At 44.1% G+C, this 121,896-nt stretch overlaps 5 protein-coding genes across 9 annotated transcripts; 2 read left to right on the top strand and 3 right to left on the bottom strand.

The window, feature by feature from the left end:
• Window positions 1-640: 640 nt before the first annotated feature.
• Window positions 641-14,365, bottom strand: ADPRH (ADP-ribosylarginine hydrolase). Of its 3 annotated transcripts, XM_081907894.1 has the most exons (5): window positions 14,158-14,287; window positions 10,496-10,686; window positions 9,828-10,143; window positions 3,881-4,241; window positions 641-1,286 (listed from the first exon to the last, which is right to left on the bottom strand). In XM_081907894.1, exons 2-5 carry the CDS (start codon window positions 10,529-10,531, stop codon window positions 887-889), a joined length of 1,113 nt encoding a protein of 370 aa, XP_081764020.1. In that variant the 5' UTR covers window positions 10,532-10,686; window positions 14,158-14,287; the 3' UTR covers window positions 641-886. The 3 variants fall into 3 exon arrangements, with proteins under 3 accessions (XP_081764020.1, XP_081764021.1, XP_081764019.1); XM_081907895.1 differs by lacking the exon at window positions 10,496-10,686 and having other exon boundaries at window positions 14,158-14,365; XM_081907893.1 differs by lacking the exons at window positions 10,496-10,686; window positions 14,158-14,287 and adding an exon at window positions 14,001-14,138.
• A 5,948-nt stretch (window positions 14,366-20,313) lies between these two features.
• CD80 (CD80 molecule) lies at window positions 20,314-55,511 on the top strand. Of its 2 annotated transcripts, XM_081907912.1 has the most exons (7): window positions 20,314-20,325; window positions 28,822-28,956; window positions 30,695-30,806; window positions 48,702-49,025; window positions 50,971-51,246; window positions 52,038-52,160; window positions 55,176-55,511. In XM_081907912.1, exons 3-7 carry the CDS (start codon window positions 30,710-30,712, stop codon window positions 55,262-55,264), a joined length of 909 nt encoding a protein of 302 aa, XP_081764038.1. In that variant the 5' UTR covers window positions 20,314-20,325; window positions 28,822-28,956; window positions 30,695-30,709; the 3' UTR covers window positions 55,265-55,511. The 2 variants fall into 2 exon arrangements, with proteins under 2 accessions (XP_081764038.1, XP_081764037.1); XM_081907911.1 differs by lacking the exon at window positions 20,314-20,325 and having other exon boundaries at window positions 28,626-28,956.
• Window positions 55,512-60,194: 4,683 nt separating this feature from the next.
• Window positions 60,195-68,573, bottom strand: TIMMDC1 (translocase of inner mitochondrial membrane domain containing 1). Its single transcript, XM_081908833.1, has 7 exons — window positions 68,356-68,573; window positions 67,891-68,056; window positions 66,471-66,559; window positions 65,321-65,388; window positions 63,433-63,511; window positions 62,413-62,523; window positions 60,195-60,623 (listed from the first exon to the last, which is right to left on the bottom strand). The coding sequence occupies exons 1-7, from the start codon at window positions 68,508-68,510 to the stop codon at window positions 60,542-60,544; spliced, it is 750 nt and encodes a 249-aa protein (XP_081764959.1). The 5' UTR covers window positions 68,511-68,573; the 3' UTR covers window positions 60,195-60,541.
• A 3,781-nt stretch (window positions 68,574-72,354) lies between these two features.
• POGLUT1 (protein O-glucosyltransferase 1) lies at window positions 72,355-87,117 on the bottom strand. 2 transcript variants are annotated; one of them, XM_081907900.1, is made up of 12 exons: window positions 86,924-87,068; window positions 85,372-85,484; window positions 84,506-84,596; window positions 83,351-83,494; window positions 80,084-80,219; window positions 79,844-79,965; window positions 79,003-79,062; window positions 77,822-77,921; window positions 75,814-75,872; window positions 74,083-74,250; window positions 73,864-73,920; window positions 72,355-72,654 (listed from the first exon to the last, which is right to left on the bottom strand). In XM_081907900.1, the coding sequence occupies exons 3-12, from the start codon at window positions 84,532-84,534 to the stop codon at window positions 72,498-72,500; spliced, it is 1,032 nt and encodes a 343-aa protein (XP_081764026.1). In that variant the 5' UTR covers window positions 84,535-84,596; window positions 85,372-85,484; window positions 86,924-87,068; the 3' UTR covers window positions 72,355-72,497. The 2 variants fall into 2 exon arrangements, with proteins under 2 accessions (XP_081764026.1, XP_081764025.1); XM_081907899.1 differs by lacking the exon at window positions 85,372-85,484 and having other exon boundaries at window positions 86,924-87,117.
• A 13,205-nt stretch (window positions 87,118-100,322) lies between these two features.
• On the top strand, window positions 100,323-101,264 carry LOC309368817 (olfactory receptor 5V1-like; the record flags this gene model as incomplete). Its single annotated transcript, XM_081909125.1, has 1 exon — window positions 100,323-101,264. The coding sequence occupies one exon, from the start codon at window positions 100,323-100,325 to the stop codon at window positions 101,262-101,264; it is 942 nt and encodes a 313-aa protein (XP_081765251.1).
• Window positions 101,265-121,896: the final 20,632 nt, after the last annotated feature.

Here is a 121,896-nt window from a genome sequence, read left to right as displayed (position 1 = left end):
TGGCAACTCTTCCCCCAGGTGGGATTGGACAACTGACTGAGGTAGGCGGAGACCTCCAGGTATCCCACCTGAGGGAAGGCAAAGCCTAGCCTATGCTGTTGGAGCCGCTCCAGATCTAGGGGCTGCACGCGTCCACGCAAAGGGCGCCCCCCGTTTTAAGCGGGGAGCGGTCATTCCCAATCTTGAAAATGTTCCACTCCCAATAAAGATCTAAGGAAAAATATTTGTAGCCTACAAAGTACAGTGATACCTCGGGTTAAGAACTTATTTCGTTCTGGAGATCCGTTCTTAACCTGAAACTGTTCTTAACCTGAGGTGCCACTTTAGCTAATGTGGCCTCCCACTGCTGCTGCACCACCGCCGCGCGATTTCTGTTCTCATCCTGAAGCAAAGTTCTTAACCCGAGGTACTATTTCTGGGTTAGCGGAGTCTGTAACCCAAGATACCACTGTATGGAACTTGACAGCAAAGTTGTCTCTGATACTAAACTCTCAAAGTCAAAGACCTGCGAAAACGCCACCAAAATATCTTTGTTCATGACAAATTTTAGAAATAATGGGCACAACTAGTTGCTGTGATATCCCCCACCCCCGCTACCTAAGTTTTGTGTTGTGCCACTCACATTTACACCACTGTCTCATAGGTTTCTCAAGTTTATTGGCCCACACTAATATTTCACTGATAATTTGTATCCAAGCAGACTTTACACTCGGTGTTAATGCTTCAAGTAAGAGCTCGTAAGAGTAGGCCTTTTATTTTGCTATATTAAAATCTCTTGACTTACTGCACTATATGTTTGGCAAGGATGAACAGCACCAGAGGCTACTGGTTAGCAACTTCCAGGTCTCTGCAGGGGACATCTTGCCTATAACATGCAAGTGTGACTTCACTGCCCTGCAGTCAAGCTCAGGTGATAGAGTTTCCTCGCTACTTTTTCCAGTCGGTCTCTATACTCAATTTCCTTATAGTTATTTGCATTGATGCCTTTGAAGCCGTGCATTGCCCCCCACCAGCATGCAGCCATGACCGCAGTGGAGTCACTGTCCCCACCATGGAAGAAACCCCTGTGAGCCAACTCAATCCAGTTCTCAGCACCAAGGATGGCGTCATACGCAATCATGGGAGCATCATGCCCACTTGCACCTCCCCAGCCAGAGTAGCTCAAGGACGTGTAGAATTCATCTCTCTCCTTCACACCATACACTTCGGGGAAGGATGGAGGAGATTTCCCATCTGAAATGCCTCTAGTTTCCAGGTACTTCTTCCATGTCCTTTCAAAGTAGTTCCTAAGAAACAGAAACCCATGGTATGTAAATATCTAGGATTTCATATTAAGACTGTACAGTGGTGCCCCGCTAGACGAATGCCTCGCAAGACGAAAAACCCGCAAGACGAAAGGGTTTTTCGGTTTTTGCGACGCTTCGCTAGACGATTTTCCCTATGGGCTTGCATCGCAAGACGAAAGCCCATAGGGAAATCTCGGGGACCTTTTTTTAAATGCTGGCGGTGGGGAGCAAAGCCTTCCCCCCCCTCCGGACTTCAGAAGAGGTCCAGGAAGGCCGGCGGGGGCGAAAGGCTTTGCTCCCCACCGCCAGCATTTTAAAAGCGGTCCGGGATAGCAGGGAAGCGCTTCCCGCTATCCCGGACGGCTTTTGAAGGCAGGCAGGGGGGGCAAAGACTTTTGCCCCCCCTGCCTGCCTAACCGGGGGCTTTTAAATCGCCCCGGGACTGTCCGGGGCGATTTAAAAGCCCCCGGACGGCTTTTGAAGCCTCCCCCCCCCGCCCGGCTTCGGGGCATCATCCCGATGCCGGGCGGTGGGGCAGGAACGCCTCCCCCAGCCGCCCGGCTTCGGGGCATCGTCCCGATGCCGGGCGGTGGGGCAGGAACGCCTCCCCCAGCCGCCCGGCATCGGAACGATGTCCCGAAGCCGGGCGGCCGGGCGGGAAAGCCTCCCCCCCCGCCCGGCTTCGGGGCATCGTCCCGATGCCGGGCGGTGGGGCAGGAAAGCCTCCCCCAGCCGCCCGGCATCGGGGCATCGTCCCGATGCCGGGCGGTGGGGCAGGAACGCCTCCCCCGGCCGCCCGGCATCGGGGCATCGTCCCGATGCCGGGCGGTGGGGCAGGAACGCCTCCCCCGGCCGCCCGGCATCGGGGCATCGTCCCGATGCCGGGCGGTGGGGCAGGAACGCCTCCCCCGGCCGCCCGGCTTCGGGACATCATCCCGATGCCGGGCGGTGGGGCAGGAACGCCTCCCCCGGCCGCCCGGCATCGGAACGATGTCCCGAAGCCGGGCGGCCGGGCGGGAAAGCCTCCCCCCCCGCCCGGCTTCGGGGCATCGTCCCGAAGCCGGGCGGCCGGGCGGGAAAGCCTCCCCCAGCCGCCCGGCATCGGGGCATCGTCCCGATGCCGGGCGGTGGGGCAGGAAAGCCTCCCCCAGCCGCCCGGCATCGGAACGATGTCCCGAAGCCGGGCGGCCGGGCGGGAAAGCCTCCCCCCCCGCCCGGCTTCGGGGCATCGTCCCGATGCCGGGCGGTGGGGCAGGAACGCCTCCCCCAGCCGCCCGGCTTCGGGGCATCGTCCCGATGCCGGGCGTTGGGGCAGGAAAGCCTCCCCCAGCCGCCCGGCATCGGAACGATGTCCCGAAGCCGGGCGGCCGGGCGGGAAAGCCTCCCCCCCCCGCCCGGCTTCGGGGCATCGTCCCGATGCCGGGCGGTGGGGCAGGAACGCCTCCCCCAGCCGCCCGGCATCGGGGCATCGTCCCGATGCCGGGCGGTGGGGCAGGAAAGCCTCCCCCAGCCGCCCGGCATCGGAACGATGTCCCGAAGCCGGGCGGCCGGGCGGGAAAGCCTTTGTCCCCCCTGCCTGCCTTCCCAGGGGCTTTTAAATCGCCCCGGACAGCGGAGAAGTCCTCCGCTGTCCCGGGCGATTTTAAAATGCCGCCCGCCAGAAGAGGTCGGGGGAAGGCTTTTTCCATAGGAACGCATTAATTGATTTTCAATGCATTCCTATGGAAAACCGTGCATCGCAAGACGAAAAACTCGCAAGACGAAGAGACTTGCGGAACGAATTAATTTCGTCTTGCGAGGCACCACTGTATTTGTATATGCCTTGTATGAATAAAAAAATAAACCCAGTATAAACTTAGAAAGTCTTAACATCCAGCACGTTTTGAGACCTCTGCAGATCAGGAAATGCTTTCTCTGTTGTAGTACATACGTACTTCAGGGTCAATGTTTCAATATTATACAGCAGGGCTTCAAAAACTTGGGTCTCCAGATGTTTTTGGACTACAATTGCCATCATCCCTGACCACTGGTCCTGCTAGCTAGGGATAAGGGGATTTGTAGTTTGAAAACAGCTGGAAACCCAGGTTTGGGGAATCCTGTTCCAGGGTAATAAGCAGCATCCATTTCCTTCCCCTCTATCTTGGTCACCAGCACAAGGAACATTACTATTATTTTTTGATTTTATATACCATTCTATACCCGGAGATCTCAGGGCGGTTCACAGAATAAAATCAAAATATAAAACCACAACATACATAATCAAAATAAAAACAAACCAACAGCTTCCCCCCAAAAAACTCCCCCCCCATTTTTTTTTTAAAGAGCATAGGATGCAAATTAGATCAACCAAAGACCTGGTTAAAAAGGAACTTTTTCACCTGGTGCCTAAAATATATAATGAAGGCGCCAGGAGAACTTCCCTGGGGAGAGCATTCCACAGACGGGGGGTCACTGCAGAGAAGGCCCGTTCTTGTGTTGCCACCCTTTTAGAAGAGGAGGTACACTTCATACTTTCTCAACATCATATCAGTAACTATTTCAATCTATCAGATGGCTTTTAGAACCTTCCGACTTCCAAAATATGTATTACTTACCAGCGCTGCAAGTTCTTCTCCACAAAGGAACCTGCCTTCTCGATATGGGCTTTTGCCATTGGCAGCACCTCCATGAGCCCTTTCCCCCACTCCTGGAGTGGCTTGCGATTTATGGCATAAGAAGTGAAGAGAGCAGAAGCCAGGGATCCAAGGTAGCCAGTAGGGTTGTGGTGAGTCATCCGACCGCTCTCTATGCTTACTGCGATCAAGTTTTCCAGCTCTTCTGGGTGACGAAACCTCAGTCCAATGCACATTGACCGCATGGCTGCACCACACCCTCCTCCTGTTTCAGAGAAGTCGGGTATCCAGCTCTCCGGCTTGTCTGGATCCAATCTCAAGGCGTATGCCATGCAGGTATCACCTAAGAAGGGTGGGAAAGGTGGGAAACTTGTACATCTGCCCTGATTGTTCATTTGCATCTCAGGCTGACCTGCAGTTAAGCATCCTCAACCTGGTCTACGCACAAGCACCAGGAAACAACTTTAATACTTTTGATCAATAAGCACTGATTTCCTGAGGTTTTAATAGGACTATCATGAATAACAAGATTTAATAACACTAATAACTATATGTATTAATAATGCTTTTTATCATTATTTCTTATTAATAATATTTATTACTAGTAATCTCTCATAAGGTTCCAGAGTGAGTTCTAAATGTGAACCCCAGCCCAGCCAGTAATCTGGTTGCTGCTTTTTTTGGACCAGTCGAAGTTTCTGAATCACTCGAGGGCAGCACCAGCACTGCAACAATCCACCGCATGAGAGTTACCAGAGCAGGGAGTCACCCTCCCTATGACACAGCCAATACTGCACCCTCCAGGTGTTGTTGGACTATAGGTCCCATTATTCCTGGCCACAGGTCATCCTGGCTGGGGATGATGGGAGTTGTGGTCTAACGTAATCAGGAGGGCGCCCTGTTGGCTCCCCCTGAAACAGATCTTGGGTTTGGCAGAAGGTGGTCCTTCCGTTTTGAGCTGAGCAGGAGCAGGGGGTGTTTTTTATTCCATAAATCTCTAGCGATCCCAATCAATGATGAATATTGGGAGGGGGGGTGGAAGGTTCCATCAAGGACCTCTGCCAAATTGCTATCAAGCAAAAAATAATGTCCCCTTTCTCCCCAGCCCATCTACAAGCAAACAAGTGCACTGTGGAAGTGGAAAAGAGGTGACTAGTGTACCCTTACCCCATACTAGGAAGGAATTGCACGGTGACAGCATGTTATAACTAGGAAACTCCCACAGCTCAGACATGTGAAACTGGCTGGGGTGTCTCCCAAGATCAGCTCATGTTCACAGAACAGACTCTTAAATCAAGCCTTCTGATCAGACAGGACTCTTCTTAGCATTCTTGAATTGCATCACCCAAGAGTTCATAGATACCAGATGCCCATCTTTAAAGCTGCCGCAGCTTTAAAGTTGGATTTTTTTTATGTATTGGCCTGCAGTTATTTAGGATATTCAATATGTACCATTAGGAAATTAGCATCATATCTAAACACACACAAGCTCTAAATGAAGTGAACTACATTCTTCCCAGCTACGTATAGACAATCTTTTCATCTGCTGTACAATCTTAAAAGCATTTCTTATGCTCCATTTGCATACCATGGTTCATAAGGAAAACAGATCCTTATATGTGTACCCAGAAACTGAGTCTTACAATACCCCATGGATGAGGCTTATTGTCATGTAAATATACATAGGATTGCAGCCTAAGACAGCTTGCTGACTTTTTCCTAGGTACATAAACATGTAAAGCTGTTGTCATGCTGCAGTTGCAGCACAACAACAGGTAGACAAGCAGCCAAGCAGTGTGGAGGGCAGGCAGCCCAGGCAAGCTGTTTTAAGGGGCAGAGGCGCTTCAGAAAGTAGTTTGGCCAATTGTTCTCTAAAGCGCTTATCCCTCTCTTTTAAAGGGGGTTGGGGAGGGAGTGGTGGTTTGGGTGAGCTGTGAAGGGATAGTTGAGGGGAAAAGGGAGGAGTGGGTAGGCAAGGGGAAGGCAGATAGGTTGGGTTGGCAAGTGGGGCAACAAACCCTGGTAATATAACTATTATTCAAATTCAGCTGTGACTGCTTGTACAACTATGCTCTCATTGTCCCCATTTGGTTGCTCCACCAACTTCAGTTGACACATTTTATTGCCCGTGTCCAGGAGAGAGACCGTAGATCAGTGGCAGAGCACATATTTGCCTGCAGAAGAGCCCAGGTCCAATCCCTTCCATCTCCAGGTAGGGCTGGGAACAACACCAATCCCTGGAGAACTGTCAGTCAGTGGAAATGGTGGATAGCCAGGGTGGGTGACCTGCAGCTGTTGTTAGACAACAGGTGTCCATGCTGACTGCAGCTGACGGGAGCAGCTAGAAAGCACCACTTTGGCTATTCCTGTTGTAGGCAGTACTAAGCAACATGGACCAATGGTCTTGACAGGCAGCCTTCGACATTGCAATTTTAGGTGCTTGCCAAAGGGATTTCAGGCTATCAGGAGTGCTATCACACAGCCCCCAGTCCCATAAGATATTTGTGGATTGTGCTAGCCTAGAGACTGGAGGATACACAAGGTCCCGCGCAGGTAGCAAGGTCTGAGTGACCGGCTGTTCTCAGCCTGGTACACAAACCTGAACCCATTGCTACCTTTCTGGTGGAGGACATGTGCTGCTTCTGCAGCACTAAGCTGTGCCACCAGCAGGGCAAAGACACTGATGTCTGGATTTTAGTTCCAAAATATGCAAATACAGTATGCATGCATACATACAAACATGATACACTGATGCTGCTACATAAGCAACATCACAGCTTCCACTTTCTGGAAGTCTAAATATGTAAGGAAAGTGCTATATAAATGTCAAGTCATCAACATGATTCCACACATCAGCTCGATAATGAAAGTACAGCTGAGTAATAACAGGAGTCTAGTAGTTTCGTCACCATATTCACACTAAGACCAAGTGAATTAATTACAGCACCAAAATTAGAACAGGGGATTTCCCAACTTATAGCCTGTGCCTGGCATTATACTCTACGTTGTCACAAATGTTCTCTTTGGTGACACTTTCATTCAAACTATTTTGTTTCTCTCATTCCCCCTTTCAAATGCATTTTCTCACTGTATATATTTAAGGGTTCATATGATGTATTTTCTATCCTTTGTGTGTGTGTGTGCTCCTTGTTACACCATGAAATTTCCAAGACAATAGTAATGTGGCTTAACAAGGGCAGTGTCACAGCTAAGCTTGCAGATAACACTGTGGGGCGTGTGGGTGTCCATGTCCAGAACTGCCTTGTTGCACTGAAGCACAAGTACATAAAACGTACTTTGTTGTTTTTTTAAAGTTCATTGGCGCAGTCCATGCTTCATTGGGCCTTCCAGTCAAATCAAGCCGCGGTGAGGTTGGCAAAGCAGCAGTGTCTTCCTGCTGAGAAAGCCTTTCCCAGGGACAGTGCAGGTAGGGGGATTCCCCCCCCCCAAGCCTTTTCGGGGTGGGGCAGTGGGGAATCCCCTGAATTTCACCAGTCTCTAACAGGTTTGAGTTTCACAATCCTCTTTCCCAGCTCAGTGTAGCAGGAAGCTCCACCCCTCTCAGTTTGGGGCTACAATGATCACACCAATGAACATTTTCCTGAAGTTATTTGCTATGGTACTTTTGCTTCGGTGCAATCAGGAAGTTTTCTGGGGAAGAACTACAGTTCAGCGGAGCAGCATATGCTTTGCATGCTGGGAAATACCTGTCTGGAACCATGGAGAGCCATCACCAGCTAGTCAAGTAGATAAGACTAAGCTAGATGGCAGCTTCCCAAGTGCAGGTAGGCAATTAATACATTTAAAGGCCTACCACAAGCTAGCAATGTAATAGCAGAAGAGACCTGGAAGGGAAGAAACGCAAGCCCAGAGGCCCAGAAGTGCTCTGAAACTCAGAAAAAGCACCCCAAATCAGACATTAAAAGAAAGCATAATGGGAAATGCTGGAATGCAACATTTCAGCAGCAACATCACCAGGATTTTCCGTGAAGTGAAGGAGTGGAAGTCGTCAGAAAACACCTAGTGCAGAAGCAACCCACTTTGCCCAGTGATTCCTTCTAACCTAGCTGGACTCAGGAAAAGTCCATTGCTTCTAAGAGAGACTTATCACCCAAATGCAGTCAAAAGGCAAACTCTGAATTGTGTTTCAGGCTCCTGTGATGGGTTCATAGCATCCTCGTGCATCATAATATTCCTTTTACAGAGCATATGGTACAACTTTGCATAGATAGATTCAGCCATCTTATTTTTTTATGAGCAGATGTCCTATGCAAATCCCGTTTTGAGCTGCTTATCATCTCTGGCACACTTGGCTCTTATGTTGTTGAAAAGCTCAGAATCCACAGACTGGAGTGCATACAATCAATACTTCCCAAATTCCCCATTCCAGCCACTGAAAATGTAACTCTGCCACACATGTAATCATCATCATAGGAGGGGAAAGTAACTGAAGAGAGATGGAAGAAAAAGGAAGCACACCTCTTCCTTAAAGTGGTTCCTCAATCTTGGAATGAAAAAAGCAAACAAATAAATGCCAACCTGCCATGCAGCCCTACTCTTGTTTCCTAGCTCTCTGGCAGGAGCTAAATACTTTGAAATGAAAGGCCCAGATGAGCTCATGCTTCTCACTGCAAAGAAACAAAGTGGTTCTTTCTGGAGATATATAGGCCTTTTGCCAACAACGGACAATATGTAGCAGCCAGCATGTTTACTGAATTAGGAGATACCCATTTCACAGAATGGGAGTGAACTAAAATATACTAGATTCTAAACAGAGTATATTTAGTGGGAAGGCTGGATGTTAACTCTTAAATCAGGGCTGGACGAATCTGTAACCTTAAAGATATTCTTGAACTACAATTCCCATCATCCCTGACAACTGGTCATACTGATCACGGCTGATAGAAGCTGCAGTCCAACATCTGGAGGATAACACACTCAATGTTTGTATTCTAAGTGGAAGAGCAAAGTGTCCTCCTGAAGATGGAAAGCTGAAGCAGAGGGAAAGTTGCTCATTGCACTGAGGTCCATTCCTATTGATATCAAAGTATGAGATGAGGTGAGCCAGAAATTGAGAGATTTGGCTACAGCCATGGGAATCACAGGTTCAAACCTCAGCACAGATTTGAAGCTCATTTGGAAATATAATAATAATAATAATAATAATAATAATAATAATAATAATAATAATAATAATATTTTATTTATACCCCGCTCATATTTTCATACAAAATATTAAAATGCCATCGTATCTCCACCTAGCCCACCTTGCACAGTGATGGTAGGGTATCACAGCCATTATTCTGGGCTATATGTCTCCTGTTTCATATCTGCATGCTGCTCTCCCTTTATAATGCAAGGGTGGGAAGCTTGCAGCCCTCTAGATTTCATACCAGCATGGCCAGTGGTCAGAGATGCTAACATCCTCTGGCAAGCCTGAAGGTCCCCACTCCCTGCTTTTATGAGATCTGACTAGAAAACACAGCTGAGCATTAAATTAATGAGAGCTGTAAAAGCTGACTGCGGCCACTGGACAGAGTTGTGAAAGGAACCCTTTCTAATAGTACAGTGGTACCTCGGGTTACATATGCTTCAGGTTACAGACGCTTCAGGTTACAGACTCCGCTAACCCAGAAATAGTACCTTGGGTTAAGAACTTTGCTTCAGGATGAGAACAGAAATCGTGCTCCAGTGGTGCGGCGGCAGCAGGAGGCCCCATTAGCTAAAGTGCTGCTTCAGGTTAAGAACAGTTTCAGGTTAAGAACAGACCTCCGGAACGAATTAAGTACTTAACCCGAGGTACCACTGTACTGCGGGACTCTAAGGCCTTTGGGAAACGATCATGTTCCAATCTGAACACATAGAACATGCATGATCCAGAAACTGCTGCCTTCTATTTTCATATGTTTAAAAGTTTAGGAAAGATTACCTGGAGCTCGTCCATCCATGTCATCCATGCAATCTCTGTAGTTTGTTGCAATGAGTTTATACAAGTGGGCTAAGTCTGGGTTTTCCCCAGCTGCTGCCAAGGCTTCAGCAGTAGCCAAGTGCATGACAGTGTCGTCGCTGACCCTCCAGCCTGCCACGTTGAGCTTGTTCAGGCCGCCCATTTTGGCCAACTCGCTGTGAATCTTCTCACCGCTGCGCACAAACTCCCATTTTTGATTGTAATAGCCCAAGGCGTCTCCAACGGCACTCAGGACCATGGCAGCCTCATAGTTCTCTTGCAGGCCCGAACACATGTTCTGTCCTCATGCAAAACAATAGTTTGCAATCAATAAAGCCTCTGATGAAAAACAGGTTAAAACTGCAATGTGGTCAAAATGTCTAAGAAAATCAATGTACAGTACACAAAGAGCAGGGATCCTGTTAAATATATTTGGTCCCTGCCTGTCTCTATAAATTCAGTCTCGTTCATGCTTGTGAGTGCTTGATATACATCCTTCAGAATCCTAGAAAGATCAAGCCTCAATCCTGCTCCCCCTACATATGTTTGATCCTATGAACAGTGCTCATGCACTGTCTGCATGATCAAACACCTGTACACAGAGTGCAGATGTGCAAACGAATGCGCATACGTCCAAGGGCAGGACTTACCATTGCGGTCCTGCTCCAGCTTAGGCCTGCTCCCATTATGTGTATACTTCCGGGTTTCGCCACACGCGCAGAAGCACTCTCTCGCGCTTCGCGCTTGTGCAGAAGCACTGCTCTAGCTGCGGACTTTTCAGGGTGCGAACGTTTTGATCATGTGAACAGTGCTGTAGATGTAACCTGCCACCTAAATCTGCCTGCAGGACATATACATTAAAAAGGTAACTTCTGAAAACAATTGGTATATATGCGCGCACACACTAGCTTTTAAACAGTATTTTAAATAAATCAATAAGCTTTCAAATGACCCAAGAAGTCACTCCTACAGATAAAGGAGAAGGGACTTTCTGATTCATTTTGGAGTCGTTTTTGAGACTTCCTTTGGGGGGGGGCGTTGTCACTCTATATTTTCTCTCAAGACTCCACTAATAAAGAAGGCCTGCCTACTTTATTTTGAAGCAACTTCCTGGTTCATTTTGAAGCTAGTTTCTTTTGATTTCCTGGTAGAAAAGCAATAGTCGCTCAGGTAAAATAACGGAGAAATCCAAGACTGTACTGCAGCAATGACTGGGCAAAAGTCACCCAAAATTAAAAGGTAGCAGCAATGATAGTGCATGTGCTTTCTAATACGGGTTTAAAGGTAAAAGGACCCCTGACCGTTAGGCCCAGTCGTGGCCGACTCTGGGGTTGCAGAGCTCATCTCGCTTTATTAGCCAAGGGAGCCGGCATACAGCTTCCGGGTCATGTGGCCAGCATGACTAAGCCGCTTCTGGCGAACCAGAGCAGCGCACGGAAACGCCGTTTACCTTCCCGTCGGAGTGGTACCTATTTACCGTATTTTTTGCTCTATAAGACTCACTTTTCCCCTCCTAAAAACTAAGGGGAAATGTGTGTGCATCTTATGGAGCGAATGCAGGCTGCGCAGCTATCCCAGAAGCCAGAACAGCAAAAGGGATCGCTGCTTTCGCTGCGCAGCGATCCCTCTTGCTGTTCTGGCTTCTGAGATTCAGAATATTTTTTTTCTTGTTTTCCTCCTCCAAAAACTAGCTGCGTCTTGTGGTCTGATGCATCTTATAGAGCAAAAAATACGGTATCTACTTGCACTTTGACGTGTTTTCGAACTGCTAGGTTGGCAGAAGCAGGGACCGAGCAGCGGGAGCTCATCCCGTTGCGGGGATTCAAACCGCTGAACTTCTGATTGGCAAGTCCTAGGCTCTGTGGTTTAACCCGCAGCGCCACCTGCGTCCCTAATGTGTTTAGTTTTATGCAATTTTTTTTTAATCTTAATTTTTTTTAATCTGCAGAAGCATTAAAAAATTCCCTGATAATACGAATGTGAATCCAGTGGAACCTTGGGGTACGTTATCCTCGGGTAACGTAAACTTCAGGTTGCGAAAGCGGCAAACCTGGAAGTGTTTCACAGCTCATGCAGGCGCAGAAGTGCTCTACACAGAACAGACACCTCTGGTTGCAAAATCCTCAGGATATGGCTGGACCTCCAGAACAGATCCTGTTCACAACCGGAGGTACGTTGTTCTACTAATGTTGTTCTGAGGAAGGGCACAGAACATTTGACAACTCTGCAGGGTAATCAAAGGCTGTTACCTAATCCCTTTCTGTTGGGTTGTTGTTGTTTAATGAAAATGCAGTTGTGGGGCAGTTAGATTGGTTTTAGTAGCAACATGGAGAGGAGGGGAGAGTGATTCATTGTTTTCCCAGCCATGGAGAAAAAATAGGGGGATTTCTGGCGGTGAGTTGCTGCTGGTGGTACAATCACTAAAATCAACACAATCATGTTAAAGGCTCACATTCCTTTTCTTGCTCCTAAAGGAAAGGGGAAAGGGCAGAATATCTACATCACTGTAGATATTGTGAGGTATGAATAATAAATACCTGCAATAAATGTTCTAAGCATGCTTCTGAACAATTCCATATTGGATTTTCCTAAACACGGTCACCTGCCTTTTGGTTACGGTAGATCGTAAGTCTCTTTTGACACAGACCACCCCCCACCCCCACTGCCATCTAAAATACCACACCCACTCTTGCACTGACTCTGGCAGCATTGCCACCGATTAAAGGTTTGTCTATCTGGTTTATATATCTCATGAAACTTGCATTCCTTGACCGTCTTAGGGTTGGCATTGCGGGACTCCAGGGCTCTTGCGCTTTTAACAGCAGTCAAAGGTTCAACAGGTTCAATAAACCTTTGCCAGTAGGGAAATGCAATTATGGGGAAAGTGTCACCTGTCGACATCCTGTGCCTCAGACATCATACAGTGTTATTTGCATGTAGCCCCCGATATATTTGGGGTGTGGAGGGAAACTCCGCTCGGCCCACAAGCGGTTACCAACGTGCATGTGATATAATGCTCCCGTTTTTTGGTTTTGTTTTTTGTTTTGTTGTTTTTTTTTGCAAGAGGGCCCAATTCACACAGTATGCGTGGGGCTTCTTCTTGGGAGAAAGGTGCCTAGGCTTGAAAAGCCTGGCTGCCATCCTAGGCGAGCTGCCTTGTTCTAGCTGGCCCTGTCACGTTTTCTTTCTGGCGGCTGTGGTGGTTAAATCCGGCTGCTCTGGGTAGAAATGAATAGCATTCCGCGACCATTTCCTGCCCTCTTCCGAGCAGGCAGCAGCTGCGCTTCCTCACGCCCCGTCGATTCCCAGCAGAAGGGAGTGCACCGCCCCTGAAAGATGACTCGCCCCTCCACCCCCAGCGCCCTGGGCTCGCCGCTTGACCCCTTCCTCATAATGCCCGGGTTTTAAAAAGGAGGGAAAAAATAAGGTTTTCCTTCCCACTCTACGCAAACTTCTGAGCTAAGGCAGCCGCCTCAGCCCACCGTCACCCATCCTTAACGACGGCTGCCAATGCAATGCAATGCAAACTTCGGAGTTAAGTCAACCCCCGTCAAAGAAGCGGGACCCGCCGAGGAGCAAAGTGCAAACTTCCCGGGTTTGGGAGATGCGCCACTTGGTTTGCCGTGACTCAGGCTGCACGGGCAATAAATAAAAACTAAAAGTAGAAATTGTGGAAAGATTTTGACAGATTTTTTTTCTGAGTACTTGGAATCAAAAGAAAGCAATTTTAAAGAACCGTTGTTGAACGAGTCCTTTCGAATCTGCTAGACAGAGCCAGGCAGAGGGCGATGACAAGTCGGTGTCCACCGCCCCCCCCCCCCCGATAAATCCATGGCTGCGATCCTAAGCACACAGCGCAATTGGCCTCTGCTCAGAAGCAAGACCTGTTCCGTTCAACGCCCCCCTCCACCCCCACTCCCTGGTGGGCGGGTTTGGGATTGCAGCCCGTTACTCGGCGGCTCCACGCTGTGGTGTGGAACTGGGGGTGGGGGCTTATCCACTGGGTTTAACTTACTCCGAGGCTACTACAACTCTGTGCCCTTGCAGCGGGCCCTGCTTGCGAGAAAGCGCTCCCTGGGGGTGGGGGGTTGCCGGGTTAAACCGGCCGTCTGATGCCTAGCCTGGATTGGGAGGGAAGAGCTTCGCGGGCCTTACTTCCGAGAAAGAACAGAATCGGGCGCTGCACGCTGCCGCCAGCACCAAGCGGCAGAAGCACAAGCCCAGGCGGGCGCCCCCTGAGTTGGGTCGGCTTTGCAAGCTCCCAAACATGGATTTGTTCGCCGCGCGAAAGATACTTGCAGTTGAGTTTTACCGTCGATGCAGGCAGAAGCCCGGGCAGGAAACCCCCTTAAAGGAAAGTGAAAGGGGAGGAGAGGCTGGACTTGCGCCCAAGCCGCGCAGAAACAGAAACAGCAGCCGCTGCAGCCAATCTCCGAGCGCCGGTCGTCCTCCTGACTAAATAGCTGGCTTGCGCTCCTTCGTCAGCAGCGAGTGAACTGGAGAGGAGCTACTTTAGGAGAGAGCGCGGGCGAAGAGGAGGGCCGATCCTAATCATGTGATCGCTTCTTCGGGGCTGGATTGCAAGCAGCGGGCGGCGGGGGGGGGGGAGATGCCTCTAATCTGTCGGTCAACAAACACGCGACTAGACGCCGTGTGGAAGCGAATTTAAGAGTGGAAATATGAGTAGGAAAGCGCCCCTCTTCGAGGCTGCACGATTTAAGACGCAGGGGGGTCTCTCTCACGCACACACACACAAATGTAAATTAAAATTAACGCTCAATACTTATTTATTAAATGTATATGCTGCCCGTCACCGGAGGATCACAGCGCGGATGAGAGTATAAAAACATAAAATAGGTACATCACATAATAACAAACAGAAACGGTGACTTCCCTTCCACTCCCGTCGCGTAGAATCTGATGGGATAGATTCAGGGGCGCCGACTTATAAAAAATATTGGGGGGGCCCATACCGGGGTCCTGCCCCAGGAAGTTTTCTAAGTTCCAATGTCAGCGGCGCCCAGCAGAGCAGCCCTCTCGGCCACGGCAGCCCGGCTCTCCCAGCCCCCGGGGGCCGCCCTCCTCCCTCGCGCACCCGCAGCGTTCCCGCCCGGGGAGGCGGCGCCCCCAAGGACTCAGGTTTGGTTGTACCTGAGAAGCCGAGCACCTTGGCTCCCAAACAAATCGGCTTCTGAACAATCGAAACCCGGAAGTGAGTGTTCTGGTTTTCAAATGATTTTTGGAGGGCGAACATCCGGTGCGGCTTCCGATTGGCTGCAGGGGGCTCCTCTGGCAGAAGCCGCACTCTGGTTTTCAAATGGTTCCGGAAGTCGAATGGACTCCCGGAACGCATTCTGTTCGAGAACCAAGGTACAGTGGACGCTCGGGTTGCGAACGTGATCCATGTGGGAGGCACGTTCGCAACCCGCAGTGTTCGCAACTCACATTGCTGCGTCTGCGCACACACAGTTTGTGATTTAGCGCTTCTGCGCATGCACAAGTGCCGAAACCTGGAAGTAACCCATTCCGGTACTTCTGGGTTTCAGTGCATCCATAACCTGAAAATGCTTAAGCTGAAGCATCTGTAACCCGAGGTATGACTGTATGTACCAGTCCTAAGGAACTGGCCAAGTAAGGCAATCAGCATCTGCAGGTCCCTTGACAGACAGGAGAGAAGCCACACTCTTGGATTTCTGTTGGTAGATGCCTCTTCCTGAGATGCTTGTATTATGCTAATCATAGAGACAGAAGGGACCCCAAGGTCATCTAGTCCAACCCCCTGCAATGCAGGAATCTTAGCTCAAGCATCCCTGACAGATGGCCACCTAGCCTCTCCCAGGGAGCAGAGACCGTCTGAACAGCTCTTATTGTCAGAAAGCTCTTCCTGATGTTGAGCCGGAAAAGTCTTTCAAAGCTGCTGCACACCTTTGTTTGGGGTCCTCCCCTCCTTGCAAATGTCAGTGGGAAGGAGGGCTCTGTTTCAACAGAAAAATAAAGATTCCCCCTTTCTTCCAGCTTCCACTCATTCGTCTCTGACTGATAATGGACTTGGGAGGCTTTGAGCCCCTTGGGGAGCTGAGCTGTAAAGGACAACCTCCAATGTTCATGCATCAGAAGGAGCCCAGGAGCCCCATCGGGGCTTACCCTGCGCAGGCTGGTTCCCCCCACACACAAACACACACACTGGGTTGCAATTTTGTGGGTCAGCTTTGGGTGGGAGAGGCAGCCCCCCCGTTAAGTCTCTGCCAGCCCAATAGCACAGCCCCCCCCCCGCCAAGTCCATGGCAAGAGACAGGCAGCAGCACCCAGACCCCAGAGGCTGCCCTTGGGACTGGCGTCCCCACACTGCCACCTCCGCAACAAAGGCCAGCGGCCAAGTCCCCCCCCCCCAGCCGCTTCCTTGGTCCCACAGGAAAGCCAGGCAGGGGCTGCACATCCTGCCCTCCGCCTCTTCCTGCTGCCCCCAACAGACAACCAGGCCTGCAAGCTTCCTCTTCTGACATCGCCCAGGCCCCCACGCAGCCCCCCACCAGCAAAACGCCCAGGAGTTTGAAGGGACCCAAGGGCCACGCAGCCAAGGGGTCTAACTCTGCAGGGAAAAGCTTCCTGTCTTTCCTCTGCCCCCTCCCCACCGGAAAGGGATGGTGGCTGCAGGCTCTGCCCCCCCCCCCTAACATCTGCAAAATGATTAAGGCTGATACATTGTGTTACAGGATTTTATCTAGGTAACTTCCCTGATCTGTCAAGTTGAAAGGGTACATTCAGGCATAATATTTGCAACATTTAACAACTTTAAAGATGTGCCCCCCCCCCCTGTAATTTCCATAACAGTTGGAAGGACAAAAATATAACCTCCTATGACAACTCCTGCAACCCATGAGCTTTCAGACAAAGATCATGCATGGACAAATGTAAAGATCTTTGGAAAGTATTGATCGAAACCACAGTAACAAACGAATCAATGTATCTTCAAGGGAAAGAATAAGTAGATCCATTTGCATATATAGCTCTGTAGGCTTAATGAGATTCCCACAAAACATTAGGAAGGCCTTTCTGGTGGTGAGAGCAGTCAGACAGGGGAAGGGGCTTTTAGGGAGAGGTCGGGGGGAGGGCATCTGCCAGGGATGCTTTAGCTGTGAGTCCTGAATTGCTGGGGGTTGGACTGGATGACCTTTGGGTCCCTTCCACCTCTATGATTCCATGACCTTTAAGGGAAGTCACCTCCATCTTCCTCTCAGAGCAGATGCCCACAAGCCCTGGGCGGGAAGAGCGAGAGAGAGAGAGAGAGAGAGAGAGAGAGAGAGCCCGAGAGAGAGAGAGAGAGAGAGAGAGAGAGAGAGAGAGAGAGAGAGAGCCCGAGAGAGAGAGAGAGAGAGAGAGAGAGAGAGAGAGCAGCCAAGCCCCCTTCACCGCCTGCCCCCCCCGCCAGCCCCCTCTCCCCTCCTCCCTAGGCGGCAGCTCCGCCATGACCACAAACGGCGGCGGCAGCAGCAGCCGCGCGCGGCCCGGGCTCCCCTCGCCGCCCGCGGGAGCCAAGGCGCGCGACAAGGGAGCCAAGGCGCGCAAAAAATTTTTTAATTATTGGGGGGACGGAGCCCCCCAATAAAATTTTTGAGGGGGCTTGGGCCCCCTCAGGCCCCATGGAGTCGGCGCCTATGGATAGATTCATAGCTGTCTACTTACAGATTTGAAAATAAGGGACCAGCAGCCTCTAAAATAAGGGATCAGCAGCCAAAATAAGAGATTTTGCTTAGCTTATGCAGAAATCCGGCACTCATGGAGCCATGCTGCTTTTGCTGCGACTGTGTTTTGCAGGGTATTAGACTAGATCATCCTAAGGGTCTACAACTCCCACCAAAGAAGAGGGGCAGACAAAACTGATGAAGGACGTCGAGATGGCAAAGCTTACAGGCAGAATTAGAAACCAGGAAGAGGACCTCTTTAATAAAGAATGGGGAAAGTTTATAATTTATTTGAAAAGCTAATGTAAAGAGTTACATACATTGGTAGGATTGACAGAAAACTTGTATTAAAAATTTGAACTATGGATGGACAAATGATTTATAAAAATAGAGTTATGAAAGGGATGCAGAGGGGGAAATCACTACATTAAGATGCTGCACTGGTTGGAAGGTATGCTAAGCAGCACATCGGGGCTGCCGTTGTCCTGGCGCGAGGAGTTCCATTGGCCCTTCCCTGCCCGAGAGGGAGGGAGGGAGAGAGACTCTCGCCCATGCCGCCCTCAAGGCAGTTGCGGCGCGGCAGTGGCCACTGAAGCGCCGCCCTTCTGCGTCCCTCCCCATCGCCTCCTCTTCCTCCTCCCTCAGGCCGCCTCCTCAGCCGCCACTGCTGCCGCCGCCTCCGGCTTCCCCTGGCAGCACGGCTGAAGTCTCGCAAGAGAGGGGCTGCCTGCCCGCCCGCCACCACCCGTCTCCTCACGACGCGCCCCTGAGGGGGGAAAGGGAGAGATGGAAACGTGGCAGCTCGTGCGCGCGCTCTCTCGTGCGGTGGAGGACCCCGAGCCGCTGCTTGCCTCCCGAGCCGGGCGAGCATGAAACCCGGGAAATTTAAGGGACATCATCAATCCAGGACAACAGCAGGAAACGGTGCTGGGATAAGGGAGTTTCCCACCAAATAAGGGACGGTTGACAGCTATGGATAGATTGTAGTCAACAAAAACTTCTGCCTCGGCTCAGCAGACCATGTTAAACTTTAAAGTGCCAGGACACGTGTGGTGGTTGCTTTTTGTGTAGCGGAGTCATAGGGCTACCCCACTGAAAACTGAATTTGGTGGGGCTAACTTCTGAGCCTAGAACTGCATGGTAGGTAAGGTTGGGCATGGTAGGTGCCATTGAACTCACTGGGGCCAATGTTTGAGTAAATGTGGGTGGTGGGGTTGCGTGAGCCGACTCTGAGAGCTGTCTTGTTTATGCAGCTGGATGTTACCTGTGCTGTGCATGGGAAAATGTCATCCGGATTCCTAGACAAGCACTGCTACTACAGATGAGGTTCCTTGTAATGCCAGACAACACTTGAGCAAGCACTTGTGTGCTTCCTGGGATACATCATGTCTACCGAAACCCATTGAACTTTCGGCAAGCAGAATGTACATGTGAAACTGCTCTGAGCCAGTCTGAACCTAGTCAAGAAAAATGTGGCTTGAATCTCCTGTGTTTTGCAAAATTACAAAGTGGAGCTACAAAGGATCCAGGTCTTTGAAATTTTAACATTAATATTAAGTGCAGCTTCGCAAGCCCCACTACCACACCATATCATAGGGCTTTGTTGGTCCAACATAAAATACTGAAAAATCCCACTGGCAATTTTAAGTCTTCCTCTCTGTCTGTCTCTTTCCACTATCACTGACGTTTTGAACATAATATATGCGCTGTGCACTGTGCATTTTCCACGTGCCCCCCCCCCTTGAACAGCATCCTGGAAATGGATGTTTGTGTACCTAGAAAAACACCATTCCCCCCCCATCCCAACATACCAAGGGAATGCATTGGTTTTGTGCTTGCATAAGGGACACTTTATTATTTTCTCTGGTAACATTTCCTGGGAGGCTGCCATATCTTCATTTTTTGCCTACTTGCTCCATACTGTATTTTGCAGTTAGGAGAATCAGGAAGTACTGGTGAATGTCACAAGAGGAACAGATACAGGTGGGTCATTTTACTCAGTACAGTGGTACCTCGGGTTAAGAACTTAATTCGTTCCAGAGGTCCATTCTTAACCTGAAACTGTTCTTAACCTTAGGTACCACTTTAGCTAATGGGGACTCCCGCTGCCGCCGCGCCACCAGAACACAATTTCTGTTGTCATCCTGAAGCAAAGTTCTTAACCCGAGGTACTATTTCTGGGTTAGCAGAGTCTGTAACCTGAAGCATCTGTAACCTGAAGCGTATGTAACCCGAGGTACCACTGTAGTTTTAGAAAGCCTTCATAGCAGTGGAGGCTGTTCCACTGCCTACTGGGGCACAGTCCTCCCAAGGAGAAGGTTAAGCAATTTGTTTTGTTTGGGTTTTTCCCCTCCTAGGATCTTAAAGCCACACACTCTTTCCTGTTCCACACACATGTTATGCTTCTATTAGAACGCTCTACAAACATGTCTGTCAATCAAGTCTCTGCAGCATTCAGCAAACCCTAATCCAAAAGTACAGCTATAGCCAAGAGGATACCCCACCCCTTAGGTTTCTGAGCAGAAAAGCTATGTGAAAGTTTTAGTATCAGTAAGATTGCCACAGTTTCAGCCCCAGTTGTGCAGGTTTCACCTGCCTCTTGTTATAAGAAAACTCCAGCAACTCTGCAAGATAAGGGAGGGCTGTTTTATGATCCGTCCTGAGTATACACAGAATTGTTTCCTTATAGGCCACGCCTCCAAATAGCTCACAGCTAGCAAAGAGAAAGGTGTGGTTGCAAGTTTAAGTAACTTATTTTTTCATTCATGTTTCTTAAGAGAGATCGATGGACGGAGAGTGTGAGTATATTTTTGTAATACTGATTTTTATTTAATCATTTGCAATTATTTTTGTGACCGGGAAGGAGGATTGGGAGGGAAAGTGGTGGGAAACTTCTGTGTGTGTTAACTGGAGCTGTAGGGTTTGTGTGTCTCTATCATGTCTTTATTTCATAAAATGTATACACTGCTTGATTGTAAAAACAAAAACAAAAAAACAACAACCTTCAAAGCGGTTTACATAATATAAAACAGTTAAAATACTGAAACAGATTTAATCTACCTCAACTACCTTAGCATCTGGGTAGATTTGTTTAAACAGGAATGTTTTTAGCAGGGACTTAAAAGAGTACAGTGAAGGAACCTGCTTGATTTCAATAGGCAGGGAGTTCCAAAGTGCAGGTGCTGCCACATTGAACAAGTTCTTACAAATTCAGAATGAGTATTATGTGGCACCTGTAATAGTGCCAGTACCGTTAATTGAAGCCATTGACTGGGCACATGTGGGGTACGGCAATCTTGTAGGTAAACTGGTCTCAAGTTTGTTACGGGCTTTATATGTCAATAGTAACACCTTGAATATGGCCCAGTAGCAAATTGGCAACCAATGCAGATCTCTGAGCACGGGTGTTACATGCTGACAAGACCTCACTCCTGCCAGCAATCGTGCACTAACTGTGCCCAGGGCAGCTGTCTACCAGCTCCATCTGGTATGCAGGCTGAGACCCTACCTGCCCACAGACTGTCTCACCAGAGTGGTGCATGCTCTATGTATCTTCCGCTTGGACTACTGCAATGCACTCTATGTGGGGCTACCTTTGAAGGTGACCCAGAAACTACAACTAATCCAGAATGCGGCAGCTAGAATGGTTACAGGAAGTGGCCATCAAGACCATATAACACCAGTCCTGAAAGACCTACATTGGCTCCCTGTACATTTCCAAGCACAATTCAAAGTGTTGGTACTGACCTTTAAAGCCCTAAACAACCTCGGCCCAGTATACCTGAAGGAGTGTCTCCATCCCTATCGTTCAGCTTGGACACTGAGGTTCAGCTCCGAGGGCCTTCTGGTGGTTCCCTCACTGCGAGAAGTGAAGTTACAGGGAACCAGACAGAGGGCCTACTCGGTAGTGGCACCCACCCTGTGGAACATCCTCCCATCAGGTGTCAAGGAAATAAACAACTATCTGACTTCTAGATGACATCTGAAGGCAGCCCTGTTTGGGGAAGTTTTTAATGTTTGAGGTTTTATCGTGTTTTTAATATTCTGTTGGGAGCTGCCCAGAGTGGCTGGAGAAACCCAGCCTGATGGGTGGGGTATAAATAATAAATTATTATTATTATTATTACAGTCATACCTCTTCATGTTGCGGATTTTCGGGTTGCGAACACGGCAAACCCGGATGTGTATACTTCTAGGTTTCGCCAAACACGCAGAAGCACTCTCTCGCGCTTCGCGCTTGCGCAGAAGCACTGCTCTAGTTGTGGACTTTTTGGGGTGCAAGCAGCACCCTGGAACAGATCGTGTCCGCAACTAGAGGTAAAGGTAAAGGGACCCCTGACCATTAGGTCCAGTTGTGGCCGACTCTGGGGTTGCGGTGCTCATCTCGCTTTATTGGCCAAGGGAGCCGGCGTACAGCTTCTGGGTCATGTGGCCAGCATGACTAAGCCGCTTCTGGCAAACGAGAGCAGTGCACCAGAGCAGCACACGGAAACCTATTTATCTACTTGCACTTTGACGTGCTTTCGAACTGCTAGGTGGGCAGGAGCTGGGACCGAACAACGGGAGCTCACCCTGTCGCGGGGATTCGAACTGCCGACCTTCTGATCAGCAAGTCCTAGGCTGTGTGGTTTAACCCACAGCGCCACCCGCATCTATATGTACCACTGTATTATTAACTGCAGCTTTGGAATCAGGCACATAGAGTGCATTGCAGTAATCAAGACTTGAAGTAACTAGCACATGAGCTACTGTGGCAATGCTTTCCTGGTCTAGCAGTGGCCGTAGCTGTTGAACCAGCTACAGTTGGTAAAAGGCACTTTTAGTCACTGAGCTTCCAGTGACAGAGCTGGATCCAGAAGCACACCCAAATTGAGAACCTTCTCCTTCAGAGGAAGTGCAACCCAATGCAGGAAAGGCAACTGACCAATTTCTCACATATGGGAACTTCTGATTCGCAGTGCTTCCATCTTCATGAGATTCAAGCTCAGCGTTCTTTTCCTCATCCATTTCATCACTGTCTCCAGGCCTCCTGATGCAAAAGTTATGAAGAATTACATCCGAGTACCATCAGCATACTGATGGCACCTCACCCCAAAACTCCTAGTGATATTTCCCAACGGCTTACTGTAGATATTAAATAGCACTGAAGTTAAGATACAGTGAAGGAAAAAAGTATTTGCCTCAGCCACCAAAATACCTTGGGTCAGCCCTGTTCTAAGTAGACATGCATAGATTTATGCTGTAAGTAAAATGGAAAACAGATAATAGCAGTAATAAAATGAAACTCAGTGATTATGGTACTTACTATATTATAGGTGGACTTGTGGGACAGTTAAAATAAAACAGCCTGAGGGACAGATCAAGGGCTATTGACGGTCAGGGTGTCTAAATTACAGTGAGGGGGGAAAGTATTTGATCCCCTGCCAAATTTGCCCGTTTGCCCTCTGTCAAAGAAATGACCGGTCCATAATTTTAATGGTAGGTTTATTGTAGCTATGAGAGACAGAATAACAACAGGAAAACAAAAAAAAACACCAAAAACCCAGAAGACAAAAGTCAGAGATTGATGATCGTTATAATGAGTGAAATAAGTATATCAACCAGCCAGATGTCAGACTACCTGGTATCTTCACTGTATGTAACAAGCTGAGATTAGAAGTACCGGCTGTAAGGGAGAGGTCTTACCTGTAATCCCAGCTTGTTACAGTACCTGTACAAAAGACACCTGTCGACAGAAGCAATCAATCCAGCAGATTCCAAAGTAGTCATTTCTTCATCAGAGGGCAAATGGCCAGTTTAGCAGGGGATCAAATACTTTCCCCCCTCACTGAAGGGTCAATGCGCAACAAGATGCGTTTACCACATTCTGAAGCAAATGAAGTAAGACGCTGAATTTAAAGAGGGATGCCCCTTAAGACCGTTAAATTCACAGCCTAAAATTATTTAACTGAACCACTTGGTGCAGGCTGGGCCATTAGAGCAAACTTTGTGTGGGACTTTGAATTTTTTTGCAGAGCCAACCTGCCCATGAGGTGGTCTGAGGCAGCTGCCTCAGGTGGCAGAATCGTAAGGGATTCTGGTTTATTTTTCTGCTGCAACTTCTTTTGTTGTTTGTATCAATTTATTGATTGTTGCTTGAATTAGGATTTATTTTTAATCCCGTGAGCTGCTTTCAGTTTAACAGATAAAGACGATGTTATCATTTTTATTTCATTTTATTTTAGTAACAAGGGCAACCTGATAAAATAAGGATCTACTATCAGTTTGAGTAACTGTCCTGCTGCCAACATTTCTGAGAGATCCCACAAGTACTGCTAAGAAGGCTCAATTTCCAAGAACGATATATAATTTTCCAAATGGCTTCTATTTTCCATTGTTTGTTTGATTTAAAGAGAGAAGATGAAAACTTTCTCAGGCATGCCGGATGGTTTAAGCATCTTCCTCTTTTGCTAAACCAGTGTTCTTCCTCTTTTTAGCCTGTGACATGTTAGCTCCTTAGGAAATAAAGTCTTAACCTTTAGATTTCCAACCAGTTCCTCTGAATTTTAAAAGAAATCATTCCAGTAGTTTTAATGGCCTTTAGTGCCTTTTCAGCATCCTTCAAGGTTTATAAAATAAAAGCATAGAATTTTAGAGTCGGAAGGGACCCGAGGGTCATCTAGTCCAACCCCCTGCAATGCAGGCATCTCAACTGGATCGTACATGACAGATGGCCATCCAACCTCTGCTTAAAAAGCTCCAAGGAACAAGTGTCTACCACCTCTCATGGAAGTCTGTTGCGCTGTTGAACAACTTTTACTGTCAGAAAGGTATTTCTGATGTTGAGTTGGAATCTCCCTTCTTGGAACTTGAAGCCATTGGTTGAGCTCCTGGCCTTTGGAGCAGGAGAAAGCAAGCTTGATCCATCCATCAACATGTGCTCCAAATGTTTGAAGTTAGTAAGGGTAATCCCTAGTATTTACTGGTCTTTGTCCTTTGTAAAGCACTATCGCTATTTTGTTATTCTTTTTTACTTTTTAGACAAAGGCTAGGGGTGCATTTGAAAATGATGCTGCCAATAGAGGCTTTCCTTCTGAAGCAAATAGCATAGGGGATATTTTCATCCCGATTAAGGCAAAGAGTTAAATTGTAAAACTTTATCTCTCCATCCTTCACAGCTCCAATATTGTTTGGGCTCTCATTGCTGCATTTTTTTTTAAAGTTTGTTAATTGCATTCATGCAATCAGTGTCATGTTGTGTTTGGCCCTATGTACCTGTGCACTAGAGCATTCAAATTTCAGTCCCATCCTAAGAGTAGGAAGTGTGCACTGAGGTCAACTGCACACAAAAATAGCACACCTGTGGACTATTTCCCCTCCTGCTCATAACCACCTATACTGATAGTAAATGTCCCTATGTATGTTCAGATTGTAGCTGTTCTGTAATAAATTCACCCAGCTCTGATGGAAAACATCCTGTTAAACATTCTTAAAGTAAAAAATAAGTGGAACTGTCAGTTTAACATACAACAACAAGAAGAACATTTAGGTGCAAATTATCAAAGGCACAAATATAGGGTGGGGGAGACAGGGTGGCAGAAGTAAATGTGAAATGGATTTTAGTTTATCATCACAAACAGATTATGATGTTGGTTTTCTCTCTCCTCTTCCCCCACCCACCCTGATAGATGGAGCCTACATATATACTGATCTAGTAGAATTAAAATGGGCTCCCTTTAATTTGTATTGTTTTAAACAGGGTCCCCAAAAACCACTGTCATATCATACCTTGCAGTGGTAGATTGCCAAGTAAACTCAGCACCACAAAACTTTTATCCAAGGCATGGACCCTCCTCTTGGAACTTAGTGACTTTTAGATAGGGTGGCAATAAAGCCACAGATCAAGAGCTGAAATTATCTGTTTTACCAGTCCCAACACAATTCTGCATGCCCCCACCCAATTTCTGTGGCACCTCACATTCCTCCCCTCCAATCTCTTCCCAGGTCACTTTACCACCCCACCCCCAGTTTCCCAGATTGGGGTCCTCTTTCATCCCTTCTCCCCTCTCAGTAGCTCCACTTTCTGTTCAGCTTCCCAAGGTGCCAATCAGAGCCTTGAAAAGCAGATAGACTTGAAAGAGAAAATGAGAAACAGAATTCTTCCTCCAACTTCTTCCTTCAACTCTATGTACTTTTGAGAACAGTGAGTGGGAGGAGGTAACCACATTTGCCACTGTAGGGGAGAATGATCTGGGGGGAAGGGTAGGCTCCAAGGCTTTGTAGATGCCAGGAAAGTCCTCATGGTGCCATGTTGGATACCCCAGTGAGCCAATCAGAAGCAGTGTTACACCAGAATGGGCAACATTTCTTATTCACCATGTATGACTACCGGTAAGTGATTCAGGCCTTTGGTCTCTACTAGACCCCAGGAATAGGGAACATCATCTAAAGAACATTTGTCATTTGTGTATAATTAGTACAGTGGTACCTCCGGTTAAGAACTTAATTCATTCTGGAGGTCCGTTCTTAACCTGAAACTGTTCTTAACCTGAGGTACCACTTTAGCTAATGGGGCCTGCCGCTGCTGCCGCCGTGTGAATTCTGTTCTCATCCTGAAGCAAAGTTCTTAACCCGAGGTACTATTTCTGGGTTGGCGAAGTCTGTAACCTGAAGTGTCTGTAACCCGAGGTACCGCTGTATATAGGATGTGGGTGGCACTGTGGTCTAAACCACTGGGCCTCTTGGGCTTGCTGATCAGAAGGTCAGCGGTTCGAATCCCCACGACGGGATGAGCTTCCACTGCTCTATCCCAACTCCTGCCAACCCAACAGTTCATAAGCATGCCAGTGCAAGTAGATAAATAGGTACCACTGCTGTGGGAAGGTAAACAGCGTTTCTGTGCACTCTGGCTTTCGTCACGGTGTTCCGTTACACCAGAAGCGGTTTAGTCATGATGGCCACAAGGGCTGGAAAGCTGTCTGTGGACAAACACCAGCTCCCTCGTCCTGAAAGTAAGATGAGCTCCGCACCCCATAGTCTCCTTTGACTGGACTTAACTGTCCAGGGGTCCTTTACCTTTACCTTTTACTTTACACACTGCCACATCTTGCTAGAAATAGAAAGGCAAACAGAAATGTAAAACCTTTAAAAGTTTTAAAGGGAAGTAAAGAAGCTGAAGAACAATAATCCATTTTCCAGTTTTTCAAAACATAAAAGGGACCAGATGGGGAAAGGCCTACATTGCAAGTTCTCCTCACCAGTCTTGAAGAAATGGGTGTACCCCTCCTTCCCAGATTGGAAAGGCAATGGATGAAGAGAAACTGCTTTGTCAGAGTTGCTGTAACAGGAGAGGAAAATAAACAGTACTCTGTTCAAATAATACCACTTGGCCAAGCTAGGTAATGAAAAGGCACCACCCAGCTACAGTATCACTTGGGGATTCCCATTTAAAGAAAAAAGTCAAGTGAACATTACTGGGTCTGGCCAAATGTTTCAATGGCAACGGGAGGTGGGGAGTGGAATAGAGAAAGACAAAGCTAATGTTCATGTCCATAAAAGCAAACGCTGAAAAAATATATCCCTGTATCAAAATCTGCAGGAATAAACACAACATAATTAAACCACAGAACATCAGCCCAAAATATTTTGCTGCTTCTAGTGAAGGGGGAGGGGGAGCACAAGATGTATAGAAGCTGAATGGACCAGCCTTTGAGCCTTACCTCAACCCTGGTGATAAGAGCAGCAAGCCTCAAACGTGCCTTGTGGCAACAGAAGAAAATGGCTGGGCAGATCAGGATGAGCCCCACTAATGGGCTGATACGCTATTTAGGTAGTTTATAACCTGCTCATTATTGAAATCAGTCCCAGAACAAGTGCACAATACACAATAAAGCAAAACAATATGAGAATTCAAAGCACCACAACAAATCACATTTATATCAACACCCTGCAAGAGTGACTAAACATCTATCCAAATGCCCAAGTAAAAAAAGTAAATTGGTTGCACTAACAGAACCCAGAACCAGTGAGGAGGAAGGGGGTGGAGGATGCGGGCTGCCCTGGGTGTCATCACTGAGGGGGGGTGACAAAATGAGTTTAAAATAAAAATGGGGCTCACAAAACTTTTTAGGAGTGATGTGGTAGCTTAGGCACCTGCAGGTTCCACGCTGCCATTTTAGGCAGCGTGGGACTTGCGCCTGCCTACTGCCTCTCCCTCAGCCGCCCAACAGCTGAGGGGGAGGCGGCGGAGAGGCTCCAAGCGTTGGAGAGACTTGCCCTGCCCCCAGCTGCAGGACACACACACCCCACACCAGGCACCTGAGCGGATAGCTACGCTACTGCCCAGAACAATGAGTCCCACTAGTGCAATGGCTCTTCCACCTCCCCACCCCAATGCTTACCCAAATCTGGATGTGTGTACAGGGGAGGGGAGTTGGAAGAAATCCCAGAACTCCACACCGTGGGGATTAAATGAGCGGGAGAACTGGGAGAACCTTGAGCTCCTTGAGGGTGGAAAAGGTGGCCCATAAACAAATTGTTGCAAGGTGATAGTTTATGAATAGGGAAGCTCTTCTTAATGTGCAATAAGCCTATCTGATGATGACATAATTTTGAAATAAAGAAGTAAAGGCCAGAATATGGCGAGTGAGTTGTGTTGCATGCCACCCCAATCTCGGAGCAGCATGAGATTCCAGAGGTTCTGGGTGTTTACTCAGGTTCACGTTTCCTTTGGACAGCAGGGACTGAGGTGTCTTTATTTACACTTCTGTATACCACCTGAGCCTACAGTGGAGGGGTTCACAGCATTAGCACCCCTTGACTCTCTGCCCCCCACCTCTCTGCCTTTCTAGCCTGCAGCTTTTGCATCCAGCTTCTAGCTCACATTATTCAACTCTCGACTCTGCCCTTTTTCTTTCTAACAAACAGTTGAAGGAGGAAGGTCCAGCCCTTTGTCTTCTGGCACAGAGCCACTCCTTTTGTCCCGTTATCGGCCCATGCTTTGTGGGCCATTGCCAGGCTGACCTAGAAATGAAAGTGGGATGGGATTCCATTTAATAACACCACTCCTACATTTAATCCATTAATATTTGTTTCTTAGCACATTTTAGAAACTTAGGGATCCTGCTGAATGCCAGTGTGCTACCACAGATTATCAATCTAGCCTGCTCCTCTGTTACTCTAATGATATGGAAAGTGCTGGACAAGGATTGAAAGTTTTTGATTTTTTTTTCCGACGGCAAAAAGGGGAAGTTGTGGGGGTGGTGACATTTGGTTTGTCTTAAAGTCATGTAGCTCATCTTTCTATGCAATCACAGGTTAAGAACGAACTACTTAGAGGAGCTTTCTGTTGCGTGGGACATAGCCAAATTAAGATTAGTATTTATACCAATCACTGAAGGAAGAGGCATATATCTGGAAGGCAAATCATCATTCTCTGGTTCCTGCTTACTGTAAGTTGACGGCGAAGGACCCTCTTCCTTCCTTTTTCTTAATTTGCTAAGTTACAGTGCAGACTGATTAGATAGATTGTTTCTTATGAGACTGGCATAAGCGTTCATTTAGTTTTAGTTTTCTTGACGCTTTCGCCCCACATCTTTTTGCCTTAAGAGAAGGCTGGTATGGTGAGAAATGACAGGAAAACCGGAGGGGTTTGGGCAAACAGTCAGATGGGGTACTGAAAGAGGAATTTTGCATAGCTGAATACAAACAATGCAATTGAAGCACATTTAAAGCACTTTTTCTTCAAAGAATCCTGGGAGCTATAGTTTGTTAAGGGTGCTTGGGATTTTTGCTGCGTAAGGAGTAAACTACATTCCCAGGATTCTGGGGGGGGGGTGTGCTTTAAATGTATGGTATGCATGCCTGTGTTTCATTTCATTTTTCATTTGATAGCGGTATTAAGGACATTTTAAAGTCTCAGGGAGCTTTGAACTTGGCTACAGATCTGCTGGTCAGGCCACTTACCGTGAGGTAGGAACTCTTTAGAAACTCCAGCAGAGGCAATTCTACAGCATCTTCTGTTACCTTGTTTCATTTGTGAATTTAGAAATCTGAAGTCTCTCACAGCAGTGCTATTTTTCTAGAAAAAGAGGTGCCAGAACACCTCCCTCTTTCTCTTAGAATGGCAATGGTACCCACTTGAGAAAGGGCCGGGACTGAGTTCTGATGAGTTCCAGCTAAAAAACCCCCTCTGTCCAACAGCATATTAATCAGATCTACACCAATACAGTATGTTATTCTCACTGGACGCAGTAAACAATAGTTCTTCCTTTTCTTTCTGAGACGGTAGTAAACATCTTTGGGAACTCCTGTCATTTCAGCTTTTCCTCATATGACTTTCATTTTAGATCATTCATCATTCCTGCATCCATGGGCATAGCCGGGGTGGGGTGGGGGAGCAGTTGCCCCCCCATCAAGTAAATAAAAATGCTTAGCTAACTAACCAATTGCATCACAAATAACTCAGTTTTGTTCTCCCCCAACATAAAGCCTCCCCCCCCACCCCAATAAATTCTGGCCATGTTCATGCCTGCATCAAATTCTAGTCATTCTGTCCCTGAAAGCCTCTTGATAATCTCGCCTAGAAATCAGCATCTGAAAACAGTTTTCCACCTATAGTTGTTTTCCTGTTTATGTATGACTGCTTCTAGAGTCTGGGCTTAGTTGTGGTACAGCATAACTTGTGTCACAGCATCATTAAAAAAAAAATGCATCAGCAAGGTATATGCTCTGACTTTAGCCTTCTGTTGTGTCAACCTAATATGTACTTGCCAGCACATAAAGTGTGAACCAGTGTTCTTCATTTGTTTTATCTTCGCAAGCAATTGATTAAGATGGTAAAAATCTGATGCACATTACACAGGACTGGCTCTGGAACTGCTTTCAACTAATTATATGTTGATTGATTATTTAATTATTGCTCCAAGCACAATTGTGTGTTCACTACTGTTTGATAACGAATTCTTATGCAATTGCTGATGCCCTGAGTATCATATGCCACCGTGGAAGCTGTGTGCTAAATTGTTTGATAGATAGATTGATAGATTAATGTGGGTTGCAGAGTGGGTAGGGGAACAGAACTGTCAAGACAAAGCAATACTACCTATAAATTAAACTAAATCACCTGAACTGCACAAACATCCTCCATTTCTCTCTGTAACTTCTTGCTGTTTCACTGCTTCAGTCAAGGTGGTCTTGGAAAATATGATGTACACACAGAAGAGAAAACTGATGTTCTCCACACCCGTTCTAACGTGGTTCCTCTGGCTTGGCCTCTTTGTGCTTCCTTTTGGTTGTTCAGGTAAGCCCAACAATTCACTGTGTTTGTCCTCATAAGAGCATTACTTGACATTCCTTGCTTATTCCCAAGAGGAACTGGTGTGTGTGTGGGTGTGTTTAAAAAGTGGTGGATGCTTCATTCTTTGCACTGAACTCAATGCGACTTACTTCTGTATAAGCGTACACAGGACTGTGGTTTACAACTTAGGAGTTTCTGTGTGAATTTCAGCTTTGCCATGAAATCAGCAGCATTAGGCAAGCCTCAGCTCAGCCTTCCATTTGCTATATGGTGATGGAATGTTCTGGACAGCATCTGCCCAGGTGTTCTTCAATAACTCAAAATTCGCAGTAGTTTATCTTGTAACAGGATGCTGGTTGTGCTGTGGTCTAAACCACTGAGCCTAGGACTTGTCGATCAGAAGGGCGGTGGTTTGAATCCCCACGACGGGGTGAGCTCCCATTGCTCGGTCCCAGCTCCTGTCCACCTAGCAGTTTGAAAGCACGTCAAAGTGCAAGTAGATAAATAGCGGGAAGGTAAATGGCGTTTCCATGCGCTGCTCTGGTTTTGGTGTTCCATTGTGCCAGAAGCGGCATAGTCATGCTGGCCACATGACCCGGAAAAACTGTCTGCAGACAAATGCCAGCTCCCTCAGCCTATAGAGCGAGATGAGTGCACAACCCCAGAGTCATCCGTGACTGGACGTAATGGTCAAGGGTACCTTTACCTTTATCTTGTAACAAAAACAGTCAACGTGTCAATAGAATCAGCCTCCAAACTGAGGAATTGAAAAGAAGCCAATGTAAATGCTGCTCTTTAAAATAGAATCCAGGACATTACTGGCCAGCAGAGATGGAGGAGAAATTCAGTTCTCATTTTAAGCCAAACCTATCATATTAGCACTTTTGAAAACGATAAGAGAACCAAAGCATGAATCTTTCAAGATTCTCACGTTCCTGATTTTTCGCAATACATTTCTCCAGCCACCAGCGTTTACACAAATGCATATGTTAGGGGAAAGTGTGCATTGAATATATACATAAAAAGAGCATTGCAAAAATGTGCTGTTTTAGGAGAAATTGCTGGCAAAAGTGTGTGTATACACAAGTCAAAATGCATACAAATACGTATTTATGAGGAGAAAGTTGCATAATAGTGAAGAATTTTCATGCGGGGTTTTTTTTTTTCCTTTAAAAAATTACAAACTGCTGCAGAAATGTGGAAAACTGAATTTAAGACTGGAAAATTGAGAAACTGAGAGAACTAAAATTGGCAGATCCTTACATCCCCACTGGCTAGTTAGCTTATCCGCTTCGGAGAAACTGATGGGAAATGCCATAACATAAGATTGCCAAGCATTAGAACATCGCGTTTTGATGAGAATGGATCAGTATGGTTTCTCCTAAGGGAAGTCCTGCCTCACCAACGTTTTGGAAATTTTTGAAGATGTAAACAAACTTGTGGGTGGGGAACAGTCCAGTCGAGTAGGGTAATCCACAGAGAAGCATGTGGCACCTTCATTATACAGCTTTCTTAGAATGCTGAGAACACAGCTCTTCACCCTGGTCTTTGACACCTTATATATGTGTATTTTAGGGCACATCCTATTCCTATGACTGTTATTTGTTTTAACTATTTTAACTATTTAATATTCAACATTGTAACCAACCCTGGGACCTGCTGGGTATAAAATAATAATAACAACCATTATTATTATTATTAGGTGAAAATAATAATAATGGATATTATCTACAGAGATTTTCAATACACTTTTGATAAATCCTTTAGCAAAGGCTCTTATTTAGACTTAGCAGCTGAGGAATAGGAAGGTTGGTATTCTTAGGTTGGTACCTTGGGTTACATACGCTTCAGGTTACAGACTGCTCTAACCTAGAAATAGTACCTCGGGTTAAGAACTTTGCTTCAGGTTGAGAACAGAAATCGTGCGGCGGCAGCACAGCAGCAACAGGAGGCCCCATTAGCTAAAGTGGTGCTTCAGGTTAAGAACAGTTTCAGGTTAAGAACGGACCTCCAAAATTAATTAAGTACGTAACCAGAGGTACCACTATATTAAGTAAAGGTAGAAATACCTCTGATAGTTAAGTCCAGTCACGGACAACTCTGGGGTTGTGCGCTCATCTCGCTCTATAGGCCGAGGGAGCCGACGTTTGTCCGCAGACAGCTTCTAGGTCATGTGGCCAGCATGACTAAGCCGCTTTTGGCGAACCAGAGCAGCACATGGAAACGTTGTTTACCTTCCCACCAAAGCGGTACCTATTTATCTACCTGCACTTTGACATGCTTTCGAACTGCTAGGTTGGTTGGAGCTGGGACCGAGCAACGGGAGCTCACCCTGTTGCAGGGATTCAAACCGCCAACCTTCTGCTAGGCTTTGTGGTTTAGACCACAGCGCCACCCGCGTACCTCATTCTTATGTATTAGAACGTGTCCAGAGGAGGGCAACCAAAATGGTCAAAGGCCTGGAAACGATGCCTTATGAGGAACGGCTAAAGGAGCTGGGCATGTTTAGCCTGGAGAAGAGGAGGTTAAGGGGTGATATGATAGCCATGTTCAAATATATAAAAGGATGTCACATAGAGGAGGGAGAAAGGTTGTTTTCTGCTGCTCCAGAGAAGCGGACATGGAGCAATGGATCCAAACTACAAGAAAGAAGATTCCACCTAAACATTAGGAAGAACTTCCTGACAGTAAGAGCTGTTCGACAGTGGAATTTGCTGCTAAGGAGTGTGGTGGAGTCTCCTTCTTTGGAGGTCTTTAAGCAGAGGCTTGACAACCATATGTCAGGAGTGCTCTGATGGTGTTTCCTGCTTGGCAGGGGGTTGGACTCGGTGGCCCTTGTGGTCTCTTCCAACTCTATGATTCTATGAGTAACTGATTAAACAAGAAGAGAGTAGGAAAAGCAGGCAGTTTTCACAATGGAAAGTAAATTGTAGAGTCCCATAAGGATCCATAATGTGCCAGTGATTTAAAGCTTACATTTTCTAGAGTCAAAGTTGATCCTTGAAATGGCCAAGTTTGCAGATCACACCAATTTACTCAAGGTGATGAAAATGCAAGTGGACTACAGAGAAGTAAAAAAAAGTTATCTCCAAACTTGGTGACTAGACAGCAAAATGCTTCCGTGTAGGCCCTTGTAGAGTAACATATATTGGGGCACATATGCCTAACTTCACTTATAGATTGGCAGGGTAACTTATCAGGAAATAGAACTTCAGCTTACTGAATACATCAGTTCAGTTTGTAGTAGCTGCATGAGGTAAAAACTGGATGTAGTAGTACAAATACCGGTAATCTGTTTTCAAATGGACACACTAAGGAATAATTCACCTGCATTGATATTTATTTCAAAGATACAGTACAACCAGTTTCTCAATAAGTACTTTTTCAGGGGCAAAAAAGATGCAATGGATCTGATTATAGAATTAAAGTTCGTGTGTTTGCAGTCAGGGGGAAAGTACCTCATCACTTCATGACTAAGGAGAGAGTGAGATTCATAGACTACGTGGGTGGCAGGTGAATTCCCCATGGGTGTAATGTTGGCGACCTCAGGTTTAGATGGACATTTGGTCTAATCCAGCAGGGCTCTTTTAATGTTTTAATGAATAATAATACCAACCTACCTTGCCAAGTGGTTGTGGGATTGCAAGTTTATTTCTATGAAGCACTGAGTGCTTTAAAGTGGTATCTAATTGTTTATTTATTTGTGTTATATTGTAATGGGAAATGTAGGACAGGGACTTCCCAAGGATACGTGTTCAGCAGTGGGAGAGTCTACTCAGAAGGTAGTGGACTGCCCTTTGCTGGAGGTTTTAAGCAGAGGCTGGATGACCAGGTATCAAAGAGATGCAATAGTAGTGGATTTCTTACATCAACAGAGGGTTGGACAAGATGATCTTTGAGGTTGCTTTCAACTCTGAGTCTATGAATGTGCTAAGGTTCTTATCATCCCTTCAGACACTGTTATTAAGCTGGAGAGGATATAAGCCTTTGTGGGTTTTCCAGTTTTGGTGGAAGATGTCAGGCTGCTCTTGCTCAGATCAAAGGTACCAGATTTTACCTTTACTCCTGGGTTGATCTCTTGCTATCACACACATATAAGATTCTTTTGCAACTTTATGTTGGTTTTATGACTCACATTGGTGGACTTTGCCTTCCTCTCGGGTAACTGGTGTCAAGTGGCATATTTCTCAAATTACTTGGATTAGTGAGTTGCTAGGGTGGGCAAATCAAAAGGAGAGGCAATGCAAAGAGATTGTTTGATGAAATATTTAGTCCAACATGAGCACAAAATTTATTTAGTTCTCTGGGTATTCAATACTCTCCAGTAGTCAGAATGTTAGTCTTGGATCTTGGAGAGCTGTTTTCAAATCCCAAATCACTGAAAAAGCCTTAACCAAATCACTGTGGTTTAGCCTCCTTAATGATTCAAAATGGTACACAGTTCCAACATTCCATTGTGGGAACATTAATATCCATCTTCTGGCTGCTTATAAAGATTAATGGTTTGTAACCACTTCATACAGTACAGTAAAAAAAATAAAAATCTTAATAATAAGGTCCCCAAGGTGCTGCCTGGGAAGAACTTATTTTCTTATTCTTTTGTACTTATTTCCCATCTGCTGATGAAGCAAGAGGCTTTAGAGAAGGAATGGGGAACTTGGATCTCTCCATATGTTGTTGGACTGTAGCTCCATCAGCCTCAGCCAACAAGGCCAATTGTCACAAATGAAAGGAGTTTGAGTTCAACATCATCTAGAGGGGCATAAGTTATCCACCCCTGCTATAGAGGGATTCATGGCACCACCACCACCCCAATATGAGAAAAATCTCAAGCCGGAATTATGGTGGGACCCTGGAGTAAATGGCCTACTTCCCATATCATAACTTAACACAGTGTTGCCAAGCCGTGAGGACAATTCTGCACCTAATCAGAAGCAGTGAAGTGCTAAAGTTCTGCTGAGCACAGAAGTGGCTCCAGGGGGAAAAAAATAACCGAAAGGGAGTCCCATCTCACATATTACAAGCAGAAACAAGCCTATGCTTGTTTATGATATGAGGCATACAATGATCCCATTTTTCGAATTCAGACAGGGTGGGCACACTGCTTTTAGAATCGGCACTTATGTATATATATACATACACACACATACATACATACACATTCACATACATTGAAAATGGGTTGAGGATGGGTATTCCAGCATGACAATGACCCAAAACACACGGACAAGGCAACAAAGGAGTGGCTCAAGAAGCAGCACATTAAGGTTCTGGAGTGGCCTAGCCAGTCTCCAGACCTTAATCCCATTGAAAATTTGTAGAGGGAGCTGAAGGTTTGAGTAGCTACACATCAGCCTTGAAATCTTACTGACTTGGAGAGGATCTGCAAACAGGAGTGGGACAAAATACCTCCTGAGATGTGTACAAACCTGGTGGCCACCTACAAGAAACGTCTGACCTCTGTAATTGCCAACAAGGGTTTTGCCACCAAGTACTAAGTCATCTTTTGCAAAGGGATCAAATACTTATTTCACTCATTATAATGCACATCAATCTCTGACTTTTGTCTTCTGAGTTTCTCGGGGTTTTCCTGTTGTTATTCTGTCTCTCATAGCTATAATAAACCTACCATTAAAATTATGGACTGGTCATTTCTTCTTCACAAGGCAAATGGGCAAATTTAGCAGTGGATCAAATACTCCCCCCCTCACTACACACACACACACACACACACACATATATATACACCAAATTACTTTAATTTAATACAATTTCTTAAAATCAGGTTCCCCACTCTACACACGATTCTTCATAATAGAGGACAAGAGAAAAAAAGACCATTACAAAACCATAAGAAAGCACAAAGCTCCTTCTTCTCCCCTTTTCCTTTCAGGCTGTTGTAAGTATTCTCAAATTTCAGAAAGCCATTCAAATAGCTTCAGAAAACTTGCCCCGGTTCTTTTGGCAGCTGATTGATTACAGCCCATTAGCATATGATGCTTTGGGAGCGCCTCTTGATTAATGTCGATTATCCAGATTGAGGAGGAAGCTTCCACAAATCATACCGGTAACAGAAGCTTGACCATGGCAGGGTCACACTCCCAGATTGCTCCCATTCTGCCTTTCAAGTTAACAGACACAGGATTGCGCAACACTGAGGGATGCAGTGAACTCCCCAGACCCCAATGAGGAATATTGAGAGGATTTACATCTCATTTCCTCTCTTTCTCCTGCCTGAACTTCTTCGCAGCCCCCGGAGGGCCACGAAGAACAGCCACCATTGATCTAGGGTGGGGCCGGAAACCAGCACTTATGCATTCTTGCCCCTTCCACAGCACTACATATGTCTCATCAGTTGAGTTTACAAATGGCAGCTTAAATGGGTCACATAGGCCACAGTGATGGTTGTATCTGTTTTCTGAATATAGTGGCATGGTCATCCACAGAGGGAGAGGGAGCTGTCCCCCCTCCGGATGAAGCATAATCCTAACTTTCATTTTAAAGAGAGAAATAATAAGTTTCTAGCCTTTGTAGAATTATAGAATTGTAGAGCTGGGAGGAAAGCAATGACAAACCTAGACAGCATCTTAAAAAGCAGAAACATCACCTTGGCGACAAAGGTCCGTATTGTTAAAGCTATGGTTTTCCCAGTAATGATGTATGGAAGTGAGAGCTGGACCATAAAGAAGGCTGATCGCCGAAGAATTGATGCTTTTGAATTATGGTGTTTGAGGAGACTTTTGAGAGTCCCATGGACTGCAAGAAGATCAAATGTATCCATTCTTAAGGAGATCAGCCCTGAGTGCTCACTGGAAGGACAGATCCTGAAGCTGAGGCTCCAATACTTTGGCTACCTCATGAGAAGAGAAGACTCCCTGGAAAAGACCCTGATGTTGGGAAAGATGGAGGGCACAAGGAGAAGGGGACGACAGAGGACGAGATGGCCGGACAGTGTTCTCAAAGCTTCCAGCATGAGTTTGGCCAAACTGCGGGAGGCAGTGGAAGACAGGAGTGCCTGGCATGCTCTGGTCCATAGGGTCATGAAGAGTCAGACATGACTAAACGACTAAACAACAACAACAAGAGCTGGAAGAGACCACAAGGGTCATCTAGACCTAACCCCTGCAATGCAGGAATATTTTGTCCAACATACAGCTGGAACCCACAACACTGAGATTAAGAGTCTCATGCTCAACCAACTGACCTATCTCGGCAGAACATGATACAGTATATAAGGCAAAATGGATTGTCTCTTTCTCTGTCTCTCTCTCTTTCTTTGTCTCTGTCTGTCTCTGTCTCTCTCTCTGTCTCCCTCTCTCTCTCATAAAATAGTCTGTTCCATCCTTTTGGTGTTTTAGCACCCTCACCACAAAATAAAACACAACACCTGTGGGTGCCCAACAATACTGGAACTGGAATGTGCGACCTCTATAGGACTTTGGGCCGGAAGGCCAGTACTCAGCTCGGCAGAATGAGTTCCCCCAAATGCTGTGAGGCTAGCTTATCTCATTTTTGTGCCGTGCATTCCCATCTGTTGAGGGAGCATTACTGTATTCTAAAAGTACATAACCTCGCCATATGCTCTGGCATGTGCTTTTGCAGTGGCAGGGCTGCCCAAAGACATTCTGTGTGAGGCAGAGCAGCAGGTGGCAAACCTCCCACCCAATTCCAGGCACATGTTACCCCAGGCCAGCCAGGTTATATTGGGACCTGGGGCAGAAAATCCCACAAGCATCTCTCCCCTTTCCTCAGATGTAAGAATACATTAAATAAGTAACCATTTGCTGTCCCGTCATTGTCGCTTAAAATCGCCCGGCTGAGGCAACTTGCTCTTCAGCTACTACTGTCTTTATTGATGCAGTACAGTCTGGTGTGATTTACTTGCACACTGCTTTTTAGCACAAAGGTCCGCAAAGCAGTGAACAATGTTACTACATATTAGTACAAAATAAGCCCATGTATCTAAGTAGACTCGTAACTTATAAAGTAGCACTATATGCATTGGCAGCTAAGAAGATCAGGAGAAAAGAAGTAGATAAAATAGAGGTCAATTGCAAAGGTGATTCAGACATTTAAGCTGGCACACTCTACCTGAGAACCCCTTGCTTTTCTATCGTATGCAACAAATAATTTATAGGAGAAGTGATTGTGGTTTATTGTACCTGCAGTACCTGATGTATTTATGGTTTTTATGGTTATTGTTGCTTTTCTTTTTGTTCCCTTTGCGAATGATGCCATGGCAATAAAGTTGTTGTTGATGATGATGATGTATATAAGTACGCTACATAAAATATCTCAATTAAAACAATGTTAAACAGTGGCAGGATTTTCAGTGGCCAGTGCCATGGAAAAACGTCAAGAGGCCACAGTGGGGCTGAGCTCTGCTCCCTTTGTCACTGTTTCGGTCACTTTGCCCCTCAGGGAAGCCGGAAGGCAAACGGAGGGATGGTAGAGGCCTCGAGCCAGCCAGTTCGTCTCCACTGACCTCTCACACATTTCATCAAGCCTTGGAGAGTAAGGGCTTCTGACAAATGGTGGAGCCAGCTGTGGACAATGGACACAGCATTCTGTCCCCTGCTTCCTTTGAATTCAGAAATCTGCTTTCCCTCTCTTTCTGAAATCATGCCTTAAGCAACACCGAAATGTGAAACAACAACTTAAGAATGAGTTTGGGGGAAACCCCAAAGAAAACAGGGGAAAGTGTTAACCAAATTAAGCAAATAAAAATTGAAATCACACACACCTCTACCCACACCCACACCAAAGTGTACTGAATGAAATGTGTCTTGTAATGCTGGATACAGTTTGGTCTCAAATCATTTGTGTCTGGGGCCAAACTAGGAGCAGCATGGAGTTACACCAGTTTACCTCACCAGTGAGTGAGCAAGGTCCTGGTGAGCTTCGTGGCCCATGTGAGGATTCAAAGACAAGCATCCCAGTCTTTCGTCACTAAATTGCACAGTCCCTTTGAGCTAAAAGCTGCTACGGGAGAGATTTCAGTTTGCTCTATAGGCAGGGGGTTAACCTTCCACAACCTTAATCCACACATACTACATGCTGCTGTGAGTTGAGAAGAAGAAAAAATGCTGATATTGTACCTGTCATTTTCTCTTCCATAGCTAATTGCAGCTTTGGAGAGTAGAGACAAGGGGAAAGGTTAAGCAATCACTCATCCACCAAACTGTCCCCCTCCAGTGGCTGCTTTTAACTATATCTATGGTCACTTCCAGACAAGCTGTTCACTCAGCATTCATTCTTATTTTTTCATAGGGTGGGTTATATGACATTGCAGGAAGCAATTAACACCTCACACTTTCCAAATCATTTCCTTATCACTTTCCTTATTGCAAAAAAAGGGCTAATTTGGGGGGAAGTGGGTTTGCTGCGCAACGCCACCAAATCTACTTTAATTGTGCTACCTGAATTTGTCAGAAAATAAAAACAGGCTGGGAGGGCCCTAGTTTGAGTATCAGCAATCTTGCTGATGATGGTATTGATCTGAAATAAATAAACTTGGCCAGTGATATGGCCCCTGTCAAAACCACCACATTGGGCCATTTGGACCACCCAACCTAATGCAGTGCACAACCCACAAATACTCCTTGTTTTGTGGACTGCCTAGGATGGCTGAAATGGGAGGGGGGCTTGTCAAGCACCTGGCACTCAGCAGTCATTACCAGCAAGCTGCATTTGCCTTGCTGTGTCGCAGATTGAGTCAGCCTGAACTCCTGCTTTCAAAGACACAGGAACTGATTTGTGCTGTCCCTTGCATTTTGAAAAAAGAAATGCTGGAAACAGTTACAGCGGTACCTCAGGTTAAGAACTTAATTTGTTCCAGAGGTCCGTTCTTAACCTGAAACTGTTCTTAACCTGAGGTACCACTTTAGCTAATGGGGCCTCCCGCTGCTGCCGCGCAATTTCTGTTCTCATCCTGAAGCAAAGTTCTTAACCCGAGGTACTATTTCTGAGTTAGCTGAGTTTGTAACCTGAAGTGTCTGTAACCTGAAGCTTCTGTAACCTGAGGTAACACTGTATATGCTAACAGCAATACTCCATCTTGGGTTACATTCCAGGTTCCTTTCAGCCACTCCCTCTCCCTGCTTCTGGGAAACCTCTAATATATTTCTAATACTTCCTTTCTGCTGATCTCTTACAGGAGTCTTGCGTCACATTGTGCACTGATCCAATGCGCACGAGATTAATAACATTCTAGAAATGATTGTTTGTGGTGATGACAGCTTTCCTCATTTGGAGGACAGTGCTGTGTTGACATTGCATAGTCTGTGGCCAATGTTTCATAGTTTGTGGGCGTGCAGTTTTACAGCTGCAGCCATATGCCTAGGTCTGGATTTTGATTCTACTTGGATATTGTATGAATCTTCTTAAATCTTGTAATACTGGAGAACAGAAGTAGATTAAATCTGGAGTTGGCCAAGCAGGACAGCTCTCTCCACCTTCTGTGGCAAACCTGAATGCATCCTATACACCAGTGTATTCTGCAGTCTGTGGAATAGTGGTGTGTAGGAGAGCCTTCTCTGCAGTGGCCCCCAGGTTCTGGAACACTCTCTCCCCTCTGAGATGTATCTGGCTCTGTCATTGTATGTATTTCGCTGGCACGTCAAGATGCATCTCTTCACCCAGAGTGGCTGGGTAGATAAGTGGTGCAAATATGTTGTTGTTGTCATTATGTATTAAATTAGATTTTGTTCTTCCTCCCTCCAGTGTAGTCACACTGGTTACAGTTTTAGCTGAAGTTATAATTATTATGTTAAACTGCATTATGAAATTATATGCATCCTGCCCGAGGACCTCACGATGAAGCATGGGCTATAAATTGAATGAAGGGATGAGTATTCGTTTACTCTGCATTTGCCTGCATCCTACTGCTTCTAAAAGCTGGTAAAGTGTTTGTTCTTTTTAATACAGATAGACAGCAAAATTATCTATACTAAGTTATCAACAGCTCAAAATTTAACTCAGAAGATACAGGGTGTGAAATGGCAATCTGTCACTGCATGGTGCCTGAATATTTATGTACATGAATTTTGCATGCTTGGGCACTAGAGCCCAGATGTAGCCAGTATCTACTCTTGAGATGCAGTTGCTAGAGTCTAGGGGAGAGCTGAACTCTGTGTGCAGCTTGGGAGTGCTCCAGGACTTAGAACCAACCCAGTTATTAGCAGTGGCCAGAAGCACTTCTCAGCTGCTTCAGCTGGTGTGTTGGTTGTAGAAATCTGACATGGCCATTCATTCCTCTCTCTCCCCGCCCTCATTACATCAAGGTTGGAATATTGTAGCAGTCTACAAGAGGCTGCCTTGAGAAAGCATTTGGAAGCAGCCAGACTGTTGTCCAGTGTGAGGTGCTCAGTCGTATCACTTCAACAATGTTCAGGCACCGCAAGTTGCCTATTTGGTCCTGGGATCAATTTTTATCCTTTAAAACTTTAACCAGCCTGGGACCCAGGATCTAGAGTTATGGTTATCAGGGAGGTGGCCATGTTTGTGGACAACACCAAATGATTCAGAGAGCTCTGAAAGACTTTATGCTAAATACAAGTGCATGGCAGGTGAAATATACTCAGAGTCGAGAGTGGATTTCATGCTCTTTATTCAGCTTATAGTGGTGAGGAGGAATGAAAGTCCCCTCAAAGTATCTGCTTTATATACATTATTTACACAATGGGCTGCACGTGATTGGCTAATTCCGGAATCCTCCTGTAGGCCAATCAGGTTGTGGATTCACTTCCATCTGGAGCTGGATTGGGTGGCTCCTGCAGACCAATCATACTGCTGCATTGTTCTAGGACCAATCAGACTGCTGCATTCTGAATCCTATTGTTCTGGGACCAATCAGACTGCTGCATTTTGGATCCTATTGTTCTAGGACCAATCAGACTGCTGCATTTTGGATCCTATTCAACTCAGTACATAACAGCAGGCACACTGGAGATGCATGCTGCAGTGCGCAGCCAGGGCTGTCTGTCTTTCTATCTGCTCCCTTGGTCCCTTTCAAGGTGAGACAGTCAGGTGACCAAGCCAGCAGAAAGCAGATGTGGCCACCATCAGGATCCTGACTCAGGAGGAAAGGAATGGCTTTAGGGGACCTCAGGAAGTACAACCAGGGTTCTGGTGCTACTGCTGCCATCTCTCAGCATCTGCCACCTGAGGCAGCCATCTCACTCTAATTAATGATAGGGTTGGCCTTGGAATAGCAGTAAATCTCCCAGGGGAAGAATAAGATTGCATCTGTTGTTTCCCTCCCAGCATGGGATTCTCCCAGAACATGGTCTCTCACCGCATGGGGTTTCCCCAGTTTTCTTAAGAAATTCCTCAGTCCAGTCACTGGGAAATCTCCAAGTCATTAAGGACCCTTAACAAATAATAATAATATAATAATCATATTTTAAAGTAGTTAATTGCAAAGTGCTTGCAATAATTACACCATACATGATGCAGGGCCTGTCCATATTGGAACATTATTTAAACTGTTAGACTATTTTTCCTCTCTCAAATTAGACCATAGCAGGCTGAAAAAGAAATGAAAGCAATTTTAAATTCTCACCAGCCCACACTTTTCAGATTGCTTCTCTCTCTTTCTCTTTCCCTCTCCCCCTCCCTCTTTCCCTCTCTCTCTCATTCTCCACACACACTTTTCACATTTTTGCCCAATACTTATATATGTATTTCTAAACAGCGTTGAGACTTTTTGCAATTGAGCAGTATATAAAATTTATGGAATGAATAGGGTAGAGATTTTTAATGTAGTTTGCTTGTGAAGTTTTCTAGTTTTGTGGAGTCAGGGCCAGCCCAACATGAAACAAAGTGGGGCAACTGCCTCAGGTGGCAGGATCCATAGGGCAGCAGATCCTAATGTATAACTTTATTCTCCACCTTATTCCTGATGTAGATCTTCACTCACCTCTCCTTCCCTAGTGGGGGTGGGACGCCATTTGGGGGTTTGCTTCTGCCACCAAAATACCTTGGGTCAGCCCTGTTCTAAGTAGACATGCACAGATTTATGCTGTAAGTAAAACGGAAAACAGATAATAGCAGTAATAAAATGAAACTCAGTGATTATGGTATTTACTATAAGTGGACTTGTGGGACAGTTAAAATAAAACAGCCTGAGGGACAGATCAAGGGCTATTGGCAGTCAGGGTGTCTAAATTATGTAACTGAATCAAAGCCGGTGGGGGGGTGCATAGAGAGCTTCCATATAACATGGAACCTACCTCGGGTTAAGTACTTACTTCGTTCCGGAGGTCCGTTCTTAACATGAAACTGTTCTTAACCTGAAGCACCACTTTAGCTAATGGGGCCTCCCGCTGCTGCCGTGCCGCCAGCGCGCAATTTCTGTTCTCATCCTGAAGCAAAGTTCTTAACCTGAAGCACTATTTCTGGGTTAGCGGAGTCTGTAACCTGAAGCGTATGTAACCTGAAGCGTATGTAACCCAAGGTACCACTGTATATATAATATATTTTTAAAAACTAGAATTCCTTGCTTTCTGAGTGAGTCTGTACAAAACCATGGTTCATAAATCTTTGTGGAATGAGTGAATTCACTAGAAATGCCAGATCTGGAACTGAAAAGCCAAACTTCTTTCTGCTGTAGGCTGGGGCTTCTGCTTTCTTTTCTTACTCATTTAAATGTCACAAGTTCACGGGTCATAGGGGATTCCCTGGCTGAAAACTAAAACCTAAAACCATGCTGGATAATGACAACATATTATGTCTCCCTGCAAGGTGACTGAGGAAAAACCTCAAATGGTTTTGTCCCCGCCCCCGTTAGGGAATAAGGACGATCTACATCAGGAATTAAGTGGATCTAGTAAGGCCATCTTGTAGTATCACAATAATTTGTGATGCCAGGAACGCCATGACCTTTTTAGTATTCACCGCAATGGAAAAATAAGAGAAGCGCATGTCAAGATCAGTATGGAACAGTAGCCAAAATGTTGGACCTTAGACTGAGGAGACGAGTTCAAATCCCCACTTGGCTGCAAAGATCACCTTAAGCCAGTTTTTTCTCTCAGCGTAGCCTACCTCTTAGGAATATTGTGAGAATAAGCGGGGGGCTGTGTACAAGCCCCCAATCTTCATAGAAAAGTGTGGGATAAAAATGTAATTAATAAATGTGGAAATGATTTAACAATCTCAAGGGAGGAATGTCAGGAAAGTAGGTCTCTACAAAAACCAACCACATGTGTGGTTGCTCCATTGGTGAGAACATCATCGATCAGCGAAACAAATGAGGAGATGCACATCTGATTGTGTGGCATTTAATCATACAGAACAAATTTAGAGAAGGCTTGTACCTAATTCAAGAGGGGTGTGTAAATATTTGAGTGTTTAAAAAATAGATATACATCGTTATACATGGGGATCCCATCCAAATTGCTGTACATATATAAATATGATGTGTCCAAGCAACAAATGTATATTTGAGAATGTACATATGCAGGTACCAAACATTTTGCCTGTCCATGCAGCAGAAAATCAGTTTTCTGTGACATAATATGTAAAGCAGCTGTAGCTAGACCTTGAATTAGAGTTACTGAGCCCATTTTTTTGTACTGGCAGGAAAAGAGAACAAGATTAGTCCCTCTCACTGAGACAGTGAGAAAAATTATGCACAGGGTTTTGGTGCTGGTACCTTCGATTTCATCAGGATCACATGCTGAATGAGAGGTGCCTCCCACACAGGCCAGTTACAGGGACTATTTAGTATATTGTCTATTCCAGTTTCCAGATTCGTTTTCATTTTTGCTTTGTTGCAACAGCACACCTCCACTGTGAATTAACTGAACTTGCTGAATGTTTGTGGGCAGCATAGTTCCTCTTGTCTACAACTGTTATGTCCTGTAAGCATATTCTACTTGCAGTTTCCTAGGTGTTATGCAAGACAAAGGTAGGTATGACATTAGCAAAAAAAATTCCAGCAACTGTGTGCTTGCTCACGGCTGTCCTGCACAGGTTTTTGTTCTGCTTTTCTGGGCAGAGGGGGAAAATTAGCCTGCCAACCAGAAAGCTCCTTAGGCAAGTCACAACAAGTTGTGTCTCTGACATCCACACACCCATGGTCTCTTTCTGGTAGAAGAAGAGTTTGGATTTGATATCCCGCCTTTCACTCCCTTTAAGGAGTCTCAAAGCGGCTAACATTCTCCTTTCCCTTCCTCCCCCACAACAAACACTCTGTGAGGTGAGTGGGGCTGAGAGACTTCAAAGAAGCGTGACTGGCCCAAGGCCACCCAGCAGCTGCATGTGGAGGAGCGGGGAATGTTAACCGCTTTGAGACTCCTTCGGGTAGTGATAAAGCGGGATATCAAATCCAAACTACTACTCTTCTTCTTCTTCTTCTTCTTCTTCTTCTTCTTCTTCTTCTTCTTCTTCTTCTTCTTCTTCTTCTTCTTCACAGCATTTATATGCTACCCAGCAACAAAAATTCTCTGCAGTTTTAGAATAAAAAGTTTAAACCATAATAAGAAGTAAAGCAAAAAACCAAATACAGAATTTAAAACAGAAATGGACTGGCAACCACACATGCCTTCTTCTCAGAGGTCCCAAGGCACAGCTGGGCACCAATCACAGTACCATTGTGCTGCTCCCCTGTAAGAATTGCAGCCTATGCTGACAGGACTGAGGCCTCAAGGTGAAATCCAGACCATAAATGTCAGAAATTGCCCCTGGATTTTGGAAATAACCCAAGTACAGGAGATATGCTAGACAAATTATTTTGGCACCTGAGACTGAACAAATTATTTTCACACCTGAGGCAAATTATTTTGGCACCTTCTTCCTGGCAGCAAAAAACACACAGCAATGATAAATTATATAAAGAACCGTTTGCTGAACTTTTATCACACCCCAAATTCACAACCTGAGGCAGCCACTTCCCTCTGTCTAATGGTAGGGAAAGTTCTATATAATCTCTATCTTGACAGATCCTTTCTACAAACAATTTTCAGTTGCCAAATTCTGCTGTATTTACTCTAAACATAGCCCAGCTGCATTTTAGCAAATGATGTTCTCTTAGTACCTATGGTTCTAGTACATTTTAGTTCCTTGAAGTATTTTGTTTTCCCCCTTGGCTGGGTTTTAGTGCTGTTTTTATTGGTCGTCATCTTATGCTGCCTCATGATGGCTTTATGATGATTTCTATGCCATTTTTATATACTATTTTTATGATTTTGTGGGGGTTTTTTGGGGGGGAAATAGTAGTTGTATTTTATTGTTTTTAAATTTGTGAACCACCCAGGCGATGTGGCTAATTGGGCACTACATAAATTCCATAAATAATTAAATGCTACCAAGTTATTCCTGTGGTTTCAACTCATAAACCTATATTAGGCTTTGGTATATGAAAACTGTTATTAACTTATTTATTGCCAATCATTTCCACCCTGCCTTTCTATTATAGTTATTAAAGAGATTAAATTATATAAATCTAGATCCACTCTCTACATATATAACCCCAGATCCTCCGTAATTTTGTCAAAAGATTCCGTCCCTTTTATTCACAGCCTGTACCAAATTATTTCATGATATATGTACATAGAATCATAGAATTGTAGAGTTGGAAGAGACCCCAGTGGTCATTTAGTCCAACCCCTTACAATACACAAATCACAACTGAAGATGGGGGGCGTGGGGACACAGGTACATTAGCCTGGATTCATTTATTTTAGGGAAGTTTTTTTAAAAAAAAATCAAGAACAACAACAGTCCTGACAGCAGGGAAAATGCCTACAAGCATGCAAACCAATAGTTCAAGGAGAAAAGGCTAACCGGAATAGAACAATGGAATAGATGCATGTGACCAGTTTTGATGTATAGAGCTCTGGTTTGCAATTCACAGATATTACATGAATAACATTCCGTGGACTCAAACCAGGGTTGGGGAAGCTTTTTCATTCCCTCTGGATAACCTTTTGGGAGCCGCATTCTAGTGGTGGGTAAGGCTGGAGGCAAAAGCGAGCAGAACAATAACAAAGTTAACTACTGACTTTATACAATAGGCTGACTCATACACCTCTCTTTATCCTTCATCCAGACAAGTATGATTCAGCCAATAAATCCCCTCATAACTGCTTTTTCTCCTAAGTAGGACTAAGCTGAAGAGTGTGTGCTTTGAAAAAACGTTCTCTCGCCTCCCCCATGAAAATACACCCCTCTCTTGGCAATTTTTCAGAGAACTATGCTAAAAGGTGACAAAGTGCTTCCCTCTTTACTCATTCCATATTGTAATCCCAGTTACTCTTACTTAGATCTCTTCCATGCTTTGTGTTGCTCTCTCCCCCCTACCTGCCCCATTCAGAATGAGGGCAAATGTGCTAAAAAGTCATAGAGTTGGAAGGTACCACAAAGACCATATAGCAATGCAGGAAACCTTTGCTCAACGTGGTGCTTGATCCCTCAACCCTGAGATTATGCCCTACCATGGTCTACCAACTGAGCTACTCCAGCTTCCTCACACTGAAATGACCCATTTGGAGGTGATCACATATGAAAACTGTGCCATGTTGTGGCATCATCATGCTCACCATTTAATTTCTGGTATTCTGGGATCATGCAATCGGGGAAATGGGACAGAAGGAGAAACAGAAAGCAGAAATAATGGAGGCTGCAAACAGTCATTGACAAGTCAAAGACAGGTATATTTGTGGGAGAGTATGGGGAAATTTATTGCACTACTAATGGAAACTGATTGTGGAATTAATAGTAGGTTGAACTCCTTCAGAAATCCTTGTTTCATTAATGACTGGTGGCCAGTGTGTGTTGCATATCTGAATCTCCCATCCCTTTTTGCAAAGTATTGTTTCAACGCAGAGATGTGAGGAAGGACTTGAAGAACAAGCATCTGTTTCACGAGATCCTGTTTCTTGTTTTCTTCCTCCCCAGACCCTGTCCCGGTAACAGCCAAAATAGGGGGTGTAGCCACACTCCCTTGCAACTACAAAATGCAACGGCCCCTGGCATCTTACAGGATCTACTGGCAGAAATACGTAGGCCCTGGTATATCTGACCTGGTTGTGATAGCTTACAGCAACGGCGAAGAAAACACCGTAAAAGACATACAATTCCAGAACAGGACAAAGATGGATGAGAAGACTCTTACACTTTGGATCTCCAGTGTGAATGTGTCCGATCAAGGCAAATATAGGTGTATCATATTACTGGAGGAAGAACACAAAGGTGATAAATGGGTACATTTATCAGTGTCAGGTAAGTGCTTGTCTAGCAAAACAGGATTTTAAGTACCCAAGCAATGCTTAAGGGTCCTATTCATTTGTGTTAGACAGGGGCTGTTCATTTTGAGTCACTTTTCTACCAGCGGAGGCTGGTTTCCTGGGCAAATAGAGCACTGCTCCACCAACCTATCTCTCCTCAGCCAGCTCCAACTTCCCTGTTTCTTTACAACCAGCCCAATGGGTGGCATTGCCTGCAAGCTTCCTCCTCCTTAGTCTCAGTGTTGCCCAAATAGAATTTAGTGGGGGCGGGGGGAGAGATTGGGGGTGAAATTAGCATGCTCTGCCTGTCATTGACTCTGGCTCCACTTACGGTTGGTCTCCTTCCCAGGAGCCACTGCTGCTTTCTACTTAGACATGCCATAGGCCTTACAGCAGGGACAGGGGAACATTTTGGCCCAGTGGGCCAAATCCTTATCTCCCCACAAGTGCTTCCCAAACCCCAGGCCTAGGATTGCCAAAGCGTTTTGTGCAGCCCTTCCAAGACAGCTGACAACTGGAAGCTGAGAACTTCTTTTGAAAATAGGAAATGAAACACACTTTCACAAGCATTGGTGACTAGCGGTCCTGTGCTTCCCAGTTACGTTCCAGACTCCATCCACTGACCCAGCTCAGCTCTGTCCACTCAATATTATTGCTGCTAAATATTGCTTAAAGTAAAGGTAAAGGGACCCCTGACCATTAGGTTCAGTCGTGGCTGACTCTGGGGTTGCAGCGCTCATCTCGCTTTACTGGCCGAGGGAGCCGGCATACAACTTCCGGGTCATGTGGCCATCATGACTAAGCCACTTCTGGCAAACCAGAGCAGCACACGGAAATGCCATTTACCTTCCCGCCGGAGCGGTACCTATTTATCTACTTGCACTTTGACGTGCTTTTGAACTGCTAGGTTGGCAGGAGCAGGGACGGAGCAACGGGAGCTCACCCCGTTGCGGGGATTCGAACCGCCGACATTCTGATCGGCAAGTCCTAGGCTCTGTGGTTTAACCCACAGCGCCACCCGCGTCCCGCAAAATATTGCTTAAGTTATCCTAAAAACATACCATATTTTTCGCTCTATAAGACGCACCAGACCACAAGACGCACCTAGTTTTTGGAGGAGGAAAACAAGAAAAAATAATTCTGAATCTCAGAATATTCTAGGATAGCTGCGCAACCTGCATTCGCTCCATAAGACGCACACACATTTCCCCTTACTTTTTAGGAGGGAAAAAGTGAGTCTTATAGAGCAAAAAATACTGTATCCCTTTAGGTGCTATGACAACGAGCAGCAGAGTATTATTTTATGCCTCCTTTTAGGGTCAAGCCCTCAGAAGGCATCATATATGAAATAAACATAAAATCTAAATACCACAACATTTGGTGTAAACACAGTCTTCATGAATTATAAAAGACAGGGGTAGAAATAACAATAAGATATTAATAGTACAGTAACATTCATTCCAGAATAATATATTATTACTCATTCAAGTAAAAGTGTTAATTATAAATATATAAATGCTTTTGAATTTGTTTAGTGTTATTTTATTTAACTTAAATGCTAATAATTAACAGACACAAACAAGCAAACATATAGTCTCTTGGGTCCAACATTACTCAACGTTGCTATGAGGGGAATGTGAATTTGAGAGAAAGGATGTTATTAACCCGTTATAATAAGAACTCTTACCATAGAAAGCAATTTAGAATTCTTAGTAATATAGCACCATTTAGATTACAAGCCATGACAGGAACCTCCACGAATGTTTCCCATTGAAATGAATGGGATTTCCTAAAGAGCACTCTGCTGTTCCAGTGCAAGTCAGATTAAATTTGATGGTTCTGTAGAAAAACAATCCTTAAGCATAGTGCCAATAACATTGTTTGACATCTCAATATGTACAAGTGTAACTTGTGATCTTACTGTCTTTTCCTCCCTCTAGCTGACTATAGGAAGCCTGTCATACATGTATCACATAATCCCTGTGGCCCAGCTCAGTTGACACTGATGTGTTCTTCTCATGGAGGCTATCCAGAGGCTACGATGTCTTGGTTGGTCAATAATGAGACAGTGCGGTGTTCCTATACCTCCATAAAGGACAACTACACTGAAAGTTTTAATATTACTGGCAACTTACAGCAAAACGTGTCTGAAGATATCTTGGTCCAATGTCAAATACATTATGCAGGTTTCCAAGTGTCCACCGACCACCTCTTGTGTAAGTTCCCTCAATCATACATTGAGACAGTGTTTCTCATTTGTGAAATATAGCCATTCAGAAGCCATTCTGAGGACTAAACCTCAGAATTTTTCAAATGAGATTCGTTCCATATAGGGAGATCTACAAATGATGATCGACCAATTTGGCGAGTCTTTATTTCTGGATCTAAAATAGCTGTGTGTTGTTAGGAAGACACTGTATCTTTCCAAACTTCATCATCATCATCATCATCATCATCATTATTATTATAATTTCCTATAGAAGTTTAGCATCACAGCTGAAAATATTTGGTCAACTAATGGGACATTTCTGCTTTTTCATGGATTCCATCTTGAACAGTACCAGAAACACTAGCAAAAAATATAGATAGCATTGTAACTATTTAGCTGAACCAGTGAGAAATGCAAAACCGAGTCACTGTCTTGGATTATTTGTATGTTCCTCTGTGTGTGTTTGTGTGTGTGTTTGTGTGTGTGTGTGTGTGTGTGTGTGTGTGTGTGTGCAAGCAGGCAGCAAATATTCCTGTGCCTCAGCTTGGAATGTGGTATCCATTTGTTTATCCCTACAATATTATCAAGTAGATGGAGGGAAATGTAAGACATTAAGCAATGGCCATGATTTCCGTATGTAGGCGGGTTTCAAGTTTAAACAGGAGAAAGGAAAACTAACTTAATGTTGGAGTGCTCCACTCAGATCAGTGACACTCAGTGCCCCACAGTATTGCTTCTCATGTGCCCCTTGGGCTCATCAGTGCAGTCACGGATTTATCTTCAATTCTCTCGTTTCAGCAATAGGGAAGTGCCCCAATTCATCTCCACCGCCTCCTCCGCATGGTTTCATAGTGGCTTCCATTGTTATCCTCGTCCTTGCTCTCGTGATAGTGCCAACATTCCTCCGATGCCACCACCGCAGTAAGTTCTGATGCCTTTGTGACCAACCAATTTAGGAAACTGTAGTGTGGTTGAGAGCCCTGCTAGGAATTCAGAGACCCAGGTTCAGAGACCCACTTAGCTGTCAAGACTTCTAATCAGTTGTCTCTTAGCCTAGCCTATCTCACAGGCTTGTTACCAGAATAATAGGGGTAGAAGAACCATGCACACCACCAAGAAGAAAGGCAGTATATAAATGCAATAGGTATCTTTTCATAAAGCCTTAGGTTACCACTGGAAACAAACCATTGCTCATAGTTTACATGTTCCAGGGCTGTGGCCAAAGATTGCAAGCAGATCCTTAGGTTTATTACATGCTCAACTTAAACTGTAGCCATGTTAGGAAATGAATGTTTGCTTTTTATGGGTTGTATCCAGCTAAGTTCAATACAGACTAGGCCCACTGAAATTAATGAGTCCACGTTCATCATATTCATTAATTTCAGTGGGTCTACTTTGAGTAAGGCCAGCATTGGATGCAATCCTATTTATTTAACAATATTTCTAGTCCCACTAGTGCAATGGGCCCTTTCCCTGGCGTGCTGCCCACGAATTCATAAAAAATATAGTAAGAGGTTTACAGGACTAAAAGCAACAAGCTAAAATCATACTTTAAAAAACAACAACACACAATCCCTCCCAAACCAGGAATATTTCAGCTCAGCAAAAAAATAACACTAAGTGGGGGGGAAAGAGAGCAGCCATCATCCCAAGGCAAACTGAAATGTATGTGCATTGGGAAACAAGTGTGAATGAGCCCCAATATTCACCTGGAGCCATAGTGCTGGACCATGTCCTTTTCCAGGTTACGTGGCTGAGTTGTGAGTCTGCAAACATTTTTCCTGAGAAAATGTTGCCTCCAGCTTCCTTAAGCTTAGTGCTGCAGCTTCGTAAAAGGGAGTGAAGCCACACTCTGAAAACTTTATACCCTCTGCTTCTTAAGAACGCGCCAACTTCCCTAGCCTATATTCCACAATGTAAATAAATATGTAAAAGAATTTCCCCACACCCCTAGCACGCAATCTTGAGAATCAAACCTGACCTTTGAAAGAGGGGAGTTGGGGGGTCAGTGAGTTTGTTCTTCAGGGCAACTGCCTGTTAAAAATGCCTCTGGCTGCAAGTTACATTTGTTCTCTTCAGGTTCCCCTTTTGGTGAATGAAAGGGCAATTCTAGTAGCTGGTTCTTCTAATGTATGCAGGCAGGCAAGAAGACAGTTCCAGTTTTCATAATGTTAGGCCAATGGAGCTAGTGATATACACAAAGTGGTATTTTCAACTACCAGCCCAGAACCAAATGACCATGAAACATTTCAATTTGCACCAGTTTTATTTGAAAAAAATCAGGGATTGGTTAAATGTATTCTTCAACTATAAATGAATTCTTCAGAGCATACATGGATGTGATGCACTAGTGGGAACCACTGCAATAGTATTATGGAAAGCAACGCATACTGCAGGATAATAGAGATGAAGTTTAAAATTATTTTTATTTATTTTATTTATAAGAGATGCTGTTTCAAATAGTTCGGCCTGTGGAAGGTAACGTATGTGACTGCAGACTTACAATCTAAATACAAACTCAGAAAGTACTTTGTATTTAGACTCCTTTGCAGTCTTAAAATTAGTTGCAAAGTGGAATAAGTCCCAAACTTCCAAAGCTTTGGCTATTACCGAACTCTGCTACTCTGTCTGCTGACAGGCCGTGTTTGCTCATCTGCACTTCTGAGAACAATTCAAAGTGCTAGTTCTGAGTGGTGTAGTGGTTAGAGCAGAGGTCAGCAAACTTTTTCTGCAGGGGGCCAGTCCTGTTCCTCAGACCTTGTGGGGGGCCGGACTATATTTTGGAGAAACCCCCCCTGACTCTCCTCTCCCTTCTCCACAACACTGGTGGTCGCTTACCTGTGCCTTGAGAGCGGCAGGGGCTGGCGGTGGCAGCGGAGGGACAATGAGTGACATGAAAGGGCTGGCTCCAGAGAGGGGCTGCTTAAAATGGTGCTCAGCCAACCACAGCTCAACAAAGCCCAGCCCCCTTCCTCCTCTAGGCAGGGCAGGGAGAAGCTAGGAGGGAGGAGGGAGGAGGCGCCACCATGGTGTGTGGGGGGGAATGGTACAGCCTGAACGATCCCATACTGATCCACATAGCGATTCCTGGACCATCCGTGGGCCGGATCCAGAAGGCAATTGGGCCGGATCCAGCCCCCGGGCCTTAGTTTGCCAACTCATGGGTTAGAGTGTTGGATTAGGATAGGGGTGGGGAACCTTTGCCTCTGCAGATGTTGCTGAACTACAACTCTCCTCAGCTCCAGCAAGCATGGCCAATGGCCTGGTATGGTGGGATTTGTAGTTTAGCGACATCTGCAAGGCCAAAAGTACCCCACCCCTGGATTAAGACATGGGAGTAAGGTAAAGGTAAAGGGACCCCTGACCATTAGGTCCAGTCGTAACCTACTCTGGGGTTGTGGCGCTCATCTCACTTTATTGGCTGAGGGAGCCGGCCTACAGCTTCTGGGTCATGTGGCCAGCATGACTAAGCCGCTTCTGGTGAACCAGAGCAGCGCACGGAAACGTTGTTTACCTTTCCGCCGGAGCAGTACCTATTTATCTACTTACACTTTGACGTGCCTTCGAACTGCTAGGTTGGCAGGAGCAGGGACCAAGCAAGGGGGTTGCTCACCCCGTCGCGGGGATTCAAACCGCTGATCTTCTGATCGGCAAGTCCTAGGCTCTGTGGTTTAACGCACAGCGCCACCCGCATCCCAAGACATGGGAGACTAGAGTTCAAATCCCCACTCAGCTATGAAGCTCACTGGGTGACCTTGACTGGTCATAGCCTCTTAGCCTTTGTTTTGTTCTTCTTTATTGACTTTTTGACCCATATTCCACCCTCATGACTAATGGGAATTCTCCCCAACCCCACTCTTTGACATATTTTTTAAATTCTTAGTCACGTTGGTAAAGATTTTCTGTTCATTGTTGCTGAACTGATTGACGTTTCAGAGCCTGTGACATCTCACCAGCCAGTGGCAACAAGTGAAATGTCATCGCAGCAGCTTTCCAACGGGACAACGGAAGCAGCATGTGCCTGACCATAGAGAAACCTGGGCAGTGGCGTTTGATTTTCAACATTCTGCTCTGGTGAAATGGACATAATCACCCTGGATCCCAGAACCTGGAGTGCATCGCTCTTCACAACAACACAGGGCATACCTCTCTCTTTCCAAGTGTGATAGAAGCATTGCTCAGAAAAATGGCGGGAGGGGTAAGGGTTAAAAGCACTACCCACCATACTGACTGTTCCACCTCAACAGCATTTTTTTACAAGTAACCCCACCACCAGATGATCAGACAGCTACATACATCTTCTAGACAACTGCCTGATTTGGAAGGGGAAATGAATCATCGTTCTTCATAAGCAGAAATTTTACAGTGAAGTTCATTTCAAACCAAAGAGTGCTTCCCACACTCCCACTGGGACAGATCCACTGGCTTGGACATCTCCAGCCATCTTACTGCGTGAAACCACCTCTTCCTTGTGACTTGTGAGCAACTCCACCAGCAAAGCAGCACCCGTTTCAAGTGAAAAAGGGAGCAATGCTTTGGCAAAGCTCTATCTCCAAAACAACACCAAGGAAAGCAAACGCTCCTTTTATGAGGTATTGGCATCCCAGCACCCAAAACTAATTGGGGGCACCACATGGGATGCGTGGTAGACTGGACCACTTGTCCCCAGCTGCAGAGCCCGTTGATCTTTGCTAAACTAGCTCTCACTCGCGTTGTAATAAAATCCTCAGTTAGGGGTGTATTCAGTGTAAGGGTGAGATGTTCTCGCCATTATTTGCCATCCACGCACATGCAGTTTGCAACAGAATGGAAGGTACTAGTATGGTTCTGCAACTGTAGAAGCCATACCCAGGAACAGTATTATTGCCTGCTATGTAGGGTAAAGAATGTTTTCTCATTTTGGAAACTCTCCTTCAACTTAAATTGTGGCTTGCACATAATTTATCACCTCTCATCCCTAATTTTATTTACCAGAAAATAAGCCTGGCATGCTTATAGCTTTATTATACTTGTTGCTATGGGCCCTCTATGTAAATGTAGGGGTAGCAAGAACTATTTATTGGCCATATGAGTATTTTTAAATATTCATTTGCTACTGCTGTAATAAGATTTAGCGGTATGTATAAGCTTTAACGGGATATATGCCTATCTGAGCATCAGGATTTCAATACTATAAGCACACTTACTCTTAAGCAGGATTCTTCCATGGCATTCAATGGAGGAAGAAAATGCCCAAGAGTCAGGGGTTAACTCAGTTTATCTTCTAACTCACTCAGTTTGTCATGTAAACAGGCTCTAAACCACCATTAAACCGAGAGTTAACCCAACCATTGAAGAAAGCAGACCCAAGTTTCACACTCTACCAGAAACTCTCCCTGCCACATTAAAGTTTGTCTCTAAGGTGATTAACAAAGGACATGGACAGGTTTTTAGGGTGTCTGCTTATTTGTAAACCTTTCATATCACAATAGGGACTGTAACATGTTATCAGTCCTGTCTGTTTAAAGCAGCCCAGCTTTTCTGCAGGCTTCCCAAACAATGTATTTCTCAGCTGTGCAAAATGTATCCAAGCATTGCTGTCTCCTATTTTCACTTTATTCTTGACTGTAAACTAGGTTAAATCTGTAATTATGCCAAGTTATATTTTAGCATTAGCTTTTCAGCAAATCATCCTTATATACTGTGTGTGTGTGTGTGTGTGTGTGTGTGCGCGCGCGTGTGTGTCCCCTCAGCCTGAGATGGTGGCTGTTGTTTTTAAACTATTTTTATACAATTATACCAATAAAACAAAGTTAAACTTTTGTCTTTTTTGCACTTCAAATATAAAACACACTTGTGCTTGGTTATTCCATTTAATGAAATGTATGCTTATATAGACTCAGGCTTTTAATAAATGAGCCAGTGCAGTAAGTGAACTGGATTATTTTGGATTTTTTTCTTTTATTGCATTTAACAGGCCTTTTATTCTCATTTTCTTATGGGCAAAATAGAGTGCCTGAAGAGAGCAAAGACATGAACAATAAGTCATAAAAACTCAACCACAATTTACACAAACCAATTATGGTTTGTGGCTTTCATCCTACTCCTTTCCTCCCCAATGATGTTTGTGGCAAATGGATCACTTGTCTCATTAAATATGTGTATTCTACTAGGTAACGGTTTCATCGGAATGATGGAAGGAAAAGAAAGCCCAAATATTTTGTGGTTATTTCTGGTAATCCTTACAGAAACTGAGCAGGTCATAGTCTCATCAGAGCTTGGACAGAGACTTCCCGAGAACCTCTGTACACAACTGAATTCCAGCACTAAAGAAAGCCAAGATACAATGGTTACAGTGACATATTATAGCTACCATGTACAGTGGTACCTCATGTTACGTACCGTCTTCCTTACGAATCCTTCGGGTTACGCGCTCTGCTGACCCAGAAGTAGATGTCCCTTGTTGTGACCTTTGCCCTGGGATGCAAGCGGAAATTGCGCTCCAGTGGCACAGCAGCACCAAGAGGCGCCATTAGCGAAAGCTCACCTCATGTTATGAGCGGTTTCCGGTTACGAACCGGAATGGATTAAGTTCGCAACCAGAAGTACCACGGTACCCAAATAGGTGGGGCCAAAAACCCCTTTTCAGAACAATTGCCACACGTTTTCACTACATCAAAACCACCTTTTCAAAGACATTCCACCCTTAGGGCAGAAGGCAACTTGTGATTTCAAGTATGCTTATTGTTACAGAAATTACGGGGGGGGGGCACATCTTTAAAGTTGTTACAAATATAATGCATAAATGTATCCTTTCGACTTGACAGCTCAGGGAAGTTACCTAGCTTGAACAATCATATAAAATCAACTCCTTTGCCAGTTTCCGCCATTTCAACACTATTTTGCCCTTGGAAAAACGACTCTCTTCCCTGCCACTTCCCCAAGCATGAGGACATGTATACGCACCTCCTACCCCAGAAAGTGACCAGAGGTGACAACTGCTGAGCTGATTGTTGGCCAAGGAAAGCCTAATCCCATCACCAGACTTGCCAAGGAGTCCAGACATGCAAAGAAAGTTCTATTGTACTTTGGGCGGTAGGACTCAGAGGTGTCTGCCTATGCTAATCTTATACCTGGGTCTTGTCCTGACACGTCTGCTTATGCTAATCTTGTACCAAGGACTTGTCTGGACATGTTTGCCAAGGTTAAACTAGTGTAACCCCTGTCTACCCCTCCCCTTTTGTAACATGTCAGTGATGTAGCAATAATGATGCTGTACGAACTGTATTCTGGATATAGTGGGAAAGTTTTAAAAGTCATTGTCACCCCATTCCGCTTTGAACCTGCTGCACAATAAACTTTGGTCTACAGCTATTTGCTCCGGTTGGTGGCTGGACTCCTTCCTTTATTCCGCAGGGACCAACAGGCTCTGCCCGATGAGCTGGGTGACTGAGCAGCCTCACACCTCGATTTTTCTGTACCACTTATACTGCAGGAAATGCCACTATTTTAGGACAAACTTTGGTATATTGGGCATGAATGTGCCAACTGAGTTGGGATTGTACGCAAGGATGCCAACAGGGTTTTTCTTTTCCAGGGCCTGGTACACTGCATGTGATGTAAGGCCCCTGCACACCCCCCAAAATCTATTGGAGAGACCTGCTGCTTATTAACTCTGCACAGCCCTGCGAGGTAGGCAAGGCCAAGATAAAAGAGGGAAGGAGAGGATAATGTATACAACCTTGGGCTCCTGAGTAGAAAAGCAAGATACATATTTGTATCACAGATCATGTAATACAATGCTTTAACTACTACATTTCATAGTCTTCATACTTACAGCAAAATGGCAAAACAAAAAATGTTTGTCAACCCCAATACAGTGGTGCCCCGCAAGACGAATGCCTCGCAAGACGAAAAACCCGCAAGACGAAAGGGAAGGCAGCGCTGCCTTTTCCGCTCTCCCGGGAAGGCAGGCAGGGGGGAGCAAAGACTTTTGCCCCCCGCCAGCCTTCAGAAGAGGTCGGGGGACAGACTGTCCCCGGACCTGGTCTGAAGGCGGTTTCCATAGGAACGCATTAATTGATTTTTAATGCATTCCTATGGGAAACCGTGCTTCGCAAGACGAAAAGACTTGCGGAACGAATTAATTTCGTCTTGCGAGGCACCACTGTAAATAAAAAGCAGAAAATGTTCTTAAGTATGTGTAGTTTCACAACTTCAGTGTCTAAACTACCAGCTCTCAGCATTTCTTACTTCACAGGGCAGTTGTGAAAATAAAAATGGGGAAGTGGAAGACAATGCACACAGCCTTGAGCTCACAGGGGGGAAATCAGTATACAAATACTACAACCACCAGCAACAAATAGTCAAAGCATGTGCAGCTTCACAATTCTCAACAAAACACACAGGCACAGAACATTTTAACAACCCAATAAAAAAAATATACTGGTAGTATCCTGTTAAAACCCACAGGAAACTTAACTTGCTGCAGTTGTAAGGAGGATGTAGATTTTATTGTTGAATTTACTAATTAATTTTGTTTATGTTTTATGGTTACTGTATATTAATAAAGAGCAGCCCAGTAATGGCTGTTGGGGACATGGAACATCAGGGGCAGGGAGGCAGGACACTGCAATATCACCGTTATTTTCTCATTTATTCCAAGGGAACTCCTTCCAAGTGAAACATACCAAAGCTAGTCAATGCTGTTTTATATTGTAATGGCAGAACATTTTTGCTGACGTGTTGTGTGGAAGCCCCACAGCTTGCACACGTGACATGAGCATGCACACATGGCTGCCGCAGACCTTGGGGGGCAGCGCTTTATTAGGAAATATTGGGGGAGCCCTAGCTCCCCCCAGCACCTATGTCTCCTGGTATGTAGTAAGGTCAAAGGTAAATTAAGATTTATAATACTGTATTCAAAAGAGGAGTGGCACCAAACCCAAGAATTCATATAGCAATGAACATTCAAAATAATAATTATTTTTATTTATTGTTTTAGATTTACTCCACCGTTCAACCCATCAACTTACCCTGGAGATCTTCGGAATACACCCATGTTATCCCTTAGAGCATATCCCCAAAAAGTGAATTTTGTATTTTCTCTATCCAGAGAAGTAATTCAAGCTTATTCCTCTCCTAACTAAAGAGGGAGCTAGTCATCAACTGAAGCTGAACTTTCCATGTTCCTGGTTTATCTGACAAAACCTAGGAGCTCTTCAAGAGAGTCCATTGTGTACTGAGCAACAGGCCACAAGAAAAACTTTTAACACCACTTGTTAAGAGTTCCAGTGTGCAATACTAAAAACATTTGTTTTCAGTCATGATCTGGGAGAAGCTCCTTCCTGAAGTACATCATCCATTTCCTTTGAGATGTTTTCAGTGACGCTGAGCCTGGTCCTCCTAAAAAGAAAAAGAAAAAAGAACATGGTTGTACTTCTGAGAGGAAAACAAAACTGCACCTCATGTGCTTATATCACCATTAACACTGGAGGCTGAAACTGATTAGAAAAACTAACCAATAAACTGAAACTGACACAGGGACAAATAGAAGAAGATGCCTTCACCCCAGTATGGCTCCCCTTTATCACATACACAGCCCAACAAGACAATGACAAGAATCCACCAACAGCATACAAATCAATCTGGCTAACCTGATTCAAAAATACACACACACACACACACACACACACCGCTCACTCACAAAAACAAATCTCACTACAACCACCCAAAGAAAACCAACCACACTCTAGGCCAACCCCAACCTCTCTCACCACCAAGGAAACACAACGAGCGAATAGTAAGAGAACCCAGACAAGTGACGCTGACCCAAAACCCCATACATACACTAAGTAGAAGAATAGAAACGTAACTACCCCACCACACTCACCATTTCCCCTCTTTTCTTCCTAACCTAACATTGTATGTAACACCAATGTCTCACAACAAATGAAACCAAACTGTAGAAAACACAACTTGAAAAAAGAAATAACGCACATAGTTTTGTACAATAAGAAATCTTTAATAAAAAAATATTTTTAAAAACAAACATTGTAGGCTGAAGCCAATCCATTTACCACTGACAAATCATTAACGGTCTATAATGAATTGTTTCAAACAGAGACTATTTTTTCACACAATCCTCCACATGACAACTATTTTTTGCTTATAGACAACCCTTTCTTCCCTTCATACATCCTGGAAACACTTTCAATAGGGCTCAATGACATGCTATAAAGGGCTTTTTCACCTACATTGTATCTGCCATTGCCCACATGCCTGCAGTTAGCATAGGACAAACTGATCAGTTCACACAGAAAAGTGAATGAACAACCTGGACAATGAATATATGGGAAATATATTAAAATTATAGGATAAAATTTTCATCTGGAAACAGCTCTAGAAGGCTGTTCATAATTGTAAAATGTTCTTCCCCTCTTGTATTTTTATTCAGGTTATAACTTTAAAACCAGTGTAAGAGGGGAGAAAACTAATACAGAAACTATGTAGGGAAGGGCCTGGGAAATACTACGTGAAATACAACCAAGTGGGAGTGAATTAAGCTTTTTAATAAATTAGAATGCTCCATAAAGCATTATTAACTTGGTGCTAGAATAGTCTACTCCAATCTAGGGCACTCCAGATGTTGCTGGATTATTGCTCCCATCATCCCTGACCATTAGGCAATGCTACCTCAGGCTGATGGGTGTTGTAGTCCAAACATCGGGAAGAAATAGATTTCTCCTATGCTCCTTCATTGTTTAAAATTACCTATATTGTTAGCCACTTTAGGAAATAGGACTGGGTGGCTAGAAAAATGGCTATAGCCCACCCTTGAGGTCACAAGATACCCAGAAAATGCCATTGTTGCTAGTGTGCCATTTGTCAATTGCCATAGATTTTGAGAGGATTTTACAAATAATGCTAAAATCAAGCCACGGGCCCATTACACCAACAGTATATGGATTTTTATGGAACTACCAATTCCATATCAGCAAAAGCTCCAGAAAATGCAAAAGTTGAAAATTCAAAACGAGCAAAAGATGACTGATGGTCAGTGTCAAGAGCATCATATCACATCACTAGTGGAAGATGGCTAGAATCATTGTGTAGCACTCCTAGAGGAAGAGCAGATCCACCCTGGCTCAGTAGTAGAGTTAATAATTAAAACCCAACAGCACTGGTTCCTTACCATTCTGCCAGCTTCTGTTCATACAGCTCCCATTGCTCTCGTTTTCTTCTCTCGATCAAGGTTTCGCCAGCAAATTTTTGCATTGACATCAGTAATGCTCCAGCAGGTACACTGCAAGATGATGACACAGGAGCACTTTCTTACTTATGAACAATGGGGGACCAGTCACTCTGCCAGTAGTTGCCTCTGTGCCTTCTCCTATTCATCCATTTTCTTTTTTAAAGCTATAGTATGTGTGGCTGTTGTTAATTCTGCTGTCTGGTCTTTGACCACAATAAAGATTGATTGAAGGCTTTTTTAAAAGCAGTAGCAAAATAGGAGCTCAATTCTACTGTCAAACACAAATAGAGAACATTCCATCTTCCTTTAGTCTTTTTTAAATTAAACATTACTGCCCATACCCAGCATGCAGCACACATCAAAACTATTGATGTAGTAGAGGTGAAGAAAAGTGTCCCAAATCTGGAAAGGGAAGCCATCATTTTTAACTGTTATTGTTTTGTTCTTATAATTAGAAAACATAATTCTGTGTGGGTCTTCTCCATTAAACTGATTCCCTAAATGTTGACCCTATGTCTACCAAACATTTACTCCCACCCACCTCCAAGAAGAAAAGAAATGATGGGCTGAAAAAGCTGGCTGAGAACAAAAGGACAATGGATCCTCCAAATTAACAATTGACCCACCACAGCAATCAATATATTTGTGTGTTTTTTGTTTTTTTTAAATCAGCACCTCTACCCATTTAAACATTAGTAGACAGGCAAATAAAAATCCATTTCTGTTTAAGAAGAATGCAGAAAAACTAAGTGGGAAATTGGAAGAAAAATAGCCACCTTCTGCAGTAAGAGAGAAAACAGACGAGGTCTAAGGCTAGAAGGAAGTTTGCAGGAAATCCTGTCAAGATTCAAAAACTGCCTTGTAATGACACCTGCAGACTATCACACCTAACAAAAGGAAGCACTTCTGGTTCCTGGTGCATCTGTGTGTACATGTACTGTACATCTATGAGCAACCTACCCCAACAACGTCCCAAAAAGGCTCCCGCCAACCAAACCTCTCAAGCCCAAGTGCATTCTGAACAAGGCTCCTGTACAACCTAGAAATAAGAAGAACAATAGAATCAGACCACACAGAAGAGATTTGCAAGAAGTCTCAGCTACAATGAAAAAGCTTTTTTGTCATTCCTTCTGCCTCCCCTTTTCCTGTCCTGTCCTGTAAAACTGGACTCTGCTCCAGGACTACACACTAAAGATTCAGCTACAGGCAGCTCCAAATATTATAATTTGGGGGGGGAGGGGACCATCAGTATTTCCTACAGCAAATATGTACAGGCACCGTACGCATATCTTAAAAAAACTTGTGCACGTGTTTGTTACGTCCGCACTTAAAAGTGTATGCTGCAGCAACTGTAATGTCTATTTCATTTTAGAACACAATATGAGAAGTCTATGTTGTCAGCACAACTTAGAAACCAGTCTGTCTTCAAAGTTTCAACTGATTTTATAGGTTTTTGCTTATGCTTACTATCATTATTCATTGATTTATTACCCACACTTCATTCTAACGTCCCAGGGTAGCTCACAACAATTTAAAAAGCAACATGAAAACCCAATTAAAACAAGTTACAATAAAGGATCCTAAAAATGTACATCTCAAGTGTCAAGGACCAGCGTAAAGAGGTACCAAATTACAATAGCTGAGTGCTGCAAGGAATCATACCAATTACCACCTATGGGGGAAATAATCTACCAGTCATTTGTCAGGCATAAGCAGCTGTGGCCAACTAGTTTCAATAATATGCAGAAATGCATTAAAATGGGTCAGCTCTGGGGCTTTCACAAAAGAGAAAAGATGTTGATAAAACAAAGACCTGTCCCACATAATTAATTTCTTACGTACTGACCAAAGATATCTAGGAAGAGAATTAGATTGTCCTTTTGTGTTGTCATGATAGCTTTACAAAAATGGGTCTGCAAAAAAACAGACGGACAAGATGCCAAGCGGAATCTGCAAGAGGTTGACAATTGCAGCCTCCAATAATTTCAGCGAGGTTTATGTAGGACTCAGTACAAACTCAGCTGAAACCGAAGGAGATTACAAAGCAGGATATGGTGAACTGTTTCCTTTAGATTTTTTTTCAGTTATTATATATATTTAAAAATATGGATGTGTCGGTTCAGTAGGGCCATTTTTATGTCAGAGAACTATAGCAGTTTCACAGCAGACAGCTTACTCTGACAGAAAAATTAGGGCAGGGATTAAGTTTCTCTTTTAAGTGTTTTTAATTATAAGATTTAATTTCTGCATGTACAAAAATACAAATTAGTATCCACTTATAGCACTTTTCAGAGCTAGCAAAAAAATGGCTTCTCTCAATATAAGATTAATTTAGTAGCAAAATCTGACAATGAATGAGAAACTGAGAAGATGCCTCTCCTTTACTGGCTTCTCAATTCTCCATTCATATTTAACATGACTGACAGCACAATCCTTTACATATCTACTCAGAAGTAAGTCCCCTTGAGTTCAGGGGAACTTACTACCAAGTAACTGGGAATAGAATTGTAGCCTAAATTATTTACTAATCCTCTAATATTATAATCCTTTAAGAACCTTTCACCAAAGAACCACTATAGCTTGCACAATATTAATGCTGTCATCATAAGCATACACATTTGGAAATGAGTTTTCCTGAAATCAGCAGGACAGAAATGCCAATCCCAAAGATCTGCCTGGTTAAAAAAAAAATCATTTTAAGTAACAAAACGTATTTTTGAATTTGATCGAGGTCAAAAAGTGAAGATTAATAGACCAAGAAGCAGGACTCTTGAGCTCTGAAACTAATTTTCTCTAATCAACTTTTCTGCCTCATTCAAAACAGAACATTCAAATATCATCGCCTCACCTCCTGCAACTGCAAAGTGACTGAGGGCATTTTTATCACGGTATGCAGACATAGCAGTGCTCACTGTGCTGTGAGAAAAACAAGGATTAATAAGGAAAACTGCCCAATGAAAGAAAAAGACTTTTATTTCTGGTGGTCCAAACAGTGGCCTCTGGTTCTTGACTAAAAATTTTGCTAACTCTTCCCATTTTAGACGATACGGTGAGTATTTAGAATCATTTCACATGTGACCTTTTCTACACAGGACAAAGTTTACATACAACATACTGGAAAAATATACACTTCCCGATCCATATATTTATGGCAAAACGTGAAACACATACTTCACAAGTGATAGCATGCATGTTTTTTTCTACTAATGGAAACTAGAGGAAAAAATAATGTACAAAGCAGGCTGTAATTTGGATACTGAGTACAGTATGCCATTTCAAGTTCAAGGACAATTGCAATTACCTGAGGTAAGAGTTTTAAATAATTGGAGTTTTAATTATAAATGACAGACTAAAAAAATAAGTAAAATAAAGCCTATCCCTGGATCTTATATAAAACAGTCATTACAGCTTAAAAATATACAATGACTAACAGGACACTAATAGGCTACATTCCATACATGCAAGTTTTCTCTACATACCCTCTCCCATCCTCTGTCCAGGAAACATTCATACATTCCAACCAAGGAAAAAGCTTGGGAGGGATTATGGTCTGAGGAGGGTCATAAGGGTTGAATGTAGGCCCAGAGCACCGCAGTCAGACCCTGGTCCCACCCCAGATAGAAAAATAGACAGTTTTTCACCAGTCGCCTGAGAGTTCTTATTAGCTGGTCTGCTATGATGTTACAGAATGACTATAGACCTTCTGAGGAGAAGCAACCACAGCTCTCAATATGCCAACATAGCTTTTTTTGATAGAACAGAAATGGTTGGTTTGCCTTATGCAAGTCCCAATGATTGGCTGGGGGTAGATAAGCTGTTTTTACAAGACTCTATACCATCTGATGGTGATGATGGTCAGAAGGAAAGGACACAAGGAGAGGTTCTATTTAAACTGTCTCATCTTGCAAGTTAACTGCTCACAGATATGACAATGGTAACATTTTAGAACAGTTATTGTACATTAACTGCCTCCTCCAACCAAGAATAAGCATACTCACTTGAATATTGCCACAAAGGCAGCAACTCTCCAGCCCCAACGCCAACCGTAACGGATGAAGCCCCTGGTTGCTGCACGATGTGCAGTTCGCTATCAAGAAAGTTACAAAAGTTTAAAGACATTGTCAGGCCACACTACCAATTTTTATTACGCCCCAAATGACATTTTATATGTACCATTCCTGAGGTTAATGAGAAAAGGAGGTCTACTAGTAAGGTATCTTATATAGGGGCTAAAATATTTGCTTAGAAGCAGAAAGAATCAAAGAAGTCCAGTATCTCCCATTTCACACAATTTAGTTATTTATTTTGCTTCTGCATGCACATCCCCACCTGCACCTTTATAGTCTGGATTCTGGACTAGACCCTTGCACCAGAAACAATTCAGCAGGCTTTACTGTTGACAAAACTATGGACTACTCAGCTCATTTGTACATGCACATAACCTGCTTTTTTATTTCTGGATTTTTCAGTGCTCATCTCAGAACTAAACATTTTAGTTGCCTTCAGTGATATTATCCAGACTATTAACCCAGGCAATATGGAAATGCTGGCTGTGATCCTCAATCTAGCCCCATGAAGTCCAGTTTCATGTTCCAGTTACAGATAGGTAGCCGTGTTGGTCTGCCATAGTCAAAACAAAAAAAATTCCTTCCAGTAGCACCTTAAAGACCAACTAAGTTAGTTCTTGGTATGAGCTTTCGTGTGCATGCACACTTCTTCAGATACGAAGAAGTATCTGAAGAAGTGTGCATGCACACGAAAGCTCATACTAAGAACTAACTCAGTTTCATGTTGTTACAGTGGCCAACCCAATCTTTATGGAAAGCCCGCAGGCAGAACATAAGCACAATGGCACATTCCTACATGTTCCACAGTATGTTCCTGCTATTCACAGGTACACCAACTCACAAGACTGGAGGCAGTATGCAGCCAACATGACTAGTAGCCATTGACAGAATAATCCCCTTGTAAAGCCGCATAACCTGGCAGCTACTACTATATCTTATGGCAGCAAATCCCATCCTTAACTATGTGGTGTGTGAAGGAGCACTTCCTTTTGTCCTAAATATTCCAGCATTCAGCTTCATCAGATGATCAAAGGTTCTAGCATTATATGAAAAGGGAAAAACTTGCATCTACTGTAATCAGTTTTTCCATACCAAGTACACACCTTTATCACGCCCTGCACTTTCTCTAAACTAAAAAGCCCATAACATCGTAACATTTCTCTCAGGTGAGTTGCCCCAGCTTCTTGATAGTTTTGGTTGCCCTTCCCAAGCTCTACAACCACCTTTTTGAAGTGAAAGTGACAAGTGTCCGTAGCGCTCCTAGTGTGCTCACTTAAGGAGATGTGTGTAACGGCATTATTGAGAAGACTGATTTGATGTGTGCTCTACCATGCCAGGAATCTGTCCGTACCGCAGCATCCAAGCGATTGTGGAAAACCTCCCCTTGGCTCTGCTCAATGTACCGTCTCTTGGCGTTTATAAAACCGGGTACCCCGCCATAGACCATGCCGACAATGCCCCCGCAAAACGTTGCTTTGATGATATTGACCGTTTCTTCAGGATACCGATTTAGCTCGCTGCGAGAGAAAATGCTTGGATGAGAACTCAAGTCTTCAGGACATAAAAAGCCCCCTTCACGTTTCAGAAATCCCGAACCCCCCACCATGCAACGCCAGCGTTAAACGAAGCCACATTATCAAGAGAGGCTGAAAGTGCCCCTGTGAGGCTCGAGACAACGCAACCCGGCACGCGAGGAGGCTTTCAGCAGAGCTTTTGCCAGCCCCGCGCCCGCCCCGCCTGGCTGCAAGGAGACGGGGGCGCCTGCCGCTTCCCGGGACACCCTCGCATTCTTGCAAAACAAAACCCTCGGGCTTACTCTCGCCGGAAGAGCTCCCGGACCCGCTCCCAGCCCGAGCCCGAGCCGGGCGGCTCCGGCCTACTCAAAACCCTGGGCTGCCCCGCGGCCAGCGCGGGAGAAGAGGCAGCCGAGACTCGGACCGGTCCCTGCGGCGGCGCCAGCGGCGGCTCCATCGCCAAACAGCCGAGCGCTCTCCCCCAGAAGCCGCTTCCCAGGACCTTCCCTCGAGGACTTAGCTGTGCCGGAAGTGGGCCAAGGAGGAGCGCGCCGCCCTGGCGCCTTGGAGGACGCAGCGCAGGGAACTCCCCGGCTGGAAAGCATTTCTGTTCACCCGCCCTTCGGCCAGTGGGTTAGGGGAGGGAGGTGTTGGATTGCCGCCACTGCGCGTGCGCAATCCTGACCAGCTGCTTTGCAGTTAGCGCCGTGCATACTCTGTTGCACCTCCTCTGCCCCTATTGTCGATGGAGTGGAAAGGATTTGGGGTTTTAAAAAGAGCGTGGCGGCAAGATATTTATATTGGGGCACGACAAGCGGAAATTCCCTTTTTTGCACGGCTGTTGAGGCTCAAGAGCCCTGTCTATTTTTGCAGACGATTTATTTGCTCTGGCTTTTTTTAAAAAAAAAAGCGGAACGATATACGTCCACTTCTGTATGTATTCCTCCCCTCTGACGAAGCCTATCAAGGCAAAGCTAGTAAGATTTAACGCTTCCAGCTATATTTAAAAAGCACTGCTACTGGAGACTACAGTGCAAACTTGCTCCAAATTCTGTTGAGGAACTTAAAGCAAGGTTCTTTTAACTGTACTAAGGGTAAATATGTGATGCAGTCCTATGCACGTTTGATCCAAAAGAAGTTCCATCATGTCCAGTGATACCCACTGTCAGCAGCAGTTGTACTTAAAGTTACCGTAGTTTTCATCACTGAGCAAAGTCAATCTTTCATGCTCTTATCCTGAATGGAAAAGAAAACAAGAAAAGCCTCCTGCCTGAGCTTCCCAACATATAACTAGCCAATGGGCAAATTGCAATAATTGGAACAGATCAGTAAAATAAATCCTTAAGTTTATAACCTTTCTCACCAGCCTAAAACACATTTGTGATAGAAACAAAATACAAGTAGTTCATTGCTTGTTATATCATGTAGGGCAGAACATCTGTCAGTTGCCCAGGTTCTTTGTTGTCACAGTGCTTTTTAAAAAAATCGAATTTCAGTATTAATTCAGCCATCAAAGTAGGTTTTTCTTTTTTAATCCAAAGGATCATTTAAAGATGAGTTTTAGAACATAGCAGATTAATTCCCTTCACTGAAGATAAATTTAGGGTTTTGTCTCCTTTTTTAACATTCTGCCTCCTCTTTCCTATCCAGCACAATAATGCCACATAGTTTGATTTCCTGAGTTACCGGTAATTCTTCCATGTCTGGTATTGGTCCCTCTTCCTTACGCAGCATCTGCAAATTTGTTTTAGTGTCATGCTGTTTTTTTCTTCTTCCCCATCTATAAGCTCAGTGAGGAAGGTAATGAGGAATACTATGCAGCACCAGTTTCCAATATCTACAATACACACACGCCATACTCAGGAGACACAACCAGTACTGTAATTAATATAGCATTCTGCAGCATATGAATTTTTCTCTCACTGCCTCCCAGTGAGTACAGGCCTGTATAGCAGTGATCCAGGGTTGCAGAGGATCAAAAACCTGTTACTATTTCTGCAGCACGTATAAGATTATTGTGTAATTATTGTATATTGCATACTGTATAATCTTAGGCTGTATAGGAACATGGCTGTGACTATTTATTTCAGCCCTGTGAAATACATTAGGCCCAAGGCCAGGACCAAAACACCTTAAGGACTACTTCTCTACATATGAACCTACCCAGATCCTGTGATTACCATCTAAGGCCCTTCTTTGTGTGCCTCCTTGAAAGGTTCAGAGCACAGCAACTCAGGAACAGGCCTTTTCGGAGGTGGCTTCCTGTTTGTGGAATGTTCTCCCTAGGGAGGTTTGGCTGGCGCCTTCATTATACACCTCTAGGCACCAGGCAAAAACATTTCTCTTCAATCAAGCCTTTGGCTGATTAACATTTTTAATGTGTTTAAAGGAGGATGTGGGGAGGGGGACGGTTATTGGTTTGTGGGTTTTTTCTTGTTTTTATTATGTATTTTGTATTTTAATATTGTGAACCACCCTGAGATCTCCAGATGAAGGATGGTACACTTTTTTTAGAAAAAGTTAAATAAAAAGGTGAGCTTCATAGCTGAGTGGGGATTTGAACCTAGGTCTCCCCAGCACTAGTTCAGCACTCTTAACCACTATACCACACTATCATGAAGGGACCCTGCACTTCTGAATTTGCCAGTACACTACCGCTGAACAGACACTGTTGATTTATGCAAAGTGAACTATGAGATCATTTGCCAGAAACTCAGATTGAAAATCAAGGCAGGAGAGACTATATTTGAGATGTGAGGGATGGGACACACAACTTGGCTGTGCACTTCTCAAGCTATTTCCATGTGGATGTGGAATGGCTTAACTACCATCTTTTGCAGGGCTGCCATTTGCTCCATAGCACTGCAAGCTTTCTCATTCCTCCCCAGATTTTGCAGCGACATGGAAATAAGTCCTTGAATAGAAGTGGCAAGGTGGCTTTTCACAAACAAGAACGAAGGAAGAAGCTGTGCTAGTCTTTTTCCTCTCTCTAGCTAATAGCAGCTTTGGGGAAGTAGTTCAGATCAGGAAAAGAGTAAAACCTCGTTCTTTAGAATCACTTCCCCAATCTTCAAAGGGGCTACGTCAGGCTGTTAATTAGTAATAAGAAGAAAAGCAGGGGAGTGAGAGTTTCTGACCATAGATCTCCCACATACTGTCTAGCTTTGCCTCACTCAGTCATGAACTCCATAAAGCTGGGTTGGTCAGCATTTCTCAGCCTAGCCTAGGGAAGTTTTTAATGTTTGAAGTTTTACAGTGGTTCCTCGGATTACAACACTTTGGGTTACAGACTCCACTAACCTGGATGTAGTACCTCAGGTTAAGAACTTTGCCTCAGGATGAGAACAGAAATCGTGCGGTGGCAGCGAGAGGCCCCATTAGCTAAAGTGGTACCTAAGGTTAAGAACAGTTTCAGGTTAAGAACAGACCTCCGGAACGAATTAAGTTCGTAACCAGAGGTGCCACTGTATTCTGTTTTTAGTGTTCTGTTGGGAGCTGCCCAGAGTGGCTAGGAAATAGCCACGGTCTGCAAATAAAAACATCCTGAAGGTCCCAGGCCACAGAGAGGTTAGGCCGGCCTCAACTAGAGCCAGGGCTTTCTCGGCTGCAGCTCCAATCTGGTGGAACGCTCTGTCACTAGAGACTAGGGCCCTGCGGGACTTGACATCTTTCCGCAGGGCCTGCAAGACAGAGCTGTTCCACCAGGCCTTTGGTCAGGGCGCAGCCTGACTCCCTCCTCTGGCAATCTGCACAGAATTTTGCTTAATGGTTGCCATCAATTTGATTTTAATTAATTTTTATAATGAAATGTTTTTAGAATGTTGGATTATTTGATTGCTGTTAGCCGCCCTGAGCCCGGCTTCGGCTGGGGACGGCGGGATATAAATAAAAATTATTATTATTATTATTATTATTATTGGTTGTGTAATTCATTTTAATGATTATTTTGAATTGCTTTAAAAAGTTTTTCATATTGCTGTGTACCACATTGATGTTTTGCAACAATAAAGACTCAGAGTTTGCAAAGAACTATTGTCCAAACGCTACACAGATCACATTATTAAATGTTGCATCCATGATGATTCATGAAATGATTCACTCACCAGTAAGAAACTACAGCCCACTCCATAGGATTCATCTGGTGTTAAATAGTGAGTCAGTTAAACATCATGGAACATAGTTCCCTTTTCAAAAGGATTTCACCACAAAGCAATACTAGAATTCAGTGGAACTTTGGCCTCCCACATATCTGAACACTTCTGGAAAAATCTACTTTCCATGATATTAAAGAAAATTCCAGATTTGATAAAATAGTTTAATACAGTAAGTAACAATAACACTTTCTTTCCTCTAAGCTTGAAGAAAACCGTTCTGCTCTTTGGATTTAACAGTGTCCACAAGTCTTGGTCCTGAACTGGAAATGGAACAGTTTTTAAAAATATTTTTACAGTTCTGTTTTCAAGTTTCTGGATGAAATCTCACTGTAGTGACTCTTTCGTTTAACTTTGTAAGTTAGGGTTTTGGAGTATTCAGTCAGAAGTCTCTCCCAGTAACAAGAGATATCCTCCATTCGCAAGTGGTCCATGATGAACTGGCGACCTCTAGAGGCAAGAAAGATAAGCAAAGAGGATGACAACAGTTAGTGGCTTTCATACCTCAAGAACTAAGGATGAAAACTGGCTTAATGATCAGTGCATCTCTTCAAGGAATGGGAGTGCTGTGAGGGAAGGGCTAGGGATCGCTAACAAAAAATTATCTGCCCCATTAAGCTAGAGCTCTCAGGTTTCCTTGGGCATGAAGTTATGATAGTTAATTTGATTTTAAAGAGAACAGCAATAATGTTTGTAGGGAGAAACTACAGTACAGAAACCAAACCAGTCACTTTCAGCAAATGCAATAAATTATAAGACATGGTAAGGATTAACATTTTGTGGGATAAGCTTTCATGGGCAATTTTTGTACATTTGGAAGGTACATTCAATCCCCAGATCTTAACTTCAGCACATCTCTGTGTGTTTAAGGTGCCACAGGATTTTCATCTTGATTATGTTGAAGATCCCAGAGGTGGGAGACCTTTGACCCACAGGACTAACTATGCCTGCCAGGGCCTTGTGGGCAAACCATGCCCATCTTTCCCAGGCTCAACATCAAGCACAGGAATGTTCAACTCATGTCTTGAAACTTCCATCCACGGCTAAAAGGGAGAAGAACTGGGAGTGCATTCTTCCTTTACATAAAAAGTCAATGCTTTTTTAAATTCAAGAACTACTAAAAACCACTGATCCGCATAGTAACTTTCCCTTTCAGGAGTGGTCCTCTTTTCCAAAGCAACAAACAGTAAACTATCTCCTCTGTTCCCCTCATAATAATGCCCAACCTTATGCTGAACATTCCTTACAATTATTTGAAGGTTAGGTATATTCCCCACCCCTTATTGCACGAAAGCCCATACCCAATCAGGGTTTTGTTGGGGTGGGTTGACCTGTATACATAAGTCAGAGTCACTGAAATCATTGAATTTAAGTTAGTCATGTCCACTGATTTCAACAGGTCAGCTCAAAGTATGACTTAGGAGAATACATTTCTGAACACGATACCACACTTAATATCACCACTGAAGGAAGGAATTTGGGATGGAATTTCACTGGCTGTTTAAAAGGATTCTGAATATCATTGCCCTTCAGCCTTTGCAAGTTTTACTTTCGAAAGCTATTATCACCTCTGCCAGTCATCACAACAGCTGGTGCTCTGCAGTGGGAATAATTGCCTCATGGAAGCTACATATAAGGTTACATATAAGGAAAACTTACCTCTTTGAAATTTCTTGGGCTACCTCGTCATTTTCTCTCACAAACTGTAGCAGCTCCCTGAAACAAAGTGGGCAAAATTGTATAACCTCCAAGTGAATGTATCAGCAAGGATGTTAAACAAACAGCTGGTCTGGAAGCTCCCATGGTACATTGATGTTTTTATCTCAGTACACAAGGAGCGGTTAATATGCCACTCCAGCTTCAGTTTCAACTTCTCACCTGACATCAGAGAGATCTGATTTGACTGGGATGTAGTGAACCCAAGGTTTCAGCTGAGGGTAGAAGAACTCCAGCCAGTCTTCCCCAACGTGAAACACCAGCGAGTTGCACAAAAAGAGATGCTTGAAGCGGAAACTGGCAGCCACACCTCGGAAGTTGAAGAGGTATCTGTATAATAAAAACAGACACCATCTTATAATATTCCCTCTCCTCCAGCAACCAGTGCACTTACTTAATCATTGAACAAAACTGGGATATTAAGCTTTTGGTGAATTTTATTCTTCTAGAGATTCAAACTTGTTTGAATAATTCACAACAATTAAATAAATGGTTGCACTCTCTTTAAAGATCTGGTCATTGTTCAAGCGGGACTAGATCAAAGTTAGCCAACAAGGTGCCTGCCAGACATAGTTGGACTACAACTCCCATCACCCCCAGCCAGCGGGGCCAATGGGGTCAGAGTTGATGGGAATTGTAGTCCAGTGTCTGGAGGGCAGTAAGCTGCCTATTTCCGAACATCTGTTAGGTCGCCTTCATATAGTTCTATGAGAAGGGCATGGCTTTTCTTCCTCAACTTGCTTATGTACTACATTAATTGCTTTACAGAAGGGTCATATGGGAAGAACATACGCCAATTGACTCTTGCCACAGAGTATCGAAAGACAAATACGGCAAATCTAAACTTCCGTAAGCACAGTGGCAGTGCTTCCCAAATTTGGGTTTCCAAGTGTTTTGTAGACTACAATTCCCATCATCCCTGGCCACTAGTCCTGCTAGATAGAGATGATGCGAATTGTAGTCCAAAAACAAGCTGGAGACCCAAGTTTGGGAAATAATGATCTATGGTGTTGGCTTGCATTTTGGTTTCAATCCTGGCCCTTATAGTGAGTTCCTATAAATAAATAGTCTACAAGAGTACATTTATCTAAAAAAATACTTTAGATAAAAACACAACAGTGCCTGAACATTAGTTGCCAACATTTTTGTCCTTACAAGTCAGGGAGATGGCAGGATGCAGCATCAAAACACAAATGCAGAAGTTATTCCGCTTTAAAAAACCTCCATGCCAGAATCCATAATTTCTATTCCAGGCACCATTCTGCTCTTCCCAAAAGACCTCAGGGAAGTCATTTAACACACTAGTATTGCAGGATCATCATCTACATGTGGCACTGAAATATCTCACAGACATACTCGAGGGACCGAAGATGAGAGTGCCTTCGGTTTGCTTTACCAGAAGAGCTGCTGATATTCCACAGAGTATAATCATATCAGCTACTTATTATCCTTAGTAGCACCCAGGGGATATAGTGGTTCTTTGGGATTCCTTGAATGCCTTCCTTAAATTACAATAACTAACACAACTGTGTGACAGAAAGTTTTCATAAGGGTGGAGCGGACAAGCAATTCTGCAAGGCACAAACAGAATGCATATATTCCTGCTTGTGAAACAATTCAGGGTAAGGCAAAAGGTGCCAATGGCAGCAGCATGACGATAGGAGCAAATGCCTTGTCTTGCAACTAATGGTTAATTGAACATCTTTATGGTCTAAAGACTTTTCCAGTATCTATTTTAACATAAAACAAGATAGATAGATGAAAACAGTCCCAATAAATTCTAGACGGACAGTTCAATCCTGCGCATGTCTACTCAGAAGTAAATTCTATTATGTTCAATGCACTTTCCTGACGTATTTATGAATAGAATTGCAGCCTGACACAGTTACTTACTTGTATTTACAGTGGTCTGTTAGTGCAATTTCCTTAGCTGGTGGTTTCCCAAGAGTGTCCTTTAAGAACAATATATACATATATATTTATTTTAAGTTGTTGTTATATATCATCTACCTACTGACTACAACCAAAGTGAAACACCATAAGTGCAAGTACAGTTTCTCTGTTAAGATTTATTTTCAGAAGACACAAAATTAGACTCCCTGTTCCCAAGGAAATCTAAATAAACCTGGAACCTATCACAGAAAATGTAATAGTCCAAATATTTCTAAGGATGCACTCCTGTACATTTACTTAGAAGTAAGCCTTGTTGAACTCACCTGGGTTTACTTCTATGTAAACATGCACAGGCTTAAGGTACATATTAATTTTTTATTTTTTTTTAAGATTGCAAAAAGCAGTGGTTTCTCCTAATCCATTTTCTTGGCATGTGTATATCTGGAACTTCATACTTATTTTAGTGCCAGCCCAAAGTCCTCTTGTCACATGTTCCTTACAAAGAGGCTGGAGCTGCATAATGTTTCCTCACAATGCAGAGCAGTGGGTAGGTCAGTTACAAGCTCATTGGATCATTAAGGTTCACAGCAAACCGTCACCTTCATCTAAGTGACAATTCCACTACAGTCCTGGTTATTTCCTCTTCTGCACCATGAAATGCAATGCAGATATTTAAGCGGAGAAGTTCCAAATTACATCCTATAGAACATGCCACTCAGTCACAACATAACTAGAGGATGGCAGAGAGACACAACTGGCAAGCCACAAAATAAAACCAGAGCACGAGAATGATTAGTTATGCCATAAGGTAGATGCCAAACCAAGCATCTCAATGAAAATCAAATCAGCCAACAAGCTACGGGACACTCAACCAAAAAAAGAATCAGAATTTGCCTATCTGACACATTCCTATTGGGTAGGGTTGCCATATTTTAAAAAGTGACAATCTGGACACTGCTGGAAAAGTTGTGCTGAAAGCTACCCAGAGTGGCTGGGGAAACCCAGCCAGATGGGCGGGGTATAAATAATAAAGTTGTTGTTGTTGTTGAGCTTTGCCCAGATGCTGCTTCTGACTGCAGTATTCTGGCTATGTACTGTACAGAATTTCAGACGTATGGCAACCCTGCTACTGGGGCACAACCAATAAATTAAGGCAATGCTTGATTAGTCACCCCTTAAGATTTCACACTTCCTCCTCAGCCACACACCCACTTCCCAAGCTCCACCCCTCACCAGCCTCCCTCTGGACCCTCCTTGAGTTCTTTTCCCTGCCTGGAATGTCCTTGAACTTTCATAATTCCCCACCACCACCACCACACCCTGCTTGCCTGGATGGATGGAGGATAGGGAAGACATTGTGAGTGTGTGCAGGAGCAAGTCCAGTCACATTTCTTCCTCTGCCTACTTTTTCCTCTGGCCCTAACATGTGCCCCCTGGAAAGCTGCCCAGAAGGGAATGTGGCCCTCAGTCTGGAAAAACATTCCCCACCCGTGTCTTAAGACAATGTATCCTCCTTCACACACTCTCCCAGAAAAAGTGTGTGACATTAGGCTTCATAATTAAATCAAAGTGCCATCAGCACGACATGAATCCAGGGCTCTGGCTGTATGATGCTCCAATGTCTTACTGCCATAAATGTAGTTCTCAGCACCTAATTTAAACACAACACTACTTGCGAATAATCTCCCACAGTTAAGTTTTTCCTTTCCTTTTCACATATCCAATGGCACTTTTACACTGGGCTCCCAGGAGAACTAACAAGTAGTCAACAGGAGACATTTCCCCCCATCCTTTCAATTCATACTTATTATTGAAGTGAGGTTCTTAACCTGTGCTAGTGTTGGCAAGTATGGAACACCAGAGGGGTCATTATTCCAGGATATCAGTGTGTGATCTTATGAATGTGTCCTGAAAAACAGTGGCTCTCTTCCTGCTGAAGCCAGACTTTGAAACAACAGAACACCCCTTTTCTAAGAGAAAGGAAAGAGCTGCCTTCAAGAGTAATTACTTTTTCGGATTTCCAGGCTTGGTTCTTCGTGTACTCTGCGTCAACAAGGTCTGGATTTTCTCGAGAAAGAAGAATGAGGGGATCCCGCTCTGAACTTGTCCTACCAGTGAAACCACACATAAATCTGTTAAACGATGTTCTCCATGGAAGACAAACTTATTTAATTTACTGATATGCCGCAGAAACGATGGTAGGAAGCTGAGCCCCATCAATAATTAGATGAATACATAACACATCATTGCAGATATAAGAGAGTGTGAGGAATGTTTACCCCTCCGGATGTTGCTGGACTACAACTCCCATCATCCAGACCACTGACCATGCTCATTGGGGCTGATGGGAACTCTAGTCCAACATCTGGAAAGCCACAGGTTTTCCACCCCTGAGATACAGAAGATCTATAATGTATTTTTGCTTCTTCACTGCATCCAAACACACAAAGCAAAAAACCCACAAGTCATCCTGTCATCAAGAAAGTATGAAAGTTCTGCTTGAATATAATAAAGCAGAGAAGAACATGAACAAGATGTGCAGGAAACTAGCATTTCCTCCACCTCAGCAAAGCCAAAGCTGCTCTGTATCTTGTATATGTAAATCATTTGAGGGTCTTTTGTTTTGTGTATGTTTTGAGTAAAATATTTGGAACAGTGGCTGCACACTAATAGTTACCAGAATGCAGGAAAGACGATCAACAATTGAGAATGTTGTAGTACATAGTACAGCTGTTTTAGTACATAGTACAGCTGTTTTGTGACTCCCTGGAAAAGACCCTGATGTTGGGAAAGATTGCGGGCACAAGGAAAAGGGGACGACAGAGGACGAGATGGTTGGACAGTGTTCTCAAAGCTACTAGCATGGGTTTGACCAAACTGCTGGAGGCAGTGGAAGACAGGAGTGCCTGGTGTGCTCTGGTCCATGGGGTCACGAAGAGTTGAACACAACTAAACGACTAAACAACAACAACAACAGCTGTTTTACTAGGTAACAATCGCCCTGTTCTGAACTTAAAATATCAACCCCTGTTGAGAATGTGTTGGAGCCCTGATTATATCATTTGTAAACATTAAATCTTCCTGGGCAACACAGTACATAGCCCTAGTCTTGTTAATGCCCTGGTTTTATCACTATACAAATCATTGGTAGTATATCAGTGTTACGAAGTGGGAACTGAGCTAACCTACCTGGACCCTCGGAAATAGGCTTTCGAAATTTTCTTCTTCCAGGGCCATTTTTCTGCAGAGCTAAGGAGAGTTTGATCAGTACATGATGTTAAAAACATGAACATATAACACCTTAGTAAGAGAAGCAAAGAAATCCATCCTATTTCTCTGAATCCCTTCTTGGTTTTAGGTTAAGTAACCTCAACTAAACAAACTCTGCTCCATGCTATTAGTTGCATCACCCATTATTCTAGCAAGGCATTTTACCATTTGATTAATGTGCCACTTCTTTCACATCTAAAATTGATGACACTGGAGAGAAACTGGTCAGTTTGTGTCATATTTGGGAATCAATGTATTTATTTCCATCACTGCAGGATGTTCTAGAAAGCAACGATGGCAGCCTCTATGCCATTAAAGGCTGTGAAAAAGAGGGGATCGTAGCAAGTTCGAGTTGTTATACAGAGAAGCTGAAGTTCCAGTTAACAGACACTCACAAAAATACCAAAACTCTTGCATCTTACGGTTGGATGTCTGCAAAGTCATTGCTGCCCCATATGCTAACTCCTGTTTGGATTTCCACCAATTTGGCTTGTTTAAAGCCCCCCAAATTAGCAGTGCAATCCCATACATGTGTACTTAGAGGTTAGTCCCATTGGATTTGATGGAGCTCCCTCGCAGGTAAGTGGGCATAGGGCCGCAGCCTCAGCTAGCTCAGATGTCCCTCACAACTTACAAAGCTTGTGGATCACTGCCAGTTATGATGTCATGCATACTTCCATCTTACAAAGTATGATTGATTTCTTAGGAAACGCACGTCAGACTGAGGAGTGAAGCTTCATCCTTCTCTCCAGAAACATACCTTTTGAGGCTCTCTCTCATTAGATCCCAACGTCCTAAGCCTGTTGGATAAATTGGCCAAACAGCTGGTCCGCCTTCCCAAAATGTCCAAGCAGGGTACATAATATCATAGTATTCCAACGTCTTTCAGAAAATGGACAGACAGAAGCACATTAGTTCCTGCAAAATATCTCCGTAATGCAAGATATTCAAATAAGTGTATTAGCTGTCCCCACCAAGTATGACCAAGGAGCTCTCTCACCTTACTGAAGGAGAAGATGGGTATCTTTGGTTTCATCCACTTGGGCACTTGGGGGTAGTCTCGCACATTGATCACCATCTCCATATCCGGGAGGTTGTTAATGATCTCAAGAATGAAGTGTTCAACCCCACTGCACCTGTGGATAGCAATACGTGCAAGGGGTGGCCTTGAGAATTACTCATACCAAGTGAGACCTGTAAGGAAATGAAGTCCCAGCCATGCCTTCATCGATCATCCTCCATTTCATTTCCCTTCCTACTCAGTTTTCAGATTTCTCCTGCAAAAGATAGTTAGTGTGCTCTGGCCACTAACTAATACGTACTAATGCATTTTGTGGAGCTGGCTTCAAGCACCAGGCCTGTTGGCAGACCAACTCTGTGTTACAAAGATGTCTGAAAACATGACATCAACATCAACCCTGGTGTGTGGGAATCCCTTGCAGACAACTGTAGTGCCTGAAGACAGACAGACAGGTCATGTATTCACAGCCGTGACCAGAGGAGAAATCACCGCTAGGAGAAGAGCAGAGAGAAGAAACACCATGGTGCATCTGCAGCAGGATAACTGGATGCTTTCATCTGCCCCAGCTGCAATGAAACATGTCTCTCCCGTATCGGTCTCTACAGCCACAGCAGGCACTGTAACTCTCCAACGGTTTGACTTTAACCCTGATAGCAAACTCTTTCCATTGTGTCATGAAACAGACAGATGCCAAAATTGTACTTATGCAAATATTGGGGTTTTATTCCGTTTCTATTGAAGTAAATATCCTTACCGATTTATTGTAATGGAACCTCAAAGCAGTTTCCCCCAAGTCTGCCAATATCACCTCCTTGTGCATGGGCAGTGCTGTTTTGGCTACCTAAGGGTGAATGCTTGACAATTTTATAGACAATGTCGATGGAATTACTTGTCCATATGTTAGGACTCTGTGCTGTAAGGACTGATACCTTAAACTCAGTTATATTGTGAAAATAAGCTCAAAAAGATTCAGAGAACAACCCGCATGAGATGGGAGGGATACACCAGTGTTAAGTGCTTGAGTTAAGAGTCAATAAGTCCTGAGCTTGAGCCTCACCCACAAACTTCCCAGGTGGTCCCAAGAAAGAAACTCCCCACCTCCCCTTCAGCAGTCTTCCTCTGCCTCACATTTGCACTTACAGTGGTGCCTCGCAAGACGAAATTAATTCGTTCCGCAAGTCTCTTCGTCTTGCGAGTTTTTCGTCTTGCGATGCACGGTTTTCCATAGGAATGCATTGAAAATCAATTAATGCGTTCCTATGGAAACCGCCTTCCCCCGACCTCTTCTGGCGGGCGGCATTTTAAAATCGCGGAGGACTTCTCCGCTGTCCGGGGCGATTTAAAAGCCCCTGGGAAGGCAGGCAGGGGGGACAAAGACTTTTGCCCCCCCCGCCTGCCTTCAGAAAAGGTCCAGGACAGGCGTGGACCTCTCCGCAAGCAGCGGGAGCGCTCCTTGCGGAGAGTTGCAAGCGCGCCCAGGCTTTCCCGCCCCGCCGCCGGGCTTCGGGACATCGTTCCGATGCCGGGCGGCGGGGGGAGGCTTTCTCGCCCCGAAGCCGGGCGGCGGAGGGAGGCTTTCCCGCCCCGCCGCCCGGCATTGGGACGATGCCCCGAAGCCGGGCGGCGGGGGGAGGCGTTCCTGCCCTGCCGCCCGGCATCGGGACGATGCCCCGAAGCCGGGCGGCGGGGGGAGGCGTTCCTGCCCCACCGCCCAGCATCGGGACGATGCCCCGATGCCGGGCGGCGGGGGGAGGCTTCAAAAGCCGTCCGGGGGCTTTTAAATCGCCCCGGACAGTCCCGGGGCGATTTAAAAGCCCCCGGTTAGGCAGGCAGGGGGGGCAAAGACGTTTGCCCCCCGCCCGCCTTGGGAAGAGGTCCTGGACCTGCCTTCAAAAGCCGTCCGGGATAGCGGGAAGCGCTTCCCTGCTATCCCGGACCGCTTTTAAAATGCTGGCGGTGGGGAGCAAAGCCTTTCGCCCCCGCCGGCCTTCCTGGACCTCTTCTGAAGTCCGGAGGGGGGAAAAAGGCTTTGCTCCCCACCGCCAGCATTTAAAAAAAGGTCCCCGAGATTTCCCTATGGGCTTTCATCTTGCGATGCAAGCCCATAGGGAAAATCGTCTAGCGAAGCGTCGCAAAAACCGAAAAACCCTTTCGTCTTGCGGGTTTTTCGTCTTGCGAGGCATTCGTCTTGCGGGGCACCACTGTATAGGGCTCCATACAATTCAACAGAAGAAAAATTACACTAACTGGATTTGGAGGGATGCTGTAAGGATTATTGAGAATGTGTATATAGCATTTTTTCTATCACAGATAGCGTTCAACTGCATGTTACTCAGAGTAGACCCACTAAAATTAATGAATGTGACTAAGTTTGTCCCTTTAATTACAATGGACCTACTCTGTGTAAAACTTTGTTGACTCCCACCCATTATTTTTGTATTACTCCTTCCCTCAAGAACTACAGGTTTTCCTCCCCAGCCTGCACTTTTATCCTCCCCGTACGGTAGGTTATGTCTTCTAGTTGAGTTTTGCTGTTGTGTGAGGATTTGAACATAGGTCTCACCAACCCTAGTCAAGCACCCAAACCACTACACCACACTGAAGGTAAAGTGTCCGTGTCTTGAAGACCAAGACTTGAATGAAGGCACACCACGCAAGCAGCAGAGATGGTGAAGGAAATAGTTGGTTGAATGCAAGGCAATTGATAAAAGGCTAATGGGGTCTCTCTAGATAGACTTGAAGGGAAGCAGCCAAACAGAGGACAGAGAAAGGCTGTTATACCCATAGGAACAGCATGACCACACAAAAAGCCCAGGAACTGAAATGAAACAGGAAAGCAATAGGGACACATTGCAATGCTGGTGTTGTTTGCTCTTTACTACGACTATAAACCAAGCTGGGCGCAGACACAAGCTCCTTCTGACACCCAAACAACTGTTTTTAGACAACTCAGCAAGTTATCCCTTTCCATTATCCTTGCTCCCAAGAGGCATTTATTGCCGATTTCTTTCAGCTTCTAACCCGCATCACCCCCTCGTACAACTAAAGTGCCATGTCAATATTGATTTCTCACAAAAGCAAATGCAATTTCTACATTTCAGGCAAAGCAATGCCTCATCAGTTTCTTCCTCTTACACTGGAATTTAGCCCTTTCAAATGTTTTCTGCTCAGTGACCCATAGGTTAAGGAGGCTAGGGAGATTTTCCTGTTTCTCTCTCTCTCTGATACATTCCGTATTGCTCTCACCTTGCAGGGAACATGCAATCATGTTCACGGTACAACTTCTTCTCAATGATCTGGTAGTGCGTCCCAAGCCTTCGACTGATTGCTTCTGACAGCAGCTCCTCGGAGATCCCCTCTCGGAAGGGAGCCAAGTCCTGTTCCCTAACTCTGAGGGAAGAAAGATTCCACCCATCATTAAACACATTAAGGAAAATTAGTATAAAGAGCTAAGTCATTCCAGGAAGGGATTTTAGCATGGGATGGTTCAATACAATCACTTTAGTGGAATACTGAACTTGCTGCCTTGCACAGAGAGAGAGGGGGGGAGCTGAAACAGGGAGCTACTTTAAACTATTAACACCACTGGGTCCACCTAGTAACAATATTACTATACTTCCAACAAAGACGCTATATTTACTCTCTATGTTTGGTCAATAGATATACACAAATAATCAGAACCTATTTTTAATGACCCTGTGTCATTAAATATTAAATATAGGAATTAATATCGGAATATTAATTCAATTCTGTGTTGGGGGGATTTTTCTGTGTTATAGTTGTTATTTATTAATTTGGTATACCATCCTTCATCTGATTGACTGTGGATTGACATTTTAAGTCCAATAAATATCATTTAAAAAAAATGGATTGACATTTTAAGGTGCTATATTTCAAGCTGATATTCTGTTGTGTTTAGTGCTTTATCACTGTGAGGCTCTGTCATCTGTAACAAGCGATTCATAAACAGGTGGTGGTGGTTGCAATGTTAAATATTACTATTTCAAGACAGCACAAGTTCCAACTAGACATGCCATGCAGTTAGCAACTGTGTGAACAAACTGCATGTGCAAAAATTGTTAAAAGCCAGTGGCAGGTGCTAATCCAGACTGGGACCTCAGATGGATTAACCCACGCATCTGTTCTCAATCTCAAGCAGGGCACCACCCATGCTATTTATTCTTTAAAAGAAATTGTCACAATTATTAACTGTGTAAATGGTGTCAGGTCTGATTTGGCACACAACATCTGCTTCCCAATAACGAGGTTGTTGCAAATGATCCCCAATAACATGAGGTGCTTATAATTCAGCATACTTAGGGTAACACCTTCAACCTTGAGTTGGTGAGTTATATCACACTGTAAATATTAACTGGATTGTGAGAGATGCCGGCCCCTTACCTTTGATGACAGCTGCAGTTTGCCTGCATACATGGTTTGTAGTTCTCCACAGCTCTGTCTATCTGAACCAGGAATTTGCTCCATTTTGTATCTGAAAGATACATAAGGGTTAAATTCTGGACAATCTTGATACAATCATCAAGGGGTCCCACTGCCCACCCACACAGGATCAAGGCAGGGTAGCCAAGGCTTTGTCCTGTGTGTTGAGAATGAATCTGGATCCAGCCTCCTGTTCAGTGACTTAACCACAGCACCTTCAAGGAAAATGCTGTGAATCCCTTGTGGGGGGACCTGGCCAAATTCCCCCACCATTTATTTGCCCTCCAGAACTTCTCAACACTCCCCTATATGTATAATGGTATTTCCTTACTGAATCCCTTCTCAAAGAGTTGCATTTCTCAGTAATGAGTATTTGTCAACTTTCTTCTATCATTAATTTATACTGCCCTGAAGTCTTTGGAGGAAGGGAAGGATTTTATTGTATATTTATTTAATTCTATTTCCTTCCAGCCTTTCTTCTGTCATGGAACTGAAGGTGGTGCATGTTGCTCCTAGGAGGCCACCCATCCAGGCCCTAACCAGGCCTAGATCTGTTTAGCTTCAGCAAGGTGGTAACTTCATGGACCTTCAGACCAGCAACGATGTGGGAGGTTGAGGGTCTTTGTTTTGTAGCTTTCTGGCAACACATTTCCACATGAGACTGGTATAGTGGGAGGCTTGTTTCTGAGACCTAATCTAGTGATGAAAGGGTAGCCTGTCTTACAAGAAAGCTGCTTTAAACCCAGAAACCCAGCTTCAGCAGCATAAAAAAGTTACAATCCTTGAATATCAGTCAGGTGCTGCTTCCTTGTCTTTTCAGCGCCTACCAAGGACCTTCCTCTGTCAACGAGCCTTTTAGGCTGAGATTTTGCCCAATCTGTGGAATTGTTTTTCGGATGTTTTTATTGATTTAGCTCTTGTTGTTTACTGCCCTGGACTCCTTTGGAAGGAAGAGGATAGAAATTCAATATATAAATAAGTCCTAAAACACACTGACTTACCCAAGCAAGCCCACTGAACATGGTGTGGGGACTTACTTCTGAATTAGCACGCATAGATTGCACCACAGGAAAAAGAAGGCAGGCATTAAAACTGTTTTGCCTATTTGAGTTAGTAAAAAGGTAAAGGTAAATGTACCCCTGCCCGTACGGGCCAGTCTTGCCAGACTCTGGGGTTGTGCGCCCATCTCACTCAAGAGGCCAGGGGCCAGCGCTGTCTGGAGACACTTCCGGGTCACGTGGCCAGCGAGCCAGAGCCGCACACGGAAACGCCGTTTACCTTCCCGCTAGAAAGCAGTCCCTATTTATCTACTTGCACCCGGGGGTGCTTTCGAACTGCTAGGTTGGCAGGCGCTGGGACCAAGCAGCGGGAGCGCACCCCGCCGCGGGGATTCGAACCGCCGACCTTTCGATCAGCAAGCCCTAGGCGCTGAGGCTTTAACCCACAGCGCCACCCGCGTCCCATGTTTGAGTTCGTACACTTACACCAAGTGAAGGGGTTCTTTTTAAATAAAAAAAATGCTGCTGTTCAATCCATGCACATCCTTCCATTTCTAGACCAGATTGCCTGACTGAGATGCATGGGTTGGAGCTTTGGAAGAGAATGCCAAGCCCCGCAAAAAGTCTGCTATCAGCAGCAGAAGTGGACTGTGTAGCATGTCACAAGTTCTGACATATTAATGTTGCAAGAGCAACTTTACCCTTACTCCCAAATGTTTGAAGAAAACAGTGCACTCCAAGAGTGTCTAAAATTGAGACACTCATTTCATTTTGCTTGCAAGTCCGCTTTGCCATTACTCTGGCAGGAGGGGCAAACACAAGTTCCAAGACAAAGAAGACCCCCATGTGTTTTTTAAGGGTATGAGCTTCATCAGGGCCTTCCTTCCTTCCTCCCCCCCCCCAAACACACACACACACACACACACACACACACACAAGCAGTTAATATTTTAAGTCGGGAAAATCAATTCCTGTTTGCTGAACAGTACTGCCCCCACCAGCAGCCGCAGCAGCACTTCTTGAGCAGTTAAGCAAGGAAGTTCTCGGAGACTTCAGAATTTCTGCGGGACAAAGAGAAGGGAGCCACTTAGGAAGTATCAGTTTTGCCTTTGGGCACGCATCGCTCCATGTGGCCAGAACCGGGACCGGAGGCGACGATCCAAGATTGCAAGACCCTTCTACGCCGGTGTTTATAGGTCGGTCGCTCTCTCTCTCTCTCTCTCACACACACACACACACACACACAGCAGCCTACTGTTAACAAAGCTGTAACAACGAGGAGCAAGGACAAGAAAGCGGCGCGCCGGAGCTGCGCCCATGCCAACGGGGGGCGCGACTCCTCTGCAAAGCAGGATCCCGGCGGCATTTACTCCAGACTCACCAGCCGAGCTCTTCCCCCAGCACAGAACAAACAGAAACAGGCTTGCAACTTGTAGCAGCCGCGGACGCTCCATCGTGCCAGCTCCAGCCACAGCGCTTGCGCAGCACCATCAAAAGCTCCGGCGCTCCATTAGGAAGGTTTCATTGAGCAACGGAAAGGACGGAACCTCTGCTCCCACCGCGCCTCCAGCCCTTAACTACGCAGGCGCGAAAATTACGTCCCTGCTGTGCCGCTCTGATTTATGGGGCTTGTAGTTTATCATCGGCGAGTAGCAGTACACAGTTACATGTCTACGCGGAAGTAAGCCTCTTGGAAAAGTCAGCGTGGGCAGCATTGCGCCCTAGATGTCTCTGACGCGTTTGCACGATTGCAAATATTCCGATGCGCATTTACGCCCCCCTCATTGAACTCAGTGGGCTTGCTTGCGAGTAGTCAATATGCACAAAAGTAGGCGTGAACAATAAGATAAGGCTCTTTATCTGGGGCCACGACCACTTCAGAGGACCTACTGGAACCACCAGAGCTGAGATCTGCGGGGGGAGCATTACAGAAACTGTTCATTTTTTAAAAATACAATAGCTGGAAACCATATTAATCCGCCGCTGATGCGCTTCGCGTTGTCCGACTAGCAGGATGATTCTGTCCTCTGACCGAGCCCAACGGAGAAGGAACGAGGCCTGTGCAAATCAGCCTTATGCAAACCAATCTTTTCACTTGCAACCACTGTTTACTTGCAGCTGATCGCTCTGGGTTCAATGGTGCTTAATGTACGTAAAACGGCGGCTTCCCCGAGCTCCGTAAGGAAGCCGGCAAGCCGTTCCAGTAGCATCGGATCGGCGGTGGGCTCAGACTGGCTGTCCTCGTCACAAGCGCGAGCAAACGGGTCAGCCAACGCCGTTTCCCATGCGCAGAGGCGAGTCGGAGCGCGGAACAATCCAGAGCGCGCGTCTTCGGCGCTCCTTCTCAAAGGGAATCCTGAACACTAGGCACCGTGGGCCACACTTGACAGTCAGTTCTCTGTAAAAAAAAAAAGGGTGAATGCTAAGATGCTCCATACGAGGAAAAAGAGGATCAGGGACTCAAGTGTGCTTTAAAAATAGAATGCCCAGAAGGCACTAAAACAAGATGTTTTCTATCCTAAACATTAGGAAGAACTTCCTGACAGTAAGAGCTGTTCGACAGTGGAATTTGCTGCCAAGGAGTGTGGTGGAGTCTCCTTCTTTGGAGGTATTTAAGCAGAGGCTTGACAACCATATGTCAGGAGTGCTCTGATGGTGTTTCCTGCTTGGCACGGGGTTGGACTCGATGGCCCTTGTGGTCTCTTCCAACTCTATGATTCTATGATTCTAAGACCTTGCACCTAGCCTACCTCACAGGGTTATGGTAAAAGCAATAGTTGGTGGGGGAAAGCCATGTATGCTGCTCTGCAGAATTGTCCCACTGAGGCCAAAAAAGGGGGGGAGAGATTGATTTAAGGCTACAACTGTACCATTGGCCTAAGTGGCACTTCTGAGTAAACGTTTAAATATTGAAACAAAACAAAATAAATAAAAAAAATAAAATAAATTCTTCCAGTAGCACCTTAGAGACCAATTCAGTTAGTTATTGGTACGAGCTTTCGTGTGCATGCACACTTCTTCAGATACAGTACACTAAAACAGAAGTCACCAGACCCAATATTGGAAAGCAATACTGGTATATATATATCTCCATATTGCTTCCTCTTTTAAATTCATAAGGAATATTTATGAACCAGTAAGTTAGCCATACTTAGGCTTTAAAGTTAATGCAGACTTACTTGGGAGTAAGTCGATTGAATTCTGAGGGTGTTGCTTTGAGTAGGCATGTGTTGGATTGTATTGGGAGTCATTTTGGACTCACAGCTGTCCATGGAGGCACAGGTCAAATCTGTATCCAGGGCAGCTGTTTACCAGCTCCATCTGGTACGTAGGCTGAGACCCTATCTGCCTGCGGACTGTCTTGCCAGAGTGGTACATGCTCTGGTTATCTCCTGCTTGGACTACTGCAATGCGCTCTACGTGGGGCTACCTTTGAAGGTGACCCGGAAACTACAACTAATCCAGAATGCGGCAGCTAGACTGGTGACTGGGAGCGGCCGCCGAGACCATATAACACCGGTCTTGAAAGACCTACATTGGCTCCCAGTACGTTTCCGGGCACAATTCAAAGTGTTGGTGCTGACCTTTAAAGCCCTAAATGGCCTTGGTCCAGTATATCTGAAGGAGCGTCTCCTCCCCCATCGTTCTGCCCGGACACTGAGGTCCAGCTCCGAGGGCCTTCTGGCGGTTCCCTCCCTGCGAGAGGCCAAGTTGCAGGGAACCAGGCAGAGGGCCTTCTCGGTGGTGGCGCCTGCCCTGTGGAATGCCCTCCCACTGGATGTCAAGGCGATGGACAACTACCTGACATTCAGAAGACATCTGAAGGCAGCCCTGTTCAGGGAAGTTTTTAATATGTGACATTTTATTGTATTTTTCATTTCTGTTGGAAGCCGCCCAGAGTGGCTGGGGAAACCCAGCCAGATGGGCGGGGTACAAATAATAAATTATTATTATTATTATTATTATTATTATTATTATTATTATTATTATTATTGTTTGTCTAGACAAGATGCAAGATTTTAGACCGCTAATCTCAATGACCACTCTTGTTTCATTTATTTTAATATATCACCATATTCTGTGGTCTAATCTCACAAGGTCTTAACTTTCTTGGGACATAGCAATCTATTATCGCCATCTGTCTTTTGCATGTAAATAGAGTTAACTAGAGTATCATAATGTCAAAAAAATGTCCCTGATGTGACTCCACATTGATTTTCAATTATCCTTTTTTCCTTTTGGGAATCAAAACATGATAAACCACTTCAGCTGGCAGGAACTTGAGAGGAAATGGGCAGCCTTGCAGAGTGCCCGGAATGGATTTCGGTAACATCAGGAGACCTATTAAGAAGAAGAGACTAGAATCTGAAAAGTACACTGATGAATGGATGAATTCATTTTTCATTCATATTCATGTGAACTTTACACAGGGACTGTTCCAGTTAGGGAGAACTCTCCAACAAAACTTTAAATGAGATTCTTCCATGCAAAGAAATAGCCTGCCATAGAGAAAACAAGTTGATCAAAGATGAGTCGAGGGAGTCCCATCATTCCCTCCTATCCCAGTCTCTTGCTAAATAAACTAATCAGCTTTTCATCTGAGATTTTGCAGTTTCAAAGTTCACTAGCTTCATCCAACTAATCACCCCAGGAGAGAAGCTGCCAATAATGGATAATTAAGTTGCATGGGGCACTATTAAAACTTTAGAAGACAATATTTTTGAGATCTGTAGTTGCAAATTAGCTGCAATGGGCATTGTTAAGGAGACACTGTTTGCATAAAGACATAAACAGTAGGGGGAAGTACATTAAGATTATACCCCAGTGATTGAGAATTGCAGCAAATTCATTTTACTCAATTCCAAAATTAGAAATAGAGCCCTGAGCATTCATTAAGGAATGCAGTTGTGCTGCAGACAGGAACATCAAGACAGAACTCCAGAGACCTTCCTTTCCATTCTGACATACAAAATGATTGGCGTTTTCTTTTTTTAAAAAAGTGGGGCGGCAGGCGGGTGGGGGACGAAAATCAAACAGTAACAACTTTACACTGAAGTGAACAATGTGACTACTGCTTAGATACATTGATGGTCAAACCATATGACCTTTCAACACCCAATTTTATGGCCTTATTTATCGAAACTTTTCATTGAGATATATAAGCACTGCAAGCTGCTATAGTTGGGAGTGCCTGACATTTTCAAGTGTGCTTGCTTCAAAAGAGAGAATGAGACAGAGCTCTAATTCTGACAGGGACCTTGTAATGTGTGCTAATAAAGTCATAAAGCAGCGGCATTGTTTTTGTTTGTGTGTATAATTGTCCAGAGCTTTATTCTACTGGGTCAAATTATTTCAAGTTAGAAGGTTAACCTTTAGAAATTCAAGAAATTAAAATCCCATCAGACATTTTGGAAATTTTCTCATAATGAAAGAACAGGGTGAAATCTAACTGCAACTGCTAGGAGTATTTACATAGCTCAAACATTTCCATAGATTTGATGTCATTGCAGAGGAAACCCTGCACTTCAGAAGATGAAGAACAGGATGTGCCTGAATGATTACCTGTTGGAATATGTCCATTCCCAGGGTTCCAAATTGCAACGGAATGACTAGGCCCCTGAGTTAAATAAGCAAAGAAAGAGATGCGTAAATTCCATGCCTTCATAATCAGACACAAAAGCAGATTTTGTCTTTACTAGACCTTTCTACAGGGCCAGATTTAGGTTTGATGAGGCCCTAAGCAGCTGTCCTTTGTCAACAACAAATTGTCACTGTTTTTTGTGTTGAATATATGCAATATAGTAATTTATGGATCTTGTTGTTGTTGTTTAGTCGTTTAGTCGTGTCCGACTCTTCGTGACCCCATGGACCAGAGCACGCCAGGCACTTCTGTCTTCCACTGCCTCCTGCAGTTTGGTCAAACTCATGCTGGTAGCTTTGAGAACACTGTCCAACCATCTGGTCCTCTGCCGTCCCCTTCTCCTTGTGCCCTCCATCTTTCCCAGCATCAGGGTCTTTCCCAGGGAGTCTTCTCTTCTCATGAGGTGGCCAAAGTATTGGAGCCTCAACTTCACTATCTGTCCTTCCAGTGAGCACTCAGGGCTGATTTCCTTAAGAATGGAGAGGTTTGATCTTCTTGCAGTCCATGGGACTCTCAAGAGTCTCCTCCAACACCATAATTCAAAAGCATCAATTCTTCGGCAATTAGCTTTCTTTATGGTCCAGCTCTCACTTCCATACATTACTACTGGGGAAACCTAAAGCCATTTTATTAGTTTTTATCTAAAGCCATTTTATTAGTTTTTATCTAAAGCCATTTTATTAGTTTTTAATCTTATATTTTAGAAATGTACATCCAGGTTTTTTTCCTTTAATTTTTTTTGTGGCCCCCAAGAGAGTGGGGCCCTAAGTTATAGCTTGTTTTAGTAAAGTAAAGGTAAAGGTACCCCTGCTCGTAGCTTATACTAAATCCGCCATTGCCTTTCTATCTCCTAATTCTGGATTAAGACCCTACTTGAAACCTGGCTAGATTATTCTGTGGAGTTTTAATAAAAAACCATCCGAGGACTAGGACTGTTTATGAGTGTGTTGGTGCAAGTAGATCAGCCCTTAGTTTTAGCATGAATATTAAGCAGTAAATCTGATCTTCAGTCAAATTCAACTTCTTCTTACATCTTTACTCGAAGAAACAAAAAAGTCATAAATATAAAAGCAGTAAAGTTCAAGGAACATTCTGTGCTGCATTTGTATTTTCATGCAGTTCCTTCAGTGGTTTTATATTTGAGTCACTTAGGCTGCAATCCTTCTTCTTCTTTGGCGATCACTCATAGCCGAGTAAGATTGTCTTCCATAAACACGGTTTTAACAATGAGTCCGTAAGTGACTGTGGAGGCCAATTCTGGATCCACACGTCCTTCCACAGTGGGGACATTGGTTTCCAGGCAGGAGTCGATCACAGTGTGGATTTGCCAAGCGTGGCTTCCTCTTAGCACATTTCTCCCTTGCGTCCTTGTATTTGAGTGTCTTCAAAGCCCACGACACCTTTGGTAAAGGCTGTTCTCCAGCTGGATCACTCGCAGGCCACTTGCAGAGAAGTAAGCTCTGTTGAACTCAATGGGGATGGCAGACATGTGGAATTGCACTATGAGCGACACTGCCTCAGAGGTGCATTTTGTGAATTGGATAAGTCTAAGATAACCAACTCCCTGCCTTTAGAAAGAAAATACAGTGTGTGTTTGCAAAAGACAGTGAAAGCTTGCATCTCTTTGGAAAGATGATATCTGGCCTTAGATGCCTGCTGTGAATAATTCTCCACTTCCCCCCTGAAATTATTTATTTTGAATAAATATTAACAAATTCAATTGTTTCTGCAAGCTCTGCTGCTACTTCTCTTATGTGGTGGTGGTAACACATGCAGCTTAAATCTGGGGACAGTAGATACAGACACTGAAGCCATAATGACTGAGCAGATGTGGTAAAGACATCCTTTTAGCAGTTTGTTAGTTCAGAACTGATGAGCAATTCAGCTGCAGCCCCAAGCTCCCAAGTGTTGGAATACGCTTAAAGGCCAACTGCAAAGTTCTTCCTGGTACTTACAGTCGAAAAACAATACTGGGTAGCATTAGAAGCCACCTGCTCAGAAGCTCCTCTAACAACTCTCCTTTTCACAGGGCTGTTCTGAAGCTTCCCTGTCACTCTGAGCTCCTTGGAGGAAAAGAGTGAGACAAATGTAATACACAAACAGCAATTTCATAAGAACCAATGTGGTACAAGGATTACAATTGCTGGAGCAGCAGCTCCCAACTGAGCCATGAAACTTACTGAGTGGTCTTGGACCAGATTCTCCTGTACCTCTCAGGGTTGGTGTTGTAAGAAAAAAATGGGAGGGCCATTTATACTGCCCTGAATTCCTTGGTGGAAGAGAGGGATAAACGTGTGATTAAATAATAATAATATAATAAGCCATTCAGATGTATATTCATGCAAGCACATCGTGGATTCTAGAATCATGGCCACAACACTTATTCTTCTTCATACAGCCTAAGATGTTCATGCATGCAAGTTTATTTTTTTCCCTTCAGTGATCACACAATGTTGTCTTCATCAAAATGCCATCCCACAAACCCACCCACCCCATCTAATCCAGATTTACCATTTCTGTCTTGTTGTTTGTTACATAGTGGATAGTCTGCAGAAATGGTAGACCTGAATTAAATGGGGAGATACCGTAGAGTGGCAATTTGATGGGAATGACCTCTGTATCTGTAAGCAGCACCAAGCAAGAATGCAGCTAATGAAAGCAATGTCTAAACCAGGCTTCCCCAAACTCGGCCCTCCAGATGTTTTGAGACTACAATTCCCATCATCCCTGACCACTGGTCCTGCTAGCTAGGGATCATGGGAGTTGTAGGCCAAAAACATCTGGAGGGCTGAGGTTGAGGAAGCCTGGTCTAAACAAACAGAATGTTTTGGATTTGAGCTTTGAACTTTTTTTACGTTACATGAGAAAATGACAGCTCTTCTCAAGTGACATCCTTTAATTCAGATGTTTGAGTGTTGTTAATGTGCTACAGAAAATAGAAGAGTGTCATTTTCAATCAAATAGATAATTGGTCTTCAGCTGGTGCATCAGGATCCACATCATTCAAACTAAGGTGGGTTGCAACAGTAGCACTTCCACTATGAAAATATGTGGTACAAAATTAAAATTTAAGACCCTAAATGCATGTTTGGGCTTAAATGATATGAAAAAGATTGTTGTTGTTGTTGTTGTTGTTGTTGTTGTTGTTGTTGTTGTTGTTATATTATTATCCCAGCCACTCTGGGCAGCTTCTGGGGGAAGTATGAAAAACAGATTAACTTGCCACATATTAAAACCTCCCAAATCTTCAAATGCAGTTCGGTAGTCATGCTGAAGTCCAAACAGCTATGGGAAAACCAAATCTTAGTCATATTTTCATTACTGCTCAAGCTCAGAATGCCAAACCCATCACAATCACACACACACTTGGATTTCCAGGGCATCAGTATTAACTGAGCAAGTGGAAGATTGCTGATGGGAGAATAATATGTAAGCTTTGGTAGTATCCTTAGCTGAAGTTTACAGTATTGCAAAAGCTATTTCTTAGAAAATTATACCCTAAACCTGTTCTTCAAATAAAATCCGTTTTGTACCCTAAATAGCATCTTTATCATTATTCACTGTAAATGAAATTCTCATTCAAGTGCAACAATGGCAAAATGCCAGCTGACTTTAAATGCAGCCAGGCTTTCATCACATATATATGTATATTCTCTAGATGGGTAAATTTTATGTTTTTGTCATTTTTGCTGTTTTCCTTAAAAGCAATAAACAGTTAAATTACCTGTTATTTGCATATGTCCCTGAGATACTTCTCTGAATACAATATGTCCCCCAGGTCTTAGACTGACGGTTAAATAGTGCTTCCTGAATTAATCTATAGGAGCCTGAGAGGAAGCGATGCTGATGTTCATTGGTAAATACAGTACAGCAATTTCAGGTAGGTACCTGTAAGCTTTCTTAACAGCATTTTGGGTTCTCACATTGATAAGTCACATTATCCTGCCAATAGAACTCTAGGCTCATTCTTCCTAGGACCAGACTATCAGGAATGAAATGTATGAATTATGCTTGATCTATCTGTAATAGTATTTCTATAACGGAATGGCCATTGTGGAGGTGGAGTTTGCAATCTAAGCTACTGGAAGTCATGAGTTTTACCTCCAGGTTCAATTTTGAAGGGCCATTGTTCAGTGGTAAAGCATCTGCTGTGCATAAAGAAGGTCCCAACATCTCTTGGTAGGGTAGGGAGTGATCCCAGCCTGCTCATCTCAGAGAACCACTAGCAGCTGATGTGCACAGGGCTGAGCTAGTGGACTGTTAAGGCAGCTTCCTAGGTTCCTATGAGGATTGCATCTTGGTGCTGCAATTCAAGCCTACTTTCCCAATCCGTCAAGGGCCATTCATAAGCAGAAACTGAGAAACATTCATGATTCCTCATCCAAATCAGGTTCCTTGCTTGCAAATGAATGCTGTTCACTTGGGTCCCTCTGCAGCACTTCTTCATCCAAGATCTATAGAATCATATAGAGTGGAAGGGGTCTTGCAAGCAACATAGTCCAACTTCTATGCAGGAAATGCAGAAATGGAGCATTCCCCAACAGATGACTGCCCAGCATCTCCTTGAAAAGTGAAAGAAAGCCCACGACCCCTCTATGTCATTGGTTCCTTTGTCAAACCACCCTATACAATTATATACATACTCTATACACATAGTTCCCCATTCAAGAACAAGACCAGGAACACAGCAGGGAAATATGGTTGGCTCTGACAGCAGCGGATATTACCTGTTTGGGGAAGAGGGATGTGTCCCTTTTCCTCCCCTCTTGCAACAGTAATCAGAGTAAAAAGAGTTAACAGTACTAACCATCTATCCCAAAATGAAATCTGTGTGAACAGCCATATACATGCAACCTGCTGCTGCATGCAAGGATCTTTGAACTCAGATGGTTCACCCAGAAGTAGGGATGGTTAAGGAATGGCGCCATTGACCATCCTTGAACTTACTCTTGAATGCCAAGGGGCTCGAGGTTTAGATCACAATCTTGCAATCTAGTTAAACATTTCATTCATGGAAGCTTATTTGACTGATCCTCCTAAGACTACAGGTGAAACACGTTGTTGTTGTTGTTACAATTCATTCATTACCTGCCCTTTACCCTATGGTCCTGGGGTGGATTGCAACAATTAAATCACCACATTAATATTAAAACACAATATTACACAATATTAAAGACAGTTTAAATGAATTCAATCCATGCAACACATCCCACAACAACACTGTTTCTTTCTCCTCGGTGGACATTTTTGCCTTCTCAAATTGGACATCTTCCTCTAGCTCCCAGTTTCCCCTCTCAGTGCTTCAGACGTTTCCCTTCCTTTGGTCCACTTTAACTGCACAAGTGGAAAGTTCCACTGCTTGTTACACTCCCTCCCACAAAATGCTGGCAGTCTGGAAGCACCCTAAATGCATCGCATAATTCTATCCGGTTAGGTATGTGGTCTTTTTTGCTTTTGCTTTTACAAAGACATGAAAAGATGCATAGGTTCTTTTTTTCTGACTACAAGAGTGGCTCACCAATTTAAGCATCCAATCCATTGACTCAGCCCAATAAAGAATCCTACTTGAAATGAATATTGTATACATTGTGCTTGGCTTTGTCTATGTGAGAAATAGCCTTGAGCTAACCATGAGGAACCATGAACCTTTGTCTTGGCTGGTCATGCATATCTTCCAGTGTTGTGAGACAAAGGAACAGTGAAGTATCAGGTGCACACCACCTCTGCATGTACACATCAGGTTTCTTTCTTTTTTTACTCTTTTCTGCATGTCTTTGACTTCTGTAAGAAGAACCATAAATGCCTCACAAACCATCTCTGACTTCCAGTGACAATAGATCTGCCTTCAGGGGCTAGGCTCCAAAGGTTCTGCATGACACCAAGTTGGGGAAGGCTGGACTAGGTTATGCCTGTGGGGACTAGTTGAGAGATTTGGAGAGCTATGGACAGTCAGTGTAGAATAGTGTTGGACCTGGTACATCATGATAAGGCAAGTACCATTCTTCTGCAACCAGAAGGGCTCCAACCCAGCTCTGTTCATGCAAACAAACCAGATGTTAATGCGCAACATGTAACGTGTGAATTGGGATGTTCATCTGAATGCATGTCAGAATGTGCACCCCACTGCCAGTTCAAGTGTGACTCTGAATGGAAATCCAGTTTATGCCCCCAGGTCCCAGTCCAGCAAACATATAAGTTTGTGTGATCATCTGAGACATTTACATACCAGCGTTATGTGCTTACAATGGAAATTAAAGAACCCCCTGCCAAACAATAACAATAAAAACACAATATATAAGATGTACAGTAACACTGTATATAATATGCAATGTTGCTGGAAACTGCTGGAGGGGAGAGGGCTCTGGTGCTTGAGTCCTGTTTATGGGTTTCCCATAGGCATCTGGCTACCATCAGAACAGAATATTGGTGTAACAACAACAACAATTTATTTTTACCCTGCCCATCTGGCTGGGTTTCCCCAGCCACTCTGGGCGGCTCCCAACAGAATGTTAAAAATGAGATAAAACATCAAACATTAAAAATTTCCCTAAACAGGGCTTTGGCATGAATGAATGTGGCTCTTTTATTCTTAATAAAAACTATTAGCTCAATAAACAAACAACAAATATAAATTAAAACAATTAAAATGTAGATCCTCCTGGATCAGGTTGAAGATGCTTAAACACTCCTTTTTTCTCCATGGGTTTTATGTTTAAAAGATATTTCAATGGATCCAAACAGTTGCTTGGGGAGACTGTCAGTCAACAGAATTTTGGACTTATTCCCAACAATTGGCTGCTATCTCTTATTATCAGCTGCTTTTGAAACACCGCTTCATTTCAAACAGAGTTTGCCATAAAGGACAGAGCAGTGGTAGTAGTGAGGCTGCTTATTACTGTAAACAGGTCTGAGGTGTCCTTGAGCTCACAGGACTAGCTTAATAGGTTCTGGATTTGGGACTGTTCATCTTATGGGTCTGATTTGCTCCTTTGTGAGAAAATGCAGGGTTAACACCCACCCACACAAACTGTAAGAAGCTGCATTAATGTTTTATTTGGGATAAACAAAATAATTTCTCATGAAAATGTCCAAATGGATGTTATGTCTAAAGAATGGCAATAAATATAAGTTTCAGCCATGAAACCTTATCTTTGATTTAGTAGAAATTACGTTTTTATGAGAAAATATGCACCCTGTAGGACACAAGGAAAAACTCAGGAAATAAGATCAACTTCTATGCTGTGTTAAGGGTAAAGAAGGAAAGACAAAGATTTAGCACAACTGTGGTGCATGGAAATTATTTATGAGGTAGAAGATATTTTTAAAAATTAATCTTGCTTCAAGGATGTGGAAGCTAAATAAATTATCTTGCTATATGGGTGACAGGGAAAAAAATAAGTTGGGAAAAGAAGACCATAATTTTGTTGTCTTGCATCTAAAGAGAAAATTGTCCAGCTTATTGCTTGAAAATGAGTACCTCAGGAATTATTTAAAATGGTCTCCTTGAGGAGGCCATATTTTAAAATGGAGGTTTGTGATGTGCTGCCAGAGCTGGCTCAGGACAATTTGCAGCCTGCCTCAGAGCAGCAAATGGCATTACCCCTACAGTCAAGTCTCACTGTTGGCCACCCAAGGCCAGCAAAGTTATTTTGGCCCCTGAGTCTGGGTGCCATACAACATACTTTACCAAGGCCAGTTCTCTGAAGGTGGCCTCTATTCTGAGGGCTGTCTGCTCTGTGACTGGTTTCAAGATAATAAGCCATCAGAAGGAAAACTGCAGCTTGGAGCTGACCATCAGCACTGCAGATGTTTTAGTTATTTAAAAGCATTTTAAAAATCTGGGGTGGAAGTGAGCAGTAGAAAGAACCAAGGCTGAAGAGAACCTCTCATATAAAAGTCTGAAACATTTCATACGTTCAATTTTCAAATGAGCATTAGCAAGCAGAAATTTTATTTTTAAAAAAACAAAAACAAATAATGAATACTATTGAGAACCACAATGCCATTTAATTAGAAAAGATTAAAATAAGGGAACACAGCTTAAAAATTTAAATTTTTGTGATGCAAGGAGTAACTAGGTAGTAGAAATTGGCATGATATGCAAGGAAAGGAGCTTAAATCTGATTTGTCCTTTATATTCAAGCTTAGCAGGGTTATGTTTTGTTTGCAACTGTGAGAATTGCTCACTCTTCCGTATACACAGGATCAATATATGAACTCATTGGAATTTATTATGGAACATTGGCAAAATGTGATCACCGGTGTTCCAAAACGAGCTGCAGAGATCATGAGTCTGCAGGTCAGAGGGTATGCATGTGTGTGCGTGGAATAACCGCAAAACATAAGAATTTAGGAATGCTGCTTCGTAGTGGGTCAGACCTGGACCAGAACAGTAGTAGCTCAGTATTGCCTATGCCAGGGGTAGCCAACATGGTGTCTTCCAGTCCTAAAACGCCCATAATCCCTGACCACTGGCAATTCTGGCCCAAGCATCTGGTGAGCACCATGTTGGCTAACCTTGGTCCACACTGATGGGCAGCAGCTCTCCAGGATTTCAGACCAGGGTCTCTCCCAGCCCTACCTGGAGATGCTGGGGATTGAACCTGTGACCTTCTGCATGCAAAGCAGATGCTCTGCCAGTCAGCTACAGCTTTTCTCCATAGAAACACCGTAGAACGCAGTGAAAGAAGTAAACAGGAATGTTTTTTTAAAAAATAAATTACATGAATATGAAGGCTACATGAGGGATAATGGGAAGTGTTAGCTGATAATTGAATAGCAGAGTTTTACTGTAAATTATATTCATACGGGTCCTTATTCTTGATCACGATTCCTTTAGCTCCTAGCAATCCTCACATTCGCGTTGGCATCATTTGTTTCTTTTCCCTCCTCCATACAGGTAACCAGCTACTAGGGACTGGGTTATACGTTCTTATGTATAACCTGCTCCTTCTCTTGGTGATTTAATAATTGTGGGGTTAATTCTGTAGCAAAACGCTACTTGGGACCCAAATGATGCCAACCTTTGCTAAATTGCTTACAGCGGATTGACTCCACATTCTGAGCATTCACACACGTCGATCATTCTCCCATCTCAAAAGGCTGCTCCATTTCTTTTCTACAAATGGCCCCTGAGCAAATGGAAAACCAAACCTTTGTAGACGAATTTATTTTCCTGGGCTTTACAAACCACCCCAGCCTCTATGTTCTGTTCTTTTTAGTATTCCTAGTCATCTACACGGTAACTCTAGCGGGAAATGCTCTGATACTTGCCCTGATCAGAACAGATCCGACCCTTCATAGCCCTATGTATTACTTCCTGAGCAACCTGTCATTCCTAGACATTTGCTATATCTCTGCCACAGTCCCCGTTATGCTGGCTAACTTCTTCCGAGCAAAGAAAACCATATCGTATGCGGGATGCATTGTCCAGCTGTTCTCCCTCATTACCTGCGCAGGGACAGAATGTGTGCTGTTGGCTGTCATGGCGTACGACCGATACGTGGCTATCTGTAGCCCCTTGCATTATTCCAGCATCATGAGCAAGGGGGCTTGCACCAAGATGGCTGGGTTCTCCTGGATGTGCGGCTTGACAAACTCACTGGTGCACACCCTCCTGACATCGTCCTTAACCATCTGCAAGTCCAACGAGCTCAGCCACTTCTTCTGCGATGTCCCCTTGCTTCTGAAGCTCTCTTGCTCAGACACTTCTGTGAATGAAGCTGTGCTCCACCTGGCCAGTGCGTTGATAGGGCTCAGCCCCTGCCTCTTTATTCTGGTCTCCTACATCCGCATCATCTGTGCTATCCTGAAGATCAATTCCTCTGAGGGCAGAGCGAAGGCTTTCTCCACCTGCGCTTCGCACCTGATGGTGGTCGTGATATTCTACGGCACATCCAACTTCAACTACGACAGGCCAAGTTCAGGGTACTCCCTGGATGTAGACACTTTGGTTTCCTCGCTGTATTGCATTGTAACACCCATGTTGAATCCAATCATTTACAGTCTGAGGAATAAAGAGGTAAAGGCTGGCTTGATGAGAATGGGCAAGAAATATTTCTCTTCCTCAGCTAGGACCTGAGGAGAGCAAAAAGAGAACTCCAGTGCACAATCATATGTACAGTGCTTTTAAAAAAGAAATAATAATAACAATAATGTTTAAAGGTATCTTCATTTTGACTCAAGAAAATCACCATTTTATAATTCGAATTGGGAAAAATAAATATTTTAAATGGACAAAAGTACAAAGAACATGCATTACCTCATATTACACAGTTGACAGCTCACAGTAACTTCCATATTAGCATGAGGTTGTGTGCACTAACATCTTCCTGATTCCACACATCCACATTCCACACTGCTTCACACATTAAACGCTTGCTTCAGGAAACACCAGGAAAGGAAATGAGCCCGCCATTGAGGGTAGCAACGGAACTGACGATTCATCCTGCTAGAGAAGAAACTAATAAAAAAAAAAGTTTATTCTTCCGTTAGATTCACAAAATGTTTAGGGATATGCGTACCCCTGCGTACCCCTGCTCCCCAAAAGCACTGCATATGCATGTCTACTCAGAAGCAATTTCCACTGAGTTCAGTTAAAGTCACTCCCAGGTAGGTGAGCCTGAGATGACTTTAACCAACAACAACCATTGTATCTGAACCGTTAGTTAGCCAAGCATTTGGGTGAGAGCTATTTATACGAAGGAAGCACATTCGGATTCAGATTACTAGAACTTTTGCATAGGTATAATCCGAGTGGTGGAAGCTCTGCTGAACATATACAAAATCTATATTAATCCAACATTACTAGTTCCTAGCAAAATATAAACATTTAATGAATGAAAGGATTATTCTTCTAGAAACAGGTTAGCAGCTGTTTTGCCATTAGCAAATAGAGGAAGGTACGTACCTTATTCTATACTAGCTCCATATGGTCTATACTGGCTGGCAACATTTCTCAAGGGTTTCAGACACGAATATTTTCTCAGTCTGACTTGAACTCAGGTCCTTTTGCATCAAAGCAGGTGCTCTACCAATGATTTCCAGTTAACATTTTAGTATGGCCTTGGTAGGTCTCTTGATTAACATTTTGCTCTAGGTTTGAAAACTGGTTAGAGGGGCAACATTTTCCTCACACTCATCTTTTTTGAATCCCACACATATACAAAAGCCCCTCCCTGCAAGCAGAAAATTAGCACAGCAGGGAGCATCCCACCTCCTGCACTCATTTTCTGTTTGTGGGGAAATGTTTTTTAAAATGTGGAAGCATATTCAAAACTGTGGTGGGGGGAAACCCTCACCATTTTCTGCCTGTAACCCACAATATTGTCTCAAGGCTCCTCCTCCTCAATCTGATGTATTTAGTATAGTGGCTAAGCAACTGAGCTAAAAATCAGGAACTCCTTGGTTCAGGTCTCAGCTCTGCTAGGCTTTCTTCTCTGTCCTTAAACTTACCTCCCCATTTGTATTCTGGGGGAGATAATGCAGGCTGACCTTGCAAGGTTGTTGTAAGGATTGCAAGCTGACATAAGTGAAGTGCTTTGAGCATGTCTCATTGTCATGTGCAGACAAGCTATTACTTGAGATTTACTGGTTATGGGAAGGCCTTAGCAGAGGACCTGCCTTGAATGCAGAAGGTCCCAGGTTCAGTCCCTAGTATCTCCAAGCAGGACTGGGGAAAGATCCTGCCAAAAATCCTGGAGAGCCACTTCCAGTCAGTGCAGACACTTATTAGCTGGATGGACCAGTAGCCAGCCAACTCTACTTATGTTATGCTTACCAATGACACATTTCCCCTTCATGTCCATGTATCTCAGGCCATGCTTAATCCCCTCTGTGGCCAGAAAATAAAGGCATTTCCTCAAAACTCTCAGTTCAGATCTTTTAGGCCACCTTGTTGTTCAAAGCAGCAATGTATTTCTTTCCATCTCAGCCTCCTTCCTGCACATTTTCCCTCCTGGGCATTTAGAGCACCAAATTCCCATCTATCTTAGGAGAGGCTGAACCTCTGCAACTGGATGAATGGAAGTGGTTGAGTGTACTCCGCTGGGCTCCACCTGTGTCAAGTATAGAGAGGGAGCGGAATGCCACTGTGAGTTGATTCCTAAATACCAGTGGTTCAATTATAAGTGCAGTGCTTGAGTGCCACCTAGGAGGGTCAATTACAGACTTCCCTTGCAATATCCTTGGAGGCTTTACCTGAGTTAAGGGCCAGATTGTCTTGTATATTATGGTTTTATTCTGCCAGAGTAACATTAAAAGGCCTTGACGTTAGTGTAAAAGTAAGAGGTTTTCTATCTCTCGAGCTGCAGCTGCTTGAGAACTGGAAAACGTATTACTGCCATAGTAGAACATCATCCTTAAGAGGGAACGAAAGCCCTAAATGCTAAACAGGAATAATTGCAGCAGAAGTAGCTAATGGTGTAGAGTTTAGAGACACACAGACACAATGTATTGTTCATGATTTGGGAAAATTTGTTGCCTTTTCTTACTGTCTCGGTAGCGTCTGCATCTAAAGCAATCACCTGAACACTGCTACAATGAATCTCAAAAATTTGATGATCTTGGTGAAAAACAAACTCCTTCCTTCCTTCCTTTTTTGTTGTGGGAGCTGGCATTTTTATTTAAGGGGAGTTTACAATTTTCCATTTCATTATAGCTCTTTTCACTTACTAAGGTCACCTTTCTTTCATCTTGTAATCCACCCTTATCCTTGGATGGGTAAAAACGAAACTGACTCCAGAAACTATTTAAAATGTGAAAAATTAAACCTTCCAAAATGTTCTGCTGAATAGTTCTTACTGCTCCCCAGTTGCTTTATAAAATGGAGAATTTTGAATGGCAACGTCTGTAAAGCAGTGCAAAAGGTGGTGTGGGAAACAGCAGCACTGGAGGATGTGACCTTTTACACCCCAGTCCTTCCCCAACCTCTTCCACATCCTGAATTCTCCTACAAAATACTCCCTCTCCTCCAAACACAATGAATCACATGCACAATCCCTTAGATTGCAAACCTGCAGGGCCTGTTGTATTTTTGCAAGTGCCTACCAATTTCAGGAGCTCTTCCCTGCTCTCCTTCACATATAGTGTGTTTGTGTGTGTAAGTAAGTGTAACAGCTACTGAAGGGGTTACTGGTCTTTACACTGCAATCCTGTGCAGCTGCTGCTTGCCTGCTCTTTTTGCTTTCACCTTTGCTTTTTATTTATAAGACACTTTGAGCAACTCAAAGTGAAGGGGGAAAGCAGAGTATAAATTTATTAGCAGCAGCAGCAGCAACAACAACAACAATAGCAACAACAGTATCTCCTACTTGGAAATAAGCCTCAATTAATTAAATTGGGCTTACTCCCAAGTGAGGATAGGATCAGCTTTAGCAGTTCAAGAAAGGAGAGCAGAGCCTGAGGCTGTGCAAAGGAGGGTTCTTCTCTTCTCATGACCAGCAGAAGACCTTGGCCAGGATGCTTTGTTTTTATCTATTCCAATACCTATGAGACATAGGCTGGACTGAGAGATGACAGCCTTTTGGTACACACTCTACCCCTAAACTTACCCATCAACAGAGGCTGAAAAAGTGCTTGCCTATGCTTATCCAAAAAAAGAAAAGAAATGAAAAGCAGAGACATCACCTTGCCAACAAAGGTCTGTATAGTTAAAGCTAACATTTTCCCAGTAGTGATGTACGGAAGTGAGAGCTGGACCATAAAGAAGGCTGATCGCCGAAGAATTGATGCTTTTGAATTATGGTGCTGGAGGAGACTCTTGAGAGTCCCATGGACTGCAAGAAGATAAAACCTCTCCATTCTTAAGAAAATCAGCCCTGAGTGCTCACTGGAAGGACAGATCATGAAGCTGAGACTCCAGTACTTTGGCCACCTCATGAGAAGAGAAGACTCCCTGGAAAAGACCCTGATGCTGGGAAAGATGCAGAGCACAAGGATAAGAGGATGACAGAGGACGAGATGATTGGATAGTGTTCGCGAAGCTAACAGCATGAGTCTGACCAAACTGCAGGAGGCAGTGGAAGACAGGAGTGCCTGGCGTGCTCTGGTCCATGGGGTCACGAAGAGTCGGACACGACTAAACGACTGAACAACAAGCTTATCATCATCAGAGCCTGTGCGATAGTTCCGCTCCTGAATCACAGATCCTTCTTCCTCACCCCTTGCTCCAACCCTCATAATAACCTTGTGAATTAATGGACCCAATCTCTATTTCATACAACTAGAAATCAGGCAAAGAGAATATATTGGCTAAGGTCAATACCAGAGGTGAGATGACAACCCAGCAATTCTGAATATTAAACCCTTGAGATTTCAGTTTTCTTCCTGTATGCTAACCTATGGAAATATACAGTTGCACTGGTGGTTTCCCTTCCTAATAAAAGGGTTTTTTCCTTTAAAATGGATGAAGACCACCACAATGAAATAAATCTCATCATTTGTTTAGATATTCTTCTGCTTCCCACAAGAGGGCAGCAGAGCCTGGTAGTGAGAAAACAGGTGTGTTTTTGTATGTGTATGTCTGTGTGAAAGAATTGTGAGTTACACAGCTAAATCAAAATCTACATTTTGTTGTTGTTGTAAGCATTATGAGCGCAGGAGGCTGAGATTATCATGTTTGCATTTTGATCCCTTCATGGTCTCTAAATACCTTCTCTCTCTCTCTCTCTCTCTCTCTCTCACACACACACACACACACACACACACACACAAATCCCTGTGAGGTGGGTTCCTTTTCAATTTAGCTTTTTGTCTTCATTCTTTTGCATTCCGTTTTCTCCCTTCTCGCCTGTCAGTTCCCCCCCCCTTGCTTTTTGGCACATGCAAGCATGTACCCGCACATATTTTTCCGTCTCTTTCTCAGCCACGCAGCTCCCCCTCTCTCTGAATCACCCTTTTGAAAGGGAACAGAATAATTGCACATACGCTGAGACACTACCTCGCTTGCGTTGTTTGGAGCACCGCCATGTGCTCCAAAAATATCATGGCAATGGCTGGATTGCGGCGTTTTCTGCTGATTAATACTTGGGTCATCAAGCCAAATGCAGTTGAACCACCACAATTATCCAGGACTCCTAATTATCTTTCCGCCTAGCCAAAAATTTATATTCATGCCAGACATTTGTTTAGTAACTGGGACCTGTGCTAAGTTTTAAAGGGTCTTAAAGCATTGGGTTGGATTTAGACTTAGCCATGCTTAGAGTAGATTCACTGAAATCAATGGGACCCTAAATTAATTAGGAACTGGCCAGAATTTTAAATCCCTTGTGTTGGGACTACAGGTTAGACCTAAAGCTACAGAAACACATGTGAAGACTCCTTTTTCTGCCAAACACCTCAGCTTTAACTATGGTTTATTAGCTATGGTTAACATTAACCATGGCTTAGTGTTATGTGTGAGCCAGGCCATTATCTGCTTACAAGGTTCGCTATAGGTAAGACTACCTAGCCACTTGAAGAAAGAAAGTGGCTTCTTGATTCCTTTGCCTACGGAAACGAGAGTAAATATGCTATTTAAGCCCCTTCTTCAGGGCCCTGATCCTATGGTGAAGGGATCACACCACATCAAAATTAACCATACCCATGTTCAATGAATAGCTGGTGTTGGTTATAGACGTCAAATGTTACAAACCTTTAAGAAATTAAGCACTGAAAATATCCCAATACCACCATATAAATTCTTCATCCACTTATATACAGGATGAAGTGAGTGATTTGAAGTGGCTAAAATATCTCAACCTGCTTAACCATTTGACTTGGGTACAATCTGATCAAAAAATGGATGTTTCCGGAACCAACTAAATGTGCCGGTTTTGAACTAAAAAGCCTTAAACAGCTCAGGACCACAATATCAAGAACAGCCTCTCTCCACATGAACCAGACCTGACCCTGCAAGCATCATCTGAGACTCTTATTCATGTGCCTCCTCTATGAAAGGTCTGGAGAGTGGCAACGTGAGTTTAGGCCTTTTCTGTGGTGACTCCCCCTTTGTGGAATGCTCTCCCCCAAAAGGCTCACCTGGCGCCTTTGTTGCCTATATATTGCCAGGCAAAAACATTCCTCTTCTCCAAGGTCTTTGGCGAATTAAGCAACCTATGGCCTTTAAACTGTGGAGGGAGGGTGTTGTTATAGTATGTATTTTTGTGGTTTTATATTGTAAACCAGTCTGTGATCTTCAGATGAAGAGTAGTGTAGAGATTTTAATAATAATAATAATAATAATAATAATAATAATAATAATAATAATAGGAAAGAGCACCAATGCTCTCCTAACTCTTCTTTCCATAAGAATGGAAAATGTGAAGTGCTAAGCCCTCACCGATGCAAGCAGTGAAAGCCCTGCTAACATCCCTCCCCCAGGATGGACAGAGTGCTTTCGGTGCTGGTGCTGAGCTAGATGGATCTTCTGGGGTGTGGGTGGTGCTGTGGTCTAAACCACTGAGCCTCTTGGGGTTGCCGATCAGAAGGTCTGTGGATCGAATCCCTGCCAAGGGGTGAGCTCACTTTGCTCTGTCCCAGCTCCTGCTAACCTAGCAGTTTGAAAGCATGCCAGTGCAAGTAGATAAATAGGTACTGCTACGGCGGGAAGGTAAACGGTGTTTCCGTGCACTCTGGCTTCTGTCATGGTGTCCTGTTGTGCCAGAAATGGTTTAGTTCTGTTGGCCACATGACCCAGAAAACTGACAAACGCCGGCTCCATTGGCCTGAAGTGAGATGAGTTCCGCAACCCCATAGTCGCCTTTGACTGGACTTAACTGTCCAGGGGTCCTTTACCTTTTTAACTTCTGGTCTGATCTAACGGGACTCAGCTTCTGGTTTTATGCTCTTATTTATTGGAGACCACTTTTCAACAGAATTATGCTAATAATAATAATAATAATAATAAAAGTATTTACCCTGTAAACGGGCATCCCACGATCTCTCTACTTCTGGGGTCCAGAAGTAGATGGAACAGCTGTTCTCCAAATTTACAGCAGCAAGACTTTTGTTCCTTCACCCTCTTACATTTCCTAGGACTGTTGAGTCTATGGTGATGAGCAGCTTTTCCTGTATGTTGAGTTGCTGGGGCTGGATATTTGTGAGCTGTTCAGTGGATGACAGTTACATAATGTGTACATGATTTCTATTCACTCTGTTGTGACATTCTCCTGTTAAACTTCAGTTCAGTGAAAAACCTTTGTTTCTCTTGTTCGCTTTATTTTGCCTTCTTCATATTTTATTCTAGAACATGGGTAGATCCACCCCAAACACAGATGTGTGAGCACACACAGAGATTCTTTTTCACATGGTCTACTATTTAGATTTCATCATTTCATTCCTTTCAGAAAAATCTTCTCCTACTCAAAAATTCCTTTCTTTTCCTTATCTTTTTTTATCTCACCCATTTTCTTCTTCAAAGGAGTTCTCTGCTCATTCATATCTCCCATCCACTGGGTGAATTCAGGCAACCATTTATTACCTGGTAACCTTCAAGAGGTTAACCTTCAAGCGCCTGCCAACCTAGCAGTTCAAAAGCACCCCCAGGTGCAAGTAGATAAATAGGGACCGCTTACCAGTGGGAAGGTAAACGGCATTCCGTGTGCTGCGCTGGCTCGCCAGATGCAGCTTGTCACGCTGGCCACGTGACCCGGAAGTGTCTGCGGACAGCGCTGGCTCCCGGCCTATAGAGTGAGATGAGCGCACAACCCTAGAGTCTGGCAAGACTGACCCGTACGGGCAGGGGTACCTTTACCTTTACCTTTTAACCTTCAAGAGTGTGTTATTATAAATGTAACTACTTGGTAGATGGTCAGCTGTTATGTTGAATTAACAAGAACAACAACAACAGAATGATTGGGGGAGTCTACCACCCTTTGCTTCTTCAGGTTTCTGATCAGGTATAAAAATGTGCCACAATATTTTCCGGTCACTGGGCAAGATTATATAGTGGCAGTGGGGTGTGAAATTGTTGTGGCCCACCCTGGGACTTGTAGGTGAAGAATGGGTAATAAATATACTAAAAACAGAAGCAACAGTCTTCTTCAACACCCATCATCCCTGACCATTGGTTAAGCTGGTTGAGGAAGATGGAAGTTGTAGTCCAACAAAATCTGGAGGCCCAAGGCTTAAAAATACCAAGTTTAGAACATAAGAGGTGAACCAGGAAGATCTAGGTTCAAATCCCTATTCTGCAGGGTGTCTCACAGAAGGAAGGCGCAGACACACAAAGTTGGGGAAGGCCACTCCGATCTGCCCCATTCACCAGCCAACATTGTTTATCTATTGGCAGGCCCAGGTAGCAGGTTTCCATAAACTGGTCCCAGATGTTGAAATCCAGCTCCTGATAGATGACACTGCTCAGTACTGAGAAGACATAACCCCGCTATCTCATGCCAGCTGGCAGAGGAAGAGCAGAAATTGCCAACTGCAAATATATTATTTCAGAAGTTCAAAGCAATAGGTACCTCCCCTGCTGGTAGCAGGTTGCTTTTCTTGAAGTAAACACAGCAAAATTAAGTACAGATTAGGGGGGGGGGGACCAGTTGAGGAAGGCCTATGGGTGTTTTCATTTTGGCAAGGAAAGACAAAGGAGGTTAGGTCATCGGCTTGTGCTAAATCAAAGAGTGCAGGCCTTTAGGCTGCATAGAAGAGCTGAAGACCACAGTTAAACCTGAAGAACTGCACACTGGAAATTAGATAACACCAATTTGTGTCCACCATTCAGTGGCAATGACAGCTTGGAAGTAACACACAGTAGCTAATCCACTGAGCTCCTGCGGTGTGACGGAATCTGATAGCATCCATCATTGAACCACCAGTTCTCACATAAAGGGACAATGTTGCCGCTTTTTGTGACTTCAATGCCTCTCCCAGCAACCATCCGTATAGTTGAACCTGTGGTTTTTTACTTCCTTTATGAAACAAACCCAGTGCAAGGGTCTTGCTAACAGAAGGATTGATAACTTTGGTGGATACTTGTGTAGGATCCTGGGAGCTTCTGATCAGCCTCAAATCAGCTATATTTTAAAATTGCTACCATACCCCACTGAAGCACCTCACAGTTTACTAATACAGATTAGCTGTGGCTGTTTGGTATTGCATTTCTGTCTCGGAAGGTTGACAACTCTATTGTGGACAAGCCCAGTGGGATAACTGATTGTTTGGTTTATAAATCATACAAGAGAACCACACTTCTTAATCCGCTGGATTTATAAAGGTTGCCAACACTCCAAAGTGCCACCCTAGAGATTAAAAACTGCCCTCAGTATCTCTTGTGCAAATGTGCTCACCAGGAATTTCCTTCGTGTAAGCCCTGGTGAAATTAAACTGTTTACTAGACAGTAATAGATGCTGGAGATTAAGGGTGAAAATCTAGCAGGAAGTTATCTTGAAATCAATTGGGCTTGCATGAGAGGATGTTCCCGGTGGATTGTGCCCTTATTCTCCAGAGTTCTATTGCTGTCTAGTAAACAGTTTGTAACACATTGACAAATTGAGTGTCAAGTTCCCCTGTTGTAGCTGGTTGACAAAGAGAGTAACAGCTATTTTAGAAGCCTGAGGTAGCTCTGGGACTTGAATTCACCCTCCACATGAATGGATTTCCCCAGGATTGTTTGTCGTAAAATTGCATTATTACATTTGCACAGAGAGAGAGTGAGAGAGTGGAGAACTTTAAACATGAAAGCAAAATAGCAAACATGATCTCTCAACTGTAAAATAAGCCCAACTATGTATGCGTGTGTAGGTCCCATTTTTGAGCTTGTTGTCACACATTTCACTTTCGGGGATAACACTCTGACAGGTGAAAGGCTAAGAGGTAGGTTTGTAAGGTGACATAAACTAACACCAGTGTGTGTGTGTGTGTGTGTGTGTGTGTGTGTAGGGGTGGAGAGGATTGGCTAAGCATGCTCTTTTTTCAGTGCTGTGGCTGCAGGCAGGCAGGGCACAGGTCAGACCATGCAGTGCTTTCATTAACAACAGGACAGTGGCGCCTCTGTGGAGCTGCTATTCTCTGCTCAGACCTTGCCTTCTCACCATGGCCTGGCCACTGCTGGAGAGCTTTGCTAGAAAGGAAGGTGGCTAGTTTCCAGCATCTGATCTGCCTGTCTGGCTTAAACCCAACTCACAACTTCTTTTGAGTAATGCTAAACTGATACATATTGACATCTGGTTAAGAGACATCTTTTGTTTCTGAAAGATTGACATGTGGAACAGGAACCAGGCCATTAACACTGAGTGAGTCTCATCCATCATCTCAGTCAAGCAAGTGCCAGACTTGCTGCTCTTTGGGGCACACCACCAGATGCTTGACAGCAACTCCTAGCCAATGGGCAAGAAAGAAATGGCCAGTTGACTCCAGTATTGGTCATTTATTGTCAAATAATGGACAATCACCTTTAAAGCATTAGCTGTATTAGAACGACAACAAAAATTCCGTCCACCTCCAGACAACCTGCTCATGAGCTTTAGTCCTGATTTGTTTGTGGAGGTTAAAAGTTGTCACCATCAGGTGGTAGCTATCTCACGCTTTCCAATCCTTTTCTCCATCACTTTTATTACGGCAAAAAGTCTGTAATTTTTAAAAGTGAATTTCGATGGCTTTAAAAGAGGATTAGACCAATTCACAGAGGACAAGGCTATCAATAGCTACTAATGTCAGGGACTGGGCAGAGGAGGAATAGTGGAGACTGCCTCCCCAGCCTGACCTTTCCAGAGAAGAAGAAGACAGTTCAGCATTACAACAGGGGTTTGAGGGAGATCACAGCTCAGAGGAAGATGAGGGGGGAAAGCTGGGAAATAACGGGAGAGGAGGGAGAAGAAGCACTGGGGGGGGGGACAGCTGACGGACACAGTGTCTTTAGAAAGCATTCCAGACCCCCCTCTCCCAGAACCTGGCAGTCATTGAAAGTAGGAGAGCAGAGAGCTCAGAGACAGAGGGCACATCTCAGCACCTGTTGTGATGATGCATAATGAGAGAAAGGGAGGGGGTCGACACTCACTCGGAGCAACGCCATTACTCCAAGTGGATGCATTTCTAAGCCTCTCTCTGTGAATATTGAATAAAAGCAGATGGTAAGGACTTCCCCTCGTCTTGTCCATTCCTGGCAATCTGCCATGGGGGTTGGTTCCTCTGTTGCCTGACAACTAGGTATGTTGGCTATCAGAAGGATAATGTGTCTGAATGCCAGTTGCTGGGAATTGCAGATGTTCAGAGCGCTGTTGCACTCATGTCTAGCTTGCAGGCTTCCCACAGGCATCTGGTTGGCCACTGTGGAACAGGATGCTGAACTGGACAGGCCATTGGTCCAGTGCAAGAGGTTCGTCTTATGTTCTAATGTTGAGCAAGAGTGCTATAGCTGTGTTGCTGTTTATCACAATGTAGATGCTTTCTTGGGTTGGCTACACAAGCACACATTATTGCTCTAAGCACATATATACTAACATCTATTCAATGAGTGAGAGATCTGCAGAATAGTGCTGACAGTCTGAAAGTGACCTTAGGCTCTCGCCAGCTTCCAATAATTAAATATCTCACTGACAGCAATATATTGTGTGCGTTTACATCAGCCGTTACCTTCAGTTCTTTCAAATGCTGTTTTTCTAGGCCTATGCCCCATCCTTCTTAGGACATTTACAGAGCAGGCAGTCAGATCCTATGGAGTGGGTTCTTTCAGTAAGCATAATGGAGTCATGGCCGTATTGGGATATGTGGAAGAGAACTGCATCACAAGGCGATAGTGCGCTGTCATCAAGTTTCCCCTTGATGCCTTGGAACTGAGCCTAACAGGCCTGGACCTAGCACTGCTTTAATAACTATAGCCTATGCATGTATCAGCTAATATGAATCTGTATAGGCAGCAGTTATTTGAAGTTGCAAGTTCAGCATTTATTTCGTGGGAATTAGTGAAATGTATGCAATTGGTGGAAATGCAGCTGAAGTGGGGGTTCTCTGTCTTATAGAGACAAACCAGAATAGGGTCCACAGGTGAGCCGTGGGTCCACTATGCTTGCCAAACCCATAAGTGTGTTTTAGGATGTCATGGGAGTCTCCTGCTAGCCACATTGCCATCTCCCTTTAAAGAACTGCTCTGGCAGTGTAGACATAAGCCATTTCAAGAAAATGCCAGAATAACAGGTGATAAACCAAAACCAAAACACCACAGATCTTGCTGTCAACAAAAGCCCAGACCATTTGCTTGTAAGATGCTTCAAACCACAGTCTCCCAGAAAGGAGGGGGTTCTTGGCAGACTGAGAAGGGTCGTAAGAATATCTCTGCTCTGTTTGCTTCGTTCTTGATTTATCCTCTGAATAAAATCTGTTAAACATCAACTTGGGTGTCTTTATTGTCTGTCTGAATCCAAAAGAACTATTTGGGCTTTGGCCAAGCATTTTGGCACAACAAGTGCCTTTGTCAACGACGACTCGCTTGTTCTTTTTTGGTTTGGAGATGCCTGTAGTTAGAGCAGGTAGCCAGTAGGAGAAGCTCTGCTGCACTGTTGGGTTTGCTGGTGACTGCTGAAGGGTTGGTGGCAAAAAGTCCTTGCTCCTGCCCTTGCTAACAAATGCCACCATAATGAAATGATGCGAAGCACTGAGAAAGTGTTGAGCTGGGGCCTGAAGTTGGCCAGCCTTCAGCACTGGTGCTACTGGTGTTCTGGGCCTTTATCCAGTCAGAGTAGGATTCATCACTGAAGGGAGATCTCTAGGCCTCAATGCCTTCAGCTGAACCTCACAGAATGAGGTGGTCCACTGACCAATGGAGAGGCACTAGGTCTTATGAAGCCTTTTCTTCTAGGCTACTCCTGCACATAAGAAGAGACCCGTCAAGTCCAACATCCTGTTCTCACAGTGACCAACCAGATGTCTGTGGGATGTCTGTGGATTTGGGGAGGTGTAGGGAAAGACTGAGGGCACAAGGAGAAGGGGACGATAGAGGATGAGATGGTTGGACAGTGTTCTCGAAGCTACCAGCATGAGTTTGACCAAACTGCGGGAGGCAGTGGAAGACAGGAGTGCCTGGCGGGCTCTGGTCCATGGGGTCACAAAGAGTCGGACACAACTAAACGACTAAACAACAACAACAACAACAAAGGGATGTATGGGAGGAGGAGAGGGGGAAAGCCCCATTGCACTAGCAGGCGCCCTTGCACTGACTTCTGCTAGCACACCAAGTTAGCTGAAATTGGCTCATGCTCACTCTGGATGTCTTATGCCGATTACACGAGGACTCTGGATTCAACTCCAATTAACGTTGGCTATTGGTATTATTCTTGGTCCTGGCGCTCTCTGGAGGTTTGGAGCTATGCTGTGCCGGCTGCAGTTGATGGGAGTTGTAACCCAAAGCCTCTGGATGGTGCCAGGTTGTGGGAGGCTTATCTAGAGGGAGAAAGGTCCACACAGGAAAAGCCTATTGTCGTTTTGCACACTTTCCCGATACCAGGTGGGGTGAGCACAACCAGCCACTAAGATGAAGTTCGAAGAGCAGGTCATGAATATTGACAATTATCATAGAGGCAGCCATACTGTGTCTAATGCAAAAGAGCCAGTCTGTGAAAATGACTGTGTTTTTGGAGCACACGTAGCAGTAACATTTTCAAGCATTGCTATGGCAGGGCGGGGGCAGGGGGAATCATGAGGAAGGGTTAAAGTCTTTTGTGGGAATACAGGCATTTGTGTGACAATTGCAGCAGCAGCAAACACTTCAAATGACATACTTGGCAAAAGTTGGAAGATTCTAAGGGAGTGGTACATAGCAGATCCATGGACCACATGCTTGCTGTGTATAATATACGAAACAGGGATGGAGGGAAGGCTGTGGACGCCTGGAAACACCAGCTTCCTTGACCTTACTGGGTTCCCAACTACAAAACCAAGAGACTGACAGCTGCATATGTGGCATGCCATACTTTGCAAACATCCTGCTTGTCACCTATTCTTTCTTGGAATTCAGGGGACGGAACTCCATAAAATGGATTCGGCTGAACACTTCACAGGCAAGCAATGTTTCTATCAAGTGGCTTGTTGTATGAATCACAGAGGCAAATTATGTCTGGCTCCTTCAGTTTCTACAGAAAACTGGATTGGAATAATTGGAAAGGAAAGAGAGCATCTTCTATGACCATTCATCCCCTGGTTTGACATCGCTCTATTCCGCTTGCAGATCTGTGTTGCTAGGAGAGGTGGAGAGGAAAAAAAGAAAGAAAGGAAAGAGATGAATGAAGGAAAAGCAACTGAGCTCTGACATAGTGATTAAGCATAGAGCTCTGTTGTTCCTTCAGCTCAAGTCCACCTACTGGACCCAACTAGAAATTGCATGATTTTAGCACGTTGCTCAGAAAATAATGCTCCCATAAAATAATGCAAATGTATTAATCTATAGCTGGCTTCCCCTCTGATAAATAAATGTGCATTTTAATAAGGGTAAGTGGGAAGAAAATGAGAATTTTGTGCTAAAAGCCTGCAAATTAATACAGCTAGAAAATTCTGCTGTTGGTCTTCAACTCGGAGGGGGCCTTTCTATGTGAGGTGTGGACAGTTGCTATGGGAGTGGAAGCTCTTTCTACTGTGTCTTGTCTGAGCCAGAAATCAGAGCACCAACAAAAATACATCTGCATATATATTTTGTCCAAAATCTGTTGCAATTGAGCTGACATATCCAGCCCCCACCCTCTAGATTTTACCTGTTTGCTGATAAAGCAAGGGGAAACAAGAATATTACAAGGTTTGGAATGTGATTTTAACATGAGGAAGGTCACCTTGATTTAGAATGCCAACTGCTGCCCTCAACCACCTTACAATGGCACTAATGTTACTGGACTACAACAGGTGTGGGGAACCTTTGGCCCTTCAGATGTTGCTGAACTACAACTCCCATCAGCCCTAGCAAGCATGATCAATGGTCTGGGATGATGGGAGTTGCAGCTCAGCAACACCTGAAGGACCAAACATCCCCCAAATCTAGACTGCAAGATGACCATGCAGATGATCCGCTAAGATTAGCCTTTGCAGTGTGGCGCAGAATTACTGGAAATGCAACAGAACCTCACTCTCAGTGTATTTACCAGTCATGTCTCAATTCCTTCCCAAAATCTATCCCAGAAGAAGAAGAAGATAACTAAGGGTTGTATTCAGAATTGTACTAAGGAGATTGTCCCATCAGCACAAGTATTTCTGCTTTCCTAGGCAATAAAGCAATATAGGTGATGTATGAGGATTGGCTAGTAGCTGCTGAGTGGAACTGGCACTTTTTCATGTCTCCTGGTGCAGCAGTAGTGGGCAGGACAACACTGGAGGTCTGGGATAACTCCTAGATTGTGAACCTTCCCACAAAGGGAAGAAAGATGCCTCCAATCACTGACCTCACACCTTCTATTTAGGGCTCTGCTGGCAATTCCCCTGCATAGGACACTGAGCCGAGGGGGAGCATAATTGAGAAGATCCATAGTTGAGAAGATCCATTTAGGGGAAAACAAATTTTGGCTTCACACAGGGCGCCATATTATGAAAGATTACCAAAGTTTGCCCCTGCATCACTTGCGGTTCCTTTGGTTCTGCTGAAATTCAGCTCAGGTTCAGCTCAAAGTTGCAGACTTGTAAGTACATAAATATACCATTAGTTTTCAGAGTGCAGAGTATGCTTATCTGAAAGGTTAAGCAATGTAAGAGCAAGTTAGAACCTGGAAAGTAATCAACAGCAATGTGACTGGCTTATGAAACAAGGAGGAATAAACAGCTTTCTCCCTAATTTGATTTACGTATATTGCACTTTTAATGTACAAAGCACTTCACAATATTTATTTAGTTTATCCTTGCAACAGCCCATGAAATGCAGTGTGTATATATTATGATAATTCCTCTCTAATAAAATGAGAAATGAAGGCTGAGAGACATTGATTTGCTCAAGTCTGTTGGCACTGTTGGCTAGAGGTGGAACGTTTAGTGTCCCTCAACTACCTACACAAACAAACATTCATACAGTTGCCTTTTCCCATTTGACTTCGTTATCTTGACTCAGCATTTTCTATTTTAGGAGACAATGCTAGGAACACTTAATACCTGGGAACAAGTTCCATTGAAGTCAATGTGAGCTACGGCATTGCTTATGAAAAGGTAAGTCCTGTCTGGAGAAGATTTCTTTGAGAGTGTCAATAAGCAAATGGATAGAGGTGGTCTGGTGTATATTATATACTTTCAAAAAGCTTTGATGATGTGGCTTCTGAGTAAGCTTAGCAGTCATAGGAAAAGAGACATAGGATACTTAGATCCCTAACAGGTCAAGGAACAGGAAGCAGAGAGTAGGAATAAATGGACAGTTCTCCCAGTGGAGCTGCTTAAACATTGGCATTGGGACTTGTGTTTTTTAACTTGTTTATAAAAATTGAGACAGAGGTGAGAAGTGGGATAGCCAGGTGTGCTGATGGCAGGAAATTGTTGAAGGTGGTTAAAAAAAAGAAGATATTATGAGGAGCTCCTTAAGGATCTTTCCAACATGGGTGAATGGATGGTAAAAGAAGAAGTGTAAAATGATTTACATTGTGGGGGAATATTAATTTTATATATACACTACCAGTGCTTGAACTGGTGGTGACTGGGAAGGAGCAAGACCTGGGAGGCTCATAGTGGATAGCTCCATGAAATTATCAACCAGCATGTGACAGCTGTGGAAAAAATGAATTTGATGTTAGGTTTCATTAGAAAACAGATTGGGGGGGGGACTACTAATATCACAGTGCCATTCTACACATCTATGGTTCAACCACACTTGGAATACTGTGGATAGTTCTACTCACCTCCCTTAAAAAAGAATAGGGTAAGAGCAGAGCAAACACTCAGGGAAAAGGGTGGGGAAAATAACTAAACCAGCTCCTACCCATCAAAATTAACTTGATAAGCACAAGTGAGATAGAATAATGATTTGGATGTTTATTCCCAAATATATGCAACATGACAAATCATCCATCACTAAAGCATGTATGATGCTCAAGTATTCAACATATTTCCCTGAGTGGTAACCCTTGGATTATGCAACATGTGTTGTGATGTTTTGCAATGATTTTACTAGCCTATATGATCATGTTTTCTTATTGATTTAAAGGTAAGCAGCCTCGAGTGCTCTTCTGAAAGACAAGGGGTGTCAAGATTTAGAAATAAATAAGTACAGTAAATAAAAATATTAAATAGCATTGGCACCATTATGGATTCATCATAATTATTGTAATCAGAATTAACGGAACTTCCATCTTTTATTTGCTCTTTAGTGTTTTGTGTTATGTGATTGTTCTGAGACTGAGGAGCACTCCGTTAAAGTTCATCCCTGATTGATTATTAATTTCTGCAGTCGTGTTGTTTCTTGATTATCATCTTTTTCTTTCAGCGATGTGACTTCTTGAAGTGAAAGCACTTTTGAATGTTCATACTTTACCTGTGTCTGTTCTATCTAGCTAATTTAATTAGAAGCTTTCAGTGCCATTCATGTGGAGTTCAGTCAATTTGGTGCTGATATATCAGTGTTGTCCATTTCAATCTGGCTTCAGGCCTAGGTGTGGGATGGAGACTGGCTTGGTCACTTGACCTTTGCTGAGAGAGAAACAAGGCAAGATTGACCATGTTTATTCTTTTCAACCTTTTACTACATCAACCATCATCTCCTTCTCTGCATCGGCTTCCTGAGTGGCATATTGGAGGCAGTTCTTGGCATTGGTTCTGCTATTTTTTTTAAAGGGGAGGGAATTCATGGAGGTGCAGCATGAGGATTATTGCTTGACCTCTTGGAAGGTGTGCTTTAGGGTCCCACAAGGATCTGCTTTTCTCCTATGCTGTTTAACATCTACATGAAAGCGCTGGGAGGTTTGGACTGAGATGTCACCAGTATACAACTGACATCCAGTTCTAGCTCACAGCAGAGAGATTCTGTAAGGCTGTGGGCCTCCTGAAGAGAAGCTTTGGTGTGATAATGGATTCGATCAGGGTGAACAAGCTGAGACTCAATTGTGATACGATGGAGGGACTTCTGGTTGGTGAATGGCGTTCACCCTGTTCTGGAAGAGATTGCACTCGATCAGCTCCAACATTGCCATTAGAAGTTCAAGCAGCTGCTAAAGTGTCTTTTATCATCTTTGGCTGATGTAGCATACCTGAATGGAGATAGCTTAGGCACAGTTTACCCATGCTGTGATAACTTCTTGCTTCAACTATTGCAATGCTGGCATGTTTTCATAAATGGTCCAGAAACTGCAATTGGTTCAAAACAGGGTCAAAAGACATTTAACAGGGGCTAGGAATTTTTACCATATCATGCCCGTGGTTTGCCAGCTGCGGCGGCTCCCATTCTGCTTCTGGGACCAATTTAAATGTTGGTTTTAATCTACGAACGTCTGCAAAAGCTTGGCACCTGAAACACTGCCTTCTCCCTCAGGTGCTTATTTGAACTGCAAGAGCCTCTTCAGAGTGAGTCCCTGCTCTCAGTGCCCCCATAAAGTGAAATGAAATGGAGACAGCCTTTTCGGTAGTCTGGTGTGTGTGGAAGTTTATTATTTGGTATATTAATTGTATCCGTTGTTTTTTTTTGTTGTTGTTGTTGTTGTTTAGTCATGTCCGACTCTTCGTGACCCCATGGACCAGAGCACGCTAGGCACTCCTGTCTTCCACTGCCTCCCGCAGTTTGGTCAAACTCATGTTGGTAGCTTCGAGAACACTGTCCAACCATCTTGTCCTCTGTTGTCCCCTTCTCCTTGTGCCCTCAATCTTTCCCAACATCAAGGTCTTTTCCAGGGAGTCTTCTCTTCTCATGAGGTGGCCAAAAGACCAAAAAGGATTTCCAACCTCACATCAACATTATTCATTGTAGCCAATCACGTCAACATTATTGCAAACATAATTAATGGTTGAATGACATATCATTGGTGATGCCCAAATACCCAGGAAAGCAAAAACATAGTTGTCTGGCACTAAAACAAGGTCAAGGTTGGAGTTAGGCAGGTCTTGCTAGGGAGAGCATTTCATAAATTGTGGGGGGAGGCGGGGGGACTACTACTGGTATCAGAATTGCCATCCAGGTCAGAAGGCCATCTTCTAGAAGCATTTACAGAAGGCCTGGCTATGGCAATGGCATCATCCTGCCTGCTGATTTTAGGAGCTGTTGCTGCATAGCTCTGACCTCTTGATGCAGTAGAGCCCTAGGATATTAAGTTCACGGTTCAAGCCCCTGGGCGTCCTGACAACATGACTGAATGAATTGTCTCAGGAGACGGCTTCCCCTGTAATAGGGTGGGACTCAGCATTTAAAATGAAAGTCATTCCACTTAATTAAATAGCTACCAAGTGTTGAAAGGATTCCATAGATCAGAACTTGTAATCCGTCGATTTGTATGCCGCTTTTCTACCAAAAAATTGTGCCCAAAGCACCTTACAGCACATGAAAAGAGGACAGTAACAAACAGCAACACAGAGTAAAATAATAATGTAAGCATTACAGACAATTAGCAATTAATCCATTTCAATAATAATTTACTCCAAGAGCATGCCATACTCTAAACTGTAAGCCAGAAATGCAAAGTAACTGCAGAAAGCGTCCACAGGGGTAAAAAGTAAATTAAACTACACTAGTAATATAAAATGCATAAATTACAGTGCAGGAATGCAAACATAAAAATCCCATTAACCCCTGTCAACATGGGAGCAGTGAAAGATGCCCACAGATCTTCTTCCAAATAGGGTATGTCGAGAGTTTCCAAACACTCAACATACAATACCCAATAGCCCTGCTCTTCACAGAGACAACCCGGCCCCCTAGCTCTCAGAGAGAGCATTATCCTCAGTGCTCTCCTTCTTCTGTCACTAGGAGAGTGCCACAATCCATGGGCCAAATGGAGTGGCACCCTAAGCCTCATGCTAAGCCTGAAGGAATGACATTCAAAGGGATGGCCACGCCTTTGGCTTATCAATGCAAATAATTGTTTTGCTGGATTAGAGCTGCAAGTTGTGTGACCAAAGTGGTTCTTTGGTTCTGGCTGTGTCAAAAGCAAAGAATCACCTTCAACAAAAATTCATTGTCAATTCCTTAGGTTTAGGATCTATTTCCCTAGGTGCCTTGGAAATTCTGGACGTAGTAATGCTACTAAACGTAGCAATATTATTTGCTCATTTTGAATATTTTTCTAAGTTGTTTTGCAAGATAGGTTTCCTGACATTCCAGGTCTTGTACAAACACATCCCCAGATTTTGGAACCCAGAGGCTGACTAATCCTGCTGTTTCTCTAAATATTTCTGCAGTCGCTTTCAGCCCTCCCCCTTCCGATTAGCTAGTTAGAGCCACGGTTAAGGCTCTGACCATTATGTTGGCCTAGGATTACATAGTGGAGTGATATTATAATGCCATCAAAAGTTGATAAAATAATTGTGTTGCATAAATAGCTCTTTTAAATAGCTTTAATGAGAAGCATCTGTTTAATGTGTACAAATGTATGTTCCAGGAAATGCAAAAATAAATACAGATCAGCATATATAAACAGGGGAGAAAGTAAGTATAAAAAAATATTTTTTATAGTTTGAAGTATAATTTTTATATACTTAACATCTTTAGTATAAAGTCTATATTTATACTATGTTTAATTTTAGTGGCTGTATTCTGTAGATTTTAAATACTGTACTTTGCTAATAGTTAAATATATTTTTTTATAAATGCAAGTAACTTGGCTAATAGCAAATTTTAATAGCTTCCTTTATATAACCTGGA

Source organism: Podarcis melisellensis, assembly GCF_964234715.1.
Source record: "Podarcis melisellensis genome assembly, chromosome: 4".
Classification (NCBI taxonomy): domain Eukaryota; kingdom Metazoa; phylum Chordata; class Lepidosauria; order Squamata; family Lacertidae; genus Podarcis; species Podarcis melisellensis.
The sequence above is the reverse complement of the archived record's forward strand: the minus strand, read 5'-3'. Positions and strand labels throughout refer to the sequence as shown.

What these genes read in the sequence shown, in the direction of transcription:
- CD80 (XM_081907912.1), top strand. Translation starts at nt 30,710, where the DNA reads ATGATGTACACACAGAAGAGAAAACTGATGTTCTCCACACCCGTTCTA. An exon ending in GGTACATTTATCAGTGTCAG is followed by an intron (nt 49,026 to 50,970) that starts GTAAGTGCTTGT and finishes TCCTCCCTCTAG; the next exon opens with CTGACTATAGGAAGCCTGTC. An exon ending in GTCCACCGACCACCTCTTGT is followed by an intron (nt 51,247 to 52,037) that starts GTAAGTTCCCTC and finishes CTCTCGTTTCAG; the next exon opens with CAATAGGGAAGTGCCCCAAT.
- TIMMDC1 (XM_081908833.1), bottom strand. Translation starts at nt 68,510, where the DNA reads ATGGAGCCGCCGCTGGCGCCGCCGCAGGGACCGGTCCGAGTCTCGGCT. An exon ending in ACAATCGCTTGGATGCTGCG is followed by an intron (nt 66,560 to 67,890) that starts GTACGGACAGAT and finishes CTTTCTTGATAG; the next exon opens with CGAACTGCACATCGTGCAGC. An exon ending in TCACTTTGCAGTTGCAGGAG is followed by an intron (nt 63,512 to 65,320) that starts GTGAGGCGATGA and finishes TCTTATTTCTAG; the next exon opens with GTTGTACAGGAGCCTTGTTC.
- ADPRH (XM_081907893.1), bottom strand. Translation starts at nt 14,114, where the DNA reads ATGTTTGGGAGCTTGCAAAGCCGACCCAACTCAGGGGGCGCCCGCCTG. An exon ending in GATTCTGTTCTTTCTCGGAA is followed by an intron (nt 10,144 to 14,000) that starts GTAAGGCCCGCG and finishes GCATGAGGACAG; the next exon opens with AACATGTGTTCGGGCCTGCA. An exon ending in CATGGATGGACGAGCTCCAG is followed by an intron (nt 4,242 to 9,827) that starts GTAATCTTTCCT and finishes CACCCTTCTTAG; the next exon opens with GTGATACCTGCATGGCATAC.
- POGLUT1 (XM_081907899.1), bottom strand. Translation starts at nt 86,996, where the DNA reads ATGGAGCGTCCGCGGCTGCTACAAGTTGCAAGCCTGTTTCTGTTTGTT. An exon ending in ATGAGAGAGAGCCTCAAAAG is followed by an intron (nt 79,063 to 79,843) that starts GTATGTTTCTGG and finishes AACTCTCCTTAG; the next exon opens with CTCTGCAGAAAAATGGCCCT. An exon ending in AAGCCTGGAAATCCGAAAAA is followed by an intron (nt 75,873 to 77,821) that starts GTAATTACTCTT and finishes TTGTTCTTAAAG; the next exon opens with GACACTCTTGGGAAACCACC.